This window comes from Leptodactylus fuscus, chromosome 6, assembly GCF_031893055.1.
Source record: "Leptodactylus fuscus isolate aLepFus1 chromosome 6, aLepFus1.hap2, whole genome shotgun sequence".
Taxonomy (NCBI): Eukaryota; Metazoa; Chordata; class Amphibia; order Anura; family Leptodactylidae; genus Leptodactylus; species Leptodactylus fuscus.
Genome location: NC_134270.1, coordinates 151,530,708 through 151,646,426, shown reverse-complemented (window position 1 = coordinate 151,646,426; position 115,719 = coordinate 151,530,708). Strand labels below are relative to the sequence as shown.

General features: G+C 42.9%; 1 protein-coding gene across 1 annotated transcript; it reads left to right on the top strand.

Moving 5' to 3' along the window:
- Positions 1-1,110: 1,110 nt before the first annotated feature.
- Positions 1,111-114,976, top strand: LOC142208842 (fer-1-like protein 4). Its single transcript, XM_075277597.1, has 45 exons — positions 1,111-1,227; positions 29,751-29,806; positions 32,567-32,655; positions 33,465-33,564; positions 36,433-36,524; positions 37,790-37,834; positions 42,398-42,553; positions 43,247-43,304; positions 43,995-44,126; positions 45,558-45,620; positions 46,577-46,661; positions 48,303-48,459; positions 52,448-52,631; positions 53,195-53,381; positions 54,532-54,896; positions 55,051-55,159; positions 55,750-55,951; positions 56,759-56,879; positions 58,843-58,943; positions 59,441-59,528; positions 60,468-60,584; positions 61,270-61,422; positions 63,370-63,553; positions 65,219-65,343; positions 67,266-67,400; positions 68,427-68,627; positions 70,845-70,979; positions 72,301-72,462; positions 73,468-73,636; positions 73,955-74,070; positions 74,805-74,918; positions 77,101-77,149; positions 77,294-77,391; positions 79,060-79,191; positions 79,277-79,387; positions 81,924-82,051; positions 82,157-82,327; positions 85,056-85,210; positions 86,109-86,287; positions 89,049-89,134; positions 89,719-89,817; positions 95,029-95,270; positions 110,768-111,045; positions 112,545-112,645; positions 114,796-114,976. Exons 1-45 carry the CDS (start codon positions 1,149-1,151, stop codon positions 114,974-114,976), a joined length of 6,090 nt encoding a protein of 2,029 aa, XP_075133698.1. The 5' UTR covers positions 1,111-1,148.
- Positions 114,977-115,719: the final 743 nt, after the last annotated feature.

The following is a 115,719-nucleotide window of genomic DNA, read 5'->3' as shown; positions in this document are numbered from 1 at the left end:
CAGTTTCTAGGAACTGAATAACGTGTGCAGCAGTGAATGTGGTGGGTAGTGGATTTGGCGGGGCCCGTCTTAGTACATGTCTTTAGGGCCCCTGACAAGATTACTGCCCTGGTGGTGGCCCTGCATACCAGAGACTATTATGGGGAGGAGATAGAGTGCAGGTTGGCCTCATCATCCCAATAAGAAAAAAAGTACCCTTAGGGGATGTTCACACAAATCCGCCTCAAAATCCACTTAAAATTTCACCTCGGGGCAACACGGTGGCTCAGTGGTTAGAACTACAGCCTTGCAGCGCTGGAGTCCTGGGTTCGAATCCGCCAGGAGCCACATCTGCAGTTTGTATGTTCTCCCTGTGATTGCGTGGATTTCCTCCCATTCTACGAAGACATACTGATAAGAAAAAAAAAAAGTATATTGTGATCCCCATATGGGGAAAAAATCACCTAAAATCTGCTTCCCATTCATTTCCATGGGAGAAAGTAGCTAAATCTTTCTGGGTTTGCCTAATGAGGCCAAAATAGGCAAAATACAGTGGCGCTTGTCTCCAAATTCAGCATGAAAACCAGCTTAGTTTTTGTCAAGTAGAAAAATATCTGCTTCAAATTCCAGAACCTCTTGTCTTCTACAATGGGGATGAGCAGGACAACCAAGACCCTCGCTAGGACATGAATGGACATAGGATCTCCCTCTCCCCTCTAGAGTAATACAATGTATCGGACATTACTCCTCACTGACTCTAATAAGAGTGTAACCTGTTCAGAAGAAACTTGGGTGAAGAAACTGCAAAGTGGATCATTCCAAATAAGCCCCACGGAAAAAGGTATGTCAAGGAAAGGGAATCTGTGTACAGACTTATAAATAGCCTGCGCCAAAGTGATAAGGCTCCTAGAGGATCTGTGTATTTAAGAATGCAATTTGAGGAGGTGTAAGGCGGGCGGCCCATGAATGAGGTGTGTGGAACCTGCTCTGCAGGTATACAGTGTTATGAGGAACTTGCAGAGCCAGTATGCGACCAAGGCATAGCTACTTGGGGTGGGAGGACAGAGCTGGTACTTGCGGCAGGTCCACGCTATACCCCTCAGCGCTGGAATGATACCCCCATAAATACATTGTGGACCTTTATATGATAAGCCTTTAAGCCAGATACCATGGCTCTAAGCGTCAGCCTAAAGAGGGTGACCAATCTCCCAGGGAAACACGAGAGACAGGCAACCCTGACCTTTAGAGGTAAGTCCCAGCTTTACATACTTTATATATTTGTGACATAGCCTTAAGTGTTTCCATCTTTCTTTATTTTACTCATTTCTACATTTCCGTTGACTTTTTAGATTTTCCCATATTATAAACTATTCACAAGTTTTTCTTTAATACAATTTTTAAAGGATTATACTAAAGGGTTTAACATATATCACCATACATGTCATATCATATACCTACAGCATAGGTGCTAAATGTATGATCACTGGGATCGATGGCTGGGACCCCCCCAGATCATGAGCACAGGGTCCCTGGTACCCCATTTGAACTGAATGTTGGTCACATATATGCATTTCCGTATTGCCGATCTATTCGCCGTCTATGAGACTGACGGAGATAACCAAGGGCTGTTCTTGTCTTTTGCAAGGGAGTATCCGAAGTTACAAAAAAAGATCCTGGCAACTTTAAAGCTAAGGTCCCCATATTGCAGAAATGCAGTGTTTTGCCTACTGTGGAAACACTGCAGAAAAAAAAAGTTCATTTTCATCGGTCAAATGACTTGTTCACAGCTCAGTCCCACTCATGTCAATGAGCTGAGCTGCGATACCAAACACAACCAGATACAAATATATAATGCGATGCTCGGTATATACAGAAGATGTTGCAGCTTCTTCAGACAGTTGATGACCAGGACCCTAGGAGCCAGACTTTGATCGATGTCCTACCCTAAAGATGGGTCAATGATTTAGCCTGGGAAACCCCTTTAAATTTCTTTGCAGAGATTTAACGTAAGGGAGAGGCCAACTGGGATTATGAGATTACAAGAAGTGCAGATTGACTAATATATCCAAAGATGTCCGCCTTTATGTTATGCACATTCTCACCTACTCCTGGTTGGACTTTTGTCTTCTTTAACCCACCCCACTACTATATAACTGAATTTAGCACAAACATTTTGAGTCATTGGGGCAGATTTACTAATTCTTAGACCATGTAGAAATTAGACTAGACTAATGATGGCGAACCTTTTAGAGACCGAGTGCCCAAACTGCAACCCAAACCCACTAATTTATCACAAAGTGCCAACACGGCAATTTAATCCTAATACTGTGTGACGATTACGGACCCGCAAAATATGATCTTGTAAATGGGGCTTTCAGTTATACAAACAACTTTGTACTGCATTTGGTATAATTTTGAACAATTAATGTTCACTATTTACATCGCACACATCTGTTTTATAGTGACCGTACAATGTTATTATGGCCTCTAATAATATCACATGTCTGCTATATAACTGATACTGTGTGATATAAATAGTGAAGGGGCCCCACTCAGTCCAATCTGCTCCACAGTGACCCCCGCACAGTACAATCTGCTGCAAAGTGGCCCACACACAGTACAATTTGCTCCACAGTGGCCCACAAACAGTATAATCTGGTCCACAGATGGGTGCCCACAGAGAGGGCTCTGAATGCTACATCTGGCACCTTGTTCGCCATCACAGGACTACACAGTCTTAAAATGCACCATATTTATCACAGTGACTGGATGATCAATCTCGAGTGTGTTTTGACTGCTTAGTCTAACTTTAAGCCATCAGAAAGCAGCCAGTCATACAAATGAATGCCAGACAAGCCTGGGAGCCTTCAATCAGCTCCTAAATATCATGGCAATGGATTGATATCTGGGGCAAGCAATCCTTGTCAAAATAGAGACGTCCAGTTTTGACCGAAGTGCTGATCGGCCACTGATCGCAGACATTAGCGCTGGGTCTCTGCTGTAAAATACAGCAGAAATTTGTGTGACTGCCATATTTAAATACCCATTATCTGCCATATATTATGGTGGATGACTGGGATTAAACACTCTCAAATACTTAATTTTTCATTTATCAAGCTGAGTAACTTCTGACATAGAAGTCTATGGAGAGGGAGGAAGAGAACTGCTGGGAAAGATAAATACATACTGCACATACCACATTTCCAAAAAAAAAAAAAAAAAAAAGCTCAACTAGTAACTCTTGGTCATTGACCTACTTTCAGTGACCAGCCTTGCTTTAGATCATGTGGTCTTGGTCATTGGATAACCCCTTTAATTGCTATAGATGATTCCCATGTCCAGATCTGTGATGATTTGCTGACATAGTCTGTTAGCGCCGACTAATGACTGTGGATCTCTGTGATCTGTTTGTAATAGCGGAGATTAGAGGATCAGAAGATCTTAGGATAGACATGGATAATTCATTAGTGTTGTGTTTATGTGATGTGATATCAAAACTGTATCACCTCTTTATAGCTGACAGATTAAACATTACAGCAACCCAATTATAATACCAGCAGACTAAAGAAAATCATTCCTCTTGGAGAGTTTACAGCACTTTATGGCATATCCGTGCAATCTTACATAGAAATAGGAGAGCAGACATCTACAGCTGTGGTTAGCCAAAAAAACGCACCTGGGCCTGTTGGTCAAGACAGGGTTAAAGATCAGCACAGTGGTCTATACTTATTACTTGGAATTATGGGTAAAGTAAGAATACTATCAGGAATAGAAGGGTTAATAGTTTATTGCACATCTACCAATAACATAGCATTAAAGTCTATGAGGCAGCTCTGCAGTATCTAAAGCCACTATTACCTTTTGTACAGTGAGTGTACAGCATATAAAAATTACCAGGAACCAAACTGTAATGGAACAGCTGATCAGCAGGGGTTCCTGCTATTGGTCTTTTAAAATGCACCACATGTTCTAAAATTATACAAAATTGTTAGCAAAAAGTTGCCAGTCAATGCTAAAGTCTAAGGGTAAGTTCACACAGGGTTTTTAGGTCCGGAACCTGAGGTGGAGGCCGCCTCAGGTTCCGGACCAAAATATCAGAAGCTGCGTCCGCACTCCGCCCCGGATTAGATTAAATGAATGTGCCTAGTCCGGAGGAGGGAGTGTCTTCAGGTGGATGTCGCGAGGCGAATCCGCCTTAAAGAATAGGCATCTCGCTTCTTTTCCAGGAGCTGGAACACACAGCTCCTAGAAAAAAAGAACTGAACGGCTCCCTTTGATTTCAATGGGAGCCGTCTTTTTGATCAGGAGGTGGATACGGCCTCAAAATCCTGACCAAAAAACCCATTGTGAAGAGGAAAATTCCACTAGTGGGAAAAAAAGATAGCAGAACCCACTGAAATCAATGGGAGGCTTTTTTTTCAGCGTGGAAAATTCCACATCAAATTCCTCACCATTTTCCTCCATGTGAATGGACCCTAAAAGGGCAGCACTCGTTGAAGTTGAATTTATTGGTTGTACCTTATGGGGTGTCATATTCATGCCATCCATTGTACACCCTATACGCACTACAACCTGACGCCTTGTAGTCACACTAGTCTCATATACAAAGGATATTTCCCATGCCTTTGGGTCTTCGGTGCAGAACGCCATTGTGACTTCAAGATCATGGAAATTGAGTCTGATTTTATCTGAAGGCAAGAATAGCTTATCTAAGTAGTATGACCAATTTGCAATTTTTTGCACAAAAAAAATCCGGATTTGTGCAAGAATTTGTCGGCCTTTTTTATGCTTTGTATGCCAGAAAATTCCAATGATCCTTACTACAACTGAGCGACTGCTATTAACTACTTCAGTATAGCACTGCCCCGTCCTTAGATACGTCAGAGTCGGGGGCACACCTAGCCCTGTATGATCTGGTGACATAGTTGGACAGAGCTCCAGCCCCTTACACTACTGGGCTCCGTGTTCACTTCCTGCAGCTATGACCTTATCAGGTTGTATGGTCTTAGTACATTAGGTATACAATGTTTACTCCATGACAAATAGACTTTTTGCAATGATTAACCCTAACCGTGTTCCCCCCACCCAGATCTGTTTACTTGAGGTATAATAAATCAGAGGAAGCGGTAAATCTTCAGTGAGTAAGGACACTGAACAGAGTAAGGGTCAGTTCACACGTGAAAACCGCCTAGCTTATTTGTGCGAGGTAAAAAACCTCGGGGAGTTTTTTTGACGCTGTTTTTTGCATTCCACGCGGTTTTTGACGAGGTTTTTGACGCGGTTTTCGCTAGCGGTTTTCGCTAGCGGTTTTCGCTAGGGTTTTTTTTTCCTATATGTGCTATAGAAACTGCAGGCGAAAACCACGCGGTTTTTTACCGCGCGGTTTTCGCCTCCCATTCACTTCTATGCAATTCTTCAGGCGTTTTCCGCCTGAAGAAAGGTCATGTCGCTTCTTCAGGCGGAAAACGCTAGGAGGAAAAAAAAAGCTAGTGGTTTACATAGACCACCATGTTAAAGGAGAGGTTTTTGAAGCGAATTCCGCTGTCAAAAACCTCCCCTTTGCCCACGTGTGAACTAGCCCTTACCGTATTACTAGGCACCCTGCTACCTGTCAGGACTGAGCCCTGTATTAGTTTGTGGTCCAATCAGGGGTCTGTTTTATTTTTGGGGTCTGATCTAGGCTCTGTGATTATATGGGGTCTGATCTCGGACCTGTATTAATTACGGAATCTTATACGTGATTTGTCTAAATTTTGGGGTCTCACCTGTGACCTGTAACAATTTCAGGGTCTCTTCTGGATCTATATTAAATGGTTATCCAGCCATGCAATTTTTTTTTTTTTAAACTGCCATGGCCGTGTTCACATTTGTGCTAATTTTTGTTTACTGATCTGTCCCAGGACCAGAAAAGTGGGGAACGAAGTGTGAATAAGCCAGACCCCACATTGAGAAAATGCAGCTTTTGGTTGCGGCGGAAACGCTGTGTTTTACGTTACCCGCAAATTGGATGGGATTCTGGCTAATTCTATCCACATGTTGCAGAAAAAATCTGCAGCGGAAAATCGAAGCATGTCACTTATACCTATGGAAATGCTGGTGTTTTCCATATGGGTATAATAGGGGCAGAAAGTCCACAGAGGAAAACTCCACCGTGGTATTTTCCGCATCATGGTATGCAGCGGGCCTTTGGTACAAGAAAGAAGAGGCCCTAGGCCCTAGGCCCTAGGGCCTGGGGACGGCATGACAGGGGGGAGGATTAGGGAACGTAAGGGTTAACCCCTAACGGTTGAGAGCGGGAAAATAAGGGGGCGGAGTAGGAGTTAATTTAAGGTGGGGGTGTGGCCAGTAGGGCTCAGTGGAGCGTTAGCCAACGTGTGAAGTGGACGCATCATACCTGTCATGGCTGATTTGGCAGCGCTGAGGGCCCTGCTGCAGGCGGCGGCGGCGGCGGTTCACGGCGACCGGGTCCTGGATGACTTGGTTGCGGAGGTTCGGCTGCCCCCTGGCCAGGGCTCTTCTCCCCTGGTCTCCTCGCGTGCTCGGCGGTCACGGCCGCCGGAGCGCTATTCGCCGGAAAGGGGGCGGGCGGCGAGGCGTCCATCTCGGAGCCCCAGGAGGGACCCTCCGGCTTCGGGCACCCGGGCCAGCTCTCCCGCGGTTCACCCGGAGCGCGGGAGGAATCCGCGCGCAGGCCGCAGCCGTCCGGAGGGGGGGTCGGAGGTCGTTTCCCCCCCCTCCTCCTCTTCAGTGTCCCGGACCAGAATGACCGCCTCCCGTGGTTCTGGGGGGCGGGCCCGGCGCGTGGTTGTTGCGGGCGGGGTCGGCTCTCCTGCCCTCCTCCCTGGCTCTTCTCTGCTGACGGCGTCTGAGAGCGCCGGTACTGTGGCGGCCTGCAGTTCGGGTGAGGCCGGGCCTTCTTCCCGTGGGAGTTCGGGCCTGGGCCGGAAGAGGCCGGCCGAAGTAGGGGATGGATCGTCTCCTGTGGGGCGGCGCCCGTGCGGAGTGCTGGCCACGCCCCTTCCTTCTGGTGCCGACGACGGGGAATCCAGCGGTGAAGAAGGACAGTACTCTTCTGCTCCTGAGGATGCCGGACCTGTGGCGGCTGATCCGGGGAGGACCGTGGTGCAGCCTGGTGAGATTGCGGGGTTTCATTCTTCTGTTTCGGGGGGCTCTGTTGGGGGGGGTGTGGGTGCTGTTGCAGTGTGCAGTGGGGTGGGGGGTGATGTGTCAGGGTCCTCTGGTAGTGTAGCTAGCTCTGGGGAAGATTTGCGTCAGGTGGTGTCTTTATTGCGTCAGTTGGTGGGTGCGTCTTCAGGTGGCGTTGGGCCGTCTGCGGTCTGGGTGGGTCCTGGGTCTCCTTGTGTTGCGGGGTCTGTGGCGGTTTCTTCCCCTGGTGCGGCCGCGCTGTCGGTTGTGGAGTCTGGGGGTGCCGCCGTGGGTGCTTCTGGTTCTGTGGGGGGGTCCGGTGGAGTTGTGGGGTCCGCTGGGGTTGTTTTGGGGGTTGCTGGGGTCTCGGCGGGGGATGCTGCTGTCATTGGTGGGGGTGTTCCCGCTGCTGTGGGGTCTGATGCGGGGGCACCGTCTTCTGATAAGGAAAAGGAGAAGGCGGTTGATGTAGTGCGGATGGATGACAGGGCTAAAGGGGAGGTGTATGTTTGTTTTGAGGGCCCCCTTGGGGCGCATCTCAAGCAGGAGGTACGTGATAGGATTTGGAAAGGGGAATATGTGGAGATTTTCTCCCTTCTCCCTTTAGATAAGTTCAATTTGGATAGGGTAAAACCCAGTGATTCTAAGAAGGAGGATGAGGAGAAGCGGCGTTACCGTTTAATCCCTCGCACATTTCTCAATTGGCTTCAGGCTTACGCCATATTGGCAAGTGTGATCGGGGAAAAGGAGCCGGAACATTGCTCCGCTCTTTTTGGGTATATGGATGCGATTGGGGAGGCTCATCGTGTGTATGGTGGAGTGGCTTGGCTCCGGTACGATGAGCAGTTTCGGCAGCGGAAAGCGGTGAGGCCTGAGCTGCGTTGGGACCACAAGGATATCGCTTTGTGGATGCGACTGATGACTGCGCCTGCTGCTCAGTCCTTTCGTGGGGGTGCCGGGGGTGCTGGCTCAGCGGCCAGATCCTCGGCATCCCAGCGAAAGGGTTTTTGTTGGATGTATAACGAAGGGCTGTGCAAGTTCGGTGCCACCTGCCGCTTTAAGCACGAGTGCTCCGGTTGTGGCGGGGCGCACGGGCTTAACAGGTGCTTTAAGCGAGGTAAGGGTAAGTCGGTCGAATCCGTTGGCGAGAAGAGGGAGGACTCCGGTGAAGGTCGAGGTCATGCGACCTTTTCTAAATAGGTATCCGGACAGGGTCGCTGCTTGCCTGCTGGCGGAGGGGTTTGGGGAGGGTTTTCGCATCCCGTTTGATGCGACTGCCCCCGTTTTTCGTCCCGGGAATTTGAAGTCGGCCAGGGATCACCTGGATGTGGTGAGTGCGAAGCTGCGAAAAGAGGTGGAGCTTGGCCGTATGGCGGGGCCTTTTGAGTCCCCTCCTTTGCCTAATTTGCGGGTGTCTCCCCCCACAGAACCAGAGTCCTTTCCGGCGGGTGCCTCTGTCAATGACGGGATTGCTCCCGAGTTGTCTACAGTTACCTATGCGTCTTTTGACAAGGCGGTTGCTTTGGTGCGGAAGGCTGGCCCGGGGGCCCTCATGGCCAAGACGGACATTGAGGCGGCGTTCCGGCTTTTGCCGGTTCACCCCGACAGCTTCCATTTGTTGGGTTGCATGTGGGAGGGTCAGTATTATGTTGACTGCTGTCTTCCCATGGGTTGTTCCATTTCTTGTGCCTACTTTGAGGCTTTTAGTTCCTTCTTAGAGTGGACCGTTCGGGACATGTCGGGTTTGTCCTCCATCATCCATTATCTGGATGATTTTTTGTGTGTTGGCCCGGGCGATTCTTCCGACTGTTTGGTTTTGTTGCGCACGATCGAGCGGATGGCGCATTTGTTTGGTGTTCCCCTTGCCCCGGATAAGACTGAGGGTCCTGGGGTTGTTATGAAGTTTTTGGGGATTGAATTGGATTCCGTGCGTATGGAGTCTCGGCTGCCGTCGGATAAGTTAGAGGATTTGCGGGCCTCGGTGCGTCAGTTTTTGGGGGTTTGCAAGCTGCGTCTACGTGAGGTGCAGTCGCTCCTCGGCAAGTTGAACTTTGCCTGTCGCATTATGCCGATGGGCCGGGTTTTTTGCCGCCGGCTTGCTGCTCTGACGGCGGGGGTACGGTCACCTCACCATCGGGTGCGCTTGACTGCCGCGGTGCGGGCGGACTTGTTGGTTTGGGACGATTTCTTGGGTCGTTTTAATGGACGTTCGTTGTGGTTATCGTCGGTGGTCTCTAGTCCTGAGTTGGATCTTCATACGGACGCGTCTGGGTCCGTGGGGTTTGGGGCTTATTTTGGTGGTCGTTGGTGCGCAGGGGCTTGGCCGCCTGCTTGGGTTGCGTCTGGCTTGGTTAGGAACTTGGCTTTGTTGGAGTTGTTCCCGATCCTGGTGGCTGTCGAGTTGTGGGGCGGTGACCTACGGGATCGACGTGTTTGTTTTCATTGTGACAATAGCGCGGTGGTGTTTTTGATTAATTCCTCCCCCCCGGTGGTTTTGCTGTTGCGGCATCTGGTGTTGCGGTGTCTGGAGTTGAATGTTCATGTGTCTGCGCGTCATGTGCCTGGGGTCCTTAATTCTGTTGCTGATTCTTTGTCACGGTTTCAGTTTGGCAGGTTTCGGGAACTGGCCCCGGACGCGGCTCCGGTGGGGGAGGACTGCCCACCTCATCTCTGGTCTCTGGTTTCCGTTCCGCAGCAGAGTTGATTCGGCGGTCGGTGTCTGACGCGACCTGGGATCGTTACTCGAAGGTTTGGCGGGATTGGGACGGTCTGTCTGGTGGGGCTGGGAGTGAGTTGAGTGATGGGGATCGGTTGTGTTTGGTATTGTCTCGGGTGGGCGTTGCTTTTGGTGAGGGTCGGTCTTTTTCCTCTGTGTCCCAGCGTCTCGCTGGCCTGGCTTTTTTGTTTCATCTGCAGGGTGTGCGTGATGTCACGAAAGATTTTCCTGTCAGGCAGGCCATGCGTGGTTTTCGGCGCGGTGCCAGGCGGCGGGATCTCCGCCGGCCGGTGTCGTTTGATTTATTGGGTCGATTGCTGGGTGTTTTGCCTGCCTTGTGTTTTGATGATTACGAGGTTCTTTTATTTCGTGCTGCTTTTTTGTTTGCTTTCTTCGGGGCCTTTCGTGTGGGTGAATTAGTGAGTGGTTCCGTGGCTTCAGGGGGTGGCTTGCAATTGGGTGAGGTTTCTTTGTTTGAGGATCGCGTGGAGTGCTTCCTGCGCAGGTCCAAGACTGATCCGGTTGGCCGGGGTCGTTTGGTGGTTTTGTATGGGTTGTCCGGGGACTCTTCTTGTCCAGTTGCGGGAGTTTCCGCCTTTTTGCGGGTTCGTGGGTCCTTGCCTGGACCTCTGTTGTGTCACGTTGGTGGTGGAGCGCTTTCGCGCTTTCAGTTTTGCGCAGTTTTTAAGAAGGCCTTGGCGGCGGCTGGGGAGGCGGGTGATGACGTGGTGCGGCGCATCGGGCGTTGGGAATCTGAGCGGTTCCGCCTGTACGTGCGCCCTCATTTGTTGCCCTAGGGCGTTTTTGGTTGTTTGTCTATTGGTTGGGTTGCTTTTGTTCGTTCTTGTTTGTGTTCATGTGTGGTGGCAGTTGTTTTTCTTCTTTTCTTTTCTAGGTCCGTGTTTAATGTGGATTTTGGGCCATTCCTACGTCTTCTGGGGGGCCCTGCGTGCTGAGGTCCGTCCTGATGGGCGGCAGCTGGGTCTACGTCGTGAAGAGGCCGTTGTCCGGTGGATCGGGGTTCGTGGCATGCCGTGGAGCAGGGTTTTGCCTGAATTTCACTTTTATTGCCGGGTTGATTCCCCCCCGCATGTTCTGGTCTTGCATGTCGGGGGCAATGATCTGGGTGCCCGGCCGTCACGTGACCTGATCAGGGATATTAAATTTGACGTGTTGCGCCTGCTGACTGAGTTCCCGGGCCTCCTGGTTGTCTGGTCCGATATTGTGGCGCGTCTCGTGTGGCGCCATGCCCGCTCTGCTGTTCGGATTGAGAAAACGCGCATTAAAGTGAATCGGGAGGTGGCGCGTTTCGTGGTGTGTAACGGTGGGCTGGTGATTCGCCATAGGGAGTTGGAGATGCCGTCTGTTGAACACTTGCGTCGCGATGGCGTACATTTGAACGCCATTGGGACGGATATTTGGATGCTTGGTCTGAGGGATGGAGTTGAGCGTGCTTTGGCGGTGTGGCGGGACTCTCGGCCATAAGTGGTCATGTCCAATAGTCTGGGGGTTGGGGGGTTAGAGGCCTAACAGGTTGTTTTTACGACCTCATCTGTGGTATGGGGCTCCTAGTGGGGTAAGGTTCAAGCCTGGGGTGTCTCCTAGTTGGGCTCAGGTCCCTATGGGGTCTCAGGCTTATGCTCGCAGATTGTGAAGTTCTGCACGAGGTTGGTGTCCTTGCGCCTGGGCAGATTCGGGGTGGTGCCTATCCCCACGGTGGGATTGGCTGGGGTGTTGTTAGTTTGCACTGTTAAAAGGGTTCACTTTGTAAAGGTTTACTCGGGGGGGGGAGTAATTATACACCGCCCAGTTGGATGGTGGTGTTGTAACGGTTATACCGTATTTTCGTACTTTGTTATTTGTTTAATAAATCGGCCTGAACAGGCCAAATTAAATCCAGTCAGATGTGTTTGTGTCTTATTGGGAGGGGTGGGGCGTTTTAAATGGTAAAGTGATCTCGATTATGGTAATCACCGGGAGTGAACGATATTCCTCCTCCCCGCGTCAAGAAGAGGCCCTAGGGCCTGGGGACGGCATGACAGGGGGGAGGATTAGGGAACGTAAGGGTTAACCCCTAACGGTTGAGAGCGGGAAAATAAGGGGGCGGAGTAGGAGTTAATTTAAGGTGGGGGTGTGGCCAGTAGGGCTCAGTGGAGCGTTAGCCAACGTGTGAAGTGGCCCGCCCTCCCGCCCGCCCTTATTTTGGTTGTCAGTTTGTTTTTGGGGGGTTGGTTTGCCTGGGGGTTGGGGGGTTAGAGGCCTAACAGGTTGTTTTTGTTAGGAGTATTTAGGTTCATTACTTTCTATTTTTCTTACCTGGGGAGTTTTTGGCTGTGCGGTGTCTGGGGTGGCATCCTGGCGCTGCGGGGTTGTCCTGTCGTGGGTATTGGTGCACACCTTCTGACCTGCACGCGCGCACTGCTGGTAGGCAGCTTTATCTCCTGGTTGATTAGTCTGTCCTCCCATTTGCACCTGGGAGGAGTGGTCTCTACTCTGTATTTAAACCCATGCCTCCCATGGTTCTGTGCTGAGTGTCGCTTTTACAGAGCTAGGCCTTAGCAGGAGGAGTAGGTGGTTATCTTGGATAGAGGAAGTTCCGTGGTTGGTTTTTGGGAGGTTTGGGTGAACGAGTTGGTTTGTGTGTTTTCCCTTCTGTGTTCACCAATCCTCCCTCTGTGTGTTATTGACTGTGTGAGTGAATTGCTTTATCCTTTGATTTCTACTCAGTTTCCCTGTGTTTGTTTCCTAGTGTATGGTTCCTTCCCATATTGGTTTGGGGGAATCCTTTCCCACATTTTTCCTGTGTGCTGCTTGTGTTGTTAGTCAGCGCACACCCTTGTCAGTCCCTGTCAGTAGCAGCTTCACTTGTTCGTTAGGGGTGACCCCCTTTAGTCTCCAGTCCCTAGAGATCTTATAGGGCATTCCTTCTCCCACTTCCCTCTAGGCCTACGGTATCAGTGAGAGAGGAGCTGTCGGGGTCAGGCTTAGCCTGAGTACAGCCGACCCACACCCGTGAGGCAGGGACCGGGATAGCTAGTGGGAGTAGTGCAGGGCGAGATTCCCTACTGCTACTCCTTAGCCCCGTTGCAGCTACCTGGACTGACATAACAGTTTTTACGACCTCATCTGTGGTATGGGGCTCCTAGTGGGGTAAGGTTCAAGCCTGGGGTGTCTCCTAGTTGGGCTCAGGTCCCTATGGGGTCTCAGGCTTATGCTCGCAGATTGTGAAGTTCTGCTCGAGGTTGGTGTCCTTGCGCCTGGGCAGATTCGGGGTGGTGCCTATCCCCACGGTGGGATTGGCTGGGGTGTTGTTAGTTTGCACTGTTAAAAGGGTTCACTTTGTAAAGGTTTACTCGGGGGGGGGGGGGGGGGGGGGAGTAATTATACACCGCCCAGTTGGATGGTAGTGTTGTAATGGTTATACCGTATTTTCGTACTTTGTTATTTGTTTAATAAATCGTCCTGAACAGGCCAAATTAAATCCAGTCAGATGTGTTTGTGTCTTATTGGGAGGGGTGGGGCGTTTTAAATGGTAAAGTGATCTCGATTATGGTAATCACCGGGAGTGAACGATATTCCTCCTCCCCGCGTCATGAGCCGTGCACCAAAAGTGCACCAAATTAACAGGCATCTACACTAGAAATCTGGTGTATGTGGCTTAATAAATTCCCCCATTGAGTCAGTAATTTCCCCCCATGTTTGTTTCAGCAGATATTTCAGTTACATGTGACTGTGAATGAAGTCAGCTGCTTTTTGCCATGGCTTTCAGATGCGATTCCCAACGGCTGGCCCCAGCTTCCAGTCTATGAAAACCACGGTTGAAAACATAAAAGTAATTCACATACACTTTGTACTGCAGGTTTTTTTTGCATAAGTATATGAATATTAGTGTAGTCCGCATAAGGGAAGCTAATGGTGATTCCATCACAACTATGTCGCTGTGAACTGATGTGTGTCCCCAGCTGTAAAGTCATCATGTGCAACATGTGGATACAGCCTAAGGTTAGGGCTACACTTTAATTAAATGCAACAGGTATATGACTAAAGTAGAAGCCTAGCCCTAGGGATAAGTCACTTTATGACTTTGTTCAGACTGTGACGTACAAGAACTCTTTACTGTTGATAAGTGTACAATATAATCTGTTTTATAGTCCTTGTGGAACAGGTTTAGCTCCAGGGCTGAATAGTTATAAAATGAGAAATCTGTAAAATAGTAAGTATAGTCATCCTGCTCTATGTATGCAGTGAGACATAGGGATCTGTATAACATAGTAAGTATAGTCATCCTGCTCTATGTATGCAGCGAGACATAGGGATCTGTATAACATAGTAAGCAGGGCTGTAACTTGAGGGGTGCAGATGGTGCAGTCACACCTGGGCCCAGGAGCCTTAGGGGGCCCATAAGCACTGGCATCAGTAATGAGATTGCAGTTTCCATCTGGCCAATAAACCAAGAAGACCCACAGATTACACTAACCACACTAAGGGGGATTAAACTTCTTAGTACCTGTAACCGTCACTATCAAGAATTCACTGTAGGGATGAGGTAGGGGGCACCGGACAAAAGATTGCACTTAGGCCCACAAGACTTTAATGACCCCACTGGTACTAAGTAAAGCCATCCGGCTATATGTGTACAGTCAGACAGATAGGGATCTGTGCAGGTGCAATTATTTGGATACTGAGGGAGAATACATAAAAGATATGGCCTGCCTGAAGCACCTGCACAATCTCTGCTCAGGGTTCATTAGATGTATGAGATTTCTTGTGTTTCCTGGTGATGTCTGTTACATGATTCACTCAGTAATAAAAACAACTGGGCTAAAGGGATTTTCAAGACATTTCTTTCCTGTCTACTTGGATAGGTCATGTTTCAGACAGTTACATACCAATGCTTATGTAAAACAGAAGCAAATATATAGGAAGGGACGGTATAATAAAAATGGAAGTATAATCTGCCTGCTTCGTAGCCTCCATGGTCTAAGCTCAACGGGAGTTTTTTGTGAATGCAACCTGTATGTGATCAGTGGTAAGTGCAATCCCAAAAACTATAACTAGTTATCACCTACAACATGTCTTCCAACTTTTAGGGCTCGTGCACACGGAGTTAACGCCAGCGCATTTTCGAATAATACACGTGTATAGAATACACAGGTTAAAATAACACTCCCATTGACTTCAAAGAAATTTTTTACACGTGTAAAAAACGCGTCAAAATAACGCATGGCGAATTTGTGGCGTGCATAGCGTGCCAAGGCAAATTTAACTCCACCCACTTCCACATTGACTTTCACCTTTCCCATTCCTTTTTTTTTTGTCCCCGCATGCAGTATTATGCTCCCATACACCCTAATATTATGTGCCCCACATTATAATGTTCTCCTCCAATTGAACCCACAGCATAAAATTCTGTTCCACAAGTTACCGTTACCATGCAGCGCCCAGGAGAAAAATGTTAAAGTTCTGACCCGATGGTATTGCTACCCGGTCCTCCTTCACAAAATCTAGCCTACTGTTTCCAAGGATTGTTGGTGCTGTGGTTCTGTGGTGGGCTCTCTCTACCACATCTGGTGGGAGTGTGCGCCAATCCAGGTGTTCTGATCCTCAGTGTTTGCTCTATATACGAAAGTTAGCGGGCGAACACTGTCCCCCTCTCCCCAGTTAGCTTTGCTTTCTCTCATCCCTGGCAAGTATTCCAAGGCGGCTGTGAGAAAGTGGCCCAGGATAATATCCTGGGTCGCTTTCTCACAGCCGCCAGGACGGCATTACCCCGACACTGGCGTAAGACAATGACCCCCTCTTTGATGGAGTGGCGCCAGGAGTTTCTTCTTATCTTATTTCTGCTGATCGGACTAAATTTGAAGCCCTCTGGCGGCCTTGGGTGGTGTTTCAGGAGTCCTCTGACTTCTCTGCCCTTTTTACCTGAGATGTTTTGCCCCTGAGCTGTTTCAGCCGCTTCCTTGCGGTCTTTGGTGTTTAACCGCTTGTGTGGCTCCCCTCTTTTTTTTTCTCTTTCTCCCTCTGTCTCTTTCTTGGTTTTGTTTTTGTTATGTCCCTGTCCTGTCCTTGTCCTTCATCTTGTCTTTTTGTGTTTGTCTGTTTGGTTATTTTTGGATTTATTATTTCTGTGGCACTATGGTTCTTTGCCCCTTCTGGGGCTACTTTCCATCCTTGTTTGAGTTTTTGGCTGTGCCTTAGTTTATGCTGTTTTGTTTCGCCTGATGTTACAAAATCTTCAATAAAAATTGCTTACACCTAAAATACTGCTCCTGGTGCACCCATAGTTTAATCTTACCCTCCAGTTGCCCCTAGTTTAATGTCCCCCTCCATCTCCTGTCAGTTTAAAGTCCCTTTTCATCTGTCCCCAGTTTACTATCCCCCTCTATCTGCCCCAAAATTTAATGTCCCCCTCTATCTGCCGCAAAAGTCTAATGTCCTTCTTCATCTGCCCTCCAGTTTAATACTCCCTCCATCTGCTTCCAAAATTTAATATCCCCCTCCATCTACACCCCAGTTTAATGTCCCTCTTCTATTTCCCCCCCAAGTTTAATGTCCCCCCTTCCATCTGCCCCCAAAGTTTAACATGGAAAAAAAAATTACTGATACTCACCTCTCCTCCCTCCCCTGCTCCTCTGTCAACAGTCTCTGCTCCCAGAGTCTTCAGGGAGCATCACATCGTGCCTACAGCCCCTGGGGCCAGAGCACACAGGGGGCACAGTGGTGAAGCAGGCAGCAGATGCTTACTTTATGCTTATGATTATAAAACAGTCTTTCCAAAAAAAAACAACAAACCCCCCCCCCCCAATAGTACAGGTGAATATAATAAACTTTGTAATATATCTTATTTAAGAAATATATCTTGTTATCCATTCATTTTTCAAGATGAGTTACTTTTTAAATATTAGTCCATGGAGAGGGGAGGGAAAGGAGAAGGCTGCCGGAAAGCACAAGCAATTAACTGCAACACTGTAACACAGGGAACCTTTTAACACTGTTATGTTTGAATATAATGCTCTAACAGCGCACAAAATGGGGCAATAAATCAATAACCAGCCACCTCCTCTCCCTCCCCTCTCCATAGAATTCCAAGTGTGATCTGGGTACAAATAAGGATTACATGTAAACAAACAGACTGATTAAAGAGGACCTTTCATCAGATTGGGCACAGGCAGTTTTATATACTGCTGGAAAGCTGATAGTGCGCTGAATTCAGCGCACTGTTGGCTTTCCCGATCTGTGCCCCGGGTAAAGCGCTATCAGTCCCGATACCGTAGCACTTTACAGTCAGAAGGGCGTTTCTGACACTTAGCCAGTCCAGCCAGTCCAGGACAGCTTGTCCTGGACTGGCTTAGGTTAGCAAAAATGCCGCCCTCCCTGAGGTCCTGACATAGCGCCGCCTGAAGCGCTCGCTTCAGGTCGCCTCATGGGAGGTGCGGCGCTGGCCCCCACATGTAATATAATGAACCCCACATATAATATAATGACTGAGACACATCTAATAGCTTGCACAGTGCCCCCACATGTAATATAATGACCCCCACATATAATATAATGGATCTGACACATGTAATGGCTTGCACAGTGCCCCCACATAGAATATAATGGAACCCACATGTAATATAATAGCCCTGACACATGTAATAGCTTACACAGTGCTCCCACATGTAATATAATGGCCCCCACATATACTATAATTGACCTGACACATGTATTGCCTTTCACAGTGCCCTCACATGTAATATAATGTCCCTCCCTTAAAGTGTCCTAATATATAATATATCTGATGCTTAACTTTACTCACCTCTCTTGATACTCCATTTCCAGCAGCGGTAAGTCTGGTCTGGTTTCTGACACTTAGCCAGGGACGCCCTTCTGCCCAGCAGCGCCTATCGCGCTGTACTGTGGAGCGGGGAGGAACGCCCCTGGCTGGTGTGCATGGTGTCAAGCTATCTTTTTGCCTTGGTTGGCAGTTCACGTGGCATACTTCCCAAGCCTTATGTAAACTATTCTAGATACTTGTGTACAGTTCTTAAGCTGCCCATACACCTTATATAGATGTCAGACAAAAATAATTTGACCAACAACTATTCCTACACTCCTGTAAACATGAAGGTTTGGATCAATAGGGGAATGAACCTCCGGGCTGAAGACATGGTTGAATCTGTAAACTTGTTTTAGTTTTCTAAATATAAAACTTTGCGGTATATTTCATTAAATAAACTTCATTTATTTCCCTCATTCTGTATATAGATTTGATCAAGTACAGAAGTCTATGCTTTAAACTACAGTAAATTGAAATCTATGGAGAGGGGAGGGGAAGAAGACAGTATCTTGAGATAAAGATATGGCATAGAGATAAGAGACCCATCTCCACTACTATCTCCCTCAAGATAAGGAGGATTGGGCATATTAAACTCCGACCTGCCTGATCCTTCTTTCCCATACTACTTTCTACACCTTTCTAGTGTTAAGAAAGTGTCAGGTCACAACCATACTCATTGAATAATTCACTACCCCACCCAAAAAATTAGCCAATATTTATCTAATATGTATGGGCAGGTTTAGGGTGTATTAAATCAACAAAGAAAATGTTTCCAATGTTATATTCTTACAGTGTATAGTTAAAGGGGTTGTCAGACTTATTTTTCCATGTTTAATAGGGCTGCTGAATGGGTGAAGAATTAAAAAAAAAAAAAAAGTTTAGTTACTTTACGCAAGGCTTCATTTTCCAGTGATGGCAGGCCCCCGGCTAACATCAGCAGTAATGTCCTGTTTGGGTTAGGTGACCACTACAGTCAATCACCGGCCTTAACGGTATGGTCTTCACACATAACTGCTGAGAACTGAAGACCAGACTTATCGCTGCTGGAAATGGAGTATCAAGAGAGGTGAGTAAAGTTAAGCATCAGATATATTATATATTGGGACACTTTAAGGGAGGGACATTATATTACATGTGAGGGCACTGTGCAAGGCAATACATATGTCAGGGCTATTATATTACATGTGGGGGCCATTATATTACATGTGGGAGCACTGTGTAAGCTATTACATGTGTCAGGGCTATTATATTACATGTGGGTTCCATTATATTCTATGTGGGGGCACTGTGCAAGCCATTACATGTGTCAGATCCATTATATTATATGTGGGGGTCATGATATTACATGTGGGGGCACTGTGCAAGCTATTAGATGTGTCTCAGTCATTATATTATATGTGGGGTTCATTATATTACATGTGGGGGCCATTATATTACATGTGGGGGCCAGCGCCGCACCTCCCATGAGGCGATCTGAAGCGAGCGCTTCAGGCGGCGCTATGTCAGGACCTCAGGGAGGGTGGCATTTTTGCTAACCTAAGCCAGTCCAGGACAAGCTGTCCTGGACTGGCTTAGCACCGAGCAGTGGTTTGGGGAGGCCACTGGAGCAGCGCTGCTCCAGCAGCCTCCCCTCACGCTCAGGCAGAGTGCAGGCAGTCTCCGGGCCCGCTCTCTGCCGGCGAACGGCGTTAAGCCCCGCCCCCTTTGATTCGCCACACCCCTCCGCTAAGCCACGCCCCCGCTCTGGGGGGGGGGGGCAGCTTTCTGTAGTTCGCCTCGGGCGGCGAAAGGGGCAGGATCACCCCTGGTGGGGGCACTGTGTAACCCATTACATGTGTCAGATCTATTATATTCTGCGGGGGGCATTATATTACATGTGGGGGCACTGTGCAAATTATTACATGTGTCAGGGCTATTATATTACATGTGGGGGCACTGTGCAAATTACTACATGTGTCAGGGCTATTATATTACATGTGGGGGCACTGTGCAAGCCATTAGATGTGTCTCAGTCATTATATTATATCTGGGTTTCATTATATTACATGTGGAGGCCATTATATTACATGTGGGGGCACTATGCAACCCATTACATGTGTCAGATCTATTATATCATGTGGGGAGCATTATATCACATGTGGGGGCACTGTTCAAGCCATTACATTTGTCTGGGTCATTATATTATATGTGGGGTCCATTATGTTACATGTGGGGGCATTATATTATATGTGGTGGCACTGAGCAAGCCATTACAAGAGTCAGGTCCATTATAGTATATGTGGAGGCCATTATGTGACACATGGGGGCACTGTGCAAGCCATTACAAGTGTCTGGGTAATTATATTATACGTGGGGTTCATTATATTACATGTGGAGTTCATTATATTTCATGTGGGGGCCATTATATTACATGTGGGGGCACTATGTAAGACGTTACATGTGTCAGGGACATTATATTACATGTGGGGGCACTGTGCAAGATGTTACATGTGTCAGGGCTATTATGTTACATGTGGGGCTATTACATGTGAAGGCAGTGTCAGGGCTATTATATATGGGGGCCATTATACTACATGTAGGGGGCTACATGACAGAAGCTCCAAAGTAAGATTTATACTGGGGTATTCGGTTGGGACATTTCCTCACTATGGCTACTTGGTTGAGAAAGGCTGCGATAGAGGATGTGCCTGACTTATGAGGAGGTGTGTGCCTTGTCATAATTTCGGTGTCTCCTCTGGAAGGACAGGAATTATATACATGACAGTGTACTAAAAACCACAATGGTACAAATTTGCTCTAATGGTTTACGACTAGACTCTGACATAAACATGGCGCACCTTTGGTGTATTTTAGCATTGTGTGGCGCAACTAGTTTAGGTTCACATTTTTGACATGCTAGACATGTGGGTGTGGATTCCCAGAAAAAGGGGGCATAGCTTTAATGTGTTAAAATAGTGTAAAAAAAATTCTCTCTCAGAGCAAGTCAACTGTAATGTGGTGTTTACAATGTCCCAGTCACTGTGATAAATCTGGTGGATTTTCAGACTATTAGTAAATCTGGGCCACTGTGTCATATGCCTTGGTTTATTCCATTGCTTGTGGGCATCACCTGCACACCTCTCTTATTTCTTGGTGAGGTGCGGCTGGGGAGACACATTCGACAAAAGTGAAAATCCTATCTCTGACTCAAACAATATCTGGTTTGGCCGCATAATTGACTCTTGTTTTTTGCAATCTGATATTGGGTTGAGGAGATGAATGATGGTAAATCGTGCGGTATTATTATTTGTTACGGCAGTCGATCATGGTGGAGAAATCTAGTCGTCACAATCTCGTGAAAGTGTCCACAACTGGCTATTTTTTGAGAATCCCCTGCCATAGCGGTGACTAACCATGTGTCGCTATGTATACAGGCGAGTAGATACAGCTGTAGAAGACCGTTAACCGTTTAATCACTATAGTTCCTCAGGAGCCACTAAACTGTGTCTGATCATATAGCTGGAGGCGTTGTCGGCTCTTTAAGAACTGTGTGCACTATAAAACATTAATAGGACGGTGCGGATGAGTCAGGTGTACAAGTGTAATTAACATACGAGGCGCCCGCACATAATGATCCTTTTATCCAGCTGTTCCACATAACAGTATAGGAATAAGTCAGATGATCCCTCGTGGATTTACCGAATTAAATGAGATTACGTTTCTTGATTTCCTGGATTAGTAAAAGCATCTGCAAGTTTTGTATCTAAACTACCTGAGCCTTCCATTCAGTACATGGCAGGGTTTACACGCGGCTTTATTTAATGAACAATTGCACGCTCTTTTAATTGCACGTAGTGAGGGGTGAACCTCGCGAGGTTTCGTTTCAGGCCTGAAAATCATTATTATACTCTTCAGATCCGAGAATATAATAAATGGAGACCCAGGAGGGTTGCAGAAACATTTCTACACTCCTTCCTTTGCAGTGCTCCCTTGAGGTCTTGTTCTGGTCTTCTGGGTGAGGTCATTGGTCCTTTGGGCAGCTGAGACTTTGATTGGGCCTCAGAAGTCATGTGGAGTGAGCAGATGGCATGATGCTTTAACAAAAGTGTCATGATGTTGGCACACCAGACCTGACCACTGAAGCCTCAGCAGTTTCTGTCACCCCGAAGGCTGGAAGAGACCAGGAGAGGGACCTGAGGAAGCGCAGATGCCGTGAAAGAGCCCAGGAGAGGTGAATGAAGTTGTGTATTAATGTTTATTATGTTTCTGGTCCTCCAATTATTTTACTCTGACTTCTAAAGAGGCCCTAACAGTGCCTCAGGGGTGGCGAACTCCAAAAGGTTCAGGTATGGAAAATTCAGATTGAATCTAGTTTGTTCTGAACCAGTTTGCTTATCTCTAAGGTGGGTTGCACACGACTGCATGCTAGCCACTGTGTTAAGATAACAGATGCAGTTCTGAGCCAATAATGAGGACCAGTACTAGATACACTGATCAAAATGGTAAATACGGCGTCGTGTATCCAACACATCCCCCCCTCTCCCGGGCCGAACTAACTCCAACCCCACAGTGGTGTTCACCAGAGCCCCAGATAATGGGGATGGACTTGGTGGCACTGCTGGGCAGAGCGGTACAGGTCAGCAGGGCCGGCGTCAGCACATGGCGTAGTCGGGCAAGTGCCGGGGCCCGCAGAGCCTCTGGGGGCTTTAGACGGACGCCGATGAGCTGAATACATAGGCGATTTAAAGCAGGAGCTGTCACAGCTCAGCTCCTGCTTCAACGCTGCGGTGTGTGTAGGCGCAATGTGATGATGTCACATCGCGCCTACAACTATGTGAATGGTGTGAGAGCAGAGAGAGGAATGGCGGGGGAGCGATGGAAGGTGAGTGTAAGTGTTTGTTTTTTGTGTTAAACATTAAGGTGGAACATAATGAAGCGGGCCCATGAAACTGGGGGGCAAATGAAGGGGAGGGAGTGAACGGCATGACACTGGGGCAATGAAGGGGGGGATGGATGGTATGACAATGGGGCAGATGAGGGGGGGAGAATGGCATGACACTGGGGCAGATGAAGGGGGGGAACGGCATGACACTGGGGCAGATGAGGGGGGGAGAATGGCATGACACTGGGGCAGAGGAAGGAAGGGGAGAATGGCATGAAACTGGGGACAGAGATGGAGGGGGGACATGAAACTGGGGGCAGAGGAAGGGTGTATATGAAACTGGGGGAGAGATGGAGGGGGGTATATAATTTACGGGTGACTGTAGGAGGATTACACTGTGTGGGAGCACACGAAAAATGAATGAGAATGGGCGGAGTCAACATAAAAGTGGGCAGAGCTAAATTTGCTGCGGCGGGCAGAGCCGGTCAGGAAACGCTAAACACACAGCGCACCACAAATCACAGTAGAACCAAACACTGCGAACTCTTACCAGCAAATCTCCAGGGTGCGGTGCAGGTCCAAGGAACCAGAAGGCAGCAGTAGGCAGTGGTGAGCCGGTGGCAGAAGAGATTTAAACATAGTCGTACTGTCCGGGTCGTCAACAAGAGGGCGGAGTACAGTGGGAAATCCAATGGAAAAGTCAGGCAGGAACGGTAACAGGAGCGGTAAAGTAGTACAAAAACGATGTTCAGGAAGCAGAGGTCTAAAGGTAAGTCAGGGTCATAAAGAGAAGCAGGCACAGTATACAAATCAGGAGGCAAAGGCAAAGTCAGAGGTCAAGGCAAGGTGTCAGAAAAACCAGGCAATCAAATACAGGATAAACACTATCAGGAACATGGAGGAAACACAGAATAGCCAGTGGTGGTCCAGAGCTAGAGCCATCCTTAAATAGGTCGAAAACTGGAAGTCCCCTGTTTGGCAACCCCCACACATTGCTGCAGAGGTTCCTGACTCCCAAGGCCCATAAGCACTGGACTCAGGAGTACAGGAAGGAGAGGGCCGACAACCTCTGCTCAGCGTCGCGGAGGCTTCGGCTCCACTCCTAACACTGGTCGTGAATGAATAGCACGGGCAGCACATGGATATAATGCATCAGCCACCTGTGCATCGGCCGTACTTCCCCAGTCTCATTCATTGAATGGATGATTATGTAGATAATCTGTTATCCCTTAGTCCCAACAGCGACACAAGTCGGGGTATTTTCTGCCCCGTGTTGTGCCGCTGGTGGGACGACAGGGAATGAATAATTGCCGTGGAAGAATGACTGCAAAATCACACAGGAATAGGACCTGCTCCATATTTTGCGGCCCAAATTGTCAACCCGCACACGGGACTGAGTAATTCACGGTCATGTGCATGGGCCCACGGAAATGATTAAAAAACCCGGATAGCACACTGACCTAGCGCATGGTCGTATGCAAGGGGCTTAAGTATCACATGTCTACTACGCCATTAAAGCAGAGACTTCGATTTAATGGCCATTAACTTTGAGGTGAAATACATAGTAACACATGCTAGGCCTTACTGAATATAAAAGCGCATGAAGTCAGAAAAAGCACTGTGTGAACCCAGCCTACAGATATCCATTTCTAAACTAGAATATGAATTATTTTCTTCCATATAAACACTATACAATAAAAATAACCTAGCACAACAATGTGAGACATGCAATAAGAATTGATGTCAGGATTGATAACCGCTTTCTGCTAAAATTTCACAATGGTCCAGATCAGGATGTTTTGTCTTCCCTGGGGCAACCTTGACTGATTGTGTTTTCCTGCAGCAAGGAAGCTGAGAATTGAGTTGTCAAACCTCAGCTCTTCCCTAGGTTACTGTCTGCATAAATTAGGTTTCTCAGAAGCGTCCAAGATTTTCGGTAGGCAGGAGAACAAAGACTATAAGCCATTGCCCCAGAGATATCTTACAGTGGCCAATTCCCCTTTTTCCAATGAAAAGACTAAACCAAGTATGCACATTTGCAGTGAAATCAGGAGGAAAAATAAGGCCATATTGCTACGGACAAATAACAGGATCTGGCTGATAACATAGAACAGTAGAACTAACTATTTAAATCCTATACAAAGCTGAGACATAGACCCAGACAACCACACAAACCTATTCAGTGAACACAATCAAGGTTCAGAGCCAAACTAGAATAACTAAATTAGCAGACACCTAATTCAGGAGGAAGGGGGTTAATAAATGTCGCCTCAGCTGTTAATGGGATAAGACCAGAAAATTTCTGACACTGCAGAATCCTCTCAGGTTGGCACTTTAACCTTAAAGAAATAGCAGCAAAACAGAGATTCCTGGTGCAAACACTGGAAATAGTTATCTGTCAAATGCAATAATCCATATCCGTTGAAAGCTATCAGCTATCAGTTGCTCCTCAGCATCTTGTGGCAGACTATTACCTTCTTAGTATAGCAAGGTGACATTTTGTTATTAGATAGTGAGCACCGGTTGTCAGCAATTCTTAGTAAAAGGCTGTGTTTTCATTAAAAGATGGCAATTGTGTATCTATTCATATATAATGTCTGTCTATTCACCAGGGCGCCAGCAAGTCACAATGCAGCATGTCAAGTTACTAAGAAGCTATTATGCATCAATGACACTTTAATTAGAAAGGGACAATTCACCTTCCTTAGTATGGATTGGGTTACGGACAAGTTTTCCATTTTCTGCTGCATAATTTGTATACGCCAGTTTAAAAACTAAGTTTCAGTAGCAAACCTTTTTAACCCTATGTGGCAGATTTATCCCTAGAACAGACCCCATCCCACGTACCTAGGCTGAAACCTAAGCTACCTCATGACTGGCATAGATTTCAATCATCATTTTTGCCAGAAAACTGGCATAAATGATAAATCTGGAGTGTGCAATGTCATCACTCATGATATTTCCCATTCCCCAGGAAGCCATTCTTGGGCTTTTGCTCAAAAAACCGCAGCAACAACTGCAGCAAAAAAGTAGTTTTTCCTACGTGTGGCCTAAGGGCTGGTTCACACCTGCACCCAGTCTCCGCTTTTAGGTTTCCATCTTCTGCCCAAGAAACAGATAGGGTTGAGCTTATGAAGTTAGCATAGGCCCGACATGACAGGGATTTTAGGGTCATTGCTTGTCTTAAGGTTGCAGCAGTTTAGAAGTTAATATAGCTGTTTGGGGTTATTTTCTGGGCAGGGAGCGTTTTGTTTATATTATATGGGGTCTATTTATCTGCCTCCCTCACCTGCTCCGGTGTCACTCCTCACCTGGACTTTTCCCTCTCACCCACCCCCTTTTTTGTTTACATTTTGTCTCCTCGCACTCGTGGTGTTCTGTGTTCTTGCTGTTTTTGTTTTCCTTTTCAGGTCAACCGTCATTTCTGTTACGACAGCCGGCGGTAGGAAGGTCTGGCAGGGCACGCTGTAAGGCTGAGTTACGGGGAAATAAGGGGGACCCATGGTAAAGGGTACCTCCGAGTATGTTGATTTATCACGACAATAAAGTTGTGAATATATAAGGTGGAGTGCAAGGCAGTACCAGAATTTTTTTTTTTTTTTAAAAATGTAGATTGTGAGCCCCACATAGAGCTCACAATGTACATTTTTTTCCCTATCAGTATGTCTTTTTGAAATATGGGATGGAAATCCATGCAAACACGGGGAGAACATACAAACTCCTTGCAGATGGTTTTATGTCTTTGGTGGGATTTGAACACCAGGACTCCAGCGCTGCAAGGCTGCAGTACTAACCACTGAGCCACCGTGTGGCCCCAGTACCAGGATTTTTTGTCCTCTCCTGTGTCGGCGCGTTGCGGCTGGGAGATTTTCATATGTGCTGCCTATTCTATGCTGGCCCTGCTCGACCTTCCATTAATAAAGTGTTTCTTAATATGTTAATTATTCAATAAATTGGCTGTTGTGGCCGCTCTTATCCCATCATATTTGGTGTGTGTGTCCATTCTTGTTTCATGGGGTGGAGGGTATACATGGTGTTTCTTTTACACAATGACATAGAAATATCCCGGTCATGGACAGGAGACGGAAACCGGCAGTCACTTTTCAAACCCATTCATTTGAATGGGTTTGCAAAGTGTCCGCCTGTGAGCGTTTTGTGGTCTCTGCGGCAAAACCATTTTTTTTTAACCGGACACAAAGTCGGACATGCAAGACTTTGTGTCTGGTTAAAAAAAAAAACACGGTCTTAGAGTAATTTTACACGCAGCATTTTTTTTATTAAAATGCCACCTAAGGTTATGTACACACAGCAGGAAATGGATTCCGCGTGCGAACATATCATGTGGCTAGCTGCAACGAAATGTCGATGCAGTGCACTGGCATCCTGTCGCGGCTTTCTGCTCCGGATTAGGCCTGAACGAATGGGTCTAATCAGAAGGGAGTCTCACGCTGCAGACGCCGCAGCTAAGTCAGCTGTCTAAGTCGCTTCTTTTTTCTGCTACTAGCTAGCGTTAAAAAGAAACGAGCGGCTCTCATTGAAGTCAAAATCCGCTGCCAAAAAACTCTGTGTGAACTAGCCCTAAGTTTTTCATGCAGTCAAAGACAAAGCCAGTGTTGAAAATATTTATTTATATAGAGTGGCCTGTATTTCATATAGGCTTTTGTCATAACAGCTTCATTACCAACTGCTGCCTGTCAGTGGCGGAGAAGAGAGCTATCCGCTTCCTGCTCCATTCTCTGTGTATCAGTTACTACAAACAGCTGATCAGTGGGGGTGCCAGGAGTCGGATCCTCACTGTTCTGATACTTATGGTCTATCTTCAGGATAGGTCTTCAATATTTTTAGACATGGAAATCGCAGACATGTTCTTTTAGAAAAAAGAGACTTCGTCCTGGCAACCTCCCAGACAAGCCATATTTGTTCATCCTTTTTCTAATTGTACTTTCATGAGCTTTTACATGTAACTACTAACTGATGCATGAAGAGTCTAAGATATAACTCTTTGTTTGTTTTTCAATTTCTCTGAGCATTGTACAGTCTGACCTTAAGGGGAATTTGCTGGGAAGTTCACTTCCAAGAAGAATGTCAGCTGTCTTGAATGCTTTCTGCTTGTGAATAATCTTTCCTTATCATACAATAATGGACTACAGATTGTTTGGAAATGGAAACTCTCCACAAATTGATGGACAGAAAAAATAGCTTCTCTTTGATCATTACCTATGTTATTCCTCATTAGCATTCTGTTAACACCTAAATGCTTCAGACCAGCAAACTGCCCAAACCTCTTCTTTATGGAGGTGGCCACACTTAGGGATGATCCATCAATATGGGGTATTTGATTAGGACCACTTGGCTACTACTCACCCTCTTAATTCCTATGGGAGCAGTAAGGGTATATTGCCTTTCACACACTGCTTTGTAGTTAGGCCTATTTTTTGTTAAGTAAATAATGGCGGAGTGTAATCTGTCACTTGTTGTTCATCTGAGATTTTATTTACCTAATTTTAAAGAGGAGATTTCACATCCTTATTGATGTGTGGAATTATATACCGCTAGAAAGTCACACTGTCAGCTTTCCTTGTATCTGCCCCGATATGTTCCCACTGTCAGAAGGGCGACCTAGTGTCATCAAAGCCAAATCCAGGACTGGATTGGAAAAAGGGAAAAAGTACTCTCTTTCCTTTGTGGGTTATCAACCTTCATGATCACTCCTGGTTTTGGCTTCAAAAATTGCATCAACAAAACCTGAACATGTTGCCTAACCTTACAAACAACATGAAGTGAACAAGGCGCTTATTTTAACAAGGTGCTGGAATAATTTCTTAGACATTCTAAGCCATGTTGACATGATAACATCATTCATTTCTGAGATGGTCCGTTATGCTTTTGGAAGTAGCTATGAGAGGATGGGTGGACTGGACCACTAAGGGGGCATTCACACAATGTAACGTGGCACTGATTCTTGCATGATAACTCGCATATGGATCAGCGCTGCAAAACAGAATCCCATTGACTTCAATGGGTTCCGTTTAACACGCGTAACACATTGAAATCAACGGGTTAAAAAGCCTCCCATTGATTTCAATGTGTTAGGCGCGTTAAAGGGACCCCATTGAAGTCAATGGGATTCTGTTTTGCAGCGCTTATCCTTACACGAGTTATTGTGCAAGAATCAGTGCCGCGTTACATTGTGTGAATGCCCCCTTAGGCTACTGCACAAAGGCACAGTGTGGAAAATACAACTCGTATAATGGCCATATTTCCCGGTCTTCACTCTTTCCAGACTCATAATTACCTACGATTGTGAGTGACCAACTCTCCATGAGACTTCAGTTCCATCAGGATTATAGTATGTGTACAGTGCATATTTACTGGACTGTAACTGTCAATGTTCATAGACCCTAAAGAAAGCCTGTCAGGAGGTTTTGGGACACTAAACCACTAGCTTATCCTTGTGGATCAGTGCTTTTGTGCTCACAAACCTGCCTATAGCTTGAATAAGGAGGCAAAAGAGATAAACAGAAACAACAATTTTTTTTACTTGAACCCCAGGGGGTCTGATCTCTAATGCAATGCATTGCAAAATATCAGCATATGCATGTCAGGCTGCATAATGCATCCCGCCATAGAAGTGAATGGCATGGCAGAGAAGCCTTCAATAGGCTCCCGTCTATCATGGGAATGGGAAGCCGGCCCCGAATCTTACTCTGGGTTCCAGCCATCCCCAGAAAAATGGCTCCTGAGTGGCTGCCATATTTAAATACCCGACATTTACTGTACTATTATGGCAGATGTTGGAATGGGGTTAAATAGGTTTTCCTATGAACACCAACATATTTCAATTTCTGGGAAATTAAAAGTTAAACATTTCAAATATAAGATATAACTAAAAAAAATAATATTATAATATATATATGTTATAATATTAGTGATGACATCTTTTGTCTTTGCTTGGTTGCCAATGGACCTGTCCTCGGATGTGGCATTGTGTAGAGTTGTCAGCATTTTGGCTTTGTACGTGGTGCAGATATCAGCTAATATTGGGGGTGCCAGGTGTTGAATCCACACCAAACTCATATTATTGACTAACCCTAATGATAGGCCATCAGTGTGTCATCTTAGACAACCCCTGTAACGTGTCTGGATATATTTTTATTATATTATTTATTGTGACATGTAGTTTGTCTGCATGTTGCTAAATGATCTTTGTATTTTGTATTTTAAAGGTTTTACGCATAAGACCAAAAAACTGAAATCTGGATCTATCGCCGATTTTGGTGAGGTAAGTCTGCTGTTTGCTATTGGCAATGCCTAGAGGAAATTCTTTTTACAGTGTAAAACAATTACTAGAAAATAAAATGGTTTCTTTGACACCAATGCATTCATTTATAGGGAGCTACATTACATAAGGTGGTGCTGGAGCTCATTCATCTTTTCCACCAATGTGGTTTTATTTGCATATTACTTATCTAGAATTCTTAGCAGGGCATGCATGGTCTAATTAGTCCCTGTACCGTCTCTCTCTAATGATACACATTACCCCTAGAAGATATAAAAACAGTTATACATCCTGCTTACCTGTGAATTAATTCTGTGCCTTCTATTTCACTGGTAATGTGTATTTATCATTACAGCGTACGTCCAGTTATAAACCAATTTTCGTAAATGAACAGCAAATTTGAATATATGAAACTAATATATCTTTATTAAGGAAATCTGTTTCCTTTACAACTTATTCCATAGTGCTGGACATTATTATATTAAGCCTATGGTGCTCTGTATATTATTATATTAATCTTGTGATGCTGTACATTATTATATTAATTCCATGGTGCTGCACATTATTATATTAATTCCATGGTGCTCTGTACCTAATTATATTATTTCCTTGGCGCTGAACATTAATATATTATTTCAATGGTGCTCTGTACATTATTATACTAATTCCTTGGTGTTGGACATTATCACATTTAGGGTGCATTCAGACTACGTAACGCCGGGCGTGTATGAGAGCCGTACACGCCGGCATTACGGCAGACTGCCGAACACTTCCCATTCACTTCAATGGGAGCGCTCGTAAACGCCGCTGTTACGAGCGCTCCCATTGAAGTGAATGGGAAGTGTTCGGCAGTCTGCCGTAATGCCGGCGTGTACGGCTCTCATACACGCCCGGCGTTACGTAGTCTGAATGCACCCTAATTCCATGGTGCTCTGCACATTATTATATTAATTCCATGGTGCTGGACATTATTATATTAAATACATGGTACTTTTTTTTTTTTTTTACTAATTCCATGGTGCTGGACAGTATTATATTAATTCCACGGTGCTGTACATTATTATATTATGTCCATGGTGCTGGACAATGTTATATTGATTCCATAGTGCTTAATATTTTTATATTATTTCCATGGTGCTGTATATTATTACATTCATTCAATGGTGATTGACATTAACCTATTAATTCCATGGTGCTGAACAGTATTATATTAATTTCAAGGTGCTGGACAGTATTACATTAATTCTATGGTGCTTGACATTATTATATTAATTCCATGGTGCTGGACAGTATTACATTAATTCCATGGTGCTGGACAGTATTACATTAATTCCATGGTGCTGTACATTATTATATTATTTCCATGGTGCTGGACAGTATTGCATTAATTCCATGGTGCTGGACAGTATTACATTAATTCCATGTTGCTGGACATTATTATATTATTTCCATGTTGCTGGACATTATTATATTATTTCCATGGTGCTGGACAGTATTATATTATTTCCATGGTGCTGGACAGTATTGCATTAATTCCATGGTGCTGGACAGTATTACATTAATTCCATGGTGCTGGACAGTATTACATTAATTCCATGGTGCTGGACAGTATTATATTAATTCCATGTTGCTGGACATTATTATATTATTTCCATGTTGCTGGACAGTATTATATTAATTCCCTGGTGCTGGACATTATTATATTAATTCCATGGTGCTGGACAGTATTATATTAATTCCATGGTGCTGGACAGTACTATATTATTTCCATGGTGCTGGACAGTACTATATTAATTCCATGGTGCTGGACAGTATTATATTAATTCCATGGTGCTGGACAGTATTATATTAATTCCATGGTGCTGGACAGTATTCTTTTAATTCCGTGTACAGATTATAACATGCTCAGCTGTTTTCTAAATAATTTTCTTGGCTAGACACCCCTTTTAGGTCTTAGGTATGTGTCATGTGTCATTTTCGTGCCAAGGTAATAATACTTTGAACTAGTTTTCCCTTTGAGCTCTGCATTGTGATGTCTTCATGTTGTATGAGTTTATTTGCATAGTGGGTTGGTCAGGAATGACAGCTCTGTAAAACTAAAATAGCCTCCAGTAACATTCCTTGCACAGTCAGAGAAATTGTATAAACCCTTGTCCAGCCAACAAGCTATCCTTCCTCTGAATGTGTATGTTTAGTTTGTTAAAGAAAGGGCAAAATCTCTTGTGGCAACGTAATCCAACATGGCTGATACTACTCTTCCCAGAAATATGCCAACAGAAGACAGTCAAGAAGCTACAACACAGCTAAAAAACCTGACTCCACCATGTACTTGAGGATAGAAAGGCACTGCCAAAAACCTCTGGCAGTGGCTTATTTCCCAAGAACAATAGAATTGTGCAGGTTGAAACCCAAATGCACTATGCTGTTTTAGAAAGTACGGATCGAACCATATTGGTTATGGATTTAAAATCCTGAGAAATGCAAGGGGGATTTCCTCCTGGACAAGACAACATTCAGGACTTGTGGCATGTGTGAAGTCTTCTCAATAACTCCATAGCAATCCATTTATTTTATAATAACAAGTCTTGCCATTTAAAACTAAGTTCCATCTAATGGAAATGGTGCCTTTAGGGCGTTGCTTCCAATCAGAATTTCCATAAATGAAACTTTGTAGTACACATAAAATCGTATAGTATGAAATAAAGTGAATTAAATGACATAGTGAGTAGCTCTCTAATGTAATTTACTTCTATTTCTATATAGCATTTCCGATGGCCGCACTATGGGAAAGCTGTAATGGATGAAGTTCTTACTGTGAAGGTTTACAATTGTAGCAAAGTTTTCACCAACAGGTACGCTGAAAATCTGCTGTGTATTTTTATCTGTAAGTAAAAATATTAAACAAGATTAATGAGAACTTGTTGACTTGTCATGCTAGGTAAGGTTCTCATTTACAATTATTTTTTATATTTTTTTGCATGGCTGTAAAATGAAATTTGAGTCTTACAAAAATCTATCATTTTGGAGCTACTTCTTTAGTATGGAGTAATATATTTCTATGGCAACTTCCACTTTAATCCCACTCTGATTCTTAGTAACATACAATGATGGATCGTAAAGAGGACTGTGCTTGTAAAAAACATTTATCTGTCTTGTCGAGTGATGTGACCTTTGGACTTTTCTTTTTGACAAATAGTACTCCAATAAATATTAAAATCTACTTGAAATTCTGATTTTTGGCTTTTCTCTATGCACAGCTTTGCAATCGACCTGATAGATTAAAATTTATTACATACTGTGTTCTGAAAAATTACTTTTTCTACTTCTATTTCAAAGAAAATCCTGTATCTTGTTCAGCAGTAATAGTTCAATACCAGATACGTATTTGCAGTGTTGGACTGTCGTTCCTTGGGCCCATCAGATAAAATGATTCTGGGGTTCACCCTCCAACAACCCCTTGGAAATAAACCATAGTACCTTTCAAATTTGTGTATCTTCTGTTGGACCATTATTGTGTTACAGCCTTGGCCCACCGGAGGATCCTCTGGTAGTCTGGTGGGCCCGTCCTACACTGTATAGTTGTAGGTTGTCCACATTTAATAGGTGGCCATCACAATATACTATATTCCCTCACTATGACATTCCTTCTCTTCTGTTCTAGGTTATTGGGGAAATTGGTTCTCAGTCTACAACATCTCCCAAAAAGTGGTCGACTCATCCTTACAGAAGATCTTGTGGACAAGAACTACAGCGTCACTGGGGTAGGAGCAGATTACATAAAATAATCCTTAAAATTTTGCGTATTAACAAAAATCATAATTTTCACAATCTTCTCTGCATTTTAAGTTGAGGCCCCATGTTACGAAAATGCAGCTTTTTGTGGTGCAGATTTTGTTGTTTTTCTGAACTAAAAACAGGAATGTATTGACCAAAAGGCAGAAGTATAAGAGCTTCCTATATATTACTCACTAGCCTCTGCCTTCGACTTCATCTGCGTGTTATTGGCTTCAATGATCCGCCTATATTCAGCAAACTGCTGCTGTCGATGGTTCGCCTGATCCAGCGTTTCAGCAGCTGTCAAGCTGGCCTGCCACTGAACTCATTCCTCACGCTGTGCCCATGATTGCTCTGGCATCTCAGCAGCTCGTTGGGACGCCATATAATGAGTGTGTTGTTGGCGTCAATGATCCGCTTGCTCTGGCATTTGGCCGCTCTCAAGCTGGTCTGCTGCTGAACTTGTTCCTTGCACCGTGCCTGTGATTGTTCCGGCATCTCAGCAACTTGCTGGGACGCCATATAATGAGTGTGTTGTTTGGGTCAATGAGTTGCCTGCTCCGGCATTTCGTCAGCTCTCAAGCTAGCCTGCCGCTGAACTTGTTTCTCACACCGTGCCTGTGATTGTTCGGCATCTCAGCAGCTGGCTGGGACGCCATATAATGAGTGTGTTGTTGGCATCAATGATCCCCCTGAGCTCTGCTTGAGGAGAGCTCTGTGACCTCTGGCTCCCTTCATAGCTCTTGTTGTTTTAGAATTTTGCGACAAATTAGATTTTATTTTTCCCTGGCATGTTTAAAATTGGCAAACTGCCAATTTGGATTAAAAGTGTTTTCCCATCCAGTGTGTCAGCATGTTGCCTGGAGCAGATCAGATAATATGCAAATAATTGTACACAATGGACTCAGGGTTAGCTGTGTGTTTAAATAGAGAGATAACAGCCCTGGCTTTATCAACAAAATGCAATTAACTGATAGTCCTGGCAGCAAGAGCAGTGTAGTATAGTATATGAACATACATTCATAACAGTTGTGAAGCCATGTCATTTACCGGGATAAAAAGAAGCCTATGTGTTAATCGAGATTTACAAACTATGTGCCAAATTTCATCCAAATCGGTTCAGCCATTTTTGCATCTAAAATTTCACATTTATAATATTAGTAGGATAGGATACGAAGGACTCCTTTTGTAGCCATTCTTAGCTTTGGCTCAAAAAACCTCATCAAGATATGCAACTAAAAAAGCTGGGTTGATCAGGATTTGGAGCATACTCAGCGGCAGTAGTGTGGCGTGTAAAACAACATAAAAAAGATACTCACCTATCCTCAGGACTCCATTGTCCAGTCCCAGTCCTCTTTATCTCTCCTGTTGGTATGGAGAGGCTGACATGACTGCTGAGAACAATCAGTGACCTCAGGTTGCTCGTAAGAAATTGGTGATGTAAGCTGGTTGGAATTCAAAATGGCTGATCCTTTGTTCTCATGTAGACTAGCCACTGTCAGAGTTGTCAATAAACATGTAGAATTGTCCAAGCATAGCCATTAAGTTTAGGCCTCATGTCAGGGTAGAGAACTGCTAGTTAAAGACTTGTTCAGCCATCAGCAATCTTATATTACACGTTTATTTACACATTTGATGGTTGACTACACTTGCAAAATTGGTGGGTTCACCTGCCATTCTTGTAATGTGTATGGCCATCTGCAGATCTATTCTATGTCCCTACAAAATGTTCAGATAAAATAATCAGGTCTGCAGGTGAGGGGACATTTATTGACTCTGTTGCTATTCCAGTGACTGCAGCAAGAGTTAAAGGGATTTTCTGGGCTAAAAGTGAGACTAGATCATCAATATCAGGTTAGTGGTGGTCTCACACCTGGTACCCCCACCGATCAACTGTAGTCATCAACTGATACACAGAGAATGGAGCTGGAAGGAGACAGGGCTGTTCTCATTGTAGCTTAGATATCACTCAAGTGAATGGGAGCAGATCTTCAGTACCTGATTTGGACCACAGACAACAGCGCTGTCTGAATCCTGCTTCATTCTCTGTGTATCAGCGGCTGAGAACAGCTGATCGGTGGAGGTGCTGGGTGTCAGACCCCAACAGATCTGATATTGATAATCTAACTATGGGATAGGTCAAGAACATTTTTAACTCACAAAATCCCTTTAATTACCATGCGTTGTGGACCAAACCCTGCAGACAAAGCCCTGGCAGCCGTTTCTTTCCCTGATGACTAATAACAGAATCTCATGATTCACTATAGATCTGGATTTCACTTGCACATAACAGCCCGACCAGGAAATCTCATGCACCAACTCCTGGACAGGTTTCCTTGTGATATATGCTTATTCTTTCTTTCTTAGTTTACTTAATGAGAAATATTCAGTTGACAACAGAAAACAATAGAACCCTGCTATACAAAGATAGGATGACATGTAAGCAATGTATAGGATTCTGAGTGACCTGTTATTCTAGTCTGTCTGCTTCTGAAGGTAATGAGATAGAACATACTGCACACGGCCAAATACAGTAAGAGTATGTTCACATGCAGCATTTCTGTAAAAATATAGAAAACACTCCCATTGTGAACAGTAAATATACAGTATAGCTATCTAGTCTGTAATTTACCCTTTGTGCACTAGTATGCTCTGCACTACATATATGCGGAGAGAGTGACTCATGAACATGTCTTATTAGATTTGTAGAATAAATACATATCATAAATGTCAGGTTACTATCTGTTATTTTATTATACTATGCATTACTTTACTATACCCTATACTTGTATATAACGTTCTCCTCAATATATCACAGAATCTAAAGCTGTATACCTTTCTCCCCACTACCACAGATCAGTGTTCAGTTGGATATCCGATATCAGCCCGCACAGGGTGCAGTTGGCTCATGGATTGGACAGGACTTTTTTGATACAGTGGAAGATAGGTAAGGCCGACCTCTGTATTCCTGTAAATTCTTGTTCACATGACCGAATTTGGAGAGTAATTTCAAAGCATTCCTCTCTAAATTCCAGCCCTGCATAAGCTGCAGCGGAAAGCCAAAGTTGTTGGATCAGCTAAGAAATCCATGAGAAGATCAGCAAAGAGCTTCATTCTTTAGTGTCTATGTATGAATACATGGACAAGTGGAAGTTACCTTTTCCCAGTCAATAGGACTATGCAGCAACTTAGGTCGTAACTCCTATCAAATGACCAAAGATCATCATGTTGTCCTGCGACTCTTTTATCAATGTTGCTCCTAACAACCTTAGACTTGTATCCTCTGTTATACTAACATCCCACTCCTGTCTCCAAAACTGTATTGAGCTGCACCAATTGTCTGGAATGCTTTACCCAGGACAGTCAGATTATTACCCAACCACAGAACCATTATTACAGATGTGATGAAGGGGTGGTACTTGTGAGATACCGGAGAACCCCGAAACGCGTCAACTTAAATAAATCTTTTTTATTTGATACATCAGCGTACCAGAACTTATTTTTACCAAAGGGAGCGCGCAATTGGTGTTTTTTGGGGTATATCCCTCAATCACTGTCCTGTGATATCCTTCGACCTTTGAGTCATAAGACGTGGACGCTGCCCCACGTTTTTCGGTATACATAGCTTGATTACGTACCAAAAAGGCGTAAGACAAGTTGACCTATTTCTGGAGTCCACAAGGGCTTATATGTGGATTTCTCATATATACTGTACCTAATTCTTAATTAGCGCGGCCACGCTTGGTAATACTATACATTTCGGTTTCGATCAATGTGAATGTGTTATAAAACAATAGGAGGCCTTCAGCCTATTCCTACAAGTTTAAGGCATATGGTAGAGGCTTGAACTGGCCATAGACTTGAGACATACACTGGCCAAACCATCTGATTTTCAACCATCTACTGTGTACAGCTCCTCCTGACATTCTCCCAATGCTAGATGTTGAAGGAGAGATGGATAGGATAGTTGGATTTAATCATAACTGATCCTTTTATTGACCATAGATAAGTCGCCACCAGAGGACTTTGGCAGGGTCTTGTCCCCGTAAGAAACACATGCATTCATGACTGACCTGAGCACGCATGTGATGGGGGGTGAAACAAGGGTTTCAGCCGACAGCTATCTAAAGTGTATGACCAACATTATGACTATTTCCCTAAATGAATGACGTTCTATAATGTGACATAATAATATTTATTATATTTCGACAGCTCAACATTGGTTATTCGAAACGTTGCTTTTCAAGACGTAGACGAGTAAGTATAGCGATAACTTCATATAGTATCACCCGTCCATATAATACTACATTTTGCTACAGACATAACAACGACTCACTATTTAACCAGATACACAAGTCAAGTCAGCTTCAAATCTAACATACTGTTCAAAACACAAATTGACAACAACCATGTTCCAGTCTTGTTACCTGAGCCATGAATGTGTTAATCATGAATACACGGCCATCGAAAACAATTTGCAAAATATGTGAGATATCACTACTAAAGCAGCCACCTTTATAACATGTCACATATTATCTACTAGTGGTAAAGAGAGCTCAACAAACCATTGAGAAAATAGAAATTACACCGTTATTCCATTATATTGGATATTTCTCAGATTTCATTAGTAGCAATGAAGAGAACGCAGGGAAGAAATGGTCAACAGAGATCAATAAATGCCGCCTCTACTCGCTACAGTAGTATGGGGAATAATAACTATAAGCCCATAGTTCTATGTAACATGTACAATTTAGAAATGAAAACAAGTAATAATGTAGACCTATAAAATAGGCAATTTATCAATAATAACCGTAATTCTGCAAATAATGGTCAAATAGCTCAGTTAAGACGTCTGGGATTGTCTGAGATCAAACAAGTCTTTGTCGAGGTGTATGTGGGAAATAATAATACCGTATATACTCAAGTATAAGCCGAATTTTTCAGCACAGTTTTTGTGCTGAAAAAGTCCCCCTTGGCTTACACTCGAGTCAGCAAAAAAAAAATAATATTTTTTTTTTAGGAGGGGGGATGTCTATGACCAGCCGCAATATCAATGTATAGAATCTCCCATAAAATAGTGGAAAAAAAGAAGCTTTAAAAAAAAAATCAAAAAAAAATCAAAGTTCTAAATCCCTCCTTTCCCTAGAATACATACAAAAGAAAATTACTGTGAAATACAAAAACATTAGGTATCCCTGTGTCTGAAAGTGCCCGGCAGGGGTGAACCTGCGTGTTTTGCCGCCCGAGGCGGACGACAGAAAGCCGCCCCCCTCCCCCCCGGGATGAGGGGGTGGGGCGGAGGGGGCGGAGCGGACCAAAGGGGGGCAGAACGGAGTGAAGGGGGTGGAGCGAAGGGGGCGTGGCAGAGCGGCGTTAGCAGGCAGAGGGCAGGCACGGAGAGGACCTGCTCTCTGCCTGAGCTCCAGCGGCCTCCCCAGTCCTCCGCTCGGTGACACTAAGCCAGTCCAGGACAGCTTGTAGTAAGCAAAAATGCCGCCCTCCCCGGGGCCCTGGCATAGCGCTGCCTGAAGCGGTCGCTTCAGGTCGCCTCATGGGAGGTGCGGCGCTGGTGCCCGGTCTACTGAATATAGGGGATCTGCAGTGCTCCTGTTCCGTCAGGAAGGGGTTAATAGGAGCACTGCAGATACCCTATATTCAGCCAGACTGAATTCCAAGTGGGGGGAAAAAATCCCAGTCCTCAAGCTCAGGGAAGGGGCAGACAGACAACAAAACCACCCCCTCCCCTTCCCCAGCACCCAGCAACTACTGCACCCAAAAACTCCGACCATTTTAATTTTTGAAATTTTCCAGTAGCTGCTGCATTTCCAATGGAAACAATGGCAGTAGTGTCACCTTTAGATATTAACAATATATTACAACATCTGCAAGGAGTTTGTATGTTCTCCCCGTGTTTGCGTGGATTTCCTCACATACTCCAAAGACATACTGATAGGAGAAATGTACATTGTGAGACATCTACAATCTACGTTAAAAAAAAAAAAAAGAAGAAAAAAAAGATATTAACAATATATTATGGATACTTATGGCAGTTCAATTTGTATTCCTAAAATGTCAGGAAACCGTTGTAATATAAGTACGGTACTCAGTACTAATGTCCGTAAGGGATGTTGAAGAGGATCTTTCAATACCTCCCCGAACTCCAGTTCTTGGCATCCTTCTATAGATGTTTCTCCACTGATTCCTAGGCAGTTGGATTTTCTTCTCTAGCCCCTACCATTCCTCATCAATCAATACCCATGCACTAATTATGTTCTCTACTGTCAGGTGGGCAGTGTTTAGCTGGAGGAGTCACACTGGGACCCCCCACCTGACAGTAAGATAAGATAAGATATTCCTTTAATAGTCCCACAATGGGGAAATTTCAGTGATACAGTTTCATAGATGGTACAGTAGTATATTTATGGTATTTATGGTATGGTAGAGTTGGAGGGGACCTCAAGGGCCATCGGGTCCAACCCCCTGCGAGTGCAGGTTTTCCTAAATCATCCCAGCTATATGTTTATCCAGATTCCGCTTGAAGATTTCCATTGATGGAACGCCCACCACCTCCCGTGGCAGCCTATTCCACTCTCTCACTACCCTCACTGTCAGAAAGTTTTTCCTAATGTCTAATCTGTATCTCTTTCCCTTTAGTTTCATCCCATTGCTTCTTGTATTACCTTGTGCTAATGAGAATAGGGTAGATCCCTCTGCACTGTGACTACCTTTCAGATATTTGTAGACTGCTATTAAATCTCCCCTCAGCCTTCTCTTCTGCAAACTAAACAATCCCAGTTCTTTTAGCCGCTCCTCATAGGACATGGTTTGCAGACCTTCCACCATTTTGGTTGCTCTTCTCTGGACTTGCTCCAATATATCGATGTCTTTCTTGAATTGAGGCGCCCAGAACTGTACACAGTATTCCAGGTGTGGTCTGACCAGGGAAGAGTACAGCGGAATAATGACCTCTCTTGATCTAGATTCAATGCTTGTCTTAATACATCCCAGAATTTTATTAGCCTTTTTTGCAGCAGCACCGCACTGTTGGCTCATGTTGAATTTGTGATCTACTATTATGCCCAAGTCCTTTTCCCCTATGCTATCACTTAGTTCTATTCCTCCCATACTATATATGTTTTTTACATTTCTGTTACCCAGATGTAGAACTTTGCATTTGTCCCTGTTAAATACCATTTTGTTGGCCTCAGCCCATTGTTCCAGTGTGTCTAAGTCCTTTTGAATACACTCTCTCTCCTCTCTAGTGTTGGCTATTCCTCCTATCTTCGTATCATCTGCAAATTTTATGAGTTCCCCAATAATTCCATCGTCCAGATCATTTATAAAGATATATATATAACAAGAGAGAAACACATAGAAGCTCATGGCAGATAGAGAAATCCTAGGAATCATAGCAACTAAAACGAAAGAAACACAGACACACTGCAGGATCATTTAGTTCTCTGTGCGGAATGATGTTAATAATACAGCCGAATGTGGTTGGAGGACACGAGGAGGGGGGTCACAGCATGTAGATATAACAGGCAGAAAAACATTTTTGCAGAGGTGGGGGACATATGCAGCTATCATGATAACATGTGGCAGTTCCTTTGGTAGGTGGTGAGATCTCCTGCTCACAGCTGATAGTTTGGTATCTTGCATCAGCGCTATTGTCCATTAACCAGAAAAAAAATGCCCCAAATGTCCTTCATCACAAGCCCTCCTCCTCCTCCTCTCCCTTCCTCCTTACCACTGTGTTCTACTTCCCCAAAGAAGTCTGAAGCCATCCAGGTATACATGGTGCTGTTCTCTTGCCAAGCTTCCATAACTCCTGGGGTAGGTGGGTGATGGTAGGTTTCCAGGCTGTAACAGAGTCCCACGTGTACACAGTAATAGAAAGAAATACCAGTCAGCTGTAGCATCTTCACGCATCAGCAATAGACGCCAAAAATCATCTCCTTGAACGAAGAAGTCCACACTTCCATGTAGGTTTCTCTTCCATGCCGCATGGTGAGACATGCTGTCCTAGCTCTGGGGGGGATGGTAATAGGCACATGTGTAGACACAGAAAACCAGCTGAACCAGGTCTTGAGTCCATGCTTTACAATAGAAACAAAGGAACAAAAAACTCCACAGGGTCTTCCATTCGATTTATAGTTGCTAAATTCATAGTGCTAGTTTCTTGGTTACAGGATTTTTGAAGATACAGAGAAAAAGAGTGAGAAAGGAAAGATAAAGGTTGCTCCAAGCTTGGAGCCCTGTATCGAGGCAGCCACTAAGGGAGATCCTAATTAGGATATTGAGTGGTGAAACTAAGAGCACTCTTTGCTCAGGAATGGCGAGGGCTAGAGAAAATTTTTTTAACTGTGCCAGCCCCACGTTGTTGAAAGGTAGCAATAAAATCTGTGACAAAAAAGCAGCTTTCCCACAACGCAGAGCCTCAGCCATAAGAGGTAAAACGTTTCTACCATGTTTATCAGGACTTCATCCCTAGATTACAGAGATTTTGCGGATACAGAATAGAAGTTGTCACTTACCTCAAATTCTTACAGATCCGGACCCTATGTGTTAAGACAATTTGGAAAATTTTAGCACCCACTTTCACTGACTTTGACTACAATGTATGGAATATGTTTAGCAAACATACCGACCTCTGACATCATTTCTTATGCCTTGCACAAAACCTCCCACTCACCCAATCTATATCCACCCATCACCATTCATTAATGAATAAAAGCTATAAAGTTAATAAAGGTTGTTGCCAATGGATGTCTGCCCGGGTTAAGATTGGTACAGGAATAACATCATATCTGCTGCTCTCAGGTTGGATATTGAAGAACAGGCTCGCAAGAGGGATATTGATGCCAAACGTATAGGAAAGAATCTAGTAAAAGCCTCGGAGGATGACGATGATGATGACGATTCCTATGATGAAGCAGAAATTGAAATTTCTGGGGTCACCTTTACACCTGTTTTGAGGTATTACTTTATGCAGAAACCTAGATCTATAAAGGGCCATCAAAGAATATTGTACTTTAAGTATGCAACCCAAAAGAAACTCAAATCTCTTGACTGTGAATCTTAAAGGAGTTGTTCTTTTTCTAAGGCTATGTTCACACTACCGTTACTACACTAGTAGAATGACAGATCCAGTCCCATTGACTATTATGTAAAAAAACATGGTGGACTCTTTCTTCTGTTATATTTGCTTAGTTTTGTAAACCCTTCATGCTTGTCCTTTTCTTCCATCAGAACAAAACAAAAACATAACAGATGGAAGCAATGGATCTAACTAGCAGTAGTGTGAACCTTGCCTAATATAGATGAATGCTCACTTGCCATACACTTTGTAGCAGCGGCCATAGGTAATGCACCGCTGCCATGTTGAAGTCTGTGGGACAGTATCTAAAGCTGCAGCAACATATTCAGCGAAGAGGTGATTAAACATAACCAGTAGTCACATTGTCCCAGAGTAGCTGATCCGTGGTGGCCCCTGGTGTCAGATCCTCACAGATCTGATACTGATAACCTATCCTAAGGATAGTCCATCAGTATTAGAAAGTAGATAACTTTGTATTTACCGTCCTGCTGCTAGAATCATTGACCTAGGCAATACCATTATAATATTCAGCCACATCCACAATAACTTCTCGTTCTGCTGATCTCTTACAGTCGAAGTGCGGTTCCAGTGAGAGATTTTACAACAAATCCAAAACCAAGAAACTTCCAGGTATGGGAATATCTTCTCCATGTATCTCTATAGTTAGGCTACATACACATGGCCATGTAGCTCTTCGACCCATTTTTTTTATGGCCCCATACATACAACTGTGTATTATCACAGATCAGGATGGGGGGCCATGAGCCTTTCCAAAAACTTAAGACAAGTCCTTTACCTGTCCTATTTAATAGTCCAAGCTCATTCATAGAAATGTCCTCAATGACACAACCCCTTTAAGGGTCCAGTCACACTGCAGAAGTTGGCACTGATTCTGGCACGGAATCCGCGTCAGAATCAGTGCTGAAAAAAAGCCTCCCATTGACTTCAATAGGTACCGCGCGGAAAACGGAACCCATTGAAGTCACTGGCAGTCTTTTTTTTCAACGCTGATTCAGACACAGATTCCACACCAGAATCGGCGCCAACTTCCTCCATGTGAATGGAATTTAAGGGTCAGTGCACATGGAGTTTTTTGGTGCTGCTTTTGACGCTGAATCCACCTCAAAATCAGCCTCCAAAAAAAGCCTCCCAATAAAAACTGGCAAAAAATGGCACAAAAATTTGCAACTTCTCTTACGCCTGATAAAACTGTACATGAGAAGATGTTACAGCAAGCGCAAATATAAGTTTTTGTACATCCTGAAATACAAACGTTCTGGAAATGTTATTATAATATATTGTTCTATCATCATTTTGTAGATTGCAGTGACAATTATACAAGCCCAAAAACTAGTTGGAGTCAATATTGATCCTGTGGTTCATGTGAAGGTTGGGGATGAGAAAAGACACACGGCAACCCAGAAATCGACTAACTGCCCCTTCTATAATCACGTAAGCGCCATGTTATCCTGCTTGTTGTCATTTAATATATCACCAACATATTCTGCTGTGCAATAAGTTATCTAGATACGTGAAAATCCTAATAGGCTGAGGCGACATGTAGCAAACTCAGCTAACAAGGCCATAGCCTATTCTGGCCGTTTTCACGGATCCTGTGAAAAGGGATTTGGGTTTTTTACAACTGCCTTGCACCACTGTTGTGTCCATCTAACCTGAGGTCTATTCAGCGTAAAAAGGCCATAGTGATTGCTGGTTTTGGAGTGGCCGTCACATGACCATTTTTTAAAACTCAATAATGTCTATGGGCTCATTCACATGTCCGTGTTTTTTTTGGCAGACCGTTTTTTACAGCCATAAGAAAACTGACACGCTGTATCTTTGTCTGTTTTGATTATAAAAAAAAAAAAAAACTTGCAAGTCTTCAGTAGGTGATACCTTTTTCAATGGCTAACTCATAATGATGACAGAATATAACGTTTCAAAGCTTCCTGGCTTCTTCTTCAGATATATCTAAAAACACTTTCTGCAGGCTACATATTTATGTACAACTGGACACATAGGGATAGGATTTCAGGAGGGAGGGGGGAAGAGGCTTATTACTATATGCATATAAAAACAAATAAACAATTCCCAGTTCCCAGGCTCTTTATCTTTATGGCTGTCGTAGTTCAGTGATTTGTATAGAATGACATGAACCCATGTGATGCATTCATTCCATTATCCAGAGTGTTAAATAGGGTCATGCACTTGTATTCATGAATCAGCTGCTGTTTCCTTGATTTAAAATTCCCTCTTAAAATCAAAATTTTCATGTCATTGGTGACATTATGATCTTCCTGGAAGAAATGTTTTGGCACGGGAAGGTCCATTCTTTGTTGTTTAATTGTATGGCGATGTGAATTAACTCTCATTCTGAGTTTCTGGCCGGTCTCTCCAACATACAGATTTTCGGTGGAACATTTGGTGCACATTATCAAATACACTAGCTAGTAGCGGAAAAAAGAAGCGAGCTGCCCTATCTTGCTGTGGATTCCGCGGCTGACTCAGCCGTGGCGTCTGGGCGCGAGGTTCTCTCCCGATTAGGCCCATTCTTCATGCCTAATCTGGAGCGAAATGCCTCTGCACTGCCAGTGTTCACACGCGGAATGCAAATTTCGCCGTGTGAACATATCCTCAGGATGAGATCACACATTATGGAAACGCAGAATTTTTGTGGGGCCTATTCTTGCGGTAGTTGGGGTACATTCACACCTGCAATTTTTGTAGTGGGTTTAAGAAAAAAAGAAATCTTATGTTGAAGGTTCATTCCGTGGTTCCTATTCATAGTTATTCAATCTGAAGCTCACATTTCTTAGTTTCCTTCTTCATTAGTATAGACTTTATGACTTTTATACTTCTAAAGCTTTTGTTTTTTTCCTCCAGAATTTTCAGTTTGATTTCCTTGAGCCACGTGAGGTCGTGTTTGATAAACTGATAGAGATTTCTGTAAGTATATCCATACTAAAGATTATCCACAGGTGTAACTTGAAGCTCCTGGACCCCAATACAAAATCTACAATGGGGCCCTTACCTACCTTCTATTATTTAGAATAGTGGCATATATTATGTGGCAGAGAGACCTTAGGGCCCTCCTCTGGGTCCAGGGCCCAGTAGGGACTGCTACCTCTGCACATCTATAGCTACATTCTCAGGGATGTAAATAGCAAAGACCATGACCCATATCAAATTTTCCCCTTTCCTGGCGCCCACACAGTATAATGCCCCTTTATTGGTCCCATATAGTATAACGCCACATTTACCGACACCCACATGGTATAAAGCCCCCTTTTCTGGTCCCCACATAGTATAATACGCCATTTACTGGTGTCCATATGGTAAAAAGCCCCCTTTATTGGCATCCAAACAGTATAATACCCCCTTTACTGGTCCCCCATTGTATAATGCCTTCTTACATGGTATAAAGCCCCACTTTAGTGGCTGACACATGGAAATCCAGCAGGTAACAGCCTATTGCAAAGAAATAGTAGCAGGGGGCTGACCAGGTGCCCTAAAGTTGTGTACCCCATAGCAACCTCTCCAGCTGCTACAGTGCTATCCAATAGAAAATGGAATCATACCACAGCTTGCAGAATTGTTTTCCCTCCCCACTATGGTTATTTTTATACAGGGGACACATATGTTTGTAGGGTTTTATTTAGCTTTTTTATACATTGGAGGGAATTTATCAATCCCTCTACGCAAGTTTTCTGTTGTTTTTCCAGTTTTATTTGGCCTCTATATGAACATAGGCTTTGCCACATGTATAACCTATCTACCCTCTACATTGCAGATACAATTCCATTATATCTATCCATATTTCAGTAAAACTAGAATGCCAGATAACAAATATATGTCCTTACAAGAAATGGGATTAACCATATAACAATCGATTTTCTTTGAAGGTTGTTCATGCCAAGAAAATTCCATTTATGGGCACACGTCTTGGAACATTTAAGATTGATACAAGGACTGTCTATGAACAACCAGGTAACAAAGTATTCACTTTATGCAACTACTGATAAAACCTCTAGTCTCTATATACTTATATACTGGTGTAATGATGAAATTGCCCACACAACAACCTAAAAGCAATATAAGTAAAATTTTACATTTATTTTAAAATTTTTCTCCCATGTGTCTATCAGCTTTTCCATGTACCTGCGTTTATACAACTTTTCACAATTTTTACAGAAAGAGCATTTTACTATTATGCTATTAATTGATTTCATTACATAAGGCTGAGGCCGCACGGTGCGCAAATACAGCATTTTTTGTTGCAGATTTTGTTGCAAATTTTTGAGCCAAAGCCAAGAATGGCTACAAGAGGAATGGGAAATATATATAAAGTACTTCTACTTCTGCTCTCCGCTCAATCCATTGCTGGCTTTGGCTTAAAAAAATACAAGAAAATCTGCAACAAAAAAAGCTGTGTTTCTGCAACATGGAGCCTTAGCCTAAAGGGATTCTATCATTAAAACTGCATTTTTTCTCGCTTGCACGTAGGAATACCCTTAAGAAAGGCTATTCTTCTCCTACCTTTGGATGTCTTCTCTGTGCCACCATTCCATAGATATCCCAGTTTTCATCGGTATGGTATCGGTCTCTTGCAGCACTGGGGGCGGTCCTCAGCGCTCAAACAGCACTGGGGGCGTCCCCAGTGCTGCAAGAGAAGTCTCCAGTGACAGTCTCTTCTTCCTCTGGAATGCTCTCTCTGCAACGTCTTCTTCAGATAGCTTCTTCTGGCTTTAAATGGGATGCATGCGCAGTCAGCCTTTCTTGTCGCTGCTTACACAGTACTCTCATTTGGACCGCCATGACTACTTCTTCCAGCTATGACTTGACCCTGTAAAGTTTGCAACACAGACATCTTTGACTCCTCACTTCTCCTCACACTCAACCCATATATATATATATATATAACCCTTATATATATGTATGTCCCGGCATAATAGAGGTTGCAGGGGGGCCACTGTAGGGCATGATAGAGGTTACAGCGGCCACAGTGGACCCTTCAAGCTCTATTATGCCACATAGTTGCCCACCCAACTATTATGCCCCACAATTGCACACCCATGAACTATTATTATACTCAGGAGTCTTTTCAGACCCCCCCCAAATATAATATTTGGAGCCCCAGAGGAGGTGAGGGAACATAATAAACACTGTTACTCACCTCTACGGGATCCAATGTTAATCCTAGCAGGCTTCGGGCCTGTATGGTAATGTCCCAGACGTCACGTGGTCTGGGATATTACCATATAGGCCCAAAGCCTGTGCTAGCATTAACAGCCTTTTACCATACAGGCCCAAAGACTGTGCTAGCAGTAAAAACCCAGTCCTTGCACTTTTTTCATCTGTGGACAACATTGGCACTTAGTTGCTACAACCCTCTACCTTCATCCTCAAAGGCAGCTCCGAATCACTCCTGCTTTGGGGCTGTAAATTCTAGTACTCACATCTCTTCAAGTTATGTGAAAAAACCTTTTTGACATTTTCATTTTCTTGTCTTATGTTTCTTTTAAGAATACTTGTTCTAAATGGTAGCAATTCCTTCTTCCCTGAAAGTTCATTGAATGACTTTCTTTTCAACTCATAACTCAAATTTTAGCATTTTCTTGTTATTTCCAGATCACAGATTTCTGCAGAAATGGGCAGTTATCACTGACCCAAAAGACACCCGAGCAGGCATAAAAGGCTTTGTAAAATGCAACTTGTCTGTATTGACAAAGGGAGATGCCCCGACAGCTCCTCCAGCTACTACCAGCCAGAATGATGATGTGGAAAAGTAAGTGGCACTTATAGAGCCTTAGACATCACAACTCATCTTGTATCACCAAGCCTTTCTATTGTATGTAAACATAACAGGAATACTAGAAATATGAGACTGTCTCCTGGTAACAAATCCAGCATATATTTTCTAAGAGTGAATGGTTAACTGAACATCTGTGAAATACATTATTAAATACTAGCTTTTACCCGCGACTTCGTCTGCGGTGATTTGAGAATTGGGCGGACACAGACGTGTGAAACTGTAAAAGTGCTTTAAAAAGTTTGGTGGGCTAGCAAATGTGATGTGATGTGTTATATTGTGTATGTAGTGATACAGACAATGTGATGTGTTGTATTGTGTATGTAGTGATACAGACAATGTGATGTGTTGTATTGTGTATGTAGTGATACAGACAATGTGATGTGTTGTATTGTGTATGTCGTGATACAGACAATGTGATGTGTTGTATTGTGTATGTCGTGATACAGACAATGTGATGTGTTGTATTGTGTATGTAGTGATACAGACAATGTGATGTGTTGTATTGTGTATGTAGTGATACAGACAATGTGATGCGTTATATTGTGTATGTAGTGATACAGACAATGTGATGTGTTGTATTGTGTATGTAGTGATACAGACAATGTGATGTGTTGTATTGTGTATGTCGTGATACAGACAATGTGATGTGTTGTATTGTGTATGTAGTGATACAGACAATGTGATGTGTTGTATTGTGTATGTAGTGATACAGACAATGTGATGTGTTGTATTGTGTATGTCGTGATACAGACAATGTGATGTGTTGTATTGTGTATGTCGTGATACAGACAATGTGATGTGTTGTATTGTGTATGTCGTGGTACAGACAATGTGATGTGTTGTATTGTGTATGTAGTGATACAGACAATGTGATGTGTTGTATTGTGTATGTCGTGGTACAGACAATGTGATGTTTTGTATTGTGTATGTCGTGGTACAGACAATGTGATGTGTTGTATTGTGTATGTCGTGGTACAGACAATGTGATGTGTTGTATTGTGTATGTCGTGATACAGACAATGTGATGTGTTGTATTGTGTATGTCGTGATACAGACAATGTGATGTGTTGTATTGTGTATGTTGTGATACAGACAATGTGATGTGTTATATTGTGTATGTAGTAATACAGACAATGTGATGTGTTATATTGTGTATGTAGTGATACAGACAATGTGATCTGTTATATAGTGGAAATCTATATGTAAATGTGAGTGAGTAGAGTGAGGGCTACTCCTGAGGTGACAGTAAGGAGTGTGCAGGCAGGTTGAGGCAGGAAATGCCAGGCAGTGTGTGTGAGTCTATAGCTGGGGCTAGGAGTCCTGCTTTTGTGAGTCTCCTGCTAGGAAGCCATGTTGTTTAGTGGCACCAAAAGTAGCCTGTGACTCAATCCTAAGGGAAAACTATGTTTGTGGAAAATTGCACACAAATCCGTCCAGGCGTTTTAGCGTGATTGAGGAACAAACATCCAAACTCACAAACATCCAAACATCCAAACACACAAACTTTCACACTTATAATATTAGTAGGATGTTAGCACTAAGTTAGGAAATACTAAGCCTTTTTGTTTTTCAGAAAAAGTCTTATTTTTTAAACAACCTGTTTTATATTAAGCGTTTGTTTAAGAATTTGTGATTTTTCTTTGGAAGAATATGCAAATCTGACTTCCATGATGTAATTAGGAAGCCAGTGCCTTAAGAATGCACACCAATAGAGGGCGCTCACTGAGAATGTGCAAGTCTATCTTCCATGATGTAATTAGGAAGACAGAGTCTTAGTCAAGCAAACCAATAGAGGGCGCTCCCTTTAACATCATGCCGACCTTAACAGAGGCCTTTGTTTGCGATGATGTTGGGATGTTACCAGGTACAGTCTCTCAGCCAAGGACAGCTGTTTCGATGTTCTTGCATCTCATCAGCTTGGTGCAGAGAGGACTGACCTGGCAGAGGTGAGAGGCTTAGACAGGGTTGATGAGATATCATCTCTCCATAGGGAGAGAACCACCATATAGGTGTGTGGAGTCTTATTAAGCCATGAGCGCTCCACTGTGCAAAGGAACATGGGAAGAATATGCAAATCTGACTTCCATGATGTAATTAGGAAGCCAGTGCCTCAAGTATGCACACCAATAGAGGGCGCTGACTGAGAATGTGGAAGTCTGTCTTCCATGATGTAATTAGGAAGACAGAATCTCAGTCAAGCAAACCCATAGATTTTTCTTTTAAAACATTTTTCATGTATCTATGTAAATTTACAAAAAAAAAACTGAAATCTTTCAATTACCACACTGGCAAATGAGCTTTGAATTGCTGACACTTCCTGTTCAATGGAGATCACTATTTGTTTCTACTTTACTTATTTTTCTTATTCATTCATTAATATTCTTAAAAAATAAAAACTTTAAAAATTTTTTAAAAAACCTAAAAATTCTAATCAACCCCCTTTCCCTAGAATACATATAAAAGTAAAAAATTACTGTAAAACATATACTTAATAGGTTTCCCTGTGTCCGAAAATGGCCAGTCTACAAATGTATATAAATATTTTCCTGTACGGTGAACGCTGTAGTGAGAAAAAAACAAATGGTGCTAATCCGTAATTTTTTCACTGTTTTGTCTCTGATAAAAATTTAAATAAAAAGTGATCAAAGCAATCGACATTCCCCAAAATTGTATAAAAAAATATTTAAAAAAGTTACAGGTGTCAGAATTTGGTGTCTTTTAGAAAAACGAAGCACATAAGAAAGTTACATAAATGCAGTTTTTCTCAAACTTCACCCCATTCTGAATTTTTTACAGCTTCCCAGTACATAGTACAGATTAATAAATGATAGCATCATGAAGAACAATTTGTCCTGCAAACATGAAGCTTTCATATGGCTCTGTGAACAGAAAAATAAAAAAGTTATGGGGTTTGGAAGGTGGTTATGCTCCTCATTAGAGATGAGCGAGTAGTGTTCGATCGAGTAGGTGTTCGATCGAATACTACGGTATTCGAAATACTCGTACTAGATCGAATACTACTAGCTGTTCGAAGTTTAAGGTTCGATGCAGAACCAGCATTGATTGGCAGAATGCTATACATTCTGCCAATCAACGCTGGTTCTTCTCTTAGCTTTAGAAGTCTTCTCCGTGCAGCGTCCCCGCGGCGTCTTCCGGCTGGAATTCACTCTGCCTAGGCATCCGGCCTAGGCAGAGCTGACTGCACATGCGCGGGCATGCCCTCGCTTGCGCAGTCGGCTCTGCCTGCCAGCCGGAAGAAGACACGGGGGCGCTGCGCCGGGAGAAGACTTCAAGGAGAATCCAGCCAGACCATCACTCGTGGACTTGGTAAGTATAATTTTATCGAATTTTGCCTACCCCTGAAACGAGCATTTCCCCCCATAGACTATAATGGGGTTCGAAATCCGTTCGAACAGTCGAACAGTGTGCGGCTGTTCGAATCGGATTTTGAACCTTGGACATTTTAGTGTTCGCTCATCTCTACTCCTCATCAGTTTTGCAGCCCCCCGGTGAACCTTTTCCAACTATAGGACATCCTTTCTATGAAGTGGTGTCTAGAACTGAACTGCATATTCCAAATAGGCCTGTACCAATGATTTATAAAGTGATAATATTACATCTCAGTAACTCCTGTTAAGTTAGGTGTATCTCACCTAAGTAACCAGGAGATCAAGTCTGTTACAGGATAAATCTCCCCCATCTCCAATCTACACACTCCTATGGTCCGTACCTGCCTAAAACCTTTGCACATCACTACACATCACTGTTTTGTTGAACAGGCTAAACTGCTGTACCAGACAACCCCTTAGTAATGTCGGCTTGATGTAGTTTTCATTAACTTGTTATACATTCCAAATAAATATTCACATACTATAATTTTACCATATGATATATAACCCCAAAAAGCAAATATCATATTACAGTTTTCTCATTTGTTCAAACTTGCATTTTTTCCTTTTAGAAATTTGCTACTTCCCAGAAGGATTGCAGCAGAGAGACCATGGTCAAGAATAAGTGTTAAAATCTTCAAGGCAGAAGGACTGCCCAGTATGAATGATGGCATCATGGGAAGCTTCTCCAAAATGATGGGAGACAAGAAAGTGTTCATTGATCCTTATGTCCAAGTTACTTTTGCTGGACAGCAGGTATGTAACTTAAGATTTATGAAGGCTCGTATTCTGTATGAATCCCACAAAACACCTTGTGCAATTGTCTGCTGTCAATGGACCAAATATACAGTTTCTATCAATATTTGGCGTGAGCGCCCTTCAGATTCCATCATTTCTTGGTAGGCTTCCAGGTAGCTTTTGAAGGAAATTGGCAAGCAGAATGTCCTCGACATCTTAGAGAGCTAAGCACAGATCTTCTATGGATGTAGGCTTGCTCCAATTCTTCTGCCTCTTCATGTCATCCCAGACAGACTGACTATTGATGACATCGGGGCTATATCTGTAGGGGCCATATCATTACTTCCAGGACTCCAAAGGGCAAAGGTCCCACCAAATATTAATGGAACTTAGAATTTTATTTTTATTTTCATTCACAAAAATAAACTATTAACACTTCTCTTTTTGAAAGCATTCTTACTTTACAGCTTTTTTTCCACATCTGCTTCAAGCTTTTGTACCGTACTGTATGCCAGGATCCAAAAATTATCTTCAATTCAGCTTTGCTGGAAATTTTGATTTATTTATTTTTTTACATTTAGGGAGAGACCTCTGTAGAAAGCGACACTAATACACCAGAATGGAATGAGCAAATCAGTTTTATTGAGCAATTCCCACCTCTTGTCCGTAAAATAAAGATTCAGGTCCTGGATGATGCTCATATTGGAGACGTTGCTCTGGCCACTCATTTTATTGATTTTCAGCAAATTTCAGACGCAAGTAAACAAGGTGAGATTGGAAAATGCAGATTTGTGGTTTCATTCTTATCAAGACCAAGCAAATTTCTACCTTTTATAAGGCCTAAGATATAACTGTTTGATGTGACCCTCCTCCACTCTCATCTTCCTTACATCTTACACCGCTGCGTACTCCATGCCTGTACTCCATTCAGTGAGAGGCAGCAACAGCACTTAAAGGGATTCTACCATTAAAACATTTTTTTTTTGTGGATAAGACGTCGGAATGGCCTTTAGAAAGACTATTTGTCTCTTACCTTTATACGTGGTCTCTGCCGCGCCGTTCCTTAGAAATACCGGTTTTTACCGGTATGCAAATGAGGTCTCCCGCAGCGATGGGGGTGGGCCCCAGTGCTCAAACAGAGATGAGGGCATCCCCACCGCTGCCAGAGAAGTGTCTCCAAGTGCCGCCTCCTTCTTCATCCTGCATCATCTTCAATGTGTTCTGGCGCAGGCTCGTAACGTCTAGCAGAGCAGAGCAGACTGCGCAGGTGCACAGGTCACGGGAAAATGGCTGCTTGCACAGTATTGTTAGTGGCCATTTTCCCGTGACCTGTGCACCTGCGCAGTCTGCTCTGCTCTGCTAGGTTACGAGCCTGTGCCGGAAGAAGACATTGAACATGACGCGGCAGACGAAGAAGGAGGTGGCACATGGAGACACTTCTCTGGCAGCGGTGGGGACGCCCTCATCGCTGTTTGAGCACTGGGGCCCGCCCCCATCGCTGCAAGAGAACTCATTTGCATACCGGTAAAAACCGGTATTTCTGAGGAACGGCGTGGCGGAGACCACGTCTAAAAGTAAAAGACTAATAGCCTTTCTAAAGCTATTCCGACGTCTTATCCACAAAAAAAAAAAAAGTTTTAATGGTAGAATCCCTTTAATACAGACGCAAGGAGACACATGCAGGAGATACAGGACTTTGTAGAAATGAGGCAAAATCTATTAATTAAATATATTACAAAATGTATTAATGACACAAATGCTGCCAGAAAATCAACGGCTGTCCAAAAGTTTAGTTGCACTTTAAAATTACATAAAGAATTTTACCAACAAACACAGAACTAATTATGTTATATTGGACTTTGGTAATTAACATGGACATCCCTAATGTATGTATTAATCTACAATGCATTATGTTCAGCTGGCTATCATCCAACATTTGGACCCGCTTGGATCAACCTTTATGGCTCTCCACAAAATTACACCTTGAGAGATGTCCACAAGGATCTGAACGAAGGTCTTGGAGAAGGAATATTTTATCGAGGTCGTATCTTTGTGGCTGTGACATTAGATATTTTTACCAACAATAATATTCAGGAGAAGAAACCACTTCAAGCTCTGAAAAATGCATTTGGAAAGCTAAAAATGAAAAAGAAAAGCAAAAAGTTAAAGGAAAAAGAGAAAGAAAGTGCAGCTGCTCAGAATGTTGAAGGTGAAGACGATGAGACCAAGGAGCAGCCTAATATTGTCACAGTGGAAGTGGACGATATTCTTCCTTTACCAGAGGTATGTATACAAGACATATGTTCAAACCTGATATGTCCCAATCTTCATGAGAGTAGAGCGCCCAAAAACTTTGTACTGTTTCCCTTAACTCATTAAATATCATGTTCTTTCTAGAATTATTCTTTCCTTGAGTATTTTTGAATTTCCTTCGCAGAATGCAGTGGGTGAAAAGGTAGAATTCCTTCTATTTGGAACACTGTTTGAAGTTACAATGATCGACCAAAGTATTGGGAATAAGCCAGTGAAATTTGAAATGTCTATAGGTAAGTCTATAGGTAATCTTATGGCTGCTAGTCCAACATTACTGGTGTGCACCTGGGTGCTGGAGATATCGGTGCCATTAGTTTCGGCACCCATATCTCTTCATTGTCAGAAGGCAGGCCTTACAGCCTAGCATCAGGCTAAGCAGGAACGCCCCCCCCCCAACAGTATTCTTCAATAGCCTTGTACTGTCTGAGGGGGCATTCCATATCGCTTTGTGATCATGCTGAACAGTAAGGCCTACCCTTCTGATGGTGAAGTGGTATCAGTGCTGAAACTAACACCACCGATATCACTGTCAGCTTTCTAGTGGTATATAATACCACCTGTGCTAGAGGAAGTGAAAGGTCCTCTTTAGGGAAAATGGCCAATGTCAATGCTATCTATAATATATAAGCATCCTAATAATTTGTGATTCTCTAGAGAGAGAACAACTAACCACTGAGTTATTATTCTAGATGAAACATTCCCATTGACGTACATGATATTTCCCCCATTTGTCAATTATAGCCAGATTATAATATAGCAAACCTATTCATAGTTGGGATGCTTTTATCAGTATATATGTGTTATATATATTTATTTTCCATAGGTAACTATGGTAAAGTTGTAGAAATAATCACCAAAGCATCTAAAAAGAAAGGGGATGGAGTTCCGGAAGAACGTCAGGGTCTGCTTGATGCAAGTTCAGAAGATGAACTGGAGGCAGATATGGAGGAGGACCCGAGTGACACTGAGCACAGCAGCAAGTCTGTAACCCCTGCGAGGAAGCCAGAGCGTACAGAACCAGACAAGTAATATAAGATTATAATACAACAACATACTGACCTTAACATAAACATGTACATATTGTAAGGCCTCATACACATGACTATGCGCATTGTCATTGTGCCAGCCATGTTTTTTCATAGCTAGTATACTGACCCATTATATTCTATGGCCACATACACACAACTGTGTATTACCATGGGCTCATGTATGGGGTTGTGAGCCCAAGACAAAACCAAGGACAGGACCAGGACCCCTGATCATTGCTTTATATAATACAGTATATCTTCAGGTCTGCAGGGACGTAGCCATAAGGGGTACAGCACCAGGCCCTGAACCCTGAGGGGGCCCAAAGGTCCCTCTGCCTTATAATTTACCGATTTTGCAGTGGGGTCCAGGAAGTTCAAGTTACACCTCTGCAGGTCTTATTATATCCAGAAAAATTTCCTTGAATATATGGGAACATAATAGAGACCTATGTTAAAGAGCCATTAGTTAGTTAGCTGTTTGTTAAAGGAAACCGGTCATGTGGGTACCTGAATATGGTGTTTGTAGGCTCCATAGTATTGGGCAGTGTAATTCATTCATTTAAATTCCTGATATTTCTATGCTTAGGAGTCCAGTGGGCGGTCCTATTAAAAAAACAGTCACCCCCTAGCTAACAGAAAGTTGGCATAATGCAAATCACATGTGAAATGTGTTGTACAGTACGGTGCAAAGGTTTTAGGCACTTGAAAAATGCTGCAAAATAAAAATGCTTTTTGAAATAGAAGTGTTAATTTTAACAAAATGAAGTGAATGAAGAAATTATTTGGTATCTTTCCTGTTTGCAGTTCTTACTACTATATACCATTGGGCAATGACAGGCCTTGTTTATATGTGTGGAGTCACTGGGAGGACCATAGCTGGAGGTTGTTTAATTCTAACTGGATAGTAAAGATTGCTCAGCGTCTGGTAAGAATAAAATCCTGATATCACTAACTCATTTACATTCCGCACTTCCTTTAGTATACAGTCTGTGAACTTCTTTGAAACAGAAGCTGTTACGTTTTAAAGGGATATCGCTCAAAAACAACTTATCACGTATTCACGTGAGGTCCTACTACTGGTACCACCATAAAAATCCTATTCTATCTTGCGAATCTCATGTCCAATGGTTTCTCATGCACCTTCTCAATCTATTCCATCGGTATAAGGCTGATAGAGATAGCCAAGTACAGTACTCGGCTGTCTCCATCAATTCCCTACACTGTCCATGAAGAAGAGACATGCATGCACAACCATTACCCCTTCAACTAGTGAATATGAAATCCAGACTCTTGTGATCGGTAGGAGCCGTAGCAAAGGGGCACCAACTGAACAGACACCTATCACTAATCTAGAGGACAGGTGATAAGTTGTTATTGTGGGACAACCTTTTTAACCAGATGCCAACCACTCATTGACTATGCACGTCCAAGTGATCAGCTACACCAACAGCCAGACATCATAGACAGAGGGAAGGTAAGATTTATTACCGTCCCTGCCTTCCATATCCCTGTATACACAGCACTCAGCGAGAGCTATGTACACAGCTATGGGAACCACCATGATAGGAGCCACTTTCTGATCCACCAGGGAATGGGAACTGTATGACCTACTGGGTCCTAGAGGACCCAGATCAGTTGTGCAGTCTATTTTAGGAGGCTGAATTTCACCTGTAACTGGGGCTAATGCATCAAGGGTAATTGTTTCAGTGAAATCATCGGAAAAAAAATTTAAATAAGAAAAAATAACAGCACTACCGTGTCCACATCACAGGTTCTAGCCCCATCCCAGTGATACAATGCTATGTGTCACCTACCAAAAAATTACCATATGAGAGGGAAAATTATTTTTTTTAAAAGTTTTTGCAGCATTTTGTGTTAGCGTTATAAAAAAAATCAATAGAGCTTATTCACATCACAACAAATTTTTTTGGCTGTGTGGTGCCCGTGATCTATGAAAAAATAGGAGACGCTTTTCATAGATTGTCCTACATTTTTATGGACCCAATTCACCTATTATTATTATTATTATTGTTTATTTATATAGCACCATTAATTCCATGGTGCTTTACATTTGGGGGATACGTACAGTACACAAAATATACAGGTAGATATAATAGTAACAGTGATTGGCTTGCACAGTGGGGTAGAGGGCCCTGCCCACGAGGGCTTACAATCTATGAGGGAAGGGGGGAGAGACAGAAGGAGAGGGGGAGACTGTACAGATGGCAGTGCGGTGATAGTGTTTGGAGGTTGTAGGCCTTCCTGAATAGATGAGTCTTCAGGGCCTTCTTGAAGCCTGTGATTGTGGGGATCAGTCTTCTGTGTCGTGGTAAGGAGTTCCAGAGTATGTGGGATGCACGGGAGAAATCTTGGAGGCAGTTGTGTGAGGAGCGGATGAGAGCAGAGCAGAGTAGGAGGTCATTGGAGGATCTGAGGTTATGTGTGGGCAGGTAGCGGGAGATGAGTTCAGAGATATATGGAGGGGACAAGTTATGGATTGCTTTGTATGTTAATGTTAGTAGCTTGAACTCAATTCGCTGGGCTATGGGTAGCCAGTGGAGGGACTGGCAGAGGGGAGCAGTCGATGAGGATCGGGAGGTGAGGTGGATTAAGGTGCAGCGCAGTTTAGGGTGGACTGGAGGGGGGGTGAGGGTGTTAGTTGGGAGTCCATGGAGAAGGGTGTAGAGTTAGAGTTTCATAGAACTATAGAGTTGACTAGGTCTATGAAAAAAATGGTTTTCACATGGATCCATTAAACATACAGCCGAGAGTTGACCCAGAGACACGTATAGAGTGTTAGGCTTTGTATCTATGATTCTGTAATGAGAGGAAAAAAAACTTATGGTCCACATTGTTTGTCAAATAAAATCTCCAACAATTCTTTGCAGGAACGTGGACTTGATGAGGTGGAGATGAAGACAAGAAGACCTAGATCATTCCCAGAAGTTAGTCTGAAAAAAGTTCTTGAGGAATTTGTTGGTGGTTGCAGGTAGAAGAGATTTCTACATAAATACAAAAGTAGAGATAAACTGAACTTTTAAAAAATTCTGCACATTGATTTCATGAATCTTGCATATTTTTCCATGTGATGTTGCACCCATCTTTATTATTGCTACGCTTTTCATATTGTGTTTGGTTAGGAAATAACAGATGCTAATCGAGATAAATAAAATATGGAACAACCATGGACTCTGAGCCAATATCATGACAAATTCTATGATGAAGGATAAATTCTATATAAAAAATTGAGAGTCTTCAGTAGTTGATACCTTTTTTAATGGCTAACTAAAAATGATGAGATATTGCAAGCTTTCGAGGCTCTAGGTATCTTCCTCAGGCATAGTTTAAAAACAATTGGTTAAATTCTAATAATACATTTTAAGGGCTCTGTAAGCTCTGTTACTTTTGGGTTGCTTTGTTAACATCCATGTTGCAGATTTTTATGAAATACAGGAGATCTAATTTTGTCACCCATACATTGTTTAGGCAATACACTCTCAGTGCTGGAAAGAGAACCATGGCACGGCCCAACAAACTAGACGAATGCAGGATGAAATCAGTTCGGCGTAGCATTGTAAGTCTCTCTCTGAAACCTGCGGAGAGATTATCAGCATGAAAAATGCATTTAGGGTGTAAAAACTGCATTAGGCCAGGGCCCCATCTAACGTAAACCACAGTGTTTTAAGCTACGTAGGGTATATATAAATGAATTTGGAATCAACAATAAAAACAGTCCTATAAACAATTTGCATATGTGTTTTGTATTTTTATATATCGCATGTGTTTTTGCATTAGTTTTTACCACCACATGTTTCACTGATATCGAATAATAAAATTGCAAATAAATGGTACAATAAAGAGGACATGTACTTGCCCTCACTGTTTGTCAGGCTAGGTTCACATCTGTCTCCGTTTAGGGTTTCTGTCCCCAAATCCACTTAAAAAATGCAGAGAGAAAAGTCATGCAAGCTGGACTTTTCGCTATGCATTTTCTCGCCTTTTTCGGGCAGAAACCAAGTGGAAACCCGGCGGACCCCATTATAGTCTATGAGATCTGTAAGTTTCTGCAGGTAATGTTTTTTTTTAAGTGGATTAGGTTTCTGTTCATGGGGTATATAAGCAGACTGGAATCCTGAACCCAGGTGTGAACCTAGCATCAGTCTGGAGTATTTTCTGCATGATTCAAATAGGCTTGTAGAAATTCTCCTGTTTATCTGTTTCATCACTGGCTGATGTCCTGCTAGATGGGATGTAGCTTATTGGGATAGGGTACATCAAGAAGGCTCTTTCTCCAGCCAGTTGTCTTAGGGTAAGTTCACACGGAGATTTTTGGTCATGTGTAATTTTTGGTGATTTTGGTCAATGTAATATGGGACAATATAGGATCAACAAAAAGGAGTAGATAAAGGGAGGGTGAACTGGAATTTAAAAAAAAATATTTTGTACATTTTCTGTACTTAATACATACTGTACCCTTCGTAAGTTATTCCCTATAACATTCCCTTTTTTTCAGTTTCTCTATGCAAAACAAGCACTGAGAGCCAGTCGCAGACTGACCAAGAACAATGTAAAGGAGAAGATAAACGACGCCAGGAAAATTCTAGGAAAAGTTCGATCTTTAGCTAAAGAGGTACATTTATCCTTTAGGTAGCAGAAGTGTATTCAAGCTTTGATCTACCTGCTTTCATTGAGACTGAACTTGAGTTATGTATGAGCTACTGGTGTTGCCCATGGGAGTTTGCTCAGGGATTTGCAGCATTAAAGCTCATATTGATTTTACACAGCAGAGGAATATTTGTCGAGCAGTATTAGCAGTCTTTGAGGTTGTATTTTTAATGCTATATTAGCTTTTGCACAAAGTAAGAATCAGAGCTTTAGAACATTGGTTGTGAATGTTCATGGGAAAACAAAATGTTTGTATAAAACACTTTTTTACTTTGAGGCGCAAGTTCCTAATATAATGCATCATTAGAACAAGTTAACAACTTGCAACCCATTATGAAACTTTCCTGTATTTGCCCTGCTGATCTACCCCATGATCTATTTATACCCAGAACTAAGTATGGAGCATCATCTGGAGTAATGAAGGATTCATCACCAACATTGAAGAGGGTTCTTTACTGTAGCAGGACAATAGAACTCTCTCTTCGGGTTAAGTTACCATGGCGAATTCACTAAAAGATGTAATTCTTAAGTGCCATTACAAGTTGTTGTTACTAGATGATATCTTTGGATGGGTCATTGATCAAGGGATTCTTGCACAATGTAGAGTTTTTTTGTTCCATGACATATAATCTAATTTCTTTGTTTAACAGCCGCAGTGCACTCTTCCAGATGTGCTCATATGGATGTTCAGCAATAACAAGAGAGTGGCGTATGCCCGAATCCCAGCTCAAAATATTCTCTACTCCGTAGTAGAAGAGGAGAAAGGGAAAGACTGTGGCAAAATCTCTACCGTATTTTTTAAGGTAGAAAAATGTTCACGATAAAATTGAAAATAACTTACATTCTTTTAAATCACTTGTTTCAGTTGTGAAGCATTAGACCTAATATTTTCTTATAGCTTAGATCGGCCATTTTAGGTTTTTCATGAAAAAATTGAAATGTGTGTAAGGGAAGAATTTCTTCTAGAGATGAGCAACCTCCAAAGATGTTTTGTCCTGGTCTCGGACAAAGTGATCCCCGAACATATTTGTACAGAACCAGAAGTGAAATTATTATACTCAGCGGTCTCTTCAGACCCCAGAGTATAATAGGTGGAGGGCCAGAGGAGGTGTAAAAAAACAAAACAGTTATACTCACTTTCTATTACCTCTTTTGGGCCTCCTTGCGGTGTCCTCCAATGGACCCGCGTGCAGATGTAAATCTAACCTAAGCTAGAAATAGAGCAAAAATGACAGCCTTTATTTTCTCTAGACATAGTTGGATAATAGTCCACTGTCTGGTAGAAATAGTGTGGACCACTGGAAAAAAAATATCCCTATATAGGCTCTGTTATGATATGTAACTTCTTAAAGGGTTAAGCTTTTAATGGCCTATCCCCCTGTCCTGCTGACCCTGCTTACACATGATGATAGTCAGCTCACAGAAGACCATCAGTTATCCTGTTTGTGGGTGAGTAGGGTAGTCAAGAGTCTTACTGTCTCTCCTAGGAGTCCTGCCAAGATACTCTGCATAATACTCAGTAATCAAGTTCCAAATACACAGCCCAGTCACATTAATGTGACCAACTGTCAAAAACCAGAATAACCACCTTTGGCAGAGCGGACTGCTGCGAGTCGTGCAGGAAGAGAGGGGGTGTTGTGATGATGGTCACTGGGATGTTGAGTCATGCCGACTCCAGTGCCATGGCCAGCTGCGCTAGGTTACGCAGTTGAGCATCCATGGCGTGAACAACCTGATCGAGGTGGTCCCACAGATTCTCGATTGGGTTCAAGTCCGGGGAATTTGCTGGCCAAGGGAGTAAACTCATCCTGGTGCTCCTCGAACCGCGCACATACACTGAAAGCTTTATGACACGTCACATTGTCCTGCTGGTAGATGCCATCATCCTGAGGAAAAACAATTCGCATTTAGGGGTGAACATGGTCTGCAAGGATAGATGCATACTTGTGTTGATCCATTGTGCCTTCCACAATGATGAGTGCACGCAGATGGCTGATGACACGTGCCTTCTGTGATTGGTTATTTAACGTTTATGTCAAAAGTAGGCGCTGGTCACATTAATATGACTGGACTGTGTAATATAAACTTATATACTACAGAATTCAGGTCCTCTCCCTCTTTTACATTCTGTTCTTGAACAGGTTCACTTTAAAGAAGCATTCCCACAAACGTGTTTTTGCCCCATGTCTAAATATGAGTGTAGGTAGTGTAATACATGTCAAAAAATTGCAAGTTCAGACTCTTAGTGCACTCCTATGGAACTTAGACTGAGATTCCCATAGAGTTGTAGTGAGATTCTGGCTTCCAGTATCGACAAATCAGACTGGGAGGCAAATATTTTCAAAAATAAAGTATTTTGTAATTTTTTTTGACTTATGCTACACTATTCATACACAAATTTAGAAAGGTGGGGACAGATATTAAGTTTTATATGTGCCCTATAGTGGTGTTGCAGGCAAAATATTATCTTTTAATCTAAGAATATGTTGGTGATTTCGAGGTCTGTTCCAGACGAATAACATTCTAAACACTATAAAAATGCAACTAAGCTAAATCTGTCTGGATAAAAGACAATGTTTTCAGTGGTGAATGGTAAGCTTGAGCAATCTCCGAGTAGCTCATTAAAGAATTATGTATTAGCATGTGTTTAAGCACTGGCGTATGTGGGTCACTGAATGTAGATCTAATTATTCTCTACCCAAGGGATCTCACTTTAGCGGGAAGTGAACATCTACCTTAATTATATTTAGGTGCCAGGATCATACAGTGGAGAAGTTTTTGCAAAAGCTGAAATCTATATGTGGCTTGGTTTGAAGAAATTTGCAAAAAACTGCACAGAAGTTTTGCCTGTTGATTACAAGCCCCTCTATGAACGAAATGGGCAACTTGTGGAAGCTCCCACCATTAATCCACCGCTCCTGCTCCGGAGAGACGGTAAGATAATAAATTCAGTATAATCACATCCAATGAGAAAAGGAAATAAGATGTCAAAAATTTAGGTCAGGGACCCATGTGGCGTAAATTCCACAGTTTGGCTGTGGCATTTTACAGTCACTGCAAAGTGGATAGGAATCTAGTGAATTCTAGTGAATCCCATCCTCACATTGTGGGAATATACGTGCAGCAGACACGCTGTGATTTCCAAATCCGTTGTGGTTTTGGAAATTGTGGCATGTCAATTATACCTACAGAAAAGCTGGTGGTTTCACTATAGGTATAATTGAAGCAGACAGTCCACCTAGGAAAACTTGGCAGACTTTCTGTGTATAGCATTGTGGGAAAAACCACCATTTGCTGCTGCTGTGGTTTTCCTTGCAGGCATTAACCTCCCAATGAACCAGTCAAAGCAAACCGAGGCATCATTTTCCCAGCTCCACATGGGGGAAACCATTTTGGGGTCAATCAGCGACCCTCGAAACGAGATCCGGGGGCAGTAATTCATTGTCATGACAGGCAGGAGCCTAGTGAATGCTCCCAGACTTGTCCCATAGTTTACTTAATAAATGCTCCACAATTTTACAATGCATTGCAGTGCAATGTAACAGTGATCAGAGCCCCTGGAGTCGAAGAAGGGGTCTAAAATTTATAGTAGAAAAAAAAAAAAATCAAAAGAACTGAAAAGCTGGGATTTTTTTTTTTTGCTGCTTTGCCATTAAAAAAAAAAAAAAAAAAGTGATCATAACATCAGACATTCCCCAAAATGGTATAAATAAATATACATCTTGTCCTGCAATAAAAGATGCCTTATGCATCCCTGTACACAGAAATAGAGAGAAAAAAGTTCCGGGTGTCAGAAAATGGCGACTCAAGGAAATTTTTATTTTTTTTTGCAAAGTTTTGGAATTTTTAAGGGGTTAAAGCATAAAAAAACTAAATAAATTTGGAATCCTCGGAATCATACTGACCCATAGAATGCAGGTGACATGTCAGTTTGTCTGCAACTAAATACCGTAAAAAAAGAAAAAAAGCGCTTTTCACAGAAATTCTATAGGGACACTGCCTGTGTTTCCTTAGGTTTGATTGACATGCTACAATTTCCAAAACTGTGACAGTTTTGGAAATCGCAGTGTTTCTGCTGAGTGTATTTTTCTGCACTGTCTGGGTGTGATTTGTTAGAATCCTATCCACTTTGCTGTCAGGCCTGGTTCAAATCTGCGTTTCGTGTTCTCTTCAGGAAGTCCACTTGGGGACCCCTCGAACGGAATACTGAACGCATTGACAAGCGGTGAGCTTATGAAAGCACACGGACCCCATAGACTATTATGGCGTCCGTGTATTTTCCGTGTGGTGTCTGCATGGAACATGCAGAGAGAAAAGTACTTCATGAACTACTTTCCTCTCCGCCGGACTCCCCGAACGGAATACCGAATGTAGATGTGAACCAGGCCTCACTGTAAAATGCAGCGTTTACACCAAATATTTCATATGCTATGAGGCGACAACTACAATCTCTGAATTTTTCCAAGAGACAACCACACAACTATCAGGTAAATCCAACAAATTCATGAAATGTATATTTTTTTATCGTATAGGGTCCTGCAGGTGTCAGAATATGCCAATCACAATGAACAAATTAAAATTTGTAATTTTTTTTTCCAGATTACCGCTATTTCCAGCTACGAGCTCATGTGTATCAGGCCCGTGGCATTCTTCCTGCTGATGACAATGGTTTGTCTGATCCATTTGCTAGAGTCATATTTGGCAACTTGTGTCAGACTACTAAGGTAAGAATGAATACTGCTCTGTAGTAAGTGAAAATAAGAAAATGGTAGTCAGTAACTGAAATATAGAATTTGGGTATACAGCATGTGTACATTCCACACATTGACTCCAAACAGTAATCCAAAAAGTGAATAGAAAACTTAACTTTTTACTAATAATACTGATAAAATATATCTTAGAGCCTCCACCCTAGGTAGCGAATGACGCCCAACTGTAATACTCACCCTATATAAACATGCCCTAAGTTGTCAAAAAGTTACACTTACAGAAGACCCCTCCCTTATTCCCTGCTGAATACATTATGTTTTGATGTATGAACACCTCTCATACATACATGTGTCTGAGGATATTTGTAGAGGATTGGTTTGTAGGGGAAGGTTGTTCTGCACAGGATTGTACACACTTACTGTGTTTGTTGTAATTTTTGGAGTGGCGTCTTCTATAAGTGTAACTTTTTGACAAGTTACCTAGGACATATTTAGGGCATGTTTATAAAGGGTGAGGTTCCGGTTGGGTTCATTTGCTACCTAGGGCAGTGGTTCCGGTAAATTGAGGGCATAAGAGGACATGTTCGATTAGAGTAATAGGACCATGGAAAGAATATGCAAATCTGTCTTCCATGATGTAATTAGGAAGTCAGCTGCTGCTGCCTCAGTGTTGCAAACCAATAGAGGGCGTTCACTGGAATGTGCAAGCCTGTCTTCTCTGATGTAGTTAGGAAGACAGAACTCCAGTGAAATAACCCAATAAAAGCTGCTCCCTTTCGCATCATGCTCGACCTTCCAAGAGGCCTTTGTTTTGCAATGACGCTGGGATTAATACCAGGTATAGTCTCTCAATCGAGGACGGCTGTTTCGATGTACTTGCATCTCATCAGCTCGATGTAGAGAGGACTATAACCTGGTAGAGGTGAGAGGCTTAGACAGGGTTAAGGGGATATTGTCACTCCTTAGGGAGAGACCACCATATGTGTGTGGAGACTTATTAAGCCTTTAGCACTCCACTTCGCAAAGGAACATGGGAAGAATATGCAAATCTGTCTCCCATGGTCCTTTGTGAAGTGGAGTGCTAAAGGCTTAATAAGTCTCCACACACCTATATGGTGGTCTCTCCCTAAGGAGTGACAATATCCCTTTAGAGTAATAGGGTGAGGGATTATCTATTTTCCTCTACCTATTCTGATCCAACTCAGTGCCCTCCACCCTTATTTGTTCTACTGGCCACCTATATGCACCATAGAAAGATTTTGAAAAGGTTCTACATTTTTTGACATCCTTACGGTAAGACATAGTGATCCTTTTTTTTTCTATTCAGTATTATTGGGCCGACAAGCCCCCACATTGACGTATATCCATCTAGTCTGGTGAATAATTGATGTGTTATGCGTTCGTCTTATATTCTGGAGTATTATGCTGTTTTAACATATGTCTACATGTATTTTAATCATATATTCTATCCGTTTGATTAGTAAAAGTTAAGTTTTATATTCACTTTTTTGGATCACTGTTTGGACTGTGTGAAAATTTCTGATGATCAGGTTTATTCTTTACATTGTCATCATTATTGTTTTGGACTATTCACATTCCACACATATAAAATATAAATTACACAGACATTACTTGCACATACATATATACATACATACACAAAGATAAAACAAACTTACATTATCTGCAGAGTTTTCAAATCCCAGGAGTGGAAAGAAGTTACAACAGCCATTAAGAACATATGGCTGTTGTAACTTTGTTGTAATGCTGAGACAGTAGACAGTGGGATAGCAGAAGTTTCAAAGACCCACATCTGTATCTAAAAGCGCCCCGGTCAAATGCACTAGCTACCTCCTTCTCTTGCTACTCCTCTGTTCTATAAAGTCATTGGCTTGGCATCTGCAGTTTTGTTTTCTTATGAAAATAATTTTCTTTAGGTGATTCATGAGACTTTAGCTCCAATGTGGAATGAATTGCTAATCTACGACAATCTCCTCATGGATGGGAATAAAGAAGATTTGAAGAATGACCCTCCAATCATCATTATAAATATTTATGACCAAGATAAATTTGTAAGTACAATGTACTTATTATTATTACTTAATATTATCTTTCCGTGGCTGAAGGAAAACTTATTATTAGAGATGAGCGAGTAGTACTCGATCGAGTAGGTATTCGATCGAATACTATGGTATTCAAAATACTCATACTCGATGGAGTACCACTCGCTATTTGAATTTAAAAGTTCGATGCAGAACCAGCATTGATTTGCCGAATGCTATACAGTCGGCCAATCAACGCTGGTTCTTCTCCTACCTTTAGAAGTCTTCTCCGTGCAGCTTCCCCGCGGCGTTTTCCGGCTCTTCATTCACTCTGCCAGGCATCGGGCCTGGGCAGAGCCGACTGCGCATGTCCGCTTGTAGTGCGGGCATGCGCAGTTGGCTCTGCCCAGGCCCGATGCCTGGCAGAGTGAATGAAGAGCCGGAAGACGCCGCGGGGACGCTGCAAGGAGAAGACTGCTCAGAGGATCCAGCCCGACCCTCACTCGTGGACTTGGTAAGTATAATTTGATTGAACGTTGCCTACCCCTGAAACGAGCATTTTCCCCCCAAAGACTATAATAGGGTTCGATATTCAATTCGAGTAGTCGAATATTGAGGGGCTACTCGAAACGAATATCGAACCTCGAACATTTTACTGTTCGCTCATCTCTACTTATTATGTCATCACATTGTTAATTCCTATCCAGAGGCATAACGAAAGGCTCCTGGGCCCCAGTGTGAACACTGTACCAGGCCCCCCCCAATATAAGATATTGTATATAGTACTGGTCTCCTCATATTGGGAAGAGTCAACTTATGGGCCCCTTAAGCTTCCTGGTCCCTGGTGTGACTGCACCCTCTCAAGTTACGTCCCAGATAACATCTATTGGTTCCAAATAACTGATAAGAAATGACTATGAAAACAATGAATGTAGTCACGTCCGTCTATTATAGAATTTACAATGTTCTTATTATAAATCTCTGTTCTAATGTGTAATAAATACTGATTTTCATAAGCTGAAAGTTCTGTAAGAATTTTTTTTTTACATATTGTAGGGGTCACCTGACTATTTGGGTCGTGCCTTTGCTACTCCTATTGTAACACTGTTAGACGACGAGGATGCTGAACAAGGAGTTCTCCAATATACACAACCAGAGTTGCAATTTTTTGACATCTATAAGGGTAACATACCTGGCGGAGAGCTCATAGCTGTATTTGAACTGATAGAACTTGAAAACCTGGCATATATGAAAGAAGTAAGTATGTCATAAAATCGATGGCAGAAGCCTTTAACTGTACTCATAACCTACATTTACGAGGAGCAGCTACTTTTTTACTGGACACAAATATGTAGAATTCCCATTCAATATATATGGTTGGCTAGTTCCAAATTTATCTAATGTATGGTAACTTTAAAGGGGTTATCCAGCTTCCAAAAATTACCTGCAAATACAGCCACAGTGGTCCTACACCCTCACTATTCCCTTGTGCAGCCCTTGCTGGGTTTTATTTTGTTTGCTGCTCCTTGTATCACTGTTATTTACATGCAGTGAATCTGTGAACAAACTACATTTCCCAGGATTCATCTGCCTGCTCTCACTCTGTGTACCTGTCTCTGACCACAGAGATTAGTAGAACTAGTTATTTAGATCTTACACAGTGCTGAGATAGATCCCAAGCACCAAAACACCTTCACCAGCGCCAGCTGCGAGGCCGGATGGACTTTTGCTGCGTTTGGGGCCCAAGTTAATACCACAGAAACTGGTATAAGAAATAAACACTCCACAATCTCAAGTCAAAAATCAGTCCCAGAGGTAAAGTCAGAGCCAAAATCAGGAGACAAGCCAAAGGTCACTATGTACAATCAAATAGTAGGCATTTGTACCCTAATAATCTCTAAAATATTCCTACAAGGGAGGGTCATTTAGGGCGATCTTACAGTAGGGTCAGGTTCCGGTCAGGGTCATACAGTACATAGGGCAGTGGCCCCCGAGTTAAGGGTGCACTTGATATAAGGAAAGCAATTTAACCCTTCATTCTTTCATTTATTTCAAGACCCAGGGATATCCAGTACTGATTATTTTGAATGTTTTTGATACATTTTTTTTTATTAAAAATTAAGTATTATTAATTTCAAATTATTTATGACTGTCATTTGGATTTTTGTTCACGATAATCTTAAAGCATCAGCAGCTAAACTGAGATTCCTGAGATTCCTTTCTGCCTCCTAGGGACACTGTATGAATATTTTCCTTTCTGTAAACATTAAAGGAGGCAATATTATCATCATAACTGTGTGACAGAAGCCTGTTTAATCAATGGCAATGACTGTAATTTCTGTCCTCCCTGTTAAGAACCTATATGGTGAAGTTCATGCTATTTTGTAATACAGGATGTTCTGGTATGGGTGACACGTAGCTCTCATAGACTCGAGTGGAAAATACATGTTTCTATGCAATGACCCTGTTGTCATATATAGATATGGATATGTCAAGGAAAAAAACAGATAACACAATGGATACCATAATAGAGCATACGGAAAATATTAGTCTGGAATGTTCCTTTATAAAATACAGAATATGAGTAGGAAAATATAGACATTTGACAAGCTGCCTATAACATGACAGCTAGGTAGAAAAGGTATGACCTCAGGAGATGATAATGCTATTAAAGGGGTTGTCTGGGGACTACTAATTGACTTACCTGTCCTGGGTTATTTTAGTTGATGGAACCCGGGGTTGCGGCTATGCCACAACCCCTCAGCCATGTGATTGGAAGCAGTTTTTAACCTCCAGAGTTGCTCTGCCTATTGGACTGTCCTGTCCTCTCCTCCACCAATCTAAAAGGTAATTATGTGAGATTGGTGGAGGAGCAGCAGAACGACCTGGGGGTGGAGCAACCCTGGAGGCTGAAGACACTTCAAATGACATGACACAAGGGTCCACCAGTGGCAGTAATCCAGGACAGGTAAGTAAATTAACAGTCTTCAGATAACCCTTTAATTTACAGGAAAAGTTGAACCCATAAGCCATACAGGTGGTCTAAAATAATAATATGTATCGCTGGTTCTGTGGTAAGAGGCATATATAGGGGACCTATTACCATGTACAATATGCTAAATGCTATACATCATCTGATTGCTGCTGTGCCTCAGAACAATTTGGCAATTATTTTTTTCATATCCATCCAGTCCCCCAGAATCTTACATATAAATTAATTCTGTTTCTCCAATTGGTCGATAACCTTCTCTAGAAAAATAAAAGGTTACTGCCCACTTGGGGAATCAGAGCTAGTTTCCATATAATCAGGGCGGGTCCCGGGGCCCTATCTTTTGAACTCATGGACAGATTAAAGAAAAAAAAAAAGGCCAATGATTCAGTTCCACAACAATTACATGATGTACCGTATGTTTAAACAGATCCTACTATACAAGGACATAATATTTTTTTTCCCATTTTATTAAATCACTGTAGCCGGCATTACCAGAGTGTGTAATACCAAGAGAACCTGAATTAATAGATGAAGATGAAATGGACCCAACAGACAAAACAATGCGTTTCCAGATTCCAGATGGAATTCGGCCGGTCCTTAAAGAATTCAGAATAGAGGTAAATATTATATTAATGTATAGGAGTCTGTACAGTAAACAATATATTCCCCATATTGCAGAATTTCGATAATTTGGTTAATCTTTCATTTGTTTCAAAAGCTTAATCTAACTATTTAGCCTATAATATGGAGACAGTTAAAAAGGAGGACAATAGAATATATCCATTTATTGCAGTAATTCTGAAAAATAATATTCAGTTTGAACACGGCTTAAAGGAGTTGTCCAGGAACTTGTAACCTAGATCAATCAAAAATATCTGATTGGTAGGAGAAAGTAAATTAGCAGTATGGGTCCACTTCTGGGTAGACTCAACACAAAGCAGCTGGCTCTGGTCCCTGTATATTGGCCGGATGGCAGTACTATAGCACAACTTATTATTATTATTGTATATTTATATAGCACCATTAATTCCATGGTGCTTTACATTTGGGGGTTACATACAATACACAGAATATACAGGTAGATATAATACTAACAGTGACCAATTGGCACAGTGGGGTAGAGGGCCCTGCCCGCGAGGGCTTACAATTTATGAGGGAAGGGGGGTAGAGACAGTAGGAGAGGGGGGAGACAGTTGAGATGGTGGTGTGGTGATAGTGTTATAGGAAGTCCATTGACTTCCTAAGGATAAAGCATAAATTACAAATTCCTAAAAAAAACCTTAAACCCATCATGGCTCAAGGAGGCAGCACAAGACGACAAAATGGCTTAAAGCAGTTGTCCAGGCAAAAATAGACAACCCATTTAACTTCTTAAATCAGCTGGAGTGCAGTGAAACTCCGGAAGACTTGCGTTGAGTGGATTAACCAGTGCATCGGGGACAGGGAGCATGATTTTTGTTTTTCACTGCCCCAGATGATTTAAAAGTTAAAGGGGTTGTCCATTTCTGCCTGGACAACCCCTTTAAGTACTGAGAGATTAACTTACCACACTGCAATTTCTCAAATGTCCATGTGAACCTGATCTTAGAACAAATTAGAAAATTGAATATTTAGATTACAAAATTTATACACCTCCTTATTAACACAATGGTAAATTTACCTCCTTATTAACACAATGGTGAATTTACTAATCTTGCCACACATTTCTGACACAAAAGTGGTGCATTTTTGGTGCATGGCTGCTTGTGTCTAATGAAGGTTCCACTTTTTGTGCTTTAAAAAAATAGCACCCCTGTGACCGATTTCCAACCTGCTCGCCACACACCATTTTAGGACTACCGCACAATGCGACAGTCTTAATAAATTCCTTCCAATGCTTTCGATGTACACAAACCTTGTTTCCATATTTATAGATTATTTGCATATATGTATTTTCAGGTCCTTTTCTGGGGACTGCGAGATTTACGGAGGATAAATTTATTTGAAGTTGAGCAGCCTCAGGTGCGGATTGAATGTGCTGGAAAAATAGTGGAATCTGAAATTATACTGAGCTACAAAGAATTCCCCAATTTCACTGAACTTGTAAAAACTGTGGAAGTGGTGAGTAAAACAAAAGCTACTATAAACCTCACAGGTGATAGAGCTCGAGGCCAATGTATGAAGAAGAAGTACATATGTTTTTTCTTCAATTGCATTTGTCAGGCAAACACAACTAATACATTTTAAGTTGGTCTGCACACCTCAAATGCTTCTCTGACTGACAGCTACAAATTTTTTAGAAAAAATTCTAGAAAATATATTATAAATACCAGTAATGTCTGTCTGTCTGTCTGTCTGTCTACAGTATCCATTCATGCATCCATCCATCCACCTATTGGTCTATCTATCTATCTATCTATCTATCTATCTATCTATCTCTGGGTAAGGAATATGCAAATAAGATCTCCCTGATGAAAAAGAAAAATTTTCCCCTAGCGCCACCTATCGGAAGGTAGCTCCCTAAGGTGCTTAGGTTTCTTTGAAAACAGGTACTAATCTATACAGGTTACCTTCCAATAGGCGGCGCTAGGGGAAATTTAGTCTTTTTCAGCAATGCGGTCTTATTTACATTACTTACCCAAAAAAGTATATAGTTACATATATTCACCCTTACCTTAGCTTGAATTTGCTTAAAGGGGTTCACTTGAATAGGACTGATGAAAATGATGTCACGTGAAACAGCAGTGGTCCTGGGTGTCAAATCTCCATTGATCTTTCATTGATGACCTATTCTACAAATAGATCATCAATTAGTAAGTTCTAGTACACCCCTTTAAGGATGCAATTTCTCATGAAACTAATTCAACACAATATTATGACTAATCATGCTGTATTTTCCAACACAACCACTAAGCTACCCCATATATAGACACATACAGGATAGACGTCTCATGACACAGTATTGTGAAATCATGTTCCTCTAAAAATCCGATCATCTGGTGATAGACATATCTGGCCATTTCTGACCTAAAGGAAAGGTAATGAAGGACACATCTGTACATTTATGGAGCTGGCATGACCCATGGCAATAGAAAAATAAACTGACTACTATCAATGTAATTCTAGGAACTTCCAGAACAAGTGTATCTCCACCCACCACTGACTATATTTGTGATGGAGAAACGCGCATTTGGGCGCTCCGTCATGGTTGGATCTGCAGTGGTGTCTAATCTCATGAAGTTTGCTCCAAAGGAACTGGAAGAGCAGAGTGAAGAACCAGAATTTAAATCCAAACGTAAGATTTACAAAAAAATTGTAAAAAATGTAAAAATTCAGAACTTGACTTAAAACTACCTTTTTTATTTCTTGTAAATCCTTCAAAAATTGTCATGCCTTTGTATTGTAACCATGAACCATTAAAAAAACAAAAACAAAAAAAAGCCCAATGACATACCTCATCTGGTGCTGTCACCCTGAACATTTTGGTGTTTATCCAAAAACCCCAAAGATATACAGTAAGCTCATTTGGTGTTGAGCTTTAGATGGAGATGACCTCTAAAAAAAACCCTTTAGTTGGACTATGTTGCAAAACATGGATTTTGTATTTTTGCAGACAGGAAATCCTTTCCACGGTTGCCTCCTCCACCAGTGATTATCAATGTGGAGCCAGATGAAAACGAAGGCAAACTCAACCCTCTCAAAATTGTAAAGGTATGTCGAGACCTCCAGGTTATAATTGTGCAAAAAATACTCCCAATAGACCCAATATATTCTGCAGCAGTTTATAGTTGGGGGACATAATACACAAAAGAACATACGAAAACATACATTGAGAGAAGTCCCTGCCCATTATTATATGAGTGGAAGATTCTCCTTTGGTATATGGTCCATTACTACAACATATACAAGCAAAGTTATAATAAGAATTACTATTACTTCTGTAATATATTACTGTGTATTATCCTGTACCTGTATTACTATGCTGCTGTAACATGCTGAAATTTCCCCAATGTGGGACTATTAAAGGATTATCTTATCTTATTACTATACAATGCTAAAAGAGTTACAAAATGTAATCCTAGGTATAGTGATTCAGGAATGACATGCATTAATACAATGTAGTATTAGGTTCAAACTAAAAAAAAATGGTGCTCCCTAAGCTCCAGTAAATGTATGTAGATATTGAAAATTTAAAGGGGTTTTCCAGGCTAAATAATTGATGACCTATCTACAACTGATAACCAATCCTAAATCCTATAAAACCCCTTAAATTTAAATTTTTCATTGGGTTTTGTTGTGTTAAATATCAAGTTTAGGTTTGCTGCAACAGTGCCTATAACACGTTAAGTTGCAAGAAAAACTTTAAATGTGTACATTATGTAATATATCTATATATCTATAGTTATTCATATTTAGTATTTTTATAGATGTATTATACGCTAATTTTAGCTACATATTTTTAGGGCTTAGCAAAAACAATCAGCAAGGAAGAAGAGCTGGAGGAAGAGCGACCAGACCCTGAAGAGCTGGACTGGTGGTCAAAATACTATGAGTCTCTAAGAGAGCTAAATGAACACGTATGTGTCACTCACTTCAATGTATAAGCATATTTAGTATAAGGAAAATGTTTGTTTTTGTACCGTGTTAGCCAGTGGGTAGGAAATATAAAAAAAACAAACAAAAAAAACTTGAGAGTCTTCAGTAGTTGATACCTTTTTCAATGGCTAACTAATAATGATGGTAGATTACAACGTTTCGAAGCTCTCGGCTTCTTCTTCAGGTATATCTAAAAACAATTTCTGAAGGTTGCATATTTATGTACAAGAGGGACACATAGGAATATAATTCTAGGAGGGAGGGTAGAAGAATTATTAGTTAGCCATTAAAAAAGGTATCAACTACTGAAGACTCTCAAGTTTTTTTTTTGTTTTTTTTTTATATAAGCATATTTAGGGGAGAGTGTCAGTCATGCACATGCCCGCTTCTCTTTTCAAAGAGTATATTTTAATGTGTTCTCTGTATACAAGTAGTATACATACAGTCCTATGAAAAAGTTTGGGCACCCCTATTAATCTTAATCATTTTTAGTTCTAAATATTTTGGTGTTTGCAGCAGCCATTTCAGTTTGATATATCTAATAACTGCTGGACACAGTAATATTTCAGGATTGGAATGAGGTTTATTGTACTAACAGAAAATGTGCAATATGCATTAAACCAAAATTTGACCAGTGCAAAAGTATGGGCACCTCAACAGAAAAGTGACATTAATATTTAGTAGATCCTCCTTTTGCAAAGATAACAGCCTCTAGTCGCTTCCTGTAGCTTTTAATCAGTTCCTGGATCCTGGATGAAGGGATTTTGGACCATTCCTCTTTACAAAACAATTCAAGTTCAGTTAAGTTTGATGGTCGCCGAGCATGGACAGCCCGCTTCAAATCATCCCACAGATGTTCAATGATATTCAGGTCTGGGGACTGGGATGGCCATTCCAGAACATTGTACTTGTTCCTCTGCATGAATGCCTGAGGATTTGGAGCGGTGTTTTGGATCATTGTCTTGCTGAAATATCTATCCCCGGCGTAACTTCAACTTCGTCACTGATTCTTGAACATTATTCTCAAGAATCTGCTGATACTGAGTGGAATCCATGCGACCCTCAACCTTAACAAGATTCCCGGTGCCGGCATTGGCCACACAGCCCCAAAGCATGATGGAACCTCCACCAAATTTTACAGTGGGTAGCAAGTGTTTTTCTTGGAATGCTGTTTTTTTGGACGCCATGCATAACGCCTTTTTGTATGACCAAACAACTCAATCTTTGTTTCATCAGTCCACAGGACCTTCATCCAAAATGAAGCTGGCTTGTCCAAATGTGCTTTTGCATACCTCAGGCGACTCTGTTTGTGGCGTGCTTGCAGAAACGGCTTCTTTCTCATCACTCTCCCATACAGCTTCTCCTTGTGCAAAGTGCGCTGTATTGTTGACCGATGCACAGTGACACCATCTGCAGCAAGATGATGCTACAGCTCTTTGGAGGTCATCTGTGGATTGTCCTTGACTGTTCTCACCATTCTTCTTCTCTGCCTTTCTGATATTTTTCTTGGCCTGCCACTTCTGGGCTTAACAAGAACTGTCCCTGTGGTCTTCCATTTCCTTACTATGTTCCTCACAGTGGAAACTGACAGGTTAAATCTCTGAGACAACTTTTTGTATCCTTCCCCTGAACAACTATGTTGAACAATCTTTGTTTTCAGATCATTTGAGAGTTGTTTTGAGTAGCCCATGATGCCACTCTTCAGAGGAGATTCAAATAGGAGATCAACTTGCAATTGGCCACCTTAAATACCTTTTCTTATGATTGGATACATCTGGCTATGAAGTTCAAAGCTCACTGAGGTTACAAAACCAATTTTGTGCTTCAGTAAGTCAGTAAAAAGTAGTTAGGGGAATTCAAATCAATAAAATGATAAGGGTGCGCATACTTTCGCACCGGTCAAATTTTGGTTTAATGCATATTGCACATTTTCTGTTAGTACAATAAACCTCATTTCAATCCTGAAATATTACTGTGTCCATCAGTTATTAGATATATCAAACTGAAATGGCTGTTGCAAACACCAAAATATTTAGAACAAAAAATGATTAAGATTAATAGGGGTGCCCAAACTTTTTCATAGGACTGTATTCTTGTTTATTATTAAAAGGAAACTCATCTAGTACTCCGTTATACAGTTGTACAAATATTATTTCATTTTAGACAGATGATGGTGAAGATGATGAAGAAGGTGAAATTGAAGAAGGTGGAGGTAAGATACCCCAGATAATATATGAGGTGAAGTCCTTCATGTTAATTCCCTTTCACAGGTTCATCATATCTAGATTTGTAGAAAAGAAAGAATGTCCTAGGAATTGTATAATAACATTGTATCTTATGTGCATCTTGTATTTAGATGGCGTGAACATCCAATCCTTAGATGTTGCAGGTGAGGAGGAAATAGTAGAAATTGAGGTTGTGAAACCAAAGAGGAAACCAATTTCCACTTTAACGGTAGGTTTAATAATAATCGGTTTCCAAAACTTTGGCAAGTGCAGAGTAGTTTAATAAGCAGATATAGCATACATTAGTAGTATTTACATGTCAGAAAACATAAGAAATTGCGCAAATGCATTTTTTTTCCAATTTCACCTCATTCAAAAAAAATTTCCATTACAAAGTACAATTTGTTTCGCAAACAATAAGCCTTCATGTGACTCTGTGAACCGAAAAATGAAAAAATGATGGCTCTTGGAATGTGGGGAGGGAAAAATTGAAAATTTGCTTGGTCCTGAAGGGGAACTTTAACCCCTTCCCGACATGCGCCGTAATAGTATGGCGCGTGTCGGGTCTGTAACTATGGCGACTGCCCGGGAGCCGGGCGGCCGTCATAGCCGCCGGGTGTCTACTGCTTTAAGCAGTAGACAACCGGCTCTAATGCCTCCGATCGGTCCCCGGACCGATCGGAAGCATTAACCCCTCCGGCGCTGCTGTCAAAGGCGCCGGAGGCGCCATTTTCCCGGCGGCGCATGGGCGCCGCCATTTTGGCAGGGATCGCCGGCTCCTGGAGCATGCTCCAGGGCCGACGTCATGTTGCCATGACAGCCGGAAGCCTTATTAAAGGCTCCCAGACGGTCTGCAAATTCTCTCTTTTGCAGGCTGGTGTATGCAGCCTGCAAAAGAGATGATGATTTTTTGCAATGCATTGCAATGCATTAGCATTGTAATGCATTGCATTAGTGATCAGACCCCCTGGGGTTCAACACCCCTAGGGGGTCTAATAGATGCAAAAAAAAAATAAAAAAAAAAAGTAAAAAAAAATATAAAAAAATATAAAAAGTATTAAAAGTTCAAATCACTCCCCTTTCCCTAGAACAAATATAAAAGTAGTTAAAAACTGTGAAACATATACATGTTAGGTATCCCCGCGTCCAAAATCGCCCGCTCTACAAATCTATAAAAATATTTTTCCTGTTCGGTAAACGCCGTAGCAGGAAAAATAGTCAAAAGTGCCAAACCGCCGTTTTTTCACTGTTTTGATTCTGATAAAAATTTGAATAAAAACTGATCAAAGCAATAACATTTTCCGAAATTGGTAGAATTAAAAAGTACACCCGGCCCTGCAAAAAAAGACGCCCTATGCATCCCCGTACACCTATGTATAAAAAAGTTACGGCCGTCGGAATATGGCGACTTTTAGAAAAAAAATTTTTTAACACCGTTTTGGAATTTTTTTTAGGGGTCAAAATGTAAATAAAACCATATAAATTTGGTATCCCTGGAACTGTACCGAAACACAGAATATAGGGGACATGTCATTTTGGCTGCACAGTGAACGCCACAAAACCAAAGCCCGTAAGAAAGTCGCAGAAATGCATTTTTTCTTCAAATCCACCCCATTCTGAATTTTTTTCCTGCTTCCCAGTACATTATATAGAATAATTAATGGTAGCGTCATCAAGAAAAATTTGTCCCGCAAAAATTAAGACCTCATATGACTCTGGGAGCGGAGAAATAAAAAAGTTATGGGGTTTAGAAGGAGGGGAGTCAAAAACGAAAAACGAAAATCAAAAAATGCCATCGGCGGGAAGGGGTTAAGTTTTGCCAGAAATAGGATTTTTATACTGTCAATTTGGAAGCTGTAATGCCCTCTCCCACAATACCCATGCTATTGTCTTGCAGATCTATAAATCAGAACTTGAGAAAGAATTTGACAATTTTGAAGATTGGCTCCATGCATTCCCTTTGCAGCGGGGCAGTGTATTAGACGATGAAGATGGGAATGCCGATGATAACTTCATGGGAAAGTACAAGGTATATTTGGTTGCCACCGATATACTGCTGGTTTCTAATTTCAGAATCTTTTTGACCTTTTTGACATTATTACTGTGTTTTCTAGGGATCCTTCTATGTCTACCCTTTAAGCGATGCCACTGAAGAGTTCCAGATAATGAAGGGTGTGCCAAGGAACCGGCCAGTGAAAGTGCTTGTGAGAATTTACATTGTCAAAGTGAGTGAATTTTAATGGATGTGTTTTCTATTGAACCTCCGTCTCCTCAAGATAAATGGCTACACACTAGGGTCCTTTTACATAGACACCCCAAGAATTAGCTATCTGAAGGGGCTGTGGAGCTCAGACGAGAATAGTAGCTTTTTTGTGATTTACATTTTCCGTCTACCTGTGCACCCACTACTCAATAGCAGGGGTGTAGGATGCTGCATTCAACAATGAATGGGCCGAGGCTGCAGTACCCTGCACCACCATTAAGGTGCATTCACATCTGCATCGTACTGTCCATTGTTTTGGACCAGAAGAAAGAAAAAAATACACTGTCTAATGATGATTCCCTTGAGACACGCCATTGACAGTAATGGTGCTTGTCGGTTGTCCATTATTTTTTTCCTGACATCACTGGATGAAAATGTCAAGCTTGCAGGATTTTTTCATCTGGGATTTCTGCTAGATTCAGACAGATACCTGGCTCAGTTGGGAACATAGCCTTACTGAGTAGATGCAGTAGTGCAGGTAGAGGGAATTATGTAAACAATGAAGAGGCCACTGAACTTGTCTTAGCACTATGAGTTGAAGCCCTCCAATGATCTGATAATGAAAACCTATGCCAATGATAACCTATCAATATATTCATGTCAGAATAGCAAATCAATATGATCCAGGTAGATCCTTAACATCATTCCCATTGTTCCAATGGCTACTCACTTCTCTCCCAGATTTGACATAATATTAATATTACATTGTATTTATATAGCACCAACAATATTTCGCAGCACTTTACAATCTATGATGTAGAGGGGGTGACACAAGAGGTAGCAGGGACAGCATAGGAGGTAGCATTGCTTATAAAGTGGTCCGTCCATTTTTGTGATTAAGATTATTTTCATTGCATACATAAAGCTGTATGAGCCATCATCTGTCAGTGTCCTTTTATGTGCAGATGGTGCCTGGGCATACAAGGTTACAGTCCAATACGGCATCATATCCTGTGGAATGGGCATGAACAGTTTTAGGAATTCTAACTAAGGAAAGATTTACATTAGGAATTGTGATAGGCCTGTCTGATATAATGAGTACTTAAGATGCACTTGAAGCTGTAGAAAATGAGTTATCTCTGATTGTCCGGGGTAGAGCATTCCAGAGAAGTGGTACAACTCTGGAGAAGTCTTGTATACAAGCAGGGGAGGTTCTGATAATAGAGGATGTAAGTGTTAGGTCATTGAGTGAACGGAGAGCATGGGTTGGGCGGTAGACGGAGATGAGGGAGGAAATGTAGGGAGGTGCAGTATTATGGAGAGCCTTGTGGATGAGGTTGATAACTTTATATTGTAGTCTGTATTTGTTTTTTTATGTAGATTGTGAGCCCCATATAGGGATCACAATGTACTTTTTTTTTTTTCTTATCAGTCTTTTTGTAGAATGGGAGGAAATCCACACAAGCATGGGGAGAACATACAAACTCCTCGCAGATGTTGTTCCTGGCGGGATTCAAACCCCAGACTCCAGCACGGCAAGGCTGCAGTGCTAACCACTGAGCCACCATGTAGTCTGTATTGAAGAAGCAGCCAGTGCAATGACTGGCAAAGCCGAGATGCATCACTGTAGTATTGATAGGGTTAGGTCTGTTAGATTGTAGAATCAGTTGTAGGTCAGTTTAAGAGATATGAGGAGCATCAAGAGACAGCAGTGTTGATGAGACCAACAGAGCAGAACATACTAAGGAGGAGTTGGTGGTCAACAGTGTGAAAGGTTTCTGAGAGATCCAGAAGAATAAGAAGAGAAAAGTCAGAATTAGCTGTTAAGAGATCATTGGAGGCTTTTGTAAGGGCTGTTTCGGTAGAGTGCAGAGTGCGGAGGCCAGATTGTAAGGGTTTAAAAAGAGTTAGCAGAAAGATAGCGGATCAAATGAGAAGAGACCGAGTATTCCAAGTTTTTGGAGGATAGAGACAAGTCAGCAGAAAGCAGCACAGGATGGGTCAAGGGAGTATTTCTTCACTAGTGGGGTTATGACAGTATTTTGAAAAAGAAGGGAAAGATTCCAGAATAGAGAGGTTAAATATTTTTTTGTGAGGTAAATAGTGACAGCAGGCGATAGAGACTAGAGAAGGTGTGAGGGGGGTATGGATCACTACTACAGGTGGTAGGGTGAGAAGAAGAGAGGAGCTGGGAGACTTCTTCTTCTGTCACTGGACCAAAAGATGTGAATGAACAGGATGAAGTGAGGTAGGTGAGGGGATCAATACAATTATTTGCTGAAGGATCTTATCAATTTTGTCATGGATATAAATGGCAGGACGACTGCAAGTAAAATGCCAAATAATATTTAAACAATGAGACATTGGAGAGAAAACCTGGAACATCTTAGGCTGGTTGCACTCCTCTTTATTTGTGTCTAGAGAGCAGCCTGCCGTGTTGACAAATGTTTCTCATGGATACTAGACAAAAGCTGGTACTGAGACCTTCTCTAATGATCAACTTACTGGTGAGAAAGAAATCTATATATGTATAATGCATGTTCAATGTTTCATTATAGGCATCAAATTTATCCCCGGCTGATCCAAATGGAAAAGCAGATCCATATGTCGTGGTTAAAATAGGAGAGCAGACAAAAGACAGCAAAGATAGATATATTCCCAAGCAGCTGAACCCAGTATTTGGAGAGTAAGTATAAGCGAATGTGAAGTGCCACCATAATGGGAAAGAATTTTTTTTTTAATTTTTGCATTGACATACTTATTTTCAACTTTTTCTTATTGCTTTCTACAGAGTGTTTGAATTGACCGTCTCCTTCCCTGTAGAAACAGAACTAACAATTTCTGTGTTTGATCATGACCTTGTCGGGTCGGACGACTTGATCGGTGAGACCAAAGTGGACCTTGAAAATCGTTTCTACAGTAAGCACCGGCCAAACTGTGGTCTAGCACTGCAATATGATGTGTAAGTATGAAACTAAAATTTTGGTTCCAACATCCAATGGAGCCAAGCTCCAAGTCTTCTTCCTATTGTGCCTAATTTTAAGCCATTGTCCAGATATGTCATAAATATCCCAAAGAAAGTGATCAGTCACAAATGTTAACACAATGAAACTATGGCCACACTATGGTTCTGTTTGGAGAGCTGGTAGTTCCTTCCGACTTGAAAGGAAGAATAATTCTTCCTTTTAAAACAAAAGTGACTGGAATGAACTCTATTATAAGAAAAAAAACCTCATATGTCCCCTTTCATCAGACACCAAAATGGATACAGGACACACTGCAAAGCTCTCAAAGATATAACTCCCAAGCCAGACGCCCATTATATAGACATCAGGCTAGACAACTTGTTACAGACACCTACCCTGCATACAGACCTCAAATCAGAACTATATATAGGACTTCTATGTCCAGATCCTGCTATATACAGAACCCAGATGAGTTCCCTATTGTTAAACTGGAAGTTGTCTGGACTGCACAATCCTGTACTGCTCCCATAGAAAGCCACACTTGAGATGCCTTCCTTTTTTGGGCCACACCTCAGGCCAATATATATAATGGGTAGAGATTAGATTGAGAAATTATGTTTTGTTTCTAAGCACCCTAATGCTCTCTTGTGGGCCTGGTCTCCCCCTTACTCCCAATCACTTTGGGCCTCATATGCTTCACCAGACCGATCTGGTTCATTTGTATTAGGCTGCTTCCCCTTGCTTTGCAGAGTTCCTCCATAATCTCCTTCTTATATAACCTGCTTCTCCCAGAGGGACCGTCAACTTTTATGGTCTCTGGCTGGCGTTTTTAGACTGGCTGACATGGTCGATCCCTTGAGTCTGGTGCTCTTTATGACTATTTTACCACAGCACTGAACATTTCTGAAACTGAGTGGTTCCACTACTGATAAATTCACATTTACCTTATTTGGATCTCTGAGGGTCACTCCCCCCACTGCCTTTGTGAGGCTATGTCGAGCAGGTACCTCCGCATAAGGCCTGATTACTACAATTTATCAACTGTTATCCTCTCCTAAGGGTTGGCCACCTCCTGTTCACATATACGTGACCAGATAGAAGGAAGCCCTGGGACAGCCAATCTTCCCCTCTCAATGGCAGATTATTTTGTCATGTGCGTCTAAATCTTCAACACGTGTAACATTTAAAGAGATGCAATATAAACTCTTAATGCATTATCACCCCCTCCTACATTCCCTAAACCCTACGATCCCCCTTGGTTTTTGGAGATATAACTCTGCTGTTGGCATGTTCCATCATATATTCTGGGACTCTCCCCTGATATAAGGCTTCTGGAGGGGGGTTAAAGACACTACTAATAGCCTTTTTATGCATGGAGGGCCTCTGAATCCCCTTATCCACTTGCTTACTTTGCCTCCAAGACAAATAGGCAGGAAATCCACCAAACAGTTTTTCTACCTCTGCACAGCCTTGGAATATCTGACAGCTGGCTAGCAATAGACAGCTAGCTAGAACAACACGATGGAAGCCTTTGACCCAATTTGATCCCTGTGGGATACCTGTGGCATAGTGCACTGCAAGGTCTCTGATCTCCACCTCTGACCTCCCCTCCTCTATTGTTCCCTTCCTGTTTTCCTTTTTCCGTCTTACACCATCTTAAAGGGATTCTATCATTAGGAAAACTCATTTTTAACTAAGCATATATTTGCGTAACATTTACAAAGGCTATTCCACACATACCTTTTGTTTGTTAATCCTCTCAGCTGTTTTTGAATTAGCCCACTTTTATTGATATGCTAATTATCCAGCAAGGTGCACTCCGGATATTTACTGAGCACTGTCTGCTGTGTGTAGAGGTGAGAGCAGGGAGGCTGCTGCTGATGATGATGGCGACTCATCAGCCTCCCTGCTCTCATTTCCCCCTGTGTACACACAGCAAACAGAGCTCACTGAACTTCTGGTGCTCAGTGCTGGTTAATTAGCATATCAATAAAAGTGGGCTAATTAAAAAATGGCTGAGAGTATTAACAAAGTAAAGGTAGGTGTGGAATAGCCTTTCTAAAGGCTATGCAAATATAAGCTTAGTTAAAAATGAGTATTCCCAATGATAGAATCCCTTTAATGTCTGATATGTTATGCACTTTTTCCTCTTGTTTTACCATTGCACTGATTTTCCTCTTGTGCTGATTTGTATTGTTATCTTGTTTCTTATCTTGAAAACTTTTTAATAATAATATAATAATAATACATTTTATTTATATAGTGCCAACATATTCCGCAGCGCAGTACAATTTATAAAATTACAGTTGAATAAAAAAAATAAAAAATAAAATAAGCTCCTGACTTTATTACTATCTCTTTAGCTTCTCCTTCTCAAACCTAACACCTTAGCTTACACCCATCACTCTTTGTAGGCTTCTTCCGATCACACTTCTTTTACTCCACTCCTGGTATTAGCTAGGTCGCATTTTGTTGGGAAAACCCTCCACTGATTCCCCTAGCTTCCCTTCCATTGTACCCACTGACACTGCAGAATGTACCTGCTCGGAAACATGTGACGATGATCTAGAACTGCAGATCTAGGCCACTCAATATATATTAAAAATGAGGACCACAAGAGTGTCACATTTTGATGATTTAAAAAATTGGTCAAAAGAAAATCTATAGATATCAAAAGCACATACTAAGCAGGAAATAACAAAGCTATATATTTCTACCCAACAGAGAGGGTTATAATGAATGGAGAGATGCCTTCAAACCTACACAGATACTAAACTCCTTATGTAAGAAACACAACCTGCCAGCCCCAGAATATAGAAGAGAGGAGGTGAAAGTGAATAGCAAGATCTTTAGGATTCCCACTGAGGCATTTCCTGAAGGTAAGAGCACATACTGGGTCTATGTATAGAGTCGGGCTGAGGCTTCAGGGGCCCGCCAAATAAAATGATTATGGGGCCCAACCTTCAACAGGCTCTAGAAAATAGACCATAGGCACCCTTGAAATTTGTATCTTCTGATGGACCACTATTGTGTTAATGCTTGGGCCCATGGGAGGAACCTGTGTTAGTCTAGTGGTCCGGTGATACTGTCTATGTACATGTACAAATATTGCAGAACTGGGAGCCTATCCACACAGAGGAATTGAGGTCTCCAGTTTTCACCAATAAGGGAGGTCCAAGTGGTTAGCCAGAAGCGTAGCCAGGGTGTGGGGTAGGGGCAGTCGTGGCATGTTCCAGGGGGGTACCAACAAGCCACTGTTATGTATTTGCAGAGTAATAGCACTGAACCTTTATCCAAGATGATGGAAAGCAGCTCTGGTTATGCATGTATTGAGCCGGCCAGCATGGTGGCTCAATTCTTAGTACTGTTACGTTGCAGCACTTGGGTTCAAATCCTGACAAAAACAGCTTTTGCAAGGAATTTTGTATGCTGTTTGCTTGGGTTTCCTCTGGGTACTACAGTTTCCTCCCGCATTCCAAAGACATACTTTAGTTTAGATTGTCCTACTTGGGGTAATGAATGACAATATCTGTAAAGTGCAGCAGAATTTTCATTTGGGCAAGAAACTGGAAAAGTTAAAGCAATGCCAATGAAAACTAATGAATAAAAATAGAATAGTATTGATACCAATCAGAATCCAGCTTTGATTTTTCTCAGTCCATTTGGAAACAAAATAGAATAGAAAGCAACCTGGGTAAGAAACCCCTTCTCTTTATCTCGGATCTAATTTTGAAATTCTTTCTATGTTGTGTTTCTATTTTAATGTGTTATTGTCAGAGGCCTTCCAAAGAGATAAAAATAAAGGAGAAGATGAGACGCTGTCCAGTTATGATGAACACAAAGCACTCTATGTTCTACAGCAATGGGATGAGATGCCAGAGTACGGCGCCATGCTTGTTCCAGAACATGTGGAAGTCAGGACCTTGCACAACCCTGACAGTCCAGGCATGGGACAGGTATTTAGACGCATCTGAACCATACATTTGTTGGATCATTTAGACGACAATATTGAGAATCTAAGTGCCAGCTTAAAAGGAGAAAGTACTGACTTTAAGCCCCCTTACACACTGAAACATTCATTTCTATGGCCCGTACACATGACCATGGATTACATAGCCACATATTCGTGCCAACAGTCCGAGCTGTAAAATATGGAACAAGTTATAAATAAGAAACATTGAATGAAAGGGGCCGCGGAAGCATGGCCAGTGCACGGGTGGCCATGCTTAACATCTATGTGTTCCCCCTGAACTGCCCTAGCCATTTATTCACGGTCGCTGGTTAGCAAATGGCTGAAGACTGCAACAAAAAAAGCTGTGTTTCCACAATGTGGGGCCTTAGACTAAATGGGTTTCACCATGAACATAAACATACAGTATGTCAATTTGTAGATTGTTAAAAGTTAAACATTTTTGTAAATATAGATAATTAAACATTTTGCAGAGTTGTAAAGATTTTCTCTAACCAAATCAAATCAAAAAAAGCTTTATTGGCACGTCCGAATAGGTATTTGGCATTGCCAAAGCTAGTAAAATGGGCGGGAGGGGGAGTTGGATTCGGGTGGGTGAGTGGTGGGTATGGGGGGGTGGTTTGGGTTATAACAGTCCATGGAGTCTCATCTTCCTCTTAGTTGGTGACCGCTATATGGGGAGGTGGGGGTGGGGTGGGGTGGGGTGGGGCAGGTGTATTGGGATAAATATAACAGTCGACCATCTTAGTGGTGACATTTCTGGTCTTAATCGGTTGCCAATGGATATGACCCTGAATGCAGAAACTTTCTATGATCTGGGACTTGTCAGAAATCCAACCATGATGTCCTTATTGTTGGTTATCAGGCAGGGACACTACATGTATGAGAAGTTAACCTGGTCACAATAAGGACATCATGGCTGGTTATCAGGAGGACACTACATGTATGAGAAGATAACCCGGTCACAATAACGACATCATGGCTGGTTATTAGGAGGACACTACATGTATGAGGAGATAACCCGTCCACAATAAGGACATCATGGCTGGTTATCAGGAGGACACTACATGTATGAGAAGATAACCCGGACACAATAAGGACATCATGGCTGGTTATCAGGAGGACACTACATGTATGAGAAGATAACCCGACCACAATAAGGACATCATGGCTGGTTATCAGGAGGGGACACTACATGTATGAGAAGATAACCCGGCCACAATAAGGACATCATGGCTGGTTATCAGGAGGACACTACATGTATGAGAAGATAACCCGGACACAATAAGGACATCATGGCTGGTTATCAGGAGGACACTACATGTATGAGAAGATAACCCGACCACAATAAGGACATCATGGCTGGTTATCAGGAGGACACTACATGTATGAGACGATAACCCGACCACAATAAGGACATCATGGCTGGTTATTAGGAGGACACTACATGTATGAGGAGATAACCCGTCCACAATAAGGACATCATGGCTGGTTATCAGGAGGGGACACTACATGTATGAGAAGATAACCTGGACACAATAAGGACATCATGGCTGGTTATCAGGAGGACACTACATGTATGAGAAGATAACCCGGACACAATAAGGACATCATGGCTGGTTATCAGGAGGACACTACATGTATGAGAAGATAACCTGGACATAATAAGGACATCGTGGCTGGTTATCAGGAGGACACTACATGTATGAGAAGATAACCTGGACATAATAAGGACATCATAGTTGGGTTTTCTGACAAGTCCCAGACCATAGAGAGTTCCTGCATTCATGATCGTATCCATTGGCAGCCGATGAAGACAAAAGACTGTCGTCAGTAAATTTGCAAAAATGTTTAACTTTTAATTGCATACAAATCTAAATATGGTTATTTTCATAGGAAAAACCCTTTAGCTACATCTGCTTCTTTCATCCTCCTCCTCCTCATCATCTTCATCATGTCATTTTTAAGTACAAAATTTCTTGCTGGATCTTAATATACCTATATTGCAGTTTAAAGAGGACCTTTCACCATTTTGCCCACAGGCAGTTCTATATACTGCCGGAAAGCTGACAGTGCGCTGAGTTCAGCGCACTGTCGGCTTTCCCGATATGGGCCCGGTGTGAAGAGCTTATGGTCCGGTACCGTAGCTCTTCTATGGTCAGAAGGGCGTTTCTGACAGTCAGTCAGAGACGTCCTTCTTCACAGCACAGCCAATCGCGCTGTGCTGTGAGAGCCGGGAGGAACGCCCCCCTCCCTCCCTGATAATGCTCGTCTATGGACGAGTACTGCGAGCAGAGGGAGGGGGGAGTTCCTCCCGGCTCTCACAGCACAGCGCGATTGGCTGTGCTGTGAAGAAGGACGTCTCTGGCTAACTGTCAGAAACACCCTTCTGACCATAGAAGAGCTACGGTACCGGACCGTAAGCTCTTCACACCGGGCCCAGATCGGGAAAGCCGACAGTGCGCTGAACTCAGCGCACTGTCAGCTTTCCGGCAGTATATAGAACTGCCTGTGGGCAAAATGGTGAAAGGTCCTCTTTAAATCTCTCGCATGGACATAGATATATGACATAACATGCTGAATACCTCTATGTACCACCAGAGGGAGCATGAGATCTGACTGTATACAGTCTTGTCATGTGTTCAATGTATTACAGTCAGTTTTTAGACTCTCTTTAATGGGGGCTGCAAAGAAAAAAAAGTATATATGCAAAAATATACTATAAAATCTATTATTTTATCATCTAGGGATCCCTTTACATGTGGATTGACATGTTCCCAACTGATGTTCCTGCCCCGACACCAGTTAACATCAAACCACGTGAACCGATTAGGTAAATATGAAAAATTCTTTATATTTTTCCACCATAGCCATATTTTTGTTTGTCTTGGTGAGTATTTCTTAATGCTACTGTCACAATGATATTGTCCACAGTCACTGTGCCTATGACGTCAGCAGCAGAAAAGTGACTGCACAACATAATCCTGCTACAACTGCAGGGATCCTAAAAAAAAAAAGACCCTTGTTATCCCCGTCAGTGTACAAGGGGATTGCAATAATCCCTATGTCAAAGGGGGGGAAGTTACTAAAAATTTTATGACAATAAAATAAAATAATAATGTATAAATGCTGGAAGAGGGTCCACGCAAAAAGTCAAAAAGTACAACTTGTCCTACAAAAAACAAGGCCATTTAGACCCATGAAGACATATGAATCAAATAAGTTATTAAACAATGTTGACCCGGGAAGACTAAAAAAATATGAGAATTACAAATCTCTTCCATAAGAACAATTAAAGGTGTGTATATATACACCTACATACAGGTATATATGTCATTTGTGTGGACCATTTTCATAGGACAAATGTTATTGACTAATTTCACAATTCACCTCTGTACTTGTTTTTTTTTTTTCTAGTTATGAGCTCCGTGTTATTATTTGGAATACGGATGATGTGATCCTAGATGATGTCAATCCATTTACTGGGGAGCCTTCAAGTGACATCTACGTGAAAGCGTATGTGTATCGATTCACTGCTCAATACTGTTTGTTTACTGTATTATAAATAAAAGGAGTTTTTTGGGGTTAAAAATATTGATCAATTGTCTTAAAGGGGTTGCTGAGAACAGCGGATCAGTGGAGGTACTGGGTGACAGACTACCATAGATCTGGTACCAATGACCTATATTTAAAAGAGTTGTCCAGGTTTCTGCAAGGATGCCTGGGAAGGTAACCCTTGGTTCACATCTGCGTTTGGTAATCCGTTTGGGAGTCCGCATGGGGACCCCCCGAACAGACTACCGAACGCATTTGCAAGTGGTGTGCAGTAAAAGCACATGGACCCCATAGACTATAATAGGGTCCGTGTGATTGCTGCGATATCTCCGCACGAGTCATGCGGACAGAAAAGTTTATTGTGAAGTACTTTCCTATCCGCATGTTCCCTGTGTAGCTCTCACAGCAAGCACACGGACCCCATTATAGTCTATGGGGATCCGTGTCCTATATACAGTCCTATGAAAAAGTTTGGGCACCCCTATTAATCTTAATCATTTTTAGTTCTAAATATTTTGGTGTTTGCAACAGCCATTTCAGTTTGATATATCTAATAACTGATGGACACAGTAATATTTCAAGATTGAAATGAGGTTTATTGTACTAACAGAAAATGCGCAATATGCATTAAACCAAAATTTGACCGGTGCAAAAATATGGGCACCTCAACAGAAAAGTGACATTAATATTTAGTACATCCTCCTTTTGCAAAGATAACAGCCTCTAGTTGCTTCCTGTAGCTTTTAATCAGTTCCTGGATCCTGGATGAAGGTATTTTGGACCATTTCTTTCTACAAAACAATTCAAGTTCAGTTAAGTTTGATGGTCGCCGAACATGGACAGCCCGCTCTCAAATGATCTGAAAACAAAGATTGTTCAACATAGTTGTTCAGGGGAAGGATACAAAACGTCTCAGAGATTTAACCTGTCAGTTTCCACTGTGAGGAACATAGTAAGGAAATGGAAGACCACAGGGACAGTTCTTGTTAAGCCCAGAAGTGGCAGGCCAAGAAAAATATCAGAAAGGCAGAGAAGAAGAATGGTGAGAACAGTCAAGGACAATCCACAGACCACCTCCAAAGAGCTGCAGCATCATCTTGCTGCAGATGGTGTCACTGTGCATCGGTAACAATACAGCGCACTTTGCACAAGGAGAAGCTGTCAGGGAGAGTGATGAGAAATAAGCCGTTTCTGCACGTACGCCACAAATAGAGTTGCCTGAGGTATGAAAAAGCACATTTGGACAAGGCAGCTTCATTTTGGAAACAAAAATTGAGTTGTTTGGTTATAAAAAAAAAGGCGTTATGCATGGCGTCCAAAAAGAAACAGCATTCCAAGAAAAACACTTGCTACCCACTGTAAAATTGCTTTGGGGCTGTGTGGTCAATGCCGGCACCGGGAATCTTTTTAAAGTTGAGGGTCGCATGGATTCCACTCAGTATCAGCAGATTCTTGAGAATAATGTTCAAGAATCAGTGACGAAGTTGAAGTTACGCCGGGGATGGATATTTCAGCAAGACAATGATCCAAAACACTGCTCCAAATCAACTCAGGCATTCATGCAGAGGAACAATTACAATGTTCTGGAATGGCCATCCCAGTCCCCAGACCTGAATATCATTGAACATCTGTGGGATGATTTGAAGCGGGCTGTCCATGCTCGGCGACCATCTAACTTAACTGAACTTGAATTGTTTGTCCAAAATACCTTTATCCAGGATCCAGGAACTGATTAAAAGCTAAAGGAAGCGACTAGAGGCTGTTATCTTTGCAAAAGGAGGATCTACTAAATATTAATGTCACTTTTCTGTTGAGGTGCCCATACTTTTGCACCAGTCAAATTTTGGTTTAATGCATATTGCACATTTTCTGTTAGTACAATAAACCTCATTTCAATCCTGAAATATTACTGTGTCCATCAGTTATTAGATATATCAAACTGAAATGGCTGTTGCAAATACCAAAATATTTAGAACTAAAAATGATTAAGATTAATAGGGGGGCCCAAACTTTTTCATAGGACTGTATCTGTTGGGCTGGGTTGATTTACTGGTTCTGGTGACAGATTCCCTTTAAGTTAAATGCACAATTGCAATATATTGAAAATACTGGGAGATCTGAGCTCCACAATCAGAATGGTGAATCAATTTGTGGATTAGAATGAGCTATATTACAGAGAAATACAAAAGAAATAAAGCAAATGGATGTAAAATTACTATATTTTATGCAGACCCAAAATAGTGAACAGAAGAAAATTTACACTTTAACATTGCTAGCTGTAGTTTGATACAGAAGATTAATTTCCTGTTGCTTGTACAATGCCAATAGATTCCTTAGCTCTGTACTGTGATTGTAATCTCTCACATTAATCCCTGCATGCATATGTTATCAATACGCAATAACCGATGCCAGACACCTGCGGAGGCCTATCCCCCTTGAGAACAATAATATAGGGCGTAAAATTGAATTGCCTGATGTTTCTTATCTCTGAAATCTGGGGGAGAGTTTGGACACCCTATACACATTACAATGTGAGCGGGTACCATCAAAATGGGACTTCTAGAACAGGTATCCTGTAGCAATCTGAATGGAGAATTGGATGAGCATATCAGTTGCAATCCATTGAAGTCCCCAGGACTCTCAGTAGATCCATCTGGATTTCTGGCAGATCCATCATCTTGAATCAAAGAGCTACAGGACCCCTCTCTGGAGACTAGTGTGAGCCCCAGCAGTCAGGTCGCCATTTAACTGACCTGTTCTGTGCATAGGGATAAGTGGTTATAATTAGAGATGAGCGAACACTGTTCGGATCAGCCGTTCCGAACAGCACGCTCCCATAGAAATGAATGGAAGCAGCTGGCACGTACACTTTGCCGGCGGCCAGTCGCTTAAAGGGGTATTCCCACGTCGCATACTTACCCGTCTTCGTTCCTCTAAAATCTTCTGTCTTCCGGCTTTGGCTCGTCATTGGTGGGCGGGGTCACATATGCAAAGCCAAGCGGCGAGATGCCGCCGGCCCTGCGTGCGCGCTCATACACCAGTCTACCCTTCACAATGCAAATACAGACCCGACACCCTGCGGGTCTGTCTTAGCACTGTGAAGGGTAGACTGGTGTATGAGCTTGCACGCAGGGCCGGTGGCATCTCGCCGCTTGGCTTTGCATATGTGACCCCGGAGTGGAACAGCATCGCTTCTGCCGCTGCTGTCTTCATGCAGGGCAGAAGCATAGCGATGTGCCTGTGCCGGCATCTAACAGTCCCCAGCATCCGCCTATTACAGCGGATGCCGGGGAGTTAGATGCTGGCACAGGTGAAGCCAACAACATCGCTATGCTTCTGCCCTGCATGAAGACAGCAGCGGCAGAAGCGATGCTGTTATTCCCCTCCTCCGCCCCCCCGCCCCGGAATAGCAGCATCGCTTCTGCCGCTGCTGTCTTCATGCAGGGCAGAAGCATAGCGATGTTGCTGGCTTCACCTGTCCCCCAAAGGGTAAACTAACCCCCCCCCCCCTCCAGGCTCGCTTCCGTGTACTTAGCCCCTCCTCCCTCCCCCCTGAGAGCAGGCAGACACATCACTTGACTCAGGTCAGGGCTGTGGCCACAAAAAAATGAATAAAGTGAGATAGTGGCCAAACAAAGCAGTTTTGCTGAAGCAGTGTATTTAGGAAAAGTCTTACATTCGCATTTACAAGCATTATAGATAGGATCCTTGTGACGGGACAACCCCTTTAACCCCCGGCGTGCTGGCTACATCCATTCATTTCTATGGGAGTGTGCTGTTCGGAACAGTGTTCGCTTATCTCTAGTTATAATAGTGCAACCCGTCTAAGATCCCTGTGCATGATCAACACCGCTAGGGATTGTACATAGTTACATACATACATAGTAGATGAGGTTGGATAAAGACATTAGTCCATCAAGTCCAACCTATAACCCTACAATCCCTAGTGTTGATCCAGGGGAATTCCGGGGCTCTGGAAATTGTCTCATCCGCCTTTTCTCTGCCACTGGGTCCGTAAGGTGGATGGTATCCAGTGTATGGAGGACCTTACAGCATCCCTGAGTGACTCCTTTATGGAGGCTTGGACGCCATAGATTCTCTTCCAGGGTACTCAGCCCTATTGAGATCTGGTGGGTTGAGGCCATACTGGTGACATTGTTCCCATGTCTGCATCCGTGATCGCTCACTGACCACTGTGCAACGCTACCCCTCCCTTCTTTTTTTTCTCTTTCCCTCGCTCTTTCCTTTTCTTTTCTTTTGTCGAGTCGAATGAGGTTTTTATTTGCAATGTGTATACTGATTTGCCTTGTAATGTTGTTGGCAGTCGGTTTTCATTTTTGTCTTGAACCCCTTTTTGTCTTAAAGGGGTATTCCCAACTTGTTCACCAACCTGCATGCTGTGTGCTCTGTTCACTTCCTGGCTTTCTCGGTGAATTAATGGGCGGAGTTTCTCTTGCTGTCTCCCAGACAAAGCCTGCTCTGCTATCTCTCTTCATAGCAGTACATGGTTGAAGTCAGTAATGAGGCATGGTTGTGAATAAGTTAGCACAGTATCACTGGAAAATGCACAATATGAAGCTGATGTAGCAGAGCTGGATTTGATAGGGGAACGAGAATCCCAAATTTACAAGCTACAGTAACAAGAATCATCTTGCAATGAACTAAGTTTTAGGTCTGTGTTTGCAGAGGGTTACATACAGACTCCCTATCTCAGCCCTTATCAGCAAAACTTAATTAGCCGATCTGATAACTGGGAGATAAACAGCTCAGAAATACAAGCTTGCTGTGGAGCCCAGAGCACTCTGCTCCCCCTCCCCCCTGAGAGCAGGGAGCTACCGCACTTGTCCTGGCTGGAGAGTTAAGATCATCCCAAGGTCTGTGGTTATGGAAACGCAGTGTAAACAATGAAATGAATAATCTCAGATAGCGGCCAAACAAAGCAGTTTTGCTGAAATAATGTACTTAGGAAAATTCTTAAATCCACATAAGCTAGCAGTATAGATAGGATCCTTGAGATGGGACAACCCCTTTAAGGGTATTGTTTTGTTGTTTGTATGTATTATTTGGTTATAAATAAAGAATTTATTTTAAAAAAAAAGATCCCTGTGCAACTGAAAGGCAACCTAATACTGATCAATGAGCTTTTATGTATTGTATATGTTACTTTTGTAGATGGATAAGAGGCCTAGATGGAGATAAGCAGGAGACCGACGTGCACTTTAATTCCCTCACGGGTGAAGGAAATTTCAACTGGAGGTTTGTGTTTCGGTTTGACTACCTTCCCACTGAGAAAGAAATCACATACAAAAAGAAGGAGTCCTTCTTCTCCTTAGAAGAGTCAGAGTTCAGGGAGCCAGCCGTGCTCGCCCTCCAAGTTTGGGATTATGATCGTATATCTGCCAATGACTTCTTAGGTATGTTGTCTCTTTACTCTTATTAAACGTCTGTATAGTGTATTAGACATGGCTGGCCTTTGAGGGCGTGTGATCTTAACATACACAAAGAATACAACCTCTCCTCCAGCCTTACCCCTATATACTTCACACCATGTCCTCACATGTCTAAGGCTGGGCACACACCTGCATTGTCAGAGAAAAAATGTTCTGCATGAAGGGTTTTTTCTCCACTGCTTTCAGTTTCAAAATGGCAGACAACAAACGTACCCCGTTATAGCCAGTGGGGTCTGCTGGCTCTGTGTACAACTGCTGTGTTAGTGATCCAGTTATCCATCTTTTGGGTCCCTTGGCCATTGCTAATATGTGTGTGTACCTAGTGTAACCTTTCTCACGACACTACAGTAGTACATTGGTTAAATGTTGTAATCTGAGGGTGAATTCACACCTGCAGGCTCTTCACTTACTACCAAATCACAGCGCCATACATGCCCTAGTGGCTCTGCTTGGTATTGCAGCTCAGACTTATTCACTTGAATGGCATTGAGCCTGGACTATCACTGATCACTAGAGATGAGCAAGTACTATTCGAAACGGACCCATAGGAATGAATGGAAGCGGCCGGCACGCAGACTTTGCCGGCGGCCGGCCACTTAACCCCCTTTCCATTCATTCCTATGGGTGCGTGCTATTTGAAACGGGAGGTTCGAATAGTACTCGCTCATCTCTACTGATCACATATTGATGATCAATCCTAAGGATAGGTCATCAGTGTAAATGTGAAGGTTATAATCATGTAATGTATGAAAAACATTGTTATCCTTAACCCATTTATGCCAGAGGTTATACTGGTTTTCAGTTCCAATAATGGAACACTAGGCATAAATGGGTTAAAAGTTGAATGCTAGATATAGTTGCTTATGCTTGAAACTGGTATAATGTTATACGATAAGATGGCACCTGTATCCAAGATGGGTGCAAGAAAAACAAATGCTTGGCTTGCTGCCATAAGACAGCTCTCCAAGGTTACCACGCAGGACCGGGAGTAGCTGGCTATACATGGCACTGCTTAAACTTTTTCTGTTTGATTGAGATGTATCATACCAATCAGAAATGAATATGAAAACTTACGTTGTTGTTAACTCTCTTCCTTTCTCTGCTACTATGTAACCCCTCGTTGTTTTAATAAAAGTGGACCAGTATTTCCTCCTTGGTTGAGAGAGCAGCTAATACCAACATAGTGTGCCTAGTGTCATTTCTTTACCGCCTGGCACTCAGCCTAATTAATTAGGACGACAACAGTTACCCAGGATTATTGGTCAATTAGTCATAAACACGGCTCTGACCTTATCACAAGTTCTAGAAAATGCCTTTAACCCCTTCCCGACATTCGCCATAATAGTATGGCGCTGCTGGGAAGGGCTTCCCGCAAACCGCCGTACTATTAGTGCGGATGCATGGTGCGCACACAGAAACTGTGTGCGCACCATGCACAGCGGGTGTCAGCCGTAATACACGGCTGACAATGCCCCGTAACACCCGCGGTCGGAACCGGGTCCGATCGCGGGTGTTAACCCCTGAGATGCCGGTGATCAACATGACCGCCGGCACCTCCGGGGTTTCGTTCTAAAATTGTGCCGATCGGCACCCCCCGCGCCGGTTTCGGGGGGTGCCGGTGTTTGTAGGGGGCAGCCCGGGGTCTGATCAGTGACCCCTGGGTCTGCCCCTTCACTTACCCCGTCCTCGCACCTGGCTGATCCTGCCGTAAATGAAGCTGTCAGCCTGTGCGTCTACACAGGCTGACAGCTTCCTCCACACTGCAATACACGTGTAACACGTGTATTGCAGCGTATCTCTATTGAAGCAGTGATCAGCCGATCACTGCTTCAATCCCCCATGGAGACAGAAAAAAAAAGTTGGACAAAAGTAAAAATAAAAAAGTTTAAATAAGTTTAAAATAAAATAGAAATAAATAAAGCCCCAAAAATCCAATTTTCCCCATATAAAATGTTTTATTATGTAAAATAAAGAAAAATAGAAAAAACATTACATATTTGGTATCGCCGCGTCCATAATAACCTGAACAATAAAATTAAAACATTATTTAACCCGAACGGTGAATGTCGTAAAAAAAAAACGTAGAAAACCGCACAAAATAATGATTATTCACCACCTTTCCCTTACAAAATGTTCAATAAAAAGTAATCAAATGGTCAGATGAAAACCAAAATGGTACCAATAAAAAGAAGAGGTCTTCCCGCAAAAAATAAGCCCTCAACTAGCTCTGTCTAGCGAAAAATAAAAACGTTATGCCTTTCAGAAGATGGCGATGCAAAAATAATTGATTTTTTTCCCTGAATTGAATTCTATTCTGCACAAATAGCAACGCATAAAAAAATCATATAAATGAGATATCACCGTAACCGTACCGACCCGCAGAATAAAGGTAACATGTTACTTATGCTGTACGCTGCACGGGAAAAAAAATAAATGCTAAAAAGCAATGCCAGAATTGATGTTTCCTTTTACATCCCACCCAGAAAGAGTTAATAAAATGTAGTCAATAAGTTACACGCCCCAAAATGGTGGCATTGAAAAGTACATCTAATACCGTAAACACCAAGCCCTCATATGGCCACATTGCCAGAAAATAAAAATAAAAATCTACCTTGTACAATGTTAAGACAAAAACCCCAAAAGTCGCCAAATCATTAGGACATAAGTGGCTGCGACTAGAAGGAAATGTGTAAGCGGTGCGAGTGTTTTCAGGGGACACCCCATATTTACAGCTTATGAGAGAGAATACACCAGCACTGATCCCCCAGAATGCCCCTCTTCCCCGTCCGCGTCATAGGAGCTGGTGGGAAAATAGAATAGGATTTAGTGTACCCAATTTACTCCACACAGCTTACATATTCACTTCGGAGTTACTAATGCTCACTACATCACTTGATAAATTCTTTGAGGGGTGCGGTTTTCAAAATGGGGTCACTTTCTAGAGATTTCCACTGTTTTGACTCCTCAAGGGCTTTGTAAATGCGATATGGTTCCTGAAACTGATCACAGCCAGATCTGCCCTCTAAAAGCTCTTTGGCGCGCCTTCCCTCCTGCGTCTCGCTGTGCGTCCATATATTAGTTTACACCCACAAGTGGGGTACTATGGTAGTCGGGAGAACTTGCCTAACAAATTGTAGGATGCGTTTTCTCCTTTAACCCCTTGTGAATGTGCAAATTCTAGGGCTAAACGAAAATATTAGTAAAATAAATTCAAATCTGAAAATTTCACCTCCATTTTGTATTAATTCCTGTTAAGCACTTATAGGGTTAAATTACTAGGTATATGTTGTTTTGGCTTATTTAAGGGGTGCAGTTTTGAAAATGGGGTGATTTATGGGGGGCTTTAATACAAGGGTCTTTCAAAATGCCTTCATAACTGGATTAGGCCCTTTAAAAAATGGGTTTTGGAAATTTCTTGAAAATTCTGAATATTGTTGTTTCACTTGTAAATCTTATAATGTCCGTAAAAAGTAAAAGGGCTCCTAAAGTTTGATGCTGACTAGAGATGAGCGAACAGTGTTCTATCGAACTCATGTTCGATCGGATATTAGGCTGTTCGGCATGTTCGAATCGAATCGAACACCGCGTGGTAAAGTGCGCCATTACTCGATTCCCCTCCCACCTTCCCTGGCGCCTTTTTTGCTCCAATAACAGCACAGGGGAGGTGGGACAGGAACTACGACACCGGTGACGTTGAAAAAAGTAGGCAAAACCCATTGGCTGCCGAAAACATGTGACCTCTAATTTAAAAGAACAGCGCCGCCCAGCTTCGCGTCATTCTGAGCTTGCAATTCACCGAGGACGGAGGTTTCCGTCCAGTTAGCTAGGGGTTAGATTCTGGGTAGGCAGGGACAGGCTAGGATAGGAAGGAGAAGACAACCACAACAGCTCTTATAAGAGCTAAATTCCAGGGAGAAGCTTGTCAGTGTAACGTGGCACTGACGGGCTCAATCGCCGCAACCCAGCTTTCCCAGGATCCTGAATGGAATACACTGTCAGTGTATTCCCGTATACCCGATATATACCCCCGATACCCGTTCCAACGGTGTGCCCCCCCACCTTCACCCCAGAAATACCCTGCAAGTCCCCTAGCAATAGAATTGGGGCTATATACACCCACTATTTTTGCTACTGCCATATAGTGCCATTGTCTCACTGGGAATTCAAAGAATATATTGGGCTTACATATAACTTAAATTCCAGGGAGAAGCTTGTCAGTGTAACGTGGCACTGACGGGCTCAATCGCCGCAACCCAGCTTTCCCAGGATCCTGAATGGAACACACTGACAGTGTATTCCCGTATACCCCATATATACACCCCAAATCCCCGTTCCAACGGTGTGCCCCCCCACCTTCACCTCAGAAATACCCTGCAAGTCCCCTAGCAATAGAATTGGGGCTATATACACCCACAATTTTTGCTACTGGTATACAGTGCCATTGTCTCACTGGGAATTCAAAGAATATATGGGGGTTATGTGCACCCACAATTTTTAATACTGCTATACAGTGCCATTGTCTGACTGGGAATTCAAAGAATATATGGGGGTTATGTGCACCCACAATTTTTAATACTGGTATATAGTGCCATTGTCTGACTGGGAATTCAAAGAATATATGGGGGTTACGTGCACCCACAATTTTTAATACTGGTATACAGTGCCATTGTCTGACTGGGAATTCAAAGAATATATGGGGGTTACGTGCACCCACAATTTTTAATACTGCTATACAGTGCCATTGTCTGACTGGGAATTCAAAGAATATATGGGGGTTATGTGCACCCACAATTTTTACTACTGGTATACAGTGCCATTGTCTGACTGGGAATTCAAAGAATATATGGGGGTTATGTGCACCCACAATTTTTAATACTGGTATATAGTGCCATTGTCTGACTGGGAATTCAAAGAATATATTGGGGTGACGTGCACCCACAATTTTTGCTACTGCTATACAGTTCCATTGTCTGACTGGGAATTCAAAGAATATATGGGGGTTATGTGCACCCACAATTTTTAATACTGGTATATAGTGCCATTGTCTGACTGGGAATTCAAAGAATATATGGGGGTTATGTGCACCCACAATTTTTAATACTGGTATACAGTGCCATTGTCTGACTGGGAATTCAAAGAATATATGGGGGTTATGTGCACCCACAATTTTTAATACTGGTATACAGTGCCATTGTCTGACTGGGAATTCAAAGAATATATGGGGGTTATGTGCACCCACAATTTTTACTACTGGTATACAGTGCCATTGTCTAACTGGGAATTCAAAGAATATATTGGGGTGACGTGCACCCACAATTTTTGCTACTGCTATACAGTTCCATTGTCTCACTGGGAATTCAAAGAATATATGGGGGTTATGTGCACCCACAATTTTTAATACTGGTATACAGTGCCATTGTCTGACTGGGAATTCAAAGAATATATGGGGGTTATGTGCACCCACAATTTTTAATACTGGTATACAGTGCCATTGTCTGACTGGGAATTCAAAGAATATATGGGGGTTATGTGCACCCACAATTTTTACTACTGGTATACAGTGCCATTGTCGAACTGGGAATTCAAAGAATATATTGGGGTGACGTGCACCCACAATTTTTGCTACTGCTATACAGTTCCATTGTCTGACTGGGAATTCAAAGAATATATGGGGGTTATGTGCACCCACAATTTTTAATACTGGTATACAGTGCCATTGTCTGACTGGGAATTCAAAGAATATATGGGGGTTATGTGCACCCACAATTTTTAATACTGGTATATAGTGCCATTGTCTGACTGGGAATTCAAAGAATATATGGGGGTTACGTGCACCCACAATTTTTAATACTGCTATACAGTGCCATTGTCTGACTGGGAATTCAAAGAATATATGGGGGTTATGTGCACCCACAATTTTTAATACTGGTATACAGTGCCATTGTCTGACTGGGAATTCAAAGAATATATGGGGGTTATGTGCACCCACAATTTTTAATACTGGTATACAGTGCCATTGTCTAACTGGGAATTCAAAGAATATATTGGGGTGACGTGCACCCACAATTTTTGCTACTGCTATACAGTTCCATTGTCTCACTGGGAATTCAAAGAATATATGGGGGTTATGTGCACCCACAATTTTTAATACTGGTATACAGTGCCATTGTCTGACTGGGAATTCAAAGAATATATGGGGGTTACGTGCACCCACAATTTTTAATACTGCTATACAGTTCCTTTGTCTGACTGGGAATTCAAAGAATATGTGGGGGTTATGTGCACCCACAATTTTTAATACTGGTATACAGTGCCATTGTCTGACTGGGAATTCAAAGAATATATGGGGGTTATGTGCACCCACAATTTTTAATACTGGTATACAGTGCCATTGTCTGACTGGGAATTCAAAGAATATATGGGGGTTATGTGCACCCACAATTTTTAATACTGGTATACAGTGCCATTGTCTCACTGGGAATTCCACAAATAATTTGGGGATTCATTCACCCTACATCTCAGGCTCTTGCCATATTCACCCAGGTTGTCAGTGCTGCACCAGCTCGTTCCCAGACAGCTCGGCCCGAAAAACGCGTTACCTATATAGAGGATTTGGACAATGAAGACAACATGTTCTAAATCTAATGTCTGCACCTTCTCCAGAATTAAAATAAAGGCAGCGTTTAACTTTCAAATAGCACTGCACAAAGGAAGAGCTTATCAGCTTGTCTCATGACATGCTACTGAAAAGTTTCATTTGTGTATCTTAATGTAAATATAGTTGTATAAGCTTTTTGGGTTTTAGGCACTGCCAAGTTATTTATTACCACCCGCTCCCTTATAATGATGATGACGCCAAAGTCACTGTGGGTGTTCAGAGCTCACAGCTTTGGGTGACATTTGTCTTGCTCTCTGTCGGTACCAGCTGTCTTTTTGGATACCGTAAAGTTATGTTGACTTTATTAACAGCTATAGAAGCTTTAGCCAGGTTGTGACGGTGTGTAACCCTAACAACACTAAGTGGGATACACATTAATAGTCAGTCTATGTACGCTAAACGTATCACTGAAGTAATTTTTTTTCCCTCTCCCCTAATATAAGAAAGGAACAGACATTAGACCTAGACCGGGGTTCGAGGCTTGAAAAAATCCAGTATTATTTGTTCTTCATGATGTGAAATATGTGTTGAAAAGCAACCCAAGATGAAGTCAGCCATGTGTGCCAGTGTGTTACTTGGCATGCCTTTGCTGGCCCCAACTGTAAGGGTCACTCTCCATTTCCTCCATTTTCCACTCCCCTTCACACCATTTGTGGTGAAGCAATGGGATGCACTGAAGTGCACCCTCTAGCCTCGTGTGGGATAGGGACATCAGATGCCACTCCAACCCCCTCGTCTTCCTCCGCCAGCCAACGGTGCGAAGATGAGAGGAGTGTGCTCTGAATGTTTTCTGCCTAGCAGAGGCTAGTTCTCACTTACGAAAATGGCCCCACTTTGACCTGTATATCAGGCACAATGGTGTAGGTTTCAAAGAAACATGGCACCAACAAGTTGGAAAACGTGGGCCATGCGTGGACCGTGTTTGAGTCTGGCAAGCTCCAGATCTGCTACCAGGTTCCAGCCATTATCACAGGCGCAAAAATGCCAGGCCCCAGGTGTAGCAGGGAAAAAAAAATGCCATCTCAGCCAGGATGGCATCCCTGACCTCGGAGGCACTGTGCTGTCTGTCCCCCAAGCTGATCAGTTTCAGCACGGCCTACTGACATCTCCCCATGCCAGTGTTACAGTGTTTTCCGCTAGTAGCTGGGGTGGAGGTTGCAGCTTCGTAGGGTTTCAGTCTACTCCTGCCATGAATTTTGGCCTGGGAGAGGAGATAGGCCACCCCAGTTTGCACCCGGGGAACAGACTCCACCACATTCACCCTGCCTGTCATTAAAGATAAGCACTGCAGCATCCCTGACCACAGGCGCTTGTCCATGTGTCGGTGGTCAAGTGGACCTTGCAGCAAAGCGCAGAGCTCTGGGCCCGACTGATGTTATGGGACACATGCAGGCGCAAGGCAGAGACAGCACACCAAGAGAAGTAGTAACGGCTAGGCCCAGCATAGGGAGGTGCCCCAGCTGCCATCTGCTGACGGAAGGCCTGGGTCTCCAGAAGCATAAACAAACACCAACATCTCCAGGGCCAGCAGTTTATCGATGAGGCTGTTACAGGCTTGGGCATGGGGGTGGGTTGTATTGTACTTCTGCCTGCAATGAAAAGCTTGGGAAATGTGGAGTGGCTGGGAAGAGGCGCATGATGGTGCAGGCCAAAAGGGCGCATGAGGGTGAACTCCCCAATGTGTCAGAGATAGGTGTGTAGGTGTCCTTGCATCATATACTTGCACCATATTTGGCTTTGGAAGTTAATTTTGTGCCAAAAAGTGGTTAAGACAGCGATCCCTCAGCTACTCCCGTTACACTGTCTATTGAAGTTACCATCTGTGGAAGTGGACCACCATTTCTAAGATCCCAAAGGAAGCAGGCAAGAGATGTGCAGTTCAGAAAAAAAGATGAGAAAATAAGTTTAGGCTGTAGAGCACAGAGGGATCGGAGAGGACAGAGCTGGTGTCGGCCAGGTATTCCCACAACATGCGCCTATACTTGTCCCTCCTGGTGACACTAGGCCCCTGAGTGGCAGTAATTTGTCCAGGGGGGCCATTAACGTGTTCCAGACCTAGGAATAAGTCTTCCAACAGGGTAGAGTTTTGCATGCCTTTGCTTCTACCCACTGTTTTTGCTGCTTAGCTTCCCTCCACATCTACTCTGCTTTCACCCCTAAACATCACCCCAGTTTATGCCTTTGCTTCTACCCAGGTTTTTTGTTGATTTAGCTTCCCTCTACATCTACACTGCTTTAGCCCCTAGACATCACCCCTGTCCATGTGGGGTCGGTGGCCTCGTCATCCACCAACTCCTCTTCCAATTGCGCACTGCCCCCTTACTGCAAACCGCACATGACCACAGCTTGCCTTGATGGACCCCACTTAGGTCCAGACAAGTCGGTGGCGGGTCCAAAACCCCAAAATTGGAAGGAAATGGCAGATGCTGCAGTATTTCTAACACCTGTTCCTGGTGCTCGGGCCTGGTCTGTGTTGTACCCTGCACCCTGCTTAACGCATCTGCCATATCCGAAGTTGTGCTGAGCGCATGCTAATGTTTCGTGTCCAGTGCAATGGATGGGATGGGATTTCACATAAGTCTGCCACCCATGGCCACTCATGGTTGAGCAACTGAGGGAGTTGACTTTGACGAACCCGAGGGTTTTGGAGTTGGAACTACATCAAAGGTCTGTGCTGCTCACACACTCTGCTCAACACATGATATGTTTAGTGCCAGCAGTGTGGAGACGTCGCACAACAGCCGTTGTTCCAGCAGGTACAGGCGTTGTAGGAGTGCATAGAGGCTAGCAGCGGCAACTATACACTTTAAAAACTATCCGCACAAGCGCCACACTTTCACCAGTAGCTCAGGAACATTGGGGTACCTTTTTCAAAAGATTAGCAGCAATGAGTTAAAAACGTGGCCCAGGCATGGAATATGTTGCAGGCTGCCAAGCTACAGAGCCAATCCCAGGTTACGGCCATTATCACACATGACAACATGCCTGGGCCCAGGTGCAATGGCAAAAACCACATTGCCGTCTCATCGAGGATGGCATGACTCACTTTGTAGGCAGTGTGCTGTCTGGCCCCCAAGCTGATGAGCTTCAGCACGGCCCGCTGACGTCTCCCCACACCAGTGTTGCAGCGTTTCCAGCTCGTAGCTGGGGTCAATTTAACAGCGGAGGAGGGTGGTGTTTCAGCCCTCCTCCCAGGAATGTTGTGTGGGGAGACAAGTCAGGCCACCACATTTTGCGACCCGGTCCACGCCTCAACTACATTCAACCACTGTGCCCAAATTGAAAGGTAGCGTCCCTGTCCGCATGCACTTGTCCATTCGTAACTGGTCACATGGAACTTTAGGGCTAAGCGCTGAATTTAGGGACCGCCTCATGTTTGGGGGAAAGTGCTGGTGTGGACGGCACAGTGCGGTGGCGCAGTAGACACTCTGCCCAAAAAGGGCAGAGTGTCCCCCAGCCGGGATTCCAACATCTCCTGGGCCAGATTTCTTGAGATGAGGCCGTTGAAGCCTTGGGCATGTGGGTGGGTTGCGCTGTACTTTAGCATGAAATGAAAGGCTTGGGAGATGGGGAGTTGCTGGGAAGAGGCGCATGATGGCGCGGGCAAAAGGAGAAATGGCAGGAAAAGGTGAGGATAAGGGTGAACTCCCCAAAGTGTCAGAGGCAGATGTGGAGGTGTCCTGGCTCCTGGTCTGGACTGCAGCGCCAGCCCTGTCAACAGTGGAAGAGGCAGTGGCCGCCAGGCCAAACGACGATTATCCTGCGCTTGCTCTCACCCACTGAGCCCAGGGCTTGCCTTCCAAATGATGGCACCCGCAAGAGGTGGTGAGATTCCTCTCCGCAGATCTCCAAACCATCTTGGACTTGAAAATTGCACTAAATTTGTCATGTAACTGACATGTATATGATGAGTCTATCCATTGTCTGTTCATTTTGGTGAAAGTCAGCCTGTCAGCTGACAGACAGCTGTGCTTGTCAGTGATGATGTCACCGGCTGCTTGTACCCCCAGTTTTTGCTGCTTAGCTTGCCTCCACATCCACACTGCTTTTGCCCCTACACATCACCCCTATCCATGCCTGTGCCTCTAGCCATAAGTCTGCCACCCATGGAAACTCATGGTGCAGAAAGTGAGGGAGCTGACTCTGAGGAACCCTTGGGTTTTGTAGCTGGTACTCCATCAAAGGTCTCTGCTGCTCACACACCCTGCTGAACATACGGTATCTAGGGTTAGAGCGTGTGGTGACCTCGCACAACAGTAGGTGCTTCAGGCAGATGTAGGCCTTGCTGGAGTGTATTGCGGCTAGCTCCAGGTACTGTAGACTTGGGAAAGTGGGTGTCCAAGTGCCGCACTTTCACCCTTAGCTCAGCTAATTTGGGGTATGTTTTTAAAGATCATTGCACCACTACATTGAACATGTGGGCCAGGCATGGAACGTGTTGGAGGCTGGCAAGCTCCAGAGCCCTCCAACAAGCTAAAAACCTGGCCCCAGGGGCAGCGGGGATAAACAAATTGCCATCTCATCCAGGATGGCATCCCTGACCTCAGAGGCAGTGTGCTGTCCGTCTCCCAAGCTGATGAGCTTCAGCCCAGCCTGCTGACGTCTCCCCACACCAGTGTTGCAGCGTTTTCAGCTCGTAGCTGGGGTAAATCTAACAGCGGAGGAGGAGGAGGGTGGTGTTTCAGCCCTCCTCCCAGGAATGTTTTGTGGGGAAACAAGTCAGGAAAATTCTTGAAACGGGAGAGTTTTGCATCTTTGCCCTTGCTGCCTATGGACATCCCTTTGCCTCTAGCCACCATTTTCCCTGCTTTGCTTGCCTCCAAATCCACACTGCTTTTGCCCCTAGACATCACCCCAGTCCATGCCTTAGCTTGTACCCCCAGTTTTTCCTGCTTAGCTTGCCTCCACATCCACACTGCTTTTGCCCCTAGACATCACCCCAGTCCATGCCTTAGCTTGTATCCCCAGTTTTTCCTGCTTAGCTTGCCTCCACATCCACACTGCTTTTGCCCCTAGACATCACCCCAGTCCATGCCTTAGCTTGTACCCCCAGTTTTTCCTGCTTAGCTTGCCTCCACATCCACACTGCTTTTGCCCCTAGACATCATCCCTATCCATGCCTCTTCCCCTAGCCATAACTCTGCCACCCCTGGAAACTCATGGTGCAGAAACTTTGGTTGCTGACTTTGAGGAACCCTTGGGTTTTGTAGATGGAACTCCATCAAAGGTCTGTGCAGCTCACACACCCTGCTCAAGATATGGTATTGTAGGGTTTCAGCGTGTGTGAATGACGGACAACAGCCTGTGTTTGGACAGATGTAGGCCTTGCTAGAGTGTTTTTAGGCTAGCAGCGACTCCTGTGCACTTGCAAAAGTGGGCGCACAAGCGCCGCATTTTCAACAGTAGCTTCGGTACATTTGGGTATGTTTTTAAAAAACTTTGCACCACTAGGTTAGACGTGGGCCAAACATGGAACGTGTTGGAGGCTGGCAAGCTCCAGAGCCGCTACCAGGTTCCAGCCATTATCACAGGCGTAAAAATGCCAGGCCCCAGGTGTAGCAGGGAAAAAAAAATGCCATCTCAGCCAGGATGGCATCCCTGACCTCGGAGGCACTGTGCTGTCTGTCCCCCAAGCTGATGAGCTTCAGCACCGCCTGCTGACGTCTCCCCACACCAGTGTTTTAGCGTTTGCCGCTAGTAGCTGTGGTGGAGGTTGCAGCGTCGTAGGGTTTCAGTCTACTCCTGCCATGAATTTTGGCCTGGGAGAGGAGATAGGCCACCCCAGTTTGCACCCGGGGAACAGACTCCACCACATTCACCCTGCCTGTCATTAAAGATAAGCACTGCAGCATCCCTGACCACAGGCGCTTGTCCAAGTGTCGGTGGTCAAGTGGACCTTGCAGCAAAGCGCGGAACTAAGGGCCCACCTGATGTTGAGTGACACGTGCTGGTGCAAGGCGGGGACGCCACACCGGGAGAAGTTGAGACGGCTAGGGACGGCATAGTGAGGTGCCACAGTTGCCATCAGGTCCGGGAAGGCGGGAGTTTCAACAAGCCGGAACGCCAACCTCTCCTGGGCCAGCAGTTTAGCGATGTTGGCGTTCTAGGCTTGCGTGGGTGGGTGGTTAGCGGTGTATTTCTGCCGGCGCTCCAATGTCTGAGAGATGGTGGGTTGTTGTAAAGAAGCGCCTGATGGTGCCTTTGATGGTGCAGGAGAAGGAGATAAGACAGAAACAGGGGAGGATGAGGGAGAAGTCAACAAAGTGGCGGAGGCAGATGAAGTGATGTCCTGGCTCGTCCTCTGGAGTGCATCGCCAGCACTGTGAGCAGAGGCAGTGGCATGAACGGCGGGCGACGTTTGTCCTGCCGTTGCTGCCTGCCACTGATTCCATTGCTTGGATTCCAAATGACGGTGCATTGAAGTGGTGGACAGGTTGCTCTTCTCAGGGCCCCTACTCGATTTCGAGAGGCAAATTGTGTAGACGACACTATATCTGTCCTCGGCGCATTCCTTGAAAAAACTCTACACCTTCAAGAAACGTGCCCTCGATGGGGGAGTTTTTCTGGGCTGGGTACAAAAGGGAACATCTTCGGACATTCCGGGTCTGGCCTGGCTTCGGCAAAGCAGCTGACCTCTGCCTCTGGACATGTCTCTGCCTCTAGCTACCCTTTTTGGTGCTGCACCTGCCTCAACATCCACACTACTTTCCCAGCTTGACATCTGCCTTGTCCAGGTGGGGTCGGTGTCCTCGTCGTCCACCACCTCCTCTTCCAACTCCTGTCTCGCCTCCTCCTCCTGCACAATGCGCATGTCAACTGGCTGCCCTGACAGCAACTGCGTCTCATCGTCGTCGATGAGGGTGGGTTGCTGGTCATCCGCCACCAAATCGACCGGAGATGGAATGGAGGAGACTCTAGTGTTTGAGCATCTGGACACAGATACTCGTCTGTTAGGTCCGTGGAATCGCGAAATGGAGGGGCAGGTTGCGGTACAGTCAAAGGAAGGGAGAACAGCTCTGGGGAGCAGGGACAGTTGGGGTTATTGTTCTGAGAAGATTGGGAATTTTGGGTGGAAGGAGGACAAGACTGTTGGGTAAGAGGAGGTAGAGGCTGACTGGCTGGCGGACAATGTGCTTTAAGCGTTATCCGACAGCCATTGCAAGACCTGTTCCTGGTTCTCGGGCCTACTAATCTTTGTACCATTCAGCCTAGTTAATGTGGAACTTTTGTGCAAAGCGCAGAACTTAGGGCCCGCCTGATGTTAAGGGACACACGCTGGTACAAGGCTCAACTCACCCTAAGTGCCAAAAACACTGCTGGTGCAAGGCTCTACTCATGCCAAGGGCCTCAATCTCTGCTGGTAGCTCAGCTTAAGGTCATGTAACTTTGTTTGGAAGGGCTCATGTTAAGGGCTAGAAAAGTGAATTTTGGAAGGTCTTACCACATCACACACACACACACACACACACACACACACACTCAAAATGACAGTTAAGGGTGAGGGCTTTTGGAATTCCCATTGCCTATTCCATTTGTGGTTGTCATGGGGAACGTGATTTAAAGGGGTGGTTGTTACTGTTTGTTGAGCTTAAATTGGGGTTTGTGTCCATCCATTTGGGGAGTAAAGAAGGTTTCCAGGTATTTTCCCACTTTGATAGAGGTTTTTTTGAATGTGGAAAGTGTGTAGTTGTTAGGCAGTGATGTTGGGGTAATAGAGGGTCTTTGGTGTGTTAGATGCCCCCAGGCATGCTTCCCCTGCTGTCCCAGTGTCATTCCAGAGGTGTTGGCATCATTTCCTGGGGTGTCATAGTGGACTTGGTGACCCTCCAGACACGGATTTGGGTTTCCCCCTTAACGAGTATCTGTTCCCCATAGACTATAATGGGGTTCGAAACCCGTTCGAACACACGAACATTGAGCGGCTGTTCGAATCGAATTTCGAACCTCGAACATTTTAGTGTTCGCTCATCTCTAATGCTGACATAAAGCAGAGATCTGGGACATGAGATTTATGATATAATTTTGGCGGTCTGACTATCTGTATGTAATGTACATCATTTCAAACTTTATAAAATGCATATTTTTCAAAATTTCCACCAAATTTCCAATTTTTTCATAATTAAATACAAAACATATCAACCAAAATTTACCACTAACATGAAGTACAATGTGTTACGAAAAAACAATCTTAAAATCACTTTGGTAAGTTAAAGCGTTCCAAAGTTATTGCCACATAAAGTGACACATGTCAGTTTTGAAAAATCGAGCTTGGTCAGGAAGTCAAAAAGTGCCATCGGCGGGAAGGGGTTAAACTTATCCCTACACATACCCCTACTGTTTCATTTGTAACACTGTTGCATTCTTCTGTAGATAATGTAATGCCACGTATTGACTGACAATATTAAAAGTTACTGATAATAGTGACAATGATATGGGGCCACTGATGAAGGCCATACATTTCTAATATTACAGAAAGCACAGAGCACCTAATAACATATCATGCACTGGACTACTTATAACTCTTTTCCTGTAAAGTGCTAACTATTCTACCTACAATGATATATGAATGTTCCCTACATCAAAGTTGACAATTGGATTCTCCAGTTCTGATGTCAATAATGTTTCTGTATTGTATTCCGTCTATAAACAGTTGCACATTTTGACATTTCTTTTGCCACTGCTACAAATATTTTAATTATGATGCCTGTATTGAAACATTAACAAAGAAAGGTTGCACATTGAAGGTTAAAAACATTCCTATATTTTTAAAGTTCTAGAAATATAATTTTTGTTATTTTTTCAGGTTCAATTGAGTTGAAGTTAAGTGATATGGTGCGCGGAGCCAAAACATCTTCACAGTGCACCATCAAACTGGCCAAAGATAAAGCCACCCCGCGCTTCTCTATCTTTAGAAACAAGCGCATGCGAGGGTGGTGGCCTTTTGTAAAACTCAGAAGTGAAGAAGATGAAGAGAGAGAAGAACGAGAGGCCAAGGATAAAAAAAAGAAAAAGAAGAGAAAAAAAGTAAACCTGGAGGATGTGCAGTACACTGATACAAGTGGAAATATATACATCCTGGCTGTAAGTAAAGTGATGGAGAATGGAGAAGAAATGTATCTATTTTATATTAACCATATAGAAGAAATAATATGCAAATTAGTTGTTGGAGGAATGAGGACATTTCCATCTCTCCAAAATGGTAAGTAGCAACGCCCTCATTACTCCAAAGAGCTCATTTGCATATGATATGCTGGTTCTGGTGACCCTAACCTATCTATCTGCAAGGCTGGGGTGATATGCTGGGGTCTGGTGTCAGACTCCCTTTAAGAGCATAGAGGATGCTGGACACATCTTACAGATCTCCCCACTGTTCACTTTCTGGTTCTTACCGGGTTCCCCACTGATGTTTATTTCCAGGTCCCACCTCCATACACAGCAAACATCTGCTTGGCTGATCACTGACTGGTGTTGTTTAAACTAATAATAATAATCTTTATATAGCGCTTAGATATTCCAATGCACTGTGATAATTCAGATGGAAATGTGCAGAGAAAGCTGAAGGAATCTGCTTGTGGGTGCTTCCACAAGATGTAAGGGCTTACACCGGAGGTTTTTTTTAAATACTCCCGATCAGCCTGCTGCTGATCCACTACCAAGACATACATTCCCACTGTCACTCATTGCTATTACTAATTCCCCCACCTCTGCCTGGTTTCATACTCGTTCTGCCGTTCTCCTGCTGCACCAGAGTTTGATTATGGCGATGAGCTGTATCATCAGTATGAAAGTCCCAGCACAATAAGACAGCAGTGGCACGTATAGGAGATCAGGGAGGAGTACAATCAGATCGCACTTATTGTGTACTGATTGTCTTCCCTTCCCCTTTCTGATCTGTAAATGCTGGAGCACCACTACTCTCTTGCTACATCAGGACTTTGCAAATCTATAGCTGGCTGTGTACTGCAAAGGGTGGTCTTAATTGTGTATCTGTTCCTTGCATATGTCCCTGACTCTATGAATCCCAGAGAAGTGGACACTGCAATATTCCTTTAATGCAATCATCTTAGCAGTTCTTCTAAAACATGGAATAGCTTACCTTCTGTTCACACCACATGTAGATTTTATAAAGATATCCATTTTACTTTTCTAAAAGATAAAAGAAAAATAATGTGTTTATAACCATTTTATGGAATAAAAAAGTGATCTAGTGCTTGGCTGCACACTAAAATACAAAGCGGCAGCTTTACATATGCCTAGCCATAGTTCCACGTGGGGATTGCTCTTCTGCAGGAAGGCTGATAGATGATGTGAGGCAATAGCAATACATCAACTGCAGGGGACAGGAGATGGCCTGTAGGATCTATCAGTGTCATTGTCACCGTGCATGTAAAGACTTCTGCTCTGCAAGGAGTCAGGAACATTCTCGCAGATACAATAACTTATAATTCAGAGAGCTGGGAAATGCCCTGAATTCACAAATCCTGATCTCGCTATGGCAGTCACTAACTTGTTTTACTCAATGGACACTACTGTATGTAAAATCTTAATATTTTCATAAATTCATTGTGGTTTGGTTATAGGGAAAAGTTGAGGCTGAATTTCAGTTGCTGACAGTAGAAGAGGCAGAAAAGAGCCCCGTGGGATTGGGACGCAAAGAACCAGAACCTCTGGAGAAGCCGAAGTAAGACATCATTTGGGGTTTTCCTTCTGAAATGTTTTCTTACCCATTCCCCCCCTATATTACTTGTGGTGGTACTCTGTGGAAAACATATTTTAATCCTGTCACTATTAAATTATAAAACTATTTTCATCCTTCAAATTGCAACGCTCAACTGATTCCGGTGCAGTTGGTACTTTTTCTCTAGCCCACACCATTTATGTGCAATTATTTTTGATCATTTCAGCACTATTATGCTCTCTATTGTCAGATGGGCGGTCCTGGGCTGGAGCAGAAAGACAGGAACCTCCCACCTGGCAGTAGAGCGCGTAATAGTACTAAAATTAACAGAAATAATGCTCAGGAATGGTGTCTGCTAGAAAAAAATTCCATCAGTGCCAGAATCAATGGAGAGATGACTATTGAATTATGCTGAAGGAGTTGGTGTTGGTGGTGAAAGGTCCTCTCTTAAAAGACCACCCCTTATCCAGACCAGATTTAGAGTCTTTCCTGTGAATGTGTGTATTTCCCAGCCGAACTACAGCTCCTTTACACTAAACTCAAAGCATCATAATGATGTATGGTACTGTGAGCTTCAGGACTAGACTTACCACTGCGCTACTGTCCTACATAGACAACATCATGTGAACGTAGGACAATGGAAGCATTGTAAATCCGAATGATGCAAGTTAAAGAGAACCTGCCAGGTCAATTTGGGACACTGAACCACCAACCCATCAATAAACCTTTATACTTGCCTAGAGATGAGTCCGTTGAGTCTGATCGGAATCACCTCTAGTGCTTCTTCCATCTGCGCAGTTCTTCAGTGAAGCTGAGGACATACACCACGGCTTCACTACTCATGTTCCAGGTGTACTTCAACTGCTCTATGCAAGGAGTACAGCGGCAAGGTGAGTATAAAGGTTTTTTTATTTGTGGTGCGGATATGCATGGCTTCATAAGAGGGTGATTTGGGACACCAAACCACCCACAGGTACTTATGGACCAATGTAAACTCTGGCGCAGATGTGAACAAAGCCTTAGAAGCATAGAAAACTTAAGTAATATAGTAAGTACATAACTTGCACTGATCATCTGTAGGGGTGAGCATTTAACTGCACATGTGGCTGAAATTTTGGAATATACTTTAGTGTTTTGCCTACGTGGTCTTCAGTGCAGTAAATGTGACTTTTTTCCATGTAAACTGACTTTGTTGCCATTTCACTATTGAATTTTTTAATGATTCACTTATTTCTAATCCTCTGGTTACATTCTATATTATATCCAGTTTCCTAGATCAAAGTCAGCACAAAGGCCCAAATTTATTATCTAAGCTGCGCCAAATATTTAGGTGGTCCATTGTAACAGCAATCAAAATATAGGTCATGTTCCATTTTTACCAGTTTTTACGGATCCCTCCATACACTAAAATGCATGACGGATATGTAAAAACAGGTCCCCTCGGGAGAAAAATGACCATACATAGATTTCCCACGTCTATTTTCCACAAGGGTTATGTGAACGTAGCCTAACTTGACTTTTTTTGTTTTTGATGGCTTTTGTTGTGAGGTATCACGGTGAAGCAAGTTATCAGATTCAAGTTAAAGGGATTCTACCATTAAAACTTTTTTTTTTGTGGATAAGACATTGGAATAGCCTTAAGAAAGGCTATTCGTCTCTTATCTTTAGACGTGGTCTCTGCCGCGCCGTTCCTCAGAAATACCAGTTTTTACCGGTATGCAAATGAGTTCACTTGCAGCGATGGGGGCGGGCCCCAGCACTCAAACAGAGATGAGGGCATCCCCACCGCTGCCAAAGAAGTGTCTCTAAGCGCTGCCTCCTTCTTCGTCCGCCGCATCATGTTCAATGTCTTCTTCTGGCGCAGGCTCGTAACCTAGCAGAGCAGAGCAGACTGCGCAGGCGCACAGGTCATGGGAAAATGGCCGCTAACAATACTGTGCAAGCGGCCATTTTCCCATGACCTGTGCACCTGCGCAGTGTGCTCTGCTCTGCTAGAACTTACGAGCCTGCGCCAGAAGACATTGAATATGTCCACACAAAAAAAATGTTTTATGGTAGAATCCCTTTAAGGATGACTACATCTCTATACATAGTACGTTTGAATGTCCCATTATTGATTTGTTTTCTTAAACATACATATTTTCATTTTGCAGCCGTCCTAAAACATCATTCAACTGGTTTGTGAACCCGCTGAAAACCTTTGTCTTCTTCATCTGGAAGAAATATAAGAAGTACATCATTGCTCTGGTTATCATCGCTATTCTCGCCGTATTCTTATTCCTCATTCTGTACACCATGCCAGGATACATCAGTCAGAAGATTTTTAATGGATAGATATTACTAATGTAATTCTTATTGTCATTTATCTGGCTATAAACTGTATATAATGCTTTATTATTTTATGTAAAGGTGATGAGTGCCAGCTATTCACATTATCACACTGTATCAGAGGAGCGCAACATGAATTATTAATATACAAATTATGTCTTGAGATTGGTATGCAGCCTAATATACCACTTATATTGCCAATATTGGTACTGGCTGATCTGCAATACCAAGCACAACCACTATACACTGTATTGCGCTGTGCCTGTTAAATAGTGATGAGGACACAATGTTCATCTGAATGCTGCTTGTTCCAGAAAACCACTTGTAGTAATCCACAAGCACTTTAAAGCTGACCATTCACATTACATAGCTGTTGGCTGACCATTATTCCTCCTGACTTCCCCATACATATGCATGCTCAGCTTATCCAAGTGTGCATGTGTCCTGAATTAGGAAGAGAAGTAATCCACCTCTGGTGACACCCTTAAGAACAAAAGGTGATGCTAAAATCCAGTTGCCCAATTCTTCTTGAACTGATGATGTTGGCATGACCGGACAACCATCTGATGTGTATGAGGGTCTTCAGGCTTTCCCCTGATTGCGGATGTTGAGGGACTAGGGGCCTCCACACACATCAGGTGGTCCGCTATTCTCTTGATGTGAGATGGCTGTCATTGTCATACATAATGCATTTGTTAAGTCAGTCATTTACACACGTGAACATGACACAAGAAAGTACTAATAAAAAG

Bases quoted from the DNA above. Each gene is read 5' to 3' on its own strand.
- LOC142208842 (XM_075277597.1), top strand. From the start codon at position 1,149: ATGGCTCTAAGCGTCAGCCTAAAGAGGGTGACCAATCTCCCAGGGAAA. The intron at 55,160-55,749 runs GTAAGTCTATAG...TATTTTCCATAG, and splicing joins GAAATTTGAAATGTCTATAG to GTAACTATGGTAAAGTTGTA. The intron at 60,585-61,269 runs GTACATTTATCC...TTTGTTTAACAG, and splicing joins TTCGATCTTTAGCTAAAGAG to CCGCAGTGCACTCTTCCAGA.